Here is a 144,179-nt window from a genome sequence, read left to right as displayed (position 1 = left end):
TGACACTAGTAGTCCACTAATCAAATGTTGGTCTCAATGTCTCAAAGTGCAGTCATGTCACTGAGTTCTGGCCAATGGAATACGAGCAAAGTGATACGTGACATTTTCCATTAATCCTACCAGCTGAATGTAGAGGTTGCCTATTGTAGCCAGTTCAACCTGCTGTAACAAAATTCCATAAACTGAGTGACTTAAAGAACAGAAATTTATTTCTTATGGTTCTGGGGCTGGGAAGTCCAATGTCAAAGTGCCAATGAATTCACTTCCTGGTGAAGACTTTCTTCCTGGTATGCAAATGATGCCTTCTTACTGTATTCTCACATGGTGGAAAGAGAAATAATTTCTCTCGTGTGTCTTACTATAAAGGCACTGATCCCATTCATGAGGGCTCTACCCTCATGACCTAATTACCTCCCAGAAGCCCCACCTCCAAATACCATCCCACTGGGGATTATGGCTTCAACATATACATTTTGAGGAGACAGAAACCTTCAATTCATAGCAACTCCTGAGGCCTAAAGGAAAGCAGAGCCAAAGAATGAAGGGAGACTGGGTCCTCGAGTAATGGTGGAACATAGTCCTCCTCCTGACTCACTGCTTTTTTTTTTTCCTGACTCACTTTGAATTGGACATGAATGAGAAATAGACATTTTTAAGCCACTGAGATTTGGGAGTATGTTTATTACTTACCCAACTTATGGCACTGGCCAACCAAGGAGTTTACCTGGAAGGCAATGGGTTGGGTCATGAAAGGAAAAGTGAAACAACCAGGTCTCAGAAACAAGACATCTTCTGGGATCTAAATAGAAGGAAGTAACAGAGCGCTTTCAGGGCACCCCTGACATTATGAATCAGCTCCAGTTATTTTCCATCTTTGCCTTGCTCAGCTCAAGATTCAAATTCCTGGGAAAAATATAATTGACTTGACTTAGAATTTGTGCCCACCTCTTCATCAGAGGAATGCAGGGTATATTGATTGGCAGTCCCCAAATGCTGCACACAATGGGGGAGGGGAGTCTTCCAAAGGGAATAACAGCTGGCACTTGACATGTCCAGCAAAGGAGCTGTAAACTTTATGGTTTATGTGGCTCATCTATTGAATTCTTTTTTTTTACATCTATTGAATTTTTAATTTACTGTATTTTTCAATTGTAGAATTTTTATTTGATTCTTTTCTATAGATCCTAGCTTTCTGGTGAAAGTTATCATGTCCTTTATTTTCTTGAATATTTGTCATCTGTGTCATATAACTGCAATAATTGGATCACTACGAGTCAGTTTCTTTTTCTAAAATATTTTATTTGAGAAACAGAGAGAGAAAAAGAGAGAGAGAGAGAGAGAGAACGAACACAAGTAGGGAGAGGGGCAGAGGGAGAAATAGGGAGCTGATGTGGGACTGGATTCCAGGACCCTGAGATCATGACCTGAGCTGAAGGCAGATGCTTAACTGACTGAGCCACTTAGGTGTCCCTTCTACAAATCTGTTTCTATCGGTTGGGTTTTGTTTTTTTTTTGAGCTAGTTTATTGGTCCATCAGTTATTCTTTTTTATTGACTACCAGACTTTGTGACTGGAAAGGTGTGTATGTCCTAGATGACCTTATGTCCCTCCAGAGAGGGTTCACCGTATTTTCTCCAAGGCATCAGAAGGATAAGTTACTTTCATCCAATCAGCCACTGCAGTGACTTGAGACTGGTTTACAGCATTTGCTGGACATAGCCTATTTCCAGTTCATTCCCTTCCTAGGCTATAGGTCTCTAAGGGGTCCCAGATGAGAGCCAGTGATGGATGTTTCCTAAGGATCTTCCTCCTTGAGAAGTTCTGAACTCAATTTTTGTCTCTTCAGCTCTGAGAACTTTTTGAACATTCCACTCTACTTTTAGCACTCTCCTTGGCTTCTCATTTGTTACCCTGTGCAATCGAATGGGCAATTTCCTGGAGGGCACAACCTGTGCTGAGTGTCAGATTCACTTTTATGTATTTCTCCCCTCTCGAGATCTTGGCCACCCAAATTCTATCTGGCCTCACAGACCTTAAACTCACTTTTTGTCCCCCTAGTCTTGTGATATTATGTGACATTCTGGTGGCTTCTCTGCCTTTTGAGAGCCATTTTCTACTTAGTGTCTGGTCCAAAAACTGGCAGGTATTCTAAAGGAAAACAGCAACATGCAAGAAGTTGTGTTTACTCAGTGAATTTCATGTCTTCCCCTCTGAAGTCCTAGCTCTCTGATGCCTTCAAAAAAGAAAATTCTTTTTCATATTTTACCTGATTTTTCTAGTTGTTCTCAGAACAGCATTGGTCTGCTACAAGTTACTGCATTTTTAAAAAAAGATTTTATTTATTCATGAGAGAGAGAGAGAGAGGCAGAGGGAGAAGCAGGCTCCATGCAGGGAGCCCGACGTGGGACTTGATCCAGGGTCTCCAGGATCACGCCCTGGGCCGAAGGTGGCGCTGAACTGCTAAGCTACCTGGGATGCCCATCTTTTTTTTAAAACAATAATCCCTACACCCAATGTGGGGCTTGAACTTACAGCCCCAAGATCAAGAGTCACATGCTCTACAGACTGAGCCAGCCAGTGGCACCCAAGTTAGCTCATCTTGAAGCAAAATTTTCTTGTGCACTATGGTATATTTTACTGAAGTATAGGTGACATACAGTATTATATTACTTTCAGCTGTACAACATAGACAATTCTATACATTATGAATACTCACCACAATAAGTGTAGTTACCATCACCATACAATTATTACATTATTGACTATATTACCTATGCTGTACTTTTCATACCTGTTACTTATTTAATTTAGAACTGGAAGTTAATCCCCTTGACCTATTTTGCTCACCCTCCCACCTCTCTCCACTCTGGCAGCCACCAGTTTGTTCTCTGCATTCATGAGTCTATTCCTGATTTGGTTTGTTTTTTGTTTGTTCATTTGTTTGCTTTTTTAGATTCCACTTACAAGTGAAAGCATGGTATTTGGTTTTTTTTTCTGTCTGATTTGTTTCAGTTAGCATAGTAGCCTCTAGATCCATCCATGTTGTGAATGGCAAGATGTCATTCTTTTTATGGTTAATATTCCATTGAATACATACAATATTTTAGTGAGTATTGGGCCTCCAAGAGTTTTCTTGTATATTTATCTAATTTAAGTGGTCCATAAGTAGATAGGAAACCAGATGTTTGAGATATATGTTTAATGATGATGACGACAGTGTAGCACTGTGTGTGTACCAGTCAGAGTTCAGTGCAGGAAACAGAAGCCACTTTAAGAAGTTTAAGAAGTAAGCAATGCCTTTCAACCTCTTGATTTACAAAATGGAATTATACAACCTGTTTCATTAAATACATCATACATTATGGCATGCTGTCAGCGTGGTACATATGCAGCCTTATTCTTCAATGCAACCTATCATATTCCATAGTATGGATGTCCTATAATGAATTTAGCCATTGTTCTATTGATGAACATTCATGTTGTCCCCGGGTTTTTTGCCAATAAAAATGACACTACAGTAAATGTCTTTGTGACAGTGAGTCGTGGTACTTTTATTTCTATGCAGTAGAAGTTTCTAAGTGAGAATGTTGGGTCAAAGGGTATACATATTTTGAAACTGTAATAAACACAACCAGATTACATTCCAAAAAATTTTAAAACAATTTATGGGAATAGATTTGAAACAGAACTGAACCCTTACAAAGTTGCTAGAAGGTCTAAAAGAGTGGGGTATAGGCTGGATTTAAAATAATAGATCCAGAAAAATACAGAACTGAAACTTCAAGGAAGCTACTAACTCTGATGTCATCCCTCGAGCTCTGCCAAGAGTCAAGAAGCTGCCATTGAATTCACCTCTCCAAGCAGTCTGTGAATATTCAGGGAGCTAGACAAAAAGCATCCATCGCTATGATCCCATGATTAGAAACTGGATCAAGAAACTGCTGTTGCTGCCTTTGCTAGGGGTAACCCCTTGTTTTTTTTTTTTAAGATTTTATTTATCTGAGAGAGAAAGTGAGTGAGAGAGAGAGCTTGAGCTTGGGGAGGGAGAGGAAGAAGCAGACTCCCCTGCTGAGCGGGGAGCCAGAGCGGCTGGCTGGCGGCTGGCGTTTGATACGGGATCATGACCTGACCCAAAGACAGACATTTAATGGACTAAGCCTGCCAGGTGCCTTTTTGTTGTTGTTTGTTTGTTTGTTTGTTTGTTTGTTTGTTTTTGATACCCAAGAAGCTGGAGAAGAAACACTGCAGGAAAACCTCATATATACAAACAGGACTGCTCTTTCCAGCTTGTGAGCTCACTTCCACCTGCCAGAAATCACATAAGTGCATCTACTTCTTGATCTCTAATTTGCATGCAAAACCCGAGCTGCATGAGATTAAGAGATGGAAATGGAAGTGGAGTAAACCAATCCATAGTATTAGCACAGTCTATGATTATTATATAGTATTGCTAACTACTTCACATAAGCCTGGATAAGACACTAATTTCAGCTATCCACTGCCTACCTCTGGACCTTAGAAGTGAGGGAAGAGACAAAGGCAACTCAAAAAACAGGAAATGCATATGACTTACAAAATTATGGGAAAAGATTTTTTTTAAAAGACTTTACCCATTTATTCATGAGAGACACAGAGAGAGACTCCCCGCAGGGAGTCTGATGTGGGACTCCATCCCAGGACCACTGGATCACAGCCTGAGCCAAAGGCCCAACCACTGAGCCACCCAGGCAATCTGGGAGAATGATTTTTAAACAATGCACAAGTAATTCTAAATCAGTAATAAAATTAGTTATCTTTTGGGGGGCTTTTAAAATTAGTTAATATGTAATTAGAGACAACCTGAAGCTGTACAGAGCAATAAAATAGACACTTTTACTTACTGTTGAAGAGAGCAGAAAGCAGTTCAAATACTTTCGAAAAGAAATAGACCATATATGTCAAGAATCATTACTGATAGTCATACATTGTGACCCAGTAATTCCAATTTGGGGAAACTATCTTAAGGTAATATTCCTAATATACTGAAAAGAGGCTTATACTCAAAGATACTTATTGTAGCATCATTTATGATAGGGAAAAATTGGAAACAACCCAAATATAATAATAAGGGAATGCTTAAGTAAATTTTCGAATATACACAAAATTAAATATTTTGCAGCCATAGAATAATGCATTAGCGAAAAGATCATAATGTTACCAGAGGCTTTTATTTTAATCAGTTGATCAATATAAGTACAATGCCTAAGTTCTATGAACTTTTCAAGGACCTACAAAGGTACTTGAAACTTGAAAAAATTACTGGCTTGGAAACAGAAAGATAACTGAAAAATAAAGTCAGTAAATGTTTAAGTAAAGGCTGAAAAATGTAACACAACAGTTTTATATATTATTACATTTTGTGTTCAGAAAAAAACTTCAATATTTTGGAAAAATTGTTGGTTGGATTGTATCTGTTTGTAGGAATTCCTGAGCATATATAATCCGTGCCAAGAATTCATAACTAATAGTAAATTTAAAAAACAAAATTTATTTATTTATTTATTTATTTAAGTTTCAAGTTTTAATTTTAATTTTAATTAGCATACAGTATAATATTAGTTTCAGGGGTAGAATTTAGCAAATCATCACTTATGTATAACAACCAGTGCTCATCACAAGTACCCTTTTTTTAAAAAAAGATTTTATTTATTTATTTGAGAGAGAGATAGAGCATGAGTAGGGGGCAGAGGCAGAGGGAGAAGGAGAAGCAGATTCCCCGCTGAGCAGTGATTCCCGATTTAGGGCTCAATCCCAGGACCCCGAGCTGAAAGCAACTGCTTAACCAACTGACCCACCAGGTGCCCCAAAAAGTGTCCTCCTTAATACCCATCACCCATTTAGCCCAACCCCCTGACCACCTCCTCTCTTATAACCATCAGTTTGTTCTCTATAGTTAAGAGTTTGTTTTATGGTTTGTCTCCTTTTTACCTCCATGTTCACTTGTTTTGTTTCTTAAATTCCACATATGAGTGAAATCATATGGTATTTGTCTTTCTCTGAATGACTTATTTCACTTAGCATAATATACTTAAGCTCCATCCATGTTGTTGCAAATGGCAAGAATTTATTCTTTTTATGGCCGAGTAAAAATCTCCACCTCTTCTTTATCCATTCATCTGTCGATGGACATTTGGACTCTTTCCATAATTTGGCTATTGTTGATGTTGCTGCTATAAACATTGGGGTGCATGTATCCCTTCAAATCGGTATTTTTGTATCCATTGGGCAAATACTTGGTAGTGTAATTGCTGGATCATAGGGGAGATCTATTTTTAACTTTTGGAGGAATCTCTATACTATGAAAAATGAAATTTAAGTTTTACTTCAAATTTTTAGCAAAAGATATATTTAATGTAGGATATGAGTATATGTTAAAGTATATGGTAAGATGTGAGGTGGTGCCTTCAAAAGCAGGAACGCTTAGGGTTCAGCATGGTCTTAAAATATTCTGCATATATTTTGAGCACCTACTATGTGCCAGGCACTTAATACGCACCATCTTCCTTGTTTTTCTTTTTTTAAAAAAGATTTTATTTATTCATGAGAGATACACAGAAAGAGAGGCAGAGACACAGGCAGAGGGAGAAGCAGGCTCCATGCAGGGAGCCTGATGTGGGAGTGGATCCCAGGACTCCAGGACCACACCGTTGGCCAAAGGTAGGCACCAAACTGCTGAGCCACCGAGGGATCCCCTTTGTTTTTCTTTAAGTAATCTCTACATCCAAGTTGGGGTCAAACTCACAACCCTAAGATCAAGTCTCATACTCTACCCATTGAGACAGTCAGGCGCCCCTGCACCATCTTCTTTAATCCCCACAACAGCTGGGAAAGGTAGAGCTGGAGTTTGAAGGCAGGTGGCTTTGACCCCAAGTTCTGAGCCCATAATAAGAACTGACATGTTATAAAATTGTTTACATGGTTCGATTATAATCTTAGAAACAATACGGTATTCATTGAAAGTAAAACATTTTTCTGACTTCTACTGTTCTGCACTCTCTAAAATATTTTTTGCAACAACCATGTAACATTTTTAAAAATTGGAGTTTGAGAATTCTTGTATGATAGTGACATCGCGTGGCCACAAGAGATCATTACAAAAGTACCCGTAAAATTGCTTTAATTTCAGTTTGGGAGCTGGCTACTAGAGGGCAGCACTGAGCTCTTTTCTGGTCAAATTCTCTGGGGCTGAACTTGGCAGAAAGTTGGGTCAAGATTCCACCTCTCCCCTCAAAACTACCATAAATAAATCAATAGATCAATACACCGATAGATAGACTAAATACCCTTAAATAGCCTCTTTGCAATCGGTAGCAGTATAACAAAGTTATTTAGCTCTGAGCCCTGGAACCATGCTGCCCAAATTTGATCCCTGACTCCACCACTTACTAGCTGCGTGAACTTGGCGGAATCACATAACCTCTCTGGACTTTTTCTCCACCTCCAAACTGAGAATAAGAATTGTCCTCACCGGGAGATCCCTGGGTGGCTCAGCGGTTTAGCGCCTGCCTTCGGCCCAGGGCGTGGTCCTGGAGTCCCTGGATCAAGTCCCACATCAGGCTCCCTGCGTGGAGCCTGCTTCTCCCTCTGCCTGTGTCTCTGCCTCTCTCTGTGTCTGTCTCTCATGAATGAATAAATAAAATCTTAAAAAAAAAGAATTGTCCTCACCTTCAGGCGCTTGGCTGGCTCAGTCGGTAGAGCATTCCACTCTTGATCTCAGGCTCACAAGTTTAAGGACTGCATTGGAAAAAAAATAAAATAATATTTCTAAAAAACAAAACAAACAAACAAAAAGAACCCCACCTCTTAGAGTTGTTATGAGAAATAAATGAAAAAATATACTGAGAGGACTGATCGTGCCAGTTGAGAGGAGATAATTGATAATTATGATATTGCCTCCTACCCCAAACTATCCTTCTTTGAAGAATATATATAGATATAGATATATAGATATATAGATATATCTATCTTGTTGAGTACCATAAGCAGAATTAACCAAAGAACTTTCAGTGGGATAGGGTTTATATAAGACATTTAAAGAGAGGTTGAGAATTGCAATTCAGAGCCTGCACTGGAATCAGGCAGATCCGGCTTTGAGGCTGGCCTGGGCAGGTTACCTGTTCTGCCTCAGCCTCATTTACCTAATATGGAGAAAATAATATTACATGCATCATAGAGTCTCCGTGACGATTGAAATGAGAGAGTGCCTTTCATGCTGGGACACAGTGATCCACACGTAGAGCTCACACAGCTTTTGTTTCCCTCCTTACCCTCGGTGGGGTTCTACGTGACATGGCAGCCCTTGTGGCAAAACGTGGACATTTGTCTAACATCATTTCTTTTAGTTTTCCTCTCCTACTCTCATTCATCTTCCCCCAACTCCCTTGCTCCCCAGGTTCTCACGTGACTTCCTGACTGCAAGGAGTGACTTGTCTAAGCCTCGTTCTGGATGATTAACTAGGGACACATCATTCTGGACTTATTTTTATAGTCTGTGCCCAGACCCTGCAAAGCTATTCATTCTGTGTCTCTGTCTCAAAAGGAATACATAGAACCCAGGCTAATGCCAAGGAAAGCCTTTGCCCCTTTCCCATGATATATGTAATTGGGGAACCCTGCAGTGTCTAGCAGTACAAAAAAAATCATTAAATGTGAAGGGACTGTATTTTTGTCTTGGGAACTAATGTTAAAAGGGAAGCACAAGAGATGTGTCTGCCCTTGCAATCAGTCTTGTGGGGAGAGAGGGTCATTTTGGATGCTGTCATTCCATGGCTTCTTAGGAAGTAAAAATCATTCAAAGATAACTGAATTCTGTAAATTATTAGGTTCTGATATTGAGAATGTAGAACAGGGACTGATATGTTTCAATGAAATCCAGTAGGATCCCGCTAACTTTCCTGTGCAATAGGTCAAGGCAATATTTAACCAGACAGTTTAGCTAAGGCTTTTGTTTTTAAGATTGTATTTATTTATTCATGAGAGACAGGGAAAGAGAGAGAGAGAGAGAGAGAGAGAGAGGCAGAGACATAAGCAAAGGTAGAAGCAGGTTCCATGCAGGGAGTCTGATGAGGGACTCTATCCCCGATTCCAGGATCGTGCCTGAGCCAAATGCAGATGCTTAACCACTGAGCCACCCAGGCGTCCCTTAGCTGAAGATTCTGACTCAGTGGTTCTAAAAAGTCTGTAGGCATGATCCCTGATTATACTCATGGATATGGAGTTTTTGAGTATTTTTTTTACTCACAAGGAATCCAAATAGTTCTAAAATGATCATTAATTATATTGTCACAGAAGTCTGGAGATCTAATGGGCATTTTTAAATCTATGGATAAATTCAATGGGTCCACACTGTAATTTTGTTTAAGAGGCAGTGGTGAAGAACTTTGACTCTAAATCTCAACCACTGGGATTCCTGGGTGGCTCAGTGGCTTAGTGCCTGCCCTTGGCCCACGGTGTGATCCTGGGGTCTCAGGATCAAGTCCCTCATCGGGCTCCCCGCTTGGGGCCTGCTTGTCTCTCTGCCTATGTCTCTGCCTCTCTCTCACTCTCTGTGTCTCTCATGAAAAAATAAATAAAATCTCTTTAAAAAAATAAATCTCAACCACTTATTTTCTTCACAATCTGGTTCTACCACCTACTAGCTGTTTGTCCTTGGGTAAGTTACTTGAACTCTGTGCTTCAGTTTCCTCATCTATAAAATATGGATGATAATAATATCAACCCTATAGGACTGTTGTAATGGTTCAGTTATTTAGTATATGTAAAGACCATAGAGCATTGTCTAGCACATAGTGAACCCTCAATAACTGTTAGCTATTAATATCTACCGAGAGGGGCACCTGGGTAACTGACTGAGGGGCTCAGTCAATTAGATGTCCTACTCTTGGTTTCGGCTCAGGTCATGATCTCAGGGTCAGGGATCAAGCCCCATGTGGAGCTCCATGCTCAGCAGGGAATCTGCCTGAGCATCCTCTCCCTCTTCCTCTGCCTCTCCTCCTTCTCTAAAATAAATAAACAAAACTTTAAAAATATTTACAGAGGGACTCAAGGGCTTATGGAACTCTTAATTTTAAAAAAATCACTTTAGGGGACACCTGGGTGGCTCAGTGGTTGAGTGTCTGCCTTCTACTCAGGTTGTGATCCCGGGGTCCTGGGATCGAGTTCCACATCAGCTTCACCACAGGGAGCCTGCTTATCCCTCTGCCTATGTCTCTGCCTCTCTCTGTGTCTCTCATGAATAAATAAATAAAATCTATTTAAAAATTTTAAAAAATCATTTTAGAAATTTTATTTATGTGCTAATTCCCAGCTACTTCTACTTATAATTTTGGAATTTTATGTCTATTCAGGATTTGGGAGCATTCCTTGGATGATGGTTTCTTGAGCATCTGGGATGCCATCAGAACTCTGTGAAGTATCTTCTGGGGGTTGTTCATGACACCATGGCACCAGTAGAGAAGCCTAGAAGGCCCTCACCTGTGTAAACATTTTGATCAGGTCACCCCAAAATTCTGTAATTAGGGATTGTTTACTCTGTCACCTTGTTTGTCTGGAGCCCTTACCAAAGCGGGAGCAGTCTTGGAGAGTGAGCACAAGAGATGTATCTGCACATCTGGAATTCAAATAGCATCTACCTCATGGATCATTGTGCAGATTAAAGGAGACAGAGCTTCTAAGAATGATTGTCACATCATCAGCACTCAGTAAATAACATTGCCTTATATATCTAAGTCTTGGTAACCTCATTTACAAAATGGGGAGAACAGTATCTATCTTCATGGTTGTTGTGAATATAAAATGAGATGATGTATATGTGAAACTGCCTACCATACTAAAAAAAGACAGATAATGATGAGTGTTGACAGGGACATGGAGAAACAAAACCCCTCATAAATTATTGCTAGTGGGAGTGTAAAATGGTACAGCCTCTGTGGAAAACAGTTTAGTAGTTCCTCAAAAAGTTCAACATAGAGTTATCCCATAATCCAACAACTCCAATTTTAGGCATATACCTAAGAGAAATAAAAACATATGTCCACACAAAAATGCATACATAATGTCCATGGAAGCATTATTCATAATAGCCAAAAAGTGGAAACCACTCAAATGTTCGTCCATGGATAAACAGATGAGCAGAAGTGGTATAGCCAATACAATGGAACATTATTCAGCCATAAAGAAGGAACGAGGTACTGACACATGCTACAACGCACATAACCCTTGAAACCATTATGCTAAATGAAAGAAGCCAGTAACAAATTGCCACATGCCATGTTTACATTTATGGAAAATGCCCACGATGGGTACAGGATTTCTTTGCAGGGGCATAACGAAAATGTTCTGGATTTGGACAGAGGTGATGGGTGTACAACCTTGTGACTGTATTTAAAAACACTGAATGGTATCCTTTAGATGAATGAATTTTGTGGTATGTGAATTATGTCTCAATAAAGCTGTTATTTTTTTAAAATGTCTGCCACATAGTAGCCCTAATGTAAAACGAATAATTTTCAGCCACCAACACCTCAGCGCTAAATTCTTAGGAATCTAGAACAGGGCCGTGAATGAATGGTATCCATTACAGAAGCCACTCAGGGAAAAAGGATAGATCTGGAGTATGGGAGTTTTGCTGAGGTCTGGGGTAAGTTGGAAGGAAACACAGTGAAGGCATTTAAGGGGTCTAGAAGGAGAGACAACCTATACCTACTTTGAATTCTTGCAGGGAGCCAGCCTGGATCATCTTTCATACCCTGGACCAAAGTCACAGCTGATGAATGTCCTGGCATTTATTTATTTTTTTTTAAATTACAGGTTTTTGATCATCATTATTCTTTTTATTTTTTAAAGATTTTATTTATTTATTCATGGGAGACAGAGAGAGAGAGAGGCAGAGACACAGGCAGAGGGAGAAGCAGGCTCCATGCAGGGAGCCCAATGTGGGACTCGATCCTGGGTCTCCAGGATCATGCCCTGGACCGAAGGCAGGCACCAAACCACTGAGCCACCCAGGGATCCCCTGTCCTGGCATTTAAAGCTGTCCCAGAGAAGGAGCTATGTGTGGCTATTCAACAGAAAGATAAAAGGAATAAAACAGAGGCAAATCTGAGGGTATGTCAGTCTGATTTTGAAAGGCAGAAGGCAGTAGTTGGCAGAGGATGCGTTTATCCAGAGGACTCTAGTTGTTTGTTAATCTCTGGGTCAATGCATTTAGGTCAGCACTAACTATGCTACAGGTAGGATCAATATAAAGGATTAGAAGTGTCTGTCTAAATCCTAATCCTGGTCTTGGTCTGGGGATGCCAAAGAGTGATTTACAAAAAGGTTTACTATCCCTCTCAATTATTTACCCCATTAATGGAATTTATCAGCAGACTGGAGTCCTTGGCAGGATTATGAACGTACAGAGGATGCACTGAGATGAACACACTGGGTAGCCGTGCCAGAGATTTGCATGTGCAGAAGGCAAATTGAAGACATTTGAGCAGTGAATTACATGGTGAGTAGTTGACAGCTCTTGTTTATTAGAAAGATTGTAATGGGGAAGAGACACAGCCCACATGGGAGCTGAGACTTTTGACTGAGATCTATCAGTTTTACTGCAGTATGTAGTAAAAATAGGAAAGAAAGAAAAAGAAGGAAAGAAGGCAGGGGGCGGGGGATGCCTGGGTGGCTCAGCAGTTGAGCGTTTGCCTTTGGCTCAGGGATTTGGGATCCAGTCCCACATCGGACTCCCTGCATGGAGCCTGCTTTTCCCTCTGCCTATGTCTCTGCCTCTCTCTGTGTGTCTCTCATGAATAAATAAATAAATCTTTTAAAAAAAGAAAGGGAGGGGGGAAGAACTTTCAACACTTTAAATCAAGATTGGGCTCAAAGGTTCTCACCCCAGCTTTCATTCAGATTCACTCATGATTCTTTTTTATTTCTTCCTGATGTTGTCTTACACAAACTGTTAACTTGATTCAGGCTGCAACAGCAAAGATCAATCATCCATAGAAGTCCTCGGCTTGACAAGCTAGGATAAGGAACCATTTCCCTCAGAGCTATTTGTCATAGTCTTTCTTTGTATATATTTAAAGAACAGTCCCTTTCCTTGTGAAATCAGCCTTCCCAACAGATTGTGAAAGCCACCTGAAATGAAATAATGCATCCCTATGCTCTAGCTACTTTCTACGAAAGCCTGATTCCATGCAAGTGTTTGAATCTGAGTTACCTAGGCAACGGCCCCAGAAGAGCTGTGGGTCAGTAGTATCCTATTTCCAAAATTTCTTACCTTCGAGCTTTTACTTATGTCCACATTTCCCATTAACCCGAGGAGGCTTCAGCCAGCTTGTTTTAAGACAGTGTCTTTTACACAGGGCTTTATAATTTTGTCTTTAAGTCCAAATCAGCAGGTGAAGGCATAGAGCATTTCCCTCCCTCCCTTCCTTCTCTGTTTCCTACTTTTTAAAAAAAGATTTTATTTATTTACTCATGACAGACACACACACACACAGAGGAGAGAGAGAGAGAGAGAGAGAGAGAGAGAGAGAGAGAGAGAGAGACAGGCAGAGGGAGAAGCAGGCTCCATGCAGGTAGCCTGATGCGGGACCCGATCCTGGGACTCCAGGATCACGCCCTGGGTCGAAGGCAGGCACCAAACCGCTGAGCCACCCAGGGATCCCTTTCCTACTTTTTTTTTGAAGAAAGAGTTTCCTTCTGCAAAATCTTGGGATCAGGAACAAGACTAAATCTTTGAGTAATATAGAGCTTTCTGGTTCTACAGGGAGTACTAGCAGAGTTAGAAATACTACCCAATGCATGAAATAGAACCCAGAAAAAAATGAAGGGACAAACTGTCAGCATGGGGGTTGTTTAATGAAGAGAAAAAGCAATCAAGAAAAAATAGCAAGAGCTACTTTCTAACATGAGGTTTGAAGAAAAACCGATGTTATAAATGTGTAAATTTGGAAAATGCTATTTTTAAAAAGCTAAAATTTTATGTAATTTTTTGTTTTGTTAAAAACACTCAACATGACACTGTCAACAAATTTTTAAGCGCACAAGACAGTGTTGTTAACTATATAAACTATACTGTACTGCAGATCTCTAGAATCTATTCATCCTGCTTGACTGAAACTCCATGCCCATTGAACAGCTCCCCTTTCCTTCTCTTCATAGCCCTCAGCAGCCATTATTCTCCTCTCTGCTTCTATGAGTTTGGCTATTTTAGTTATCTCACTTAAGTGGAATGCTGTAGTATTGTCCTTCTGTGACTGGCTTAGCATAATGTCTTAGCATAATGTCTTCCAAGTTCATGCATGTTGTTGCATATGGCAGGATTTACTTCTTTTTAAGGCTTAATAATATTCTGTTTATTTATTTAAGAGAGAGAGAGAGAGTGGAGGGGAGGGGCAGAGGGAAAGAGAGGGAGAGAATCTTTAGCAGGCTGCACATCCAATGCAGAGTCCGATGCAGGGCTTGATCTCATGACCCTGAGATCACAACTTGAGCTGAAATCAAGAGTCAGATGCTTAACCAACTGAGCCACCCAAGTGCTTATTTTTAATTAATTAATTAATTATTGATAAGAGAGAGAGAAGGCTTAATATTCTATTTGACATATGTACTGAATTTTCTTTATCCATTCATCCATCAATGAACATTTAGTTGGTTCCCCATCTTGGCTCTTGTGAATAGTGCTTCAATAAACACAAACGTGCACACAAACAAGCAGAGGGGAAAAAATGAGAGCGAGATGGAGAGAGAGAGAGAAAGAGAGAGAGAGAGAAATCAAGAAACAGACTCTTTTTTTTTTTTTTTTTTAAGAAACAGACTCTTAATTATAGAGAACAGACTGATGGTTACCAGAGTGGAGGGGGATGAATAGGTGATGGGGATCAAAGAGTGCACCTGTAGTGATGAGAACAGGATGTTGTACAGAAGTGTTGAATCACTATACTGTTCACTTGAAACTAATATTACACTGTATGTTAACTAACTGGAATTAAAAACTTAAAAAACATAAACATGCACATATCTCTTTGAGATCCTGATTTCAATTCTTTTGGATATATACCCAGAAGTTGAATGACTAGATAAGATGATAATTCTACTTTTAATACTTTGAGAGATGTCCAAACTATTTTTCAGTCACTGTACCATTTCATATACCCATCAGCAACAGCGTGCAAAAATTTCTCATTTTTCCACATCCCTGCCAACACCTGATTTCTTTTTGTTTTTTTATAATAGCCATCCTGACAGGTGTGAGGTGGTATCTCATTGTGGTTTTGAGTTACATTTCTCTGATGATGAGTGATGTTGAGTACCTTTTCTTGTACCTACTGGCCAACTTTTTTAAAAGATTCATTTTAGGGGATCCCTGGGTGGCTCAGCGGTTTAGTGCCTGCCTTCCAGCCCAGGGCGTGATCCTGAGGTCCTGGGATTGGGTCCCGCATCAGGCTCCCTGCATGGAGCCTGCCTCTCCCTCTGCCTGTGTTTCTGCCTCTCTTCTCTGTGTGTGTCTCTTATGAATAAGTAAATAAAATCTTTTTTAAAAAGATTTATTTTTTAAAGATTTTTCATTTATTCGTTTGAGAGACAGCAAGCACGCATACACAAAAGCATGAACAGGGAAAGAGAACCAGGCTCCCCGCTGAGCAGGGAAGCCCTACACCGGGCTCAATCCCAGGGTCCTGAGCCGAAGGCAGCCGCTTCACCGACGGAGCCACCCAGGCACCTGGGTTTATTTATTTGAGAGAGAGAGAGAGAGCGAGCACATGAGTAGGCTGAGGGGCAGAGGGAGAGGGAGACAGAGAATCCTCAAGCAGACTCTCGCTGAGCACAGAGCCCAATTCAGGGCTTGATCCCTGGACCCTGAGATCATGACCTAACCAAAAAGTTAGATGCTTGACCGACTGAGCCACCCAGGCGCCCCTTCCTACTGGTCATTTGTATGTCTTCTTCAGAGAAACATCGATTCAAGTCCTTTGCCCATCTTTTAATTGGGTTGTCTTATTGCTATTGAGTTGTGGAAGTTCTATATATATTTTAAATATTAACCCCTTATCTCATATAGGGTTTGCAAATACTTTCTCCCATTCTATAGGTTGCCTTTTCACTCTGTTGATTGTTTCCTTTGCCTCACAGAGCTTTTTAGTTTGATGTGGTCCCATTTGTCTATTTTGCCTTGTGCATTGCATTTTTGGTGTCATATTCAGGAAATTATTGCCAAGACTAACGCCAAGAAGATTTTCCCTTTCTGCCTTCTAGGAGTTTTTAATCATAGCTCTTACACATTTAGATTTTTGATCCATTTTGAGTTAATTTTTGCATATAGTGTAAGATAAAGATCAGTTGACTATAGGCGTGTATGTTTACTTCTATGTTCTTTATTCTGTTCCATTGGTCTATATGTCTGTTCTTTTTTTTAATAAATTTATTTTTTATTGGTGTTCAATTTGCCAACATACAGAATAACACCCAGTGCTCATCCTGTCAAGTGCCCCCCTCAGTGCCTGTCACCCAGTCACCCCCACCCCTCACTCTCCTCCCCTTCCACCACCTCTAGGTCGTTTCCCAGAGTTAGGAGTCTTCCATGTTCTGTCTCCCTTTCTGATATTATTATATGTCTGTTCTAATGCCAGTACCATAGTGTTTTTGATTACCATAGCTTTGTAATACATTTTGGTACCAGGAAGTATGATACCTCCAGCTTATGCTTCTTTGTCAGGACTGCTTTGTCTGTTCGGGATACTCTGTGGTTCCATATGAATTTTAGGAATTTTTTCCTATTTCAGTAAAAAAAATACCATTGGGATTTTGATGGAGATAATATCAAATCTATAGAATGCTTTGGACAGTGTAGACATTTTGATAATATTAAGTCTTCAAATCCATGAGCTGAAATGTCTTTCCATTTATTTATGTCTTCTTATTTTCTTTCATTGACATTTTGTGACTTTCAGTGTACAAGTCTTTCACCTCCTTGGTTAAATTTGTTCCTAGGTATTTTATTTTTGATGCTGTTGTAAATGGGATTTTCTTAATTTCATTTTGGATATTCATTGTTAGTGTATAAAAATGAGACTGATTTTTGTATGCTGATTTTTCCCCTGCAACTTTATAAGGTTCACCAATCAGTTATTGTGTGTGTGTGTGTGTGTGTGTGTGTGTGTAGTCTTTAGGATTTTCCATATATGGTCATGCAATCTAGGAACCCACATAATTTACTTCTGTTTTTCCAATTCAGATGTGTTTTCCTTCTTTTTCTTGCCTATCACTCTGGCTAGGAGTTCCAGTACTATATTGGATAGGAGTGGTAAGAGTGGGTGTCACTGTCTTCTTCCTGATCTTGAGGAAAAGCTTTCAGTTTTTCACCATTGAGTCTGCTAGCTGTGGGCTTGTCATATATGGCCTTTCTTATATTGAGGTACATTCCTTCTATACCTAGTTTAGTTGGGAGTTTTTATTCATGAAAGGGTGTTGAATTTTGTCAAATGGTTTTTCTGTGTTTATTGAGATGATCATGTGATTTTTAGCCTTCATTCTGTTAATATTGTGTGTTACATTTATTGATTTATATATTTTGAACCATTCTTGCATCCTAGGGACAAATCTCCCTTGATCATGTGTATGATCCTTTTAATGTGGTGTTGAATAGCAAAGTTTTTAGAACTTGAGATGTGGGGCAGCTCCGGTGGCTCAGCGGTTTAGTGCCGCCTTCAGCCCAGGGTGTGATCCTGGAGTCAAGTCCCAGGATCAAGTCCCGCATCAGGCTCCCTGCATGGAGCCTGCTTCTCTCTCTGCCTCTCTCTCTCTCTGTGTCTCTCATGAATAAACAAGTAAAATAAAATCTTAAAAAAATAGATTGCTAGAACTTGAGATGTGTAGGCATTGTGGTTAGGAGGAATGACCTGGATTATAACATAAAAATGCTAGCCTTACATCTAGAATAGACTTTGATCTGAGGAACACCAAAAGTCCCTTCATTTTTCTACTCAAAAAATGGTCTCTTCCCTTTGCCTACCTGCAACTGATGCTTGAAGTTGAAATTATAATATTAGAGTTTAATTCCTTTGGGTAAATTTTTCTTGACTCCTTTTTTTTTCTTGACTCCTTTTAAAAAAAGAAACACCATTTGTTGGGGAGGAATATGAAAAGTTTTCAAATATTATTATTATTTTACATATCAGTGGAATTATGTAAATAAATTATTTTTCTAGAGTTGTTTTTTTTCCATTAAATAGAGATGGTGGAGAGAACGAGACTAGAAGTTTGAAGACAAATTTTACCTACTAGATGATTTTGCCAAAGGTGGTTCCTGACCAAGGCCTAATATAGAGCCTATTCAAGAACATAATAATATAAAACATTTCATTTGTGCTCCATTTCTCTTCTTCAGTATTTATTTGGCAAGAATTTGTTCAGTACCTATTATGTGTCAGGTGCTGTGCGGGCACTGGACGTAAAATGACAAGAAAAGGAAGCAAGGAACTTACAAATTTTACCCTCCATGTGAGCCATGTTGGTGGATATTATTGCCCTCTTACTTCTGATGTACCTAATTGCATTTCTTGATGAATTTCAGGCCATGTATTTCCCCACTTTTGTGGTTTCAGGCCTAGCACAAACTAGGATCTTAATGTATACGTGTTAACAATGAAGATAAGATAATGGTTTTAGGGGATCCCTGGGTGGCTCAGCAGTTTAGCACCTGCCTTCGGCTCAAGGTGTGATCCTGGAGTCCCGGGATGGAGTCCAACATCAAGCTCCCTGCATGGAGCCTGTTTCTCCCTCTGCCTATGTCTCCAACTCTCTCTCTCTCTCTCTCTCTCTCATGAATAAATAAATAAAAATCTTTTTTTAAAAAAGATAATGGTTTTAGAAACCCAGAATTTTCCATGTAGCATAACTCCAATATTTGGTCTGTGTGGTGGGGGGGGGGGGGAGGAGAACGCGGGGTCATACTTCACATTGTAGGTATTTGATAGAGGATTCTAGACCAAAATTATAAAATAATCAGAAACTGGATCTGCCAGATAAGAGTAAGTACAAGCCACTTGTGGGAACACTAGTAAAAAACTAATTAAAACAGCAAAGGTAGAGAATATTGAATGAATTCAGAAAGTAGTTTAACAAGTGCAGAGGATTAATAAAGTTATTAATAAAGAATCCCAGGATCCATGTATATCAGAGAACAAAGGGACTTGCAGGTTCTCTAGTCTAGCTGAGGAAAAAAAAAAAGAAAGAGATTTAGAGAGGAGGAATAGTAATTTAATGTCACATGGCAAGTCAGTGTCAGAACTGGGTTCAGGACTCAGGCCTTCTGATTCCCAACACAGTCCTTTTTGTTGTTGTTGTTGTTTTAGATTTATTTATTTATTTATTTATTTGAGCTCGAGAGAAATTCATGAATGGGGGAGGGGCAGAGGGAAAGGCAGAAGAAGACTCCCCACTGAGCAGGGAGCCTAACGTGGGGCTTGATCCCATGACCCTAAGATCATGAACTGGGTCAAAGGCAGACCCTTAACTGACTGAGGCACTCAGGCTTCCTTGCAGTCCTTTTTTTAAACAGCAAAGAACTACTATTTATTGAAAGAAAATTGTGTGTTCAGCATTCTATCTTATTTAATCCTTTACATTAAATTAAAGTTGCCTTCAGTTTTCTGGTGAGGAAATTGAGAATCAGAACGAACATTCCAAAGCTGTAATTCCAAAACTTCCATTTTAGAGAACTAGGATTAAGCTTTCTATAGAATCCATTGTGACTGGTGCCCCTAACCCCTGGTTGTGCAACACTGAACCCTGATTCAGAGAGCTGTCCCAAGACTGGCCTTGAATAGTAGAGGCAAATTCCTTCCGGTTGGATTATGAATGTGTTTGCTCCTCCCATTTTACTCTGCTCCTCCCCCTCATTATATAATTTATTCTTTCATGGGGGACTAAGGGAATTTTTTAAAAGATTTTGTTTATTTATTTGTCAGAGCACAAGCAGAGGGAATGGCAGACAGAGGGAGAAGCAGGCTCTCTGCCAAGCAGGGAGTCTGACATGGGACCCTGGGATCATGACCTGAGCCAAAGGCAGATGCTTAACTGACTAGGTCACCCAGGTACCACACTAAGGGAATTTTTAAAGCCACAAATGAATTATTCAAAAGTGACATGGGTAGCAAAGAAGGTATAATAATGGTGATCTCTGGGCAGCCCTGGTGGCTCAGCGGTTTAGCGCCGACTTCAGCCCAGGGTAGGATACTGGAGGCCCAGGATCGAGTCCCATGTCGGGCTCCCTGCATGGAGTGGAGCCTGCTTCTCCCTCTGCCTGTGTCTCTGCCTCTCTCTCTCTATGTCTCTCATGCGTAAATAAATAAAATCCTAAAAAAAATAATGGTGATCTCAGTGACTTCATAGATTAGGGGATGGCAACAGTCTGTCTATTTTAGTACTTAATCAACTGGGGTGCAAATCCCCATTCTATCACAGTGGGCCCTCAGGCAAGTTATTTACCCTTTCTGAGCCTATTTCATCATCTGTAAATGTAGGTGATAATAGTCCCTGCTTCAAAGGACATGGTGAATTTTTTTTAATTGAGTTTTCACAATAAGATAATAAATGAGTTTAGCCCAGTATTTGATACATAGCAAGAGCTCACTATCTTAGCCCTTGTTACCCAAATGCTAATTTCTGGCTTAAATGTACTACTTCTGGGAGGGAACTCACAAAACTGGGTGTGTTTGGGGGGAGAAGAGGCAGTCGGTTGGCTTCTTCACTCTGTCATACATAAAGAGGACTTTTTTCCCCATTTAGAGTTACCCTCTCTGCTGTCCATTCCTGGTGGTTGAAAGAGCGAGGCTCTCTAAGGACAGATATCATCTAGTCCAATAACCTTGTCACAATACAGACCAGAAATAGGAACCTCTCCCATGCCACCCAGAAAATGCCCTGGCTTCCAAGTTTTGCTGTGGCAGATAAAAGACTGGCTGAGGGAGAGTGGGAAGAGAAGCATGTTAGCTCTTGAATAGAGCTCAGGTTGTAGTGCTGGGCTGGGAGCTCTTTGAAGGCTAAGTCTACATCTCATACCTCATCCACTGTGAAGCTCACCCTCATGCCTTCAACATAGCACACAGAATAAACTTATTTGGGCGAATGAAAATTGGGCTAGATTATTTTGCAGGTCTAGGAATAGATTTGATGCCCTTATGGATATAATCAGCCCAGAACCACCTTTCCACTACCCGCGGAAGCAAAGTTGAGAATTTCCCCTTCTTTATCAGATACACCCTTCAGCCTCTGGCTCATGCTGTTTTGTGAGACATTTCCTTCCTAAGTCTTTCTTGACCCTCATTTTAACCCACTTTCACTTGTTTACAAATGTTGGGGTATACTATTGTGGTAGGTCTTTAGGATCCTGCAGGTGTGCCCCCAGCTGGTCTCTTGAGGAGTCCCTTTCTCATGATATTAGGAATGGGACTCAAGATAACAACCAACAGGCCTGGCAGAGGCAGGTTTGTTGCCAGTAATAAACAACCAGTTGAGTTTGACTGGTACCCACCTGCACTGATTATCAGCCCTGAAGAGAGACATCCATTATTTTGATCTTTGATTAGAAATTGAAAATTCACTAAGGATTTTCTTTATTAACATCTCCCTCAAGCTATTAATTCTTCTTCTTAGGTCTGGAGAGATTATTTCTGACTTTGGATCAACCTTACTCTGTTATTCATTCATTTCACCATTTATCTGATAGCTACTATCTTGATAACTTGGCTAGGCATTGGGACTATGAAGAAGACCTCTAGGAGCTCCCAATCCAGTGGGCTCTGTTCCCCATAGGGAGTTGCCCTCATTATTGCTCATCCTTTGTGGTTGAAAGTATGAGGTCCTGTACATATAGAGATATCGAACAGTATCCATGTCATAATATACACCAGAAATAGGGGCAGTTTATAAATCATATTGACACCTTCCCTAATGGGTATAAGTATGAGGCAAAGATGGAAAAAACAATGAACTCAATCTGAGGGTGTTAACTCAGGCTGCATAGAGGAGGGAACACTTCAGTTGGGTTTTGTTTTGTTTTGTTTTTTGACATTTTCTTTTTTTTTTAAGATTTTATTTATTTATTCATGATAGTCACAGAGAGAGAGAGAGAGAGAGAGAGGCAGAGACACAGGCAGAGGGAGAAGCAGGCTCCATGCAGGAAGCCCGACGTGGGATTCGATCCCAGGTCTCCAGGATCGCGCCCTGGGCCAAAGGCAGGCGCTAAACCGCTGTGCCACCCAGGGATCCCTTCAGTTGGGTTTTGAAGGTAAAGTTCATAAGAACCCAGAAGTAGAGTGTGAGAGGAGGGAGGAGGGAATTCCAGGCAGAAGGAATGGCATTTTCCAAATCCTATGCTTCACAGGCTATGTGATATATGTCTATAGAACTCCAAGAAATGTACTGTAGCATCAGGTGAAAACAGTAGGAGATGGGGGTATAAAGGCAAGGGCAAAATAGAGAAAGGCTTATGCATGCATCACCTTGAAAGAGTTCTCTACATTTACTGACTCCACTTCATTAATCCTTGTTTTTGACTCACTGTGGTCCCTTAACTGGCAGCCTTACTCTGAGTCCAAATCCAATGTTTAGTTGACTTCTCAGTAGAGTGGGAGATGTGATAAACACTATTCATCCTCCAAGCTTCATCTTCCTTGGATTGTAAGATGCCACCCCATCTCTTGTATTTTGCTATTTCCCTGGACTTGTCATATAAGTTTTCATTATTACCTCCTTTCTCTCTGCCTGACCTTTAAGTGATGTGGATTCTCAGAATTTTGTCCTCTCTTCTTTCTCTACTTTACAACTCTTTGTCAATCTTCTACATGTCTTCAATTATCCTCTATCAATTGATTATACTCAATTTTTTTTTTATTTTTTTCTTTATTTATTTATGATAGTCACACACACACAGAGAGAGAGAGAGAGAGAGAGAGAGAGGCAGAGGGAGAAGCAGGCTCCATGCACCGGGAGCCCGACGTGGGACTCGATCCCGGGTCTCCAGGATCGCGCCCTGGGCCAAAGGCAGGCGCCAAACCGCTGCGCCACCCAGGGATCCCTATACTCAAATTTTTATCTCTAGCTCAGCTTTCTATGATGAGATCCAGTGTGTCAAATTGCTCACTGGACATAGCACTTGAATATTCTACAGGCATGACCAGTTCATCATGTCTAATGGAATGCATTATATCTCCCCACTCCTCCTGCAGTGTTCCCTATCTTGGAGACCTGTATCATTTTCTAACCCAGTTGTCTAGGTCTGAGAAGCTCAAAATCATCCTGGAGTCCTTTTTCTCCTTCCCTTCTCCATCTTGTCAGTTGCCAAGTTGTTGTTGGTTCCACTTTCTTAATCTCATTGATATTTTCTAATCTGGGTGGACTTCATCTCCTTTCTTCATCGTCACAACTGCTCCCTTGTTCAGACATCATTTCTCATATGGAATTACTACAACAGCTTCTTTTTTTTTTTTTTTTTTTTTACTACAACAGCTTCTAACCTGGTTTCTCTGCATCCAGTCTTACCCCTTCCAATCTGTTGGCCACACTGCTACTTGAGCAATCTTTTAAAAATGGAAATCTGGGCAACCTGGGTGGCTCAGCGGTTTAGCGCTGCCTTCAGCCCGGGGCATGATTCTGGAGACCTGGGATCGAGTCCCATGTCGGGCTCCCTGCATGGAGCCTGCTTCTCCCTCTGCCTGTGTCTCTGCCTCTCTCTGTGGTCTCTCACGAATAAATAAATAAAATCTTAATAAAAAAATAAAAATGGAAATCTGGGGTGCCTGGGTGGCTCAGTCGGTAAAGTATCTGCCTTCAGCTCAGGTCGTAATCTCAGGGTCCTGGGATCGCGTCCCACGTTGGGCTCCCTGCTCTGTGGAGAGCCTGCTTCTCCATCTCCTGCAGCTCCCTCTGCTTGTGCTTTCTCACTCTTTCAAATAAATAAGTAAAATATTAAAAATAAATCAAAATAAAGCATTTCTTTAAAAAAATGGAAATCTGATTATGCCATTTCTCTGCTTAAAACTATTTTCTACTGGATTAAACTGAAAAACCTATGAATGGCATATAGGACTCTTGGTGACCTGGCCCTTGCCTTAGCTGACATCATAGATCTGAGCAGAACAAATGCCTTGGAATTCTGAGACTCTAACATATCCTCCTCTTTAATGAAGTTCTTTTTAAAAAGATTTTATTTATTTATTCATCAGAGACAGAGAGAGAGAGAGAGAGAGAGACAGAGATACAGGCAGAGGGAGAAACAGGCTCCATGCAGGGAGCCCGACGTGGGACTCGATCCCAGGTCTCCAGGATCACGCCCTGGGCCAAAGGCAGTGCTAAACCGCTCAGCCATCCAGGCTGCCCTATCTTCTTCTTTAAAAACAATTTTCAGGGGTGCCTGGGTGGCTCAGCCAGTTAAGTGTCTGACTTTGGCTCAGGTCATGATCTCAGTGTCCTGGGATCGAGCCCCCAGTCGGGCTCTGCACTCAGTGAGGTGTCTGCTTGTCCCTCTCCCTTTGCCCTTCCCCCTGTTCATGCTCTCTCTATTTCTCTCTCAAATCAATCAATCAATAAATAATTTTTAAAAAAATAAAAACATTTATAAAAAAAAAACCCTGGGTGTTACTGTACACTGTTCCTTCCGCCTAGAAGGCACTTAGCACCAAGTCCCTCATAACCCCATTTACCTAGCTATCTTTCTTTCAATATTCAAGTTAGGGAGACCCTTCTTGTCCCTCCTCACCTCCCATGAAATCAGTGTTTGGGTGATGCTCTCTATCTTCCTCTGCTGAGCTACTTTAATCATACTATTTTTTTACTCTGCATTGCCATTATTTGTTTATATCTGTGTCTCTCTCCAAGAAGCATTATGGTAGAGAAAAATGAACAAATTTTAAAATATCATAATGATAATAATATCACTAATACAATGCAAGACCCTGTTGTAAGCACTTGCTGTATGTTTATCCATGTAATCCTTACAATGCTGTGAGGAGGGTAGCTATTGCTGAAGTTGAATCAACATGACTCAGTGATAGATCGAACGTAGGGCTAGAGATGAAGGAAGAATCTCAGCTGACTACCAGGTTTCTGACTGGAGCAAGTGGGCGAACAGTGATGGAGGTGCCATCTATTGAGATGAGGAGTACACACAGGCAGTATGTGAAGAAGAGGAGTCTGGGTCAGGGTAGGGGAAAGAGATTTTCAGTTTGGGTATTGCCATTCTTTTGCCATTCCTTGATAAGCAATCTTTCCAGAAGCTTCAGGAATAATGCAAGTAATGAATTTTTCCCTCTGGCAGGCATTTGGAAACACCACTGTCCATCTCAGTAAAGCAGACTAACCTTCCAACATTTCTTCGCTAGCTTACTAGAAGCAGGAGGGCTATGTTTTTGGGATCCTGGCCTTTTTCTCACCTTATGCTCTGGCTTGCGGCTCCCAGAAGACAGCGAAGACACCGTGGCCTTGCAGCCTGCAAGTTCCTGCAGTTCCTGTACCTCCTGGCCCTCATGTCCATCCCTCAGCAGGTGTGGGCGCCCCCTTACAAGATAGGGGTTGTGGGCCCTTGGGCTTGTGATCCTTTGTTCTCAAAGGCTCTGCCTGAGGTCGCTGCTCGATTAGCCATTGAGCGGGTCAACAGGGACCCATCATTTGACCCGGGTTACTCTTTCGAATATGTGATTCTCAATGAAGACTGCCAGACTGCCAGAGCCCTTGCCAGTTTCATTTCTCACCACCAGATGGCCTCAGGATTTATTGGCCCTGCCAATCCTGGCTACTGTGAGGCAGCCTCGCTCCTGGGAAACAGCTGGAACAAAGGGATTTTCTCCTGGGCTTGTGTGAATTACGAATTAGACAATAAAAACAGCTACCCGACCTTTTCTCGGACGCTCCCTTCTCCCATCCGTGTGCTGGTAACTGTCATGAAATATTTCCAGTGGGCACATGCCGGAGTCATTTCCTCAGATGAAGACATTTGGGTACACACTGCCAACCGAGTTGCAAGTGCCCTTCAGAGCCGTGGCCTGCCTGTAGGGGTCGTCCTGACCACGGGACAAGACAGCCAGAGCATGCGGAAAGCTCTGCAACAGATTCGCCAGGCTGACAGAATTCGCAGTGAGTGCTTTCTCCCCGCTGAGGTTTAAATGTGGTTTCGGGAGGAAAAAAAAAAAAAAAAAAAAAACGATCTCCAAAAGGTTTCCTACCCTTCCACCCTAGGAGAGCACCCCCCCCCCCAGGTTTTCATGCGTCTGCCCTCTTTCACTCCCACTCAGGCTCGAAGACCATCTGGCTTCAAGAGAGCCTATTTTATGAACGAAATACAAGTACAAAGAACTTGGCAGTTAAGATGCCCTTGGATTCCAGTGCCTACACGCAGCATCAAGAGCAACTGTAGCCACGTACCCTTCTTGCCTATAGGACCCCTGTAGTTTCAGATCAGCCAAAGCGGGGTGCTCTTCTGGCTCCCTTTTGGTCCGTTCTTGTCACCTGCTTCATCACATTTCACTTGGAACCTGTCTTCTCTGGACTCCAAAATATACATCCCTTCTGTCCTCTTACCCCCACCCCCAAAATAGGGCTTATCTCTTTGCAACACACAGCTAACTGATTCAGAGGGCCCTAGCTGATCGATAAAAGCATAGTAAAATGTGGAGAATGCCCAGATTTTTACCTCTCCCTTCCCATGAGAAGGTTGACGCTCAAAGGTGATTCTTGCAGAGGCAATGGACAGAGCGTGAAGCAAAGGACTGACCCTGCAAACCTTCCGCCACCAGAGCTAGCTGGGTAGGTTTGGGGGAAGAGGAGCCCTTCCTGGTCCTCTGGAATCAGATGTCTCTTACTCACTCTTACAGCAAGCCCTCGTGGCACAGTTTTGATATTTTCTAGTCCAGTGTTTTAAATCTCCACTTTACATTTTTTTCTGGAAAGTGGCAGAGATTTGTGGAACACTGTTCATTTCCCCTTTGCACCACTTGAGACCGGCCAGCTCAGAAACTCCTTCTCAAATTGATTAGTGCTAGGATTAGTCCTGGTCCCAGTCATTTCCTTAACATAACAATGAGTTTGTTAGAGAATGGTCCCGTTTAGCCTGGCCTGTAAACAGAAGCCCATTTTAAATTTCAAAGGTCACCAGTATTGGACCTTCATTATGATCCTTATGGGAAGATGAGGACAAGAAGGTTTCATTCCCAGAACTACAGTAGTCTGCTTCCAGCTCCAGTCTACAAGATCCTATAATGTTAAGCAATCAGTGGGGCTCTGATTACTTCATAATAGAGCTTGATACTTTCAAAGCAGAGCACAGAATTATTTTTAAAGATATAAAACCATTTCCAGGGAGGAGTCATGCCAGAAACAGGCTAACAGATTTAATATCGTAATTTTATAATATGTCACAAATCTTCATGAAGCCCCATGTCTCCTGCGAGCTTACAGTTCAGTGAGTGTTTCCCATCCCACCCATTCTAAATAGTATACTCTTTGAAATGACAGCTTGGCCTCTACCATGAAATGTTAAATAAATCCAGGCTCTGAAGCACTTTGGACATCAGACTGAGTGAAGTTAGGACTGAGTGCTTGCCACACACAAGTCGTCCGAGTCAGAGACGTAGCAGATGTACATATCATTGACCCACTATTCAAGATTCATTCCTTTGGGTCGATGTTTCTCACTCTGATGGCATACTAGAAGTACTTGGACACTTTTTCAAAATGACCAGTGCCAGGATGCCACCTGTGGAGACTCTGGTTGTCTGCAGTGGGGCCCCAGCAGAGATCTTTCAAATAGCTTTCCAGGTGCCTGTAAAAATGTAGCCAGGGTTAGGAACCACTGCTTTAAGTTAATGAAAATGCAAATCAATGGTCCTGACTTTAGGTTGCCAGTCATTTCTGTCTTAATATAACTTGGTTTAATCAGATTGTCTTCTTTAGAACACTATGCACCAGCACATTAAAGGAATGGAAGTTTTAAGATTGGAGAAGGAAAAGCCTAGAGAGGAAAGTCTGTGGTTATTGAGCAGAGGCAGACTCTGGGTAGGAAATGAAGTAGGGACTCAAGGCGATAAAAGGGAATGAGGACAAGGCTCTGCACTGCAGGATTTTGCCTCTGGTTTCTGACAAAACATAGGCAGACTCAGATGAGGCATGCTGGGACCTTATTGACAGGAGACAGAATGGGGCTGGGGCTGGGGAGCAGGGAAACTGAGCCATCAGTTGGGATGTGGCCTCAGTATGACCTCTACCAGTGTGGCGTAGCCAAAGATGTGTGGGACTTGGATCTGGTACAGCCAGCTGTTGGCACCTGAGGGCTCACTGAAGCAGTGGGTAGGGTGCGACAGTGGGAGTTGTGGAATGGGGGTGAATCAAAGTAAGCTAGTGAGAGCAGTGTCTCAGCCAGTGCAAGCATGAGAGGCAGGATTCAGAGCATGTACATAAACAGACTATCAGGACTCGAACTGAGTGGCCTGGGGGTAAGGGGCACATTTTTTATCCCATCAAGCAAGTGGGAGATCTGGTGAGAAACAGAGCCAGAGGCCAGTGAGTAGGAACTGAGGCAATAGGGCGGTAAGGAAGGTTAACAACACACCAAGCACAGCACATACTAGATCAAATCTCTGATTTTCTAGCCCCTCTTCTCGGGGTGGACGGAGACTGCTCAAGTATTCCTGGCTGTTATCTCTCTTGATTAAAAGGCACTAAGCTTTTTGTGTGAGCTCAGCCCAGCCCAGCCTCTTCCCTATTCCGTTGGCTGTGAGGCTACTTCTTACACTGTGGGTCCCTGGCCGAACCTTCAGAGAAGGACTCTTGGTGATGTACAAAATATGGTGGAAATGGATTCTTTCCTTCAGAAAGGCCCAGCAATATCTGGCAGTAATAAAAAAAATTGTTGAAAGATTGGTTTTGTCCAGCCTGCTCACAATAACAGTGGTCCCAGCCCCAGGTGGTGGTGTAGTGAGGAGTAGATGTGAGGATGAAGGGGAGAGGAGGTTTATCTACTTCTGGTTGGTGGGTCGCTTGTCCTTTCTGTAAATTTAGATTTCCAATGAAGAAGCATCGCTGGCACTTCACTGGAGTCAGAAGAAACGTCTCTCTCAGAATCAGGTCTAAATTGTTCTCACAGGATACTGAGGTGGTGATAACACGTAGTAGTAAAGATGATAATAATAATAACAATAATAATAGCTGTGGGCTCTTCGGAGGGGAAATAGCAGGGGTGTTACTAGACGCTGCCATAGAGACAATGAGAGCAACCATAATACCACTTTACATGTGAACAGCTCTCTACAGTTTACAAAGTATTTGCATATAGATAATCTCATTTAATCCAGGATTACCCAAAAGATAGGTATTTCCTTTCAAGTTGTACAACACCTGTGAGTCTCACATAACAAGGAGGTAGGTGTAGGCCTTTATTAACGACAAACAATGGAGTAAATGAAGTCCCAGAGAAGGGGGGTTTCAGCCTTTCTTGCTCATTTTCCTTGAAGCTTCAGAAGCAATTACCAATAATCTTTGTTTCTGACAAAGTCAAATAATATAGATAGTAATCGAAGACAAAGGTCCTCAATTTACAGTTGTGCTTATAGAGGTTGTGGCTGGCCCAAGGGGATCAAGCTGAGTGGGCATGAGGGCCAAAATCCAGTTCATTCTCTACTTAGACCATTAGCCCTGATGGAGATTTGGATCCCCTGGCATAAAAGAGCACTCACTCACCAGGCGGAGCACCTGTGGGGTTGCAATGACCCAAAGGAGTTTTGTTTTTGTTTTTTGCTTAATCTCACAAAGGCTAGAAGGAGGCCTCACTAAAAAGCTCTTTGGGGAACTTTTCAAATGGCTATTTCAAGCCCTCCACTCCTCTCCTCACCTTTTTGCCTATCAATGCTTGGCTGATTTGTGAAATCCTTTCCATTTGGGTTTACCAGGCTGTTGAGCCATGGGGACGCCTTTAAATCCTTTCAAATTGGGAATGCTTCATTACAATATGATATTTAGTAAATAGGACACAGAATGGTCTTCGTTTGTTCGAAATTAAAAAGCTTATTACGATGTTATTGCTGGGGATCTGGCTAGCCTCTTCCCATCTATTGGAGATTATTATACATAAAAAAGACCAAAAAAAAAAAAAAACCCAGCAACATTGGTAATAGCTAATATTTGCTGAGAGTGTATTGTGTCCTAGTCATTTTGCAAGGGCTTTGTATAGACCATCTCATTCCATTCTTGCAATATCCCTGTATTATTATCTAACACACTTTATCGGGCAGCCCCGGTGGCGCAGCGGTTTAGCGCCGCCTGCAGCCCAGGGCGTGATCCTGGAGACCCTGGATCCAGTCCCATATCAGGCTCCCTGCATGGAGCCTGCTTCTCCCTCTGCCTGTGTCTCTGCCTCTCTCTCTCTCTCTCTCTGCATCTCTATGAATAAATAAATAAAATCTTTAAAAAAATAACACACTTTATGGATGAGACTATAGAAACCAAAAGAGGTTAAAGATCTTGCCTAATGTCACACAGCTAGTGAATGGGAAAGTCAGGCTATATGCTCCGGTTGGTCTAAACAATGCCTCTCAAACTTTGGGGCTTGTTAAAACACATGTTGTGGGGTTCCTTCTGCAGAGTTTCTCCTTCAGGGAGGAAGGTTGGGGAAGAGCCCCAGAATTTGCATTTTTAACCAGTTCACAGTGGTGCTGATGCTGCTGGTCTAGGCATCATTCTTTGAGAACCACTGGGTCAAGTGAAAGACTTATACTCTACTGCCTCCTGCCTACCTGAGATATGTCTCTAAAGCATACTCACTTAAGATCGTGTGTGCCATGTAGGTGTATAATTCAGCTCTTCCATTTTTTTCTTAATTGTTGGGCCCACTGATGAAATTCTTTTAAGCACCTGGAGGTAGCTGGTGTTGGCCTTCTTTTCCTACAGTAGTAACAACAATGACATAATACTATGGCTAAGAGCCTTTGTGTCGATAGAGAATTTGGTATAGAATTTGGTAGAGATAAGTATAAGTCAATGTAAATGGTCAAAGACAACCCACTTTCATGAATGGGTTCAATGGGTAATGATAAAATTATTGAAGACCCTGCACAAGAAGAAATCTCTAAAGAGGCTTCCAGCATCTAGACTTCCAGCATTTAAGAGGCCTTCTCTGTCTAGCAGTTTTAAAAAGTCAAAGAAAACATATGTTGCAAGGTGTGGCGAAATATTAAAAACTTCTCTCAAGATGGGCAGCAATGTGAAGGCAATAAATGCACTCGTAGTACCAGTTTTATTGGATATGAGAAAACACAATCTGATGTAGGTAGAATGGCCATTAAATGAAACGTGTGTCTGACATCGTACTGAGCTACTTGCACTGGTTCAACACAGGTGGCAGGTAAGGAAGTGGTGGTCTCTGGACTTAAAGCCAAAAAATGTGTGTGTTGGGGGACAGAGGATATCCTCAGCTGATAAAAACAGTCACACATCGCCTCGGTGCAGTGTTCTTACATTGTGCTTTGAAGGCCTCCTGTACCGAATCACACACTGTAGGGCAGAGCTGGGAAACATGCAGATTCCAGAGTCTCCCACCCTCTTCTTATGCATTCATTTTATAGACTGCCTAGAAGAAAGCTGACAGGAAGAGGGTCTGGATGTACTTCTTTCACAGTATGGCCAGATGGCTGAATCCTGGGGGAATGTGAGACTTGGGATAAATCACACAGCATGCCACCCCCTCCCTCTGGCCCATGTACCTTCCCCCCTCTCTCAACATTTGTTAAAACATAATATGTTAAAATAAATTTCAGTGATAGGAGATGGCACAAAAGGGTTAAAATGAAGATAAAGAACAGTAGAATGTGGGGTGAGGGGGGTTTTGTTTTTGTGGACTGGGAGCAAGACTATGGGCTCTTAGTATGAATGTGACTCCTAAGGACTTAGATGTGAGACTGGGCTCAGTTTCCTCCACTAAGGACTCTATAGACAGTAATATGCAAGAAAGAAAAAAAATAAACTTTGCCTTCTAAGAGACACAATTCCTCTATCTCAAGGAACTATCAGACAGACTATTTCAATACAAGAAGGGAAAGAGTTGAGCAACTTAGTAATAGACTTCTTGTGGAGGTTCATGATGTTTCTAGCTGCTGGTGTTGAAGGTGAAAGAGAAGGTCCTGGACAGCCTGCCCTAGTGGGTACTACAGTATGAAGACACAGCTGCTGGATATCTTGAGTGGGGTTCAGGAAGCTCAGAGAAAATGCTAGTATCATACTGTGGTGAGATGGGATCTCAGGAGGATGTATCTCCTGATCCTTGTTTTGGCTAGAGAGTGGCTGACTATTAACAATCAGGATGGAAACTTACAAATTAGTATTCTTCAATGATCACCCAATGACCCAGGCCTTGTCCACTAATCCTTTCCTGACAACAACTTACAGGTAAAAATCCCATTTTAATGAATGTAATTTTGAGATAATAAAGCTATTTAGTAAAATCATCATGTAGAACAGATGCATCCACAAATCTCTGTTCACAAAGCATTCAATCTATTAAATTAAGATACTTATTTGAATTCAGCATATCTGCTTCCTACTTTAGTCATGTTCAATGGTGAGGTCTTGCCATGCAAAAAATGAGGGAGCCTGTGACCAGACCCTCTCAAGGCTTACATTTGCTCATCTATCAAATAATAGAGGAATGAAAGGAACTAGTAGGTCTCACAGAGTCTTTCCAGTTTGAACATTCTGATTCTTTGTCTAAAATATCCTTAGTATGGGCCAAGGAGAGAAAAATTACAAGGCGAGATTAAGGTTGAGGGCAAGGTCTTGAGCATAGTTAATGACACTAAGCATTAAGGAAAATATGGTAGAATTTACCTGCTCAGTAAATATTGCTTCAACTTTTTCCTTCATACTAATAATCCAAATATGCCCATGCTTCACATCTCAAGGAATCCACAAAAGATACCCAAGTGTACAACCAGACATTCATTTAAACGATGTTCATTGGGTTCATAATATGTACCAGGATCCAGAGATAAATAAGACACAGTACTTGACTGGTCATTGGGTACAAGCTGATGCCAAGAAAGGGGTACGATGTGATAATAATTATTTAATAGCTGGCTTGTCAGGGGAACATACCCCTGATTTGTAACCTTTGCTGATTTTCATGGAGTGATTTCCATAATCACTCCCACCATACCCAATTTCAAGCTATAAGTCTGACACTGACTAGCACACATAAATCCCTGAAAATTTAACTCCAGGCTCTTGTGAACTAGCACCAGCCAGCTCCAGCACACTTCTGAGGAAGTGTGACCTTATGAGTGGTGGCTCTCTTCAGCTGAGGGCAATTCTTAGAGAGGTGTTAGCTATCCTCTCCTAACACCAGCCGCAGCTCCCCCCTCCCACACACACACACCAGCAACTAGGAGAATGACTGCTTCCGTCGTCAAGTGTACATCTGAGTGGTACACCATGGCTCCCACTACACATAATGTATGTTAAAGTATTTGCGGTATTTCAACCAACATAAAGCACTTAATTCCATTTAACATACTCCATCTAATGAAATAATTTTAATATTCCTTGAAAGATAGTAAATACAATTTTATCTCTGTTGGGTAATCTTGGTCAAGTCAACTAATCTCTGTTTTTGTCAAAGAAAGATACCAATATGGACTTATTTGCTAAGGATCCTGGTGGACAAACTGACCAACTAACGGAAACACCAGACATAACTCATTTCTCTCCCTCAATGGATCTGTTACTGTACTAATTTGCCCAAACCAATTCACGTTTAATAGTGTAACCAAATTTAGGGAGTTCGATGTCTTTGGTTCTTATTTTTCCTTCTGAATCCAGCTCTTGCCTTGTCAAACCTCTCTGGCACTCCATTTCCCCATTATATAATGTGTAATTATGCACAAAGGAGACTGAATTCCTCCTGTGGCTCATAAACTAGCTCCAAAGATATCCTACAGTATCTGAAGGAAGATTTAAGAATCAGAATACAGGCAAAACCTTTTGGGTCGATTATATTGAAGGCACTAATGGTTATTTGAAAACTCAGATTATGCTGTGTTTGTGTGTGTTTAATTTAAATCATCTTGATAACTTGCTAGTTACTCCTTAAAAAACTGAAAGGTGTCAGCTCTAGGTGAAAGGGGATAGTTTCTGGGAGTATTTATCCAGTGTCAAAAGGTTTTTGAAAATGGATGAAGAAATATGTAAATGCCAAAGACCAGTCACTGAAAGTAGTTAAGCGTACTCAGTTCCTGAGATTAAAGGTTCCGTGTAAGCACGTATAATTAATATTTACCAATAGCAATAGGACCTTTGCCTTTCTTCAAGGAGCTCAGAATACTTGCCAGGCATTATCTAATTAAACTACTCAATGTACCTGTGAAATACTTTGGAATCTACATTTGAAAGATGTGGGCACTGAAGCACAAGTGGGTTTAAACTAAACTCATTTAGCATGCCAAGGGGGAAATTGGATAGAAGACTTTCAGTCTCATGATCTTGCTGTCATTCTTCAACCGTGGCCTCCTCTAATCCACTCTATTCTAGCATATCCTTGCCAAATAACATAGTTTCATAAGTCTAGGGAGAATTAAATAGAATGCAAAGTAATTCCAATTATAGAGAAGTTAGATTTTTAGAAGTTGATCATATCACCCACAGTATCATTAGTATTTAGAGGTGAATGTGAGCTAGTATCATTCATTGTCTATAATGGCCATGGTAAGGGTGGGCACAGTTGTGCAAAATTTATTGGGATGTATGTTTGCTGAGCTGGACAATAAATAGCAATGGTGAGAATGTCTCCCATCTTCTCCCTCTAGCCTTTTTATTCTTAGGTATAAGAATAGCTACTATTTTTTGAGTGCTGTGTGCTAAGCCCATTATATGAATTGCTCCTTCAATCATCACTACCACCCCACAAAGTATATATTTATGATCTCCATTTTATAAACGAGGCAGAGAGAGGTAAAGTGATTTACCTAAGGGTATACAGCTAACCATAACTAGTGATGCTAATATATAAACCTGAATCTTCCAATCCTAAAGCCTCTTCATTATGCTACCTCCCATTTGCTAAATTTTTTCTTGCTGCTGTCTAGTATTAGGCTCTGCAGGTTGTAGACATGTCTGTTTTGTCCTTATGCTTAATCCAGAGTCCCTGAACATCCTTCAACCTTAGCTCGGGGCTTCAACATCTTGATCATCTCAGAGGAATAAGATAAAAATAATTTACCAATTGGTTATAACACATTTATTTATTTCTCCCAATCTGTGGTTTTTGGAATTCTATTTTACTAACATATTACTACCATAACCTCCCTGCTTTGTTGGTTTCAGTAATCATCATGTGTATGCATTCTGCTTTGATTGGGGGAGAGACTCAGACGCATCTCTTGGAATGGGCTCATGATCTGAAAATGACTGATGGAACCTATGTCTTTGTTCCTTATGATGCCCTGCTCTACAGTTTACCTTATAAGCATACCCCCTACCAGGTCCTGAGGAACAACCCAAAGCTCCGTGAAGCCTATGATGCTGTGTTGACCATTACAGTGGAGTCACAAGAAAAGACCTTCTATCAAGCTTATACTGAGGCAGCAGATAAACATGAAATTCCTGAGAAGCTGGAGTTAGATCAAGTAAGTGAAGATTTACAAGTTACCATAAATGGAGACCCTCAAAAATCAGGAAGGTCAATATTGTTCCTATGAAGAGCCTCTATTCCATAGGCAACCCAATCAAGAGCAGACAGCCACACACAAATTAAAAACACCTTTTGTTTGCAGGAAACATTTATAAAACAAAGACACATTGTTGAAGAATTTCTTTTTACTGTCAAGCCGCCTACAATGACAGCATGTAGCCATGAAGGATAAATAAAATATATTTAAGAACAGAGAAACAAAGGTTTTATATATAGTAGTGCTGTTCAAAGGGGCTAGAGAAAAGAAGTCTTATTGCGACCCAAGTTCACCTAGTTTGAATAGTTCTAAATCTCTTCAAAATAAAAGAGAGCTGGTGTTATGAGACTATATTAACTTTATTATTGATGATAGCAGTATTAGAGAATGCGGCTTCTGTTTGTTGGCATTTGAGCTTCCCAATGCTGAAACTGAGGATCACCCAGACTTCTCCACCTAGTCAACAGCGTTGCAGGATGACCATATCCTGGCACCATGAGGGCATGCCTTCTGTAAAATATACAGCCTGGAGGAGCATAGGGGAGTATGTGTTTCCTGTAGGTAGCTGGCTCCCAAGAAAGAGAGGTTAGGAGGGGCTGGGCTACACAGGCTTAGTTTTCCTTCCAAATTAACCTGTCAGGTTAAGTCACTCCTTCTTTGTGGGAAGGGATCAGTAAGGGGGTGAAGAGAGGTCAGGGTGTTTTTTTGTTTTTTTGTTTTTGTTTTTGTTTTTGTTTTGCTAGTAGAGCTATCTCTGTATGAAAGGAATCATTTGGAATGGGGAAGAATTCCTCCATCCCAATATGCAAGATATGCTATTTACATGTGTATAAGTGGAATATATGTATAAACATATTTCAGATTCAAGTCACAGACACTTAGGACTGGAGGAAGATAAAGGAGTGGGGAGGGGAAGAAAGCAGAGAAAGGAATGGAGAGCAAAGACAAAAAGAGGAAACATACAAAGAAGACAAGGGATATGGGAGGAAGGCGGGGAGGCCAAAGATAACAGTTAAATTTGAAAAAAATACAGAGGGGTTTTTTATAAGTTGGAGGCCAGATATAGAAGAAGGCAGTGATTTTTAGAAGTATTTATTTTAACATGCAAGTAGGAGTAAAAGTTCTAGCATTTGCTAGCTACTGTATCAGTTATGATGCTTCTGGCTGCGAGTTCCACACACAATGGCCCAAATAATTTTTTTTTTCAAAATTTGAAGGTATGGGAACTCGAGGGTCAGTTAATTTATCAGCTCAATGATGTTATCAATGAACCAGGTTCAACTCATCTTTCCACTTTACAAGCCATTGCATGCTATCTTATCATCATGATTTGGTTGGTCTTATGGTCCCATGATGGCTGCCACAGTCCCACGATAGCTGCCACAGTTCCATCATATATTATAGGTGGAACTGTCTCCAGATAAAAATAGGGAATGTCCTTTTCTTGTGCTTCTAAAGAGTGAGGAAATCTTTTCCAAAAGCTCCTCAAGCAGACTTCTCTCCACACTTTCCTGATCACATTCATGTCTCCTATGTATACCTAAATCAGTAATTTAGAAAGAGGAACAAGACCATCATGATTGACCCTATGGCTGCTGAAAAAATATGAACAGAATTGAGATTTTGTTAGCAGGGAAGAAGGCTGTCAGGCAGGCATCTGATTGTATCTAACACTCACATTTTCTATGATATTCTCCTTTATATCCACCCTTTAATGTCTTTATCCTATAGACTTCTCCCTCTGAACAAATTATTCATATAAAACTTTAGTTTAAATATTGATAACAAAGATTTTGCTGATTCTTGTTCTGATAAAATAGTGATTAGTAGAGATATTCACAGTGCTGACTTTGAATTTTATTGCTACTGAGATATTTATAATAAATCTTTCCTTTAGGAGACACACACATGTTTAAAAACAAATGGTCAGTTTGGTCAAGAATTGGAAAAATCCCTTAAATTTCTAAGAATGGTTGCTCAAAGCAGTTGCTTGGTGTATTTATAGGCAAGCATAGAGATGGTGAAGTTTTGTACTTTTTAGCCAATGTTATGGCACCACATACATACACACTGAGTCTTTTTACTTTAATCACGAAATTGAGGGAAGGAAAAAGGGGTGTGTGTGTGTGTGTGTGTTGTACATACATATATATGAACAGATATATGGATACAAAAAACTCAGACCTTCTACTCTTAATATTTGATCCAATCTCTTTGTACTTGTGGAAAACATAAGGTAATTAAGGCAAGAAAAAAAAAAGACACCATTATCTTGGTTGCTAGGCAGCCTGTACTCTGCTTTAGACAAGAAAATAGACCTAAAACAAAGAATCTAGATTTTATAAAACAGCTTGTTTGGATGCATTTCCACCCCCACTTTGCAGTTGCCTAAGGTATACCTTCATAACCAAAGATTGAGAGAGCAATGAGACAATTATCTTCACATTTCTGATAAACAAAACCTCCTTTTTCCTAAATTATTTTGCTACAATTTTGAAGGCAGCTGTTATAGCAGAATGGTAAGGAGTTAGACACACTTGGGTTTAAATCCCAGGTTCCCACTTACTAGCTGTGTGTCCTTTTTTGAGTCTCAGTTTTCTCATCTGTAAAATGGGTTAGTGATCGACATCTTCTAGGATTATTGCAAAGATTGAACAAAGTCACATATGTAAAGTAACTAGCAGAATGTCTGGCTCACAGCTCCCTCCCTTCCCACTTTTTCTTCCATTGGGCCAGAATGACCATATACTTATCATCTTAGTTAAAATCTCCTTTCAGCTCCTTATTCTTGAAATTTTGATTACTGGCAGAAAATCTCTCAATAGTTTCAGCTATCAAGATTATTTTGCTTTCAGAATTCCAAATGGTATTCTCTTAGATCCAATTATGTAGTGCATTGTTTGTTTGTCCCTGGGCTCCTGTTGTTTTTCCCCTATTCAGTCAACAGATCAACAATTATTTACTGAGCACCTGCCATGTGCCATACATTATATTGAACTCCAGATAAAACAGTAAACAAGACACGTTTCTTGTCAGTGGTGTGTTGGAGCCAGTTTACAAAAGCTGATTGTGTGCATCTTTTCCCAATTCTGTGTTTAGTGGCATCATATTGGTAGCTAGAAATCAGGCATTGGGAGTGTTTACACCACAGAAATTGGTAAATGATACAAGTAAGAGCTATTTTCCTTCTCATAGAGTTAAATATTTACTCATGCATCGCTTGTTCCTGATCTTATTGGGTGTAAATTCTTGAGAGTGAGACAGTTAGTAAATAAGTAAACAAATGAATGAAAAACATGGCTGTATTTCTCTCTTGCTCAATAACTTCCAGTGGAGTTGAAATTTCTACAGATAGGCTATATTGCCTATAGCAGTGGCTTGCAATCTCTTTTAATTTATGCCTTTACTTCTTTAAAAAGTAAAACCAGACTGTCAAAGTGATACGAGCACGTAGTTTTAAAAGTTAAGAAGTGCTAAAAAGTTTGCATCAACAACAAAACAGTCCCTAGTCTTCCCTCCTACCTTTCATCAGAAGCAATCACTTTCTTGACCTTTTAGCTCTTTATTCTGGCATTTACCTCTGGGTTTCTAAATACTATACTGCTACTTGTCTGTCTGTCTGTCTCTCTCTCTCTGGTATCTCTTGATTAATTAATTTTATTTATTTTTTTATTGAGAGAGAGAGCAAATGGGGAGGGGCAGAGTGAGAAGGAGAGAAAACCTTTTTTTTTTTTTTGTTTTTTTAAGGATTATTTGAGAGAGAGAGAAAGAGAAGGCAAGAGGGGGGCCAGAAGGAGAGGGAGAGAGGTCTTAAGGAGACTCTGTGCTGAGCATGGTGCCTGATGCGTAGTTTGATCTCAGGACCCTGAGATCAGGGCTTGAGCCGAGAGTCGGATGCTTAACCAACTGCACCACACAGGCACCCCATGGAGAGAGAATCTTTAGCAGACTCCATGTCCAGTGTGGAACCCAACTTGAGGATCAGTTTCACGACCCTGAGATCATGACCTGAGCCAGAACCAAGAGTCAGACACTTAATGGACTGAGCCACCCAGGTGCCCTTTGATTAATCAATTTAGATATTATTTTTTGACTTTCTAATTACAGTTGAGGATTTTTTAGCTCTTATATCCTTCCTTATATTCCTTCAAAGCTTCCTTATAGGTATGCCACAATTTTTAGTTAAATTCATATTTTATTTTTAATATTATACCTATCTAAATATCATTGATTGCTGATCCACATAGTATACTGTGGTAACAAATCATTCTACATGTAACATTTGATTTTTACTGGGATTAATAATTGCTTTGTTTTTAAATTTGTTTACCTTAATTTGAATTTCGAAGTCTTTCCACATTGATAGAGCTATAGAATTTTCACAGAACAATTTTATACATAGTAAAAACCCCTTATCAATTTCATTTGTTTTTTCTGAGGCTTTCCACCCACCTGTTCCAATATAAATTTATTGTTCTCTAAAGCTTCTGCAAAACTGTTATGATAAGATCTCCCTAATATCCTGGAAAATCTCTTTCTCTTTTTTTTCTGTGCTGAATCCATTATTCCATGAATCTTGTGACTTGTTTTTTTGTTGTCTACTCTTGTTTTGGTGGAGCACATTCTTTAGTGAGAAAGATACATGGAAGGTAAAGTTTTGAAATTTTGTATGTCTGAAAGTCATTATTCTATCTTCATGATTGATTGTTTGAGTATATAAATCTAGGTTAAAAAATCATTTTCGCTTGGGCGCCTGGCTGGCTCAGTCGGAGGAGCATGCAACTCTGGATCTCAGGGTTGTGAGTTCGAGCCCACATTGGGTATAGAGATTACTTAAAATCAATCAATCAAATAAAATAAAATCATTTTCCCTTAGCACTTTGAAGACATGGCATTCTGTCCTCTTATTTCCATTGTTGTCATTGACAACTCCAATGCCATTGCTATTCCTGAATCTTTGATGCAACCTCTTTACACTCTGCCCCACCCCAGCTCCCCCAGAAGCTTTTTTAAATTTATTTTTTAATAATTTTTAAAAAGATTTTATTTATTTACTCGTGAGACACACACATACACACACACACACACAGAAAGAGGCAGAGACACAGGCAGAGGGAGAAGCAGGCTGCCTGCAGGGACCCTGATGTGGGACTCGATCCTGAGACTCCAGGATCATGCCCTGGAATGGTGCTAAACCACTGAGCCACCTAGGGATCCCCTCCTCCAGAAGCTTTTAAGACTATCTTGTTATTCCTGATGTTAGGAAATTTCATGATGATGTTTGGTCCTTGCCATATATTATGCAGGATCTATTATGGGGCCTTTCAATCTCATTCCATCTGGGAAATGTTTGTATATTACTTATTTGATAATTTCCTCATCAGTACTGTCTTTGATCTCTCTAGAAATACTATTACTTGTTTATAGGATTATCTGGGTTGATTTTTTTTAACTTATTCATGAGAAACAGAGAGAGAGACAGAGACATAGGCAGAGGGAGAAGCAGGCTTCCTGCAGGGAGCCCAGTGTGGGACTTGATCTGGAGACCCCAGGATCACACCCTGAGCCAAAGGCAGATGCTCAACCGCTGAGCCACCCAGGTGCCCCTAGGTTGATTTTGTCTAATTATTTATCTTGTATCATTCATGTCTTTGTTATAAGTTACTCTTCCTAAAAGAGTTTCTCAATTTTGCATTCTCATTTACCGATTTTTAAAATTTTTTCTATCACATTGTTAATTTCCAAGAGTTGGTTTTTGTGGTTTGACGATTCTTTTTTTTTAAGGGATTTATTTATTTATTCATGAGAGACACAGAGAGAGAGGCAGAGACGTAGGCAGAAGGAGAAGCAGGCTCCTCACAGAAAGCCTGATGCAGGTCTCGATCCCAAGACCCCAGGATCACCACCTGAGCCAAAGGCAGATGCTCAATTTCTTTTTTTTTTAATTTTTTTAATTTTTTTTTATTTATGATAGGCACACAGTGAGAGAGAGAGAGGCAGAGACATAGGCAGAGGGAGAAGCAGGCTCCATGCACCGGGAGCCCGACGTGGGATTCGATCCCGGGTCTCCAGGATCGCGCCCTGGGCCAAAGGCAGGCGCTAAACCTCTGCGCCACCCAGGGATCCCCCAGATGCTCAATTTCTGAGCCCCCCAGGTGCCCTCCTGGTTTGACAATTTTGTTTTAATGGCATCCTGCTTTTGTTTTGTAAATATAGTTTTTTCTCTTATTTCTCAGAAAATATTTATTGTACTTTCTTTTTTTTTTATAATTGTACTTTCTTTGAAGTATTTTTCTGCTGTCTGTGTTTTTCTCTGTTTCTAATTTTCATGCTTCTTTGTTTTGGTCTTTCTACTTCATTTTAGAAGCTTTCTCTCGTGATCCTGGTTGCCTGTATTTAAGAGTGAAGGTCTAAGAGACAGATTTGAAGGTGTATGTACATTGTGTGTTTGTTGAACGAGTTTCAGCTTAGGGAAATTGGCTGGCCAGCTGGAGTTTTTTGGTCAAGATCTGTAGATCTTGCCTCTTGGGCTACACTTTCTTCAGGGAAGAATGCTCCCATCTCTTTGGGAGTCATAATCCTGGCTGTCACTATTCCAGGAATCTTGTTGGGGGAAGGAGACTGGGACTCTCATTGTTAAGTGTAAAGACTTTAACTTCATTATTCTTTTTTGTGGCATGCCTAACTTTTACCTTCTTTGAATTAGGTGTCCCAGCTCTGAATTGATTTAACCTGTTCCCAGCAGGGATCTGACTCTTCTCAATAGAGGTGGGGATGGCGGATGTCTAACTACTCCTTACAGGGATGTTCAAAGAGCTGTTCCTTCTTTAAAGTTCTGCCTTACTCCTGCTTCTTCTATAGTACTTGGTGCCTTTAATTCCTGAGCCTTTCTGGAATTCTCAAGGGGGAAATCTACTTGTTGCTCACCAACATTCCCCTCTTCAGGTACTTGGGTTTAGTCGCCCCCCCCCCCATTCTGCTAAATCAGTTACCACTTTGCATCTTCTTATTCTGTGGGTCAGAGTTACAGACATCCTCTATTACTAACAAATATGGAGGGTTGGTGTTTCTGTTCCTTGTTCTCCTTGTTTGGGAGTGATATTTGAGAGGAGGAGGAGAGTGAGGAAAAAAATTTGGATCTCACTATCCTCAATCAGGAAGCCATGAAGGAAAAAAGAGGTTACAGAAAAAGTTATTGGTGAGTCTAGCACAGTCAGTTAATTAATTTAGCAGTATTTATTAGGCTCAAATATAACACGGTAGTTAAGAGCATGGGCTTTGAAGGCAGAGTGCTGTACATTTACTTAAGCTCTCTGCATCTTGTTTTCATTATTTTAAGTTGGGAATAATAATAGGACCTATCTCATAGAATTATTGTGGGATTAGATAAGTTAGTATTCATAAAGAGTTTGCCTGGCACTTAATAACCCCTTAATACATGTTTATGATTAGTCGTATTAATGTTCTTTTTATTATTACTATGGGCTATGCACTCTGCAGGTTATATCATGGAGAATAAAATAGAAATAAAGTCTTTCCCTCAATGAAGGCAAAAGTTTTACCATTTCAGGGTGCTAAGAACACTGAGTCTAAAATTGGGAATTTTAAGGGCTGGCTCAGTCAGTGGAGCGTGCAACTCTTGATCTTGGAGTTGTGAGTTCAGGCCCAACCTTGAGTGTAGAGATTACTTACAAATAAAAAATCTTAAAATAAAATAAAATACAACTGAGTGAAATAAGTCAATCGGAGGACAATCATCATATGGTTTCACTCATACAGGGAATATAAGAAATAGTGAAAGGAGTTACAAGGGAAAGGAGAGAAAATGAGTGGGAAAAATTAGAGAGGGTGGCAAAACATGAGAGACTCCTAAGTCTGGGAAACTAACAAAGAGGAGGCGGGCTGGGGGATGGGGTAACTGGGTGACAGGCACTGAGGAGGGCACTTGATGGGATAAGCACTGGGTGTTATACTATATGTTGGAAAATCGAACTTCAATAAAAATATATTTTAAAAATTGGGATTTTTACCTATTGCTCACAAATTCAAGACTGGGACAAGGTACTTGACCACTCTGCTTCCAAGGATGGTATTACTAGACTTCTGTGTTTCTCTTCTGAAGTACGAACAATAGCAGCTCTCAGGTATCCAGTGGTTACTCTGTACCAGGTAATTAACATAAATGGTCTCATCAGATCCTCAGATCAAGCCTACAAATCAGGCATTATTATCTCTACTCTATGGATGATGAAACTAAGGCTCGAGATAACTTTTCCAAGGTAATACAGCTGGCAAGTGGCAGAGCTCGGCTCGGATTCCAACACTAATTTGCTACCAGAACTTGACCATTTAACCACGCATTAGGCTTTATTTTTTTTTAAAGACTTTATTTATTTACTCATAAGAGGCACAGAGAGAGAGGCAGAGACACAGGCGGAGAGAGAGAAGCAAGCTCCATGCAGGGAGCCCGATGCAGGACTCGATCCCAGAACTCTGGGATTAAGCCCTGGGCAGAAGGCAGGCGCTCAACTGCTGAGGCACCCAGGTGTCCCCACGCATTAGCCTTTTAAAAAATTACACCGTGTCCCATGTCCAATGCTTTATTCAAAGTAATATTCCTAAGTGACTAACACTTTTATTTGAATGGGGTTTTTAGATTGTTTTCCTTTAACATAGGAGGTGCTAGGGCATTATGAGGGCCCATGAAAAGAGAACAATAAATCAGAATGGGGAGATTGGGGAGTGGGAAGCCAGGGAAAATTTCCTGATTTAGTCTCAGGATGATTGGGCAAGGATTATCACTTTGTGACTTTAAATTTTGACATCTGAAATAGATTCTGAAATAAAGCTTTAGTGCCTGCATCCCTTACTTTTGTTGTCTTCCCCATGCTTATTTTCACTGAAATTCTATTGGCTACAAATGCATATTGCTGGAACACACATTTGGAATAATTTTTCCAAATGTAGCCTTACTTGCCTAAGCAAAGGAAATCCTCTGGATTTCTCAGCAAGCTCAGGGAAGACCTGAAGCTCCTATAGTCATTGCTTTCTGTTACCTTAAATATGGGTGCCTGGGATCCCTGGGTGGCGCAGCGGTTTAGCGCCTGCCTTTGGCCCAGGGCGCGATCCTGGAGACCCAGGATCGAGTCCCACGTCGGGCTCCCGGTGCATGGAGCCTGCTTCTCCCTCTGCCTGTGTCTCTGCCTCTCTCTCTCACTGTGTGCCTATCATAAATAAATAATAAAAAAAAATTTTTAAAAAAAAATATGGGTGCCTGGCATGGGGATAGTAGGCTGCAGGGGATGTGGTTAGTACTGAAGCATTCCAGGATAGGGTCCAGCAGACACTTGTCAGGAAAGATTGACTGCAGCTTACAGTGGCTACAAATGTCTTTGTACATCATTCTATTAAGAAATAAAGGAATCCGGGATCCCTGGGTGGCGCAGCGGTTTGGCGCCTGCCTTTGGCCCGGGGTGTGATCCTGGAGACCCAGGATCGAGTCCCACGTCGGGCTTCCCGGTGCATGGAGCCTGCTTCTCCCTCTGCCTGTGTCTCTGCCTCTCTCTCTCTCTCTCTCTCTCTGTGTGTGACTATCATAAATAAATAATAAAATAAAATAAAATAAATTAAAAAAAAGAAATAAAGAAATCCTTCCATAAAAATAAAGGTATTGTGTTTATGAGTATCATATCAAACAGGTTGGATAATGGCCGCCTCTTGGCTAAGTCCAAGGTTTGGGATCATGTATTATTGGAAGTACTACCTTTAACAACAGGAATTTGATTACCATTTGGTTTCTCTATCCCTGCCTGCACGTGCCTGCCTTTTTGTTTAAAAGAGATGTTACCATCTTGTCCTTCAAATGCTGCTTTCCAGCCCAAGTATGTTTCCATGTATGTTTCTAAGGGCAAAATGCTGTGGAAGTCAGTTTTTGTGTCTTTCAAGCACAGTAAATCTGAACTGATGATAGTCAACTTAACAACAGCATGAACCATTAAATTGAACAAATTTGAAAATCGCTGCTCCTGGCCCAGACCTTGTTTTCTTGGATACCAAGCTCCACGAAGCCTAGGGTAGAGCTAGCTAAAGTCTCTGAATAACAAACAATCAATTGTCATTCATTTATTCATAATTCATTCAATCAGGTTCAGGTCTATACAGCAGGCAAAACTAATAGATTTATGAGTCGGATCACCAATCTGGGCTGTGATGTCAACAAGGTCAGCGCCTGAGGGAAATTCCTGCCAGTCCCTTTTTGCTTCTTTGGAGCTATAGCCAGAAGCTGGGACAGAGGTGGTGGAGAGGGCTTTCTTCCCTTGCTCCACCTTCTACCTCTTCGTTCTCTCATTATTTGCAGTATCTGCAGCTGGAGACCTCTTGTGACCAATGCTAACAGAGTGTGTCTTTGACTTATGGGCAGCAGCAATTTATACTGCCAAAGAGCACAGTGGGTGAAACAGCAACACAGACAAGCTGGAGCACAAATCCAAGCCCTCACAGCGAGAGTGGGCCATTCATTGTGACAGTTCTTTTGCAACCCAATGCTATCGCTATAGCTATGCTCCTTCCTTTAGCTTTAGGTCATTCTACTATATTTTTGTGGCTATGTGCGTGTGAACATGCACGCCCATTTGTGCACATGCGCACATGTGGTGTGTGCATGTGTGTGTGCGTGATGTGTGGTGGAGGATAGAGAATCCTGAAAAACAGGCTTCAGGTTTCAGTAGTCTTGGAAAGTTGCTGTCAGTCAGCACTAACAGGAGTCAATCCAAGAACATAAAGGGCAGCATAGCTTGGCCAGCTGAAAATCCTGTGAGACGGGTCAACTCTGAGGTGAGGGTGTCATTTTTAATAGCTTCAATTTTAACTTTTGGCTGTAGGTAGATGCAGTCTCTTTCCCAGAAGGCTCTGTGCCTTTCAAAACAGCATACTAGCATTTTCTCTGCTTTCAGGGGCTTGCTGCCCTGTGTTTTGTTTTTTTTTAACTCATTTGTTTTACTAGTATTGATTTTATACTCCACCTTCCAGCCTTAACTTATTGTCATAACCTACGAAAGCCCCAGAAATCAGGCAAGCTCTTGCAGAAATCCTGAAGACAATTAAATGGAGCATCTGAGAATGTCAAAAGGGAGAGTTAATGAAAGTCCCTTAAGAGAACCTCAATGTGTGCTGGGCAACTAAGTGTGGATGCCTGGGTAGCAGCACATTCCATCTGTTCTCCATGCCTGTTTCTACGGTGCATGTTAAGGCAGGGTGGTGGAGAGAGATCACTGAACAAATGCTCAGGGGACTGACGTGTTGCTTTCTGCCCTGCTCTTAGCTAACTCTGTTATCCGGGGCAAGGTTTTTGGCCTGAACAATTGGAAGCATGGAGCAACTCTAAACAAAAATGGGGGAAGACTCATTACAGATGAAGCAGGAAGATTTAAGGAGAAAACCAGGAGCTCGATTTGGGGTACATTGAAATTTAACATCCATGTAGAGATATCAGAGTAGGTAGTTGACTTAAGAGTCTGGAATTTAGGAAACAGGTCTGTGCTGGAGGTATACATCTGAGATTGATGGCATACATGTGGTACTTAAAACCATGAGACCAGAAGAGGTCCCCAATGGAGTGAGTGTTAATAGAAAAGAGGGCTAAGGATTGAGCTGTTTAATGCTCTCATGTTAAAAGATCAGAGATATGAAAAAAAAACTCATATACAGTCAGAACTGAAATGTCTGCAAGCTAAATTTGGTTCCTGAACTAGACCAAGTGTTGGGAGATTTCACAGGGGTTCACACCTAAAGAAGACCACAGGTAACACCTACTTCAATAAAAAAAAAAACTTAAAAAATAAAAAAAAAAATTAAAAAAGCTAAACTAAGAAACAAAAAACCTGGGTTCTAGTCCTGATTGTATGCCCAAGGGAGTGACCATGACAAATTACTTAACTACTCTGCATCTCCCTTTCCTGTTAAAAAGAAAGAGAAGTAGACCAGATGATCTCCAAGGTTTAGACCTTCGTGTTTCTAAACATTTTAGAGAGGAAGAAACTGAAGCCCAGAGAGAGGGACTAAGTGACTTGCCTAATATTCTGGCATTAGGAAGAGACCACAGGCCAGTGTGTCATCTTCTGTACTGTTGGTTTAAACCCTGTATGTATATTAGAATTACCTGGGGAGCTTTTAATAATACTGATTACTGGGTCCCAAACCTAAAGTATCTCATTTTGTTGGTCTGGGTTGGGTTTGGCATTTGTATTTTTTTTTAAAGATATTATTTAATTATTTGAGAGAGAGAGTGAGCAAAGAAAGAATAGGAATGGGAGGAGGGGAAGCAGACAGAGAGAGAGAGAAACAGGCTCCTCATGGAGCAGGGAGCCAGATGATGCACAGGCTGGATCCCAGGACTCTAGAATCATGACCCGAGCTGAAGGCAGACGCTTAACTGACTGAGCCATCCAGGTGCCCTGGGCATTTGTATTTTTGACACTCCTTGGGTAGTTGAAAACCCTCTGCTCTACGTTAACCAGGCCTGGCAGTGTCTTGCTAGCTGCTACTATACCTCTCTGCATCTTGACTTGTATTTCCAACATGAAAATGATTCACTCTATTTTATTTTTATTTATTTTTCTTTTTTAATTTTTTTTGATTCACTCTATTTTAGACTCTTTTATTCAGATGAAGGTTATTACAGGAAGATAGCTTTTTAGACCTCATGAAACCAAAGTAGCAAGTATCAACTTTCTTTGAAGCTCAGTAAAATGGTATGACTATAGTTTTCTTGAACTCCATCCCAGAAGTGAAATGTTATGGAAAACCATGAAGCCATGGTCCGTGGGGGTGGGGGTGGCGGGGTGAAGGGAGGGATCATTCTCTCTTCCTCCCTACCTTTTTGGAAGAGATACAAGTTTGTTCCCAAACCAAATTTATTCGGTTAAGAAGCAGTGCATTAGGCTCAGTACTCCCATGCTGTTGCTTTTCTGTATTTATATAGCAGGCAGAGTCATGCTGTCCACCATAGAAGCCTTACTACTTTACAGTGGCTTCTCACCAAAGCTTTGTTGCTTTGGACACCAACAGGGTATAGGGTTTCTTGATTAAAACCCACATTCTCCATACATTACAATACTTGGCTCTGTATTTGGGTGTGTGTGGGGGGGGAGAAATATGTGTTTCAAACTGTATTCTAGTGTTCACTTTCTCTGGGGAGCATGTGTCTAGGAGAAGAGCCATTTTAGACTAAGACAGGACACAGACATGGGCTGTGGAGACACATTATTTACAGTCTTAACACACACACCTACCATTCTAGTAGTGCCAGCAAAATGATTTTACCATGCATAATGCACCAGTAATTAACCTGGTAAATTTCCTATGAGTGACTCTTGTCTATTCTATACTTGTTTTTTTAGCGCCCTTTATAACTCTAAATCATTTTCTTAGTTTAGGAGCATAAAAATATATTGTGTATTACTTGGTTAGCTCATAAAATTGTCATATTCGATACATTTAAAGATGTGAAGGCCTGGGGGAGAAAAACAGAAAAATTCAGAGGAGAAACCAAGCAAGTCCTCAGAAACCATTGTTTTTTTCCTCTGGGTCTTCATAGCTCTCCTCCACTCAGATGTGCAGCCCATAATAACGAACACAGGCTTAGAATACACTCTGAGATTGCTCTAGGGCAACTGGGGCTCAAGATAATTGTAATTTTTAAAAATAGGTTTCACCATTGTTTGGAACCATCTACAATTCAATTTACTTTATCGCACAAGCCATGAATAATGCTCTGAAAGAAAATGGACCGGCTAGTGCTGCCAGCCTGGTTCAGCATTCCAGAAACATGCAGTTCTATGGATTCAACCAGTTGATAAGGACAGATTCAAATGGAAATGGAATTGCAGAATATGTAATCCTGGACACCAACTGGAAAGAATGGGAACTCTATAGTACTTATACCGTGGACATGGAAACGGAGCTGCTACAGTTCAGAGGGACCCCCATTCACTTCCCTGGTGACAGTCCCCCTCGAGCAGATGCAAAATGCTGGTTTGCTGAAGGGAAGATCTGTCGAGGAGGTAAGAAATGGAAAAAATCACTGGTGGTCAATTGGGCACAGCGTGGGTTACCAGGGAACCTCTTCAAGAGACGGCAGATTTTAACATTTGAACACTCATAGAATGAGTCATTTGTGTTCAGGGGAGATAAACATCTTGGCATTCCAGGTAGTTAATTTAAAATAACGAGGACAATGAGAGGTACTTTGCAGCTTTGGATAATCACAATTTATTTTTTTATTTTTATTTTTTTTTGATAATCACAATTTAAAAGTTACCCCCACTCATTTTCAAAAGGATCTCCCTATGAAGAGGAAGAGAAAGAGGAAGACATGAGTCTTCTCCTTGGTCTGTTGTCAACTATGACCTGTGATCATTTCCCCTGCTAGAAAGATCACCTTCCCTTGATATATCCAAATCCTGCCAGTCAGGTCCACCCACAGAAATACCATTTCTCTATCCTCTCTTCTCTGAATTCCCGTTGAACTAAAAATCTGTACCTTACAGCTTAGCACAAAATTGCTTTTCAATTGTTTCTTGTGTATTGATTGTGTCTCCCCCTCCCAAACATACTGCTCCTTGAGGGCAGGGACCATAGCTAATAATTCTTATGCCCCCCACTCCCCACAACCAACACAGTCTGCATCCAATAAGTACTTGCAGTTTGATTGATTGACGGAACTCCTCTAGCTTGAGGAAGAGTGAAAACTCCATCAAATCTCTGAGAGCCAGAGGGCAGGGGAACTTTGGAAGGATCCATATTATTCCAATGCGGGGAACCCCGTTAGCGCCTGCCTTTGGCCTAGGGCGCGATCCTGGAGACCTGGGATGGAGTCCCATGTCAGGCTCCCGGTGCATGGAGCCTGCTTCTCCCACTGCCTATGTCTCTGCCTCTCTCTCTCTCTCTCTCTCTCTCTTTATCATAAATTAAAAAAAATTAAAAAAAATAAAAATAAATAAAAAAAATATTCCAATGCGAGCATATACCACGCCCTTCTAATCAAATGCATCTATTTGAAATGGACTTCAATTTCTAGTTTGCTTGACCGTGACATACCTAGGCTGCCTTTATAATAGCGTCCTCATATATTTCCTTCTGAAATCTTAGTAATCCATCCAAATGTTTAGGTTTTCTAGAGGCCAATTTACATCTCAATGAAACCCTAATTATCAAAATCAGACTCACCCTTGAAGGACAAGTGCTGTGTTTTCCATCTATTACTTACGAGGTCTATGGGCTCCAGTGAATTTAAAAGGTCTTTTATTTTATGAAGGTGGCAGAATACTTACCCTTCATGGTGAGATAACATTTATTCTCAAGAACTCTATTGCTATCCAACTTAAATTAAGGTTCTCAAAGTTTTTCATTCGTGGACTTTTTCCTCCAAAGAAACACCCGGGTCAGCCTTAATTCCTGTGATTTGTTATTGTCAGAGTGGTGAGTGGTTTTGCTTCAGAACGGCAAAATTGCTTTCTGCGTCCATAAAGTCAACAAGACATACTGTGCTGTAGAAAAATGGAATTAAGTTAGGTAGATGTGGCTTGATTTTACACTCACCAGAAAGCATGAGGAGCCGCTCCGTGGTGCCCTTTATTTACAGCCTGATAATGCCATTCTTCCTCTTGCTCTCTACAGGCATCGACCCTGCCTTTGCTGTGATGGTCTGCCTTGCTTTGCTGATAGCCCTGCTGTCTGTTAATGGATTTGCTTACTTTATAAGGTACATTTTTGTTCTTTTTGTATACAAAAGTACAAGCACATAATAGCCTTGTTAATATTTATTTCCAGGAAGTCATGTTTCAATACAATCTCCTCATTACATGACCCACTGATTTTCTGTTTTCCATAGCGATTTACCCTCCCTACTGGCCCCATTTAGAGTAAAGTGTTTTCCTGATGCCAAGAATAACTTCCTCAGCTGTGTTGTCAGTGTTGTTGTCTGTGAGTAGATCTGGCTCTACCCACTATCATGAAATAAGAGAACTAGTCCTTTAGGGCCTGTGTACTCCCCATCTGTGCTTCCTTTTCCACTGGCAGAGCCTCCTCTACCCACTTTTTTCCACAAATGGTTTGGACCCGTAGAACTAGAATCGGGATATGTTCACCAATTCCAAGAATTGGTCAGACTTTGGCTAGAATCCAAGAGTTGGGAATATGGCACCAGCTCACAAGATTGTAGAAGGGATTAAATAAAGTAGGTAAAACACCTAGTGTAATACCTGACTCATAGTAGGTGCTCAACAAGTGGTAAAGTCTCACCTACTTTCTAGGCACATGGGATTCTCCTGATGATTGTTGGGAGCCTCAAATCCTCACTTTGACATTCAGACCTTTTGCCTAGGGTATCATATTCCAGACTCGCACTGTTCTTCCTTGGACAAAAGCTATCCTGGCTAATCATCAATATCATCATTAACATCAAGTCTTTGTCTTTCTCCCTCAGATCCCATGACAGGTGACCAACTACTCTGATGAACGAATTCAGGGTCAAGGACAAGTGGCTGAAGATGGCTTAATATGATGTTCCTTTTTCATAATCTTTGCATTTTAACGGTGGAACCCTTCCCATATTAAGACAATTTGGGGGAAAGTAAAAATGAAAAGTGAAATCAGCTCTTCCCTCCCACTTTACTCTTTCCATCCTGCTAACCACACCTTTGTTATCTCTTTGTAAGAGTGATCCTTACAACAATATGACATGAACTTGGTGGGAAATGGAGTGGAGCTATTTTGGCAAGTTCTGAGGAAAAAAATGTCTAGAGTGTATTAGGCATCTGTGTAAATTTGGACAAGACACAAAACCTCTCTTGGTCAGAAGTTTCTCATTTTTAAAATGAAGGGATTGGATTAAGTGATCTTTAAGAGCCCTTCCAGCTCTGGTGTTCTAACAAGTCTGTGAAATTCTGGCTTGAAACTCTAACAGGTGGTACTCTTAGTATTTGGTATATTGGCATCACTGCAAAAACCCACTATTATTATTCAATCTCCTCATTCCAAACTTGATAAAGCCATTCAGAGTGGTGTGTAGCTTGTGAATTGCTAGAACACACTTGACAAAGATGTTCATTCAAAGGAAGTTTTTCTTTTAATTTATGTGACTGTGACATATTCCTGCTCAGAACAGAAATTTAATGTATTGAGTTTAGCTGCTGCCAAAGACCGAAGTATTGAATTAATATCATGAGATGCTTAGTGCAAATAAATGTCATCCAGTCGGAAAGCTCCCCTCTCTAGGGAGATTTGAAGAGTAATCGGCTCTGGCTACCTACTGCCAAAACATCCCATGGCAAGGTCAAAAATGGAGTCACTCAGATGCTTTAGGTGACTTGTCAAATTCCCACCTCACCCCCATGCCTAGTGTCACTGGTCTTTCCCAGGGAACAGACTGGTTCCTTCAGCTTAGAGTGAACTCAATCTGCAATTCTTGGGAAGGCAAGGGGAAAAAGTTTGAAAAATCATGAGGGGGCCGGTGTTTGGAGTTTGTGGGCTGAAGGGCCAAAAGACTGGCGAGGGAAATGAATGGAGAGGAAAATGAGTCTGAGACAATTCGTACTTCAAGTGGTCACCGAAAACTCAAAGATGGGAGAGAGGCACATCATTTCCCAGAGTCACTTGGTCCTTGGTTCTTCAGCTAACAAAGCACAAAAAATGTCCTCTCTTTGCTGCCTGCCTCCCTCTCTGCCCACCAAGACTGCAATCAGAAGAAATGAGTGTCTGATGAGTTTCTGTAATAGATGGTGATTACTTGTAGGAGAGTGACTCTCTGTTCCTTCCTTTTCTCTGTGTTTTGATTGTTTAAGTTTTTTTTTTTTTCAGAAAGAAAGATGTGCAAAGAGCCCAACCACCCCAAAACAAAGGATTCTTTGAACTCCTCCTTTCTCCCTACTCTGAACCAGATTGCCTTGCCTTTCTATAAAGCTCTCCAGTGTTTTGTAAAACTAATGATGATAATGATAATAATGAGCTCTTATACTTTCATGGTGCTTCATGCTTTTCAGACCACTTTCACATATATTATCTCATTTGATTTTCAAAACAACTCTATAAAGCGGGTAACACAGGAACCATTATCCTGCTTGACAGATGAGGACACAAGGGCACAAAGAAGTTAAATTATTTATCTAAGGTCATCTGGCTAATTAATGACAGAATCTGCGCTACACCCCAGGTCTCTGGATTGGGAATCCAGTTCTCATTCTACTAGAGTGTGTTCTGTAGCATGGTTATTTTCACAGGTGTGCCTGCTTTAAGACAATTCACTACACATATGAGACAGAGAAGTTGGGGAGTGATACTTTACTTTGCCAAAAGATTCATGTACTCTACCCAAGAATTCACTACAGGGCTCTTTTAATTTTCTCTGCAGGGCAGCAGCTCCCACAGTGATAAGGGACATATTTGTTGGCAGACAATTAGAAACACATTAATTGTTTGTTTACAAATCGGTGGAATCACTGAGACAAACGCACTGTGTTGCTGGTGCTTAAAGCTACAGTGACATCGCAGGCTTCCTTAGAGCAACTTGACAAAGCATTTTGATTCAGTGGTTGTTTTCCCTACTCTGGCACTGGCTTTAATACATTCCACAGGATGGCCATTAAGGGGTTATGGAAAAAGCTAAGCCAAACTGTAGCTGTCAGAGCCCCCAAGACAAAACAGAACAAAACAACCACACAGACTAAATCCAAGGTATCCTTCAGGTCCTCAAGTTGCCTGGTCAGCTCAACTGAGATGACCTACCTGGCTGTGTGGGGAGACACTATAAACTTCTATGTGTCTAGTAATTGATTTGTAGGAAATTATTACATTTGCTGCAAATTAATGGGTATGTTTGAAGAGAATCAGGTTTACACTGTATCTGTGTAATGCTGAGACAAGAGACCTATTCAGTAAAAGAGAAAAAAGAAAAACACAGTCAGCCCACTTGTTTGGAATCATGTAGACAAAGCAACCAACTGATTGAATTTTTCCACTTTTCAACCTGTTGCTTTGGCAACGCAGAGATGCAACTTTGCAAGACAAGTGGTCTTATGGGCAGAAATCTGGGCCCACAGCCAGGGACCAAGGATTTGAGTCCCAGCTCTGCCTCAGGCTAGGGCATCTCACAATATGTTTAATTTTGTTTTGTTTCTTTAATGTGTTTTTGTGTCTCTAAAATGGAGATTAATGATTCTTGGCCTGGGTATTATTAGAAGATGTACTGTGGCATAAGAGAAAGAATGTTGAGTTTTTTGCAAGTATTATGAGGTGCTGTTCTGAATGTGCTCTTGATGTGGGATCACTACTTTATGGGTCTGGGTCTGACTTACTGTCCCTATGCAGCATCTTCACCCTTCCCTTTGCATGCCTGTTCAATGGCATCTTCATTTTTTTCTTTTGGTCTTTGTAACTCTGCAAGTCATGAGACCCAGGGTTGCTATTTCTCTTTGCTGTGGGTACTAAGGTAAAGATCTATCTGTGGTCACTCTCTCCATTATCTTGTATATTTAAAAACTTCTATTGTGATGGCAAATTTATCCTGGGTTGGTAAAATACCCAGCCCCAAGTGACCCCTCTAATTTTACATTTGTTTCAGGCGTCGTATAAATAAGATCCAGTTGATTAAGGGACTCAACAGACTTCTACTGACTTTGGAGGATGTGACCTTTGTCAACCCCCACCTTGGCAGTAAGGTAAGAAGCATCCTCTTTTCTTGCTGCACTCTCTGATATGGTATCCACTGGCTAAAATTGACTACTGAGCACTTAACATGTGGCGAGTCTGGAGGCACCTGGGTGGCTCAGTCAGTTAAGCATCCGACTCTTGATGTCAGCTCAGGTCATAATCTCAGCATGGTGAGATGGAGCCCTGTGTTGGGCTCTGCATTCAGTGGGGAGTCTGCTTGAGGATTCTCTCTTTCTCTCTTTCTGCCCCTCCCCCCACTTATGCTCGCTCGCTCGCTCTCTCACACACACACATAAATAAATCTTTATTTTAAAAAATTATAAAAAAAAATAAAATAAATAAAAAATTATTTCACACACACACACAGATTGTATAAGTAGGGGGGAGGAATGGAAGGAGAAGCAGACTCCCTGCTGAGCAGGGAGCCCCATACAGAGCTTGATCCCAGGATACCAGGATTATGACATGAGCTGAAGGCAGATGCTTAAGGGACTGAGCTATCCAGGCACCCCTAAATAAATCTTAAAAAAACAACATGTGACGAGTCAGAATTGAGATGTGCTGTAAGAGTAAAATACACACTGGATATAGGGGATTTAGTACAAAAACATAAGATATCTCATGAAATTAAAAAAATATATTAATTACATGTCAAAATGATAATACTTTGGATATAGTGGGTTGAATAAAATGTATCATTAAAATTACTCTCACCTGGTTTTTACTTTATTTAACATGAATACTAGAAAGCTCAAAGTGTGTATGTAGTTGAGGTTACATTTCTAGTATATAGTGCTGTCTTAGAACAGTTTTGTGGAAGTGATGCAGTGCACTTTGAGCAATAGTGTAGCTTTGACTTCATGTAGCTGTTCTTTAGTATATATGAGTACAGCATTTGATTGCTAGTTCCTCAAGGGCAGAGGTACATTATGTCAGCCCATAGCACCTGACCTAGTGCTGATAGTATAATAGGTGCTCATAAAAGTTTGGTGAGTGAATCAACGAGTGAAAGACAGTTGAATGTCCCTGGAGGTTCTGTTCAGATTGCGATAGTGTTGCAACTGGTGCTCTTCACTGTATGCCCATTACTATGTTCTGGCCCTGGGCTAGGCTTTGTGAGAGATGACATGTCTTTCCTGCCTTCAAAGAGATTACAATTAAATCAGAGAGCCAAATCACACCACACAAGAGAGCTGAGAGCTGCCATATTGCACCAAAGACACTAGATGTACGGTAAACTTCAGAGGAGATGTATCAGTGGAAGAAGGGTTTTGTTTTGTTTTGTTTTGTTTTTTGTATATTTTTTTATTGGAGTTCTATTTGCCAACATATAGCATAACATCCAGTGCTCATCCCATCAAGTGCCCCCCCTCAGTGCCCATCACCCAGTTACCCCATTCTCCCGCCCACCTCCTTTTCCACTACCCCTTGTTCAGGAAGAAGGTTTTTTAAGACACCTGGCACCAAAGCTGGGTCTCAAACAAGGATGGATAGGACTTGTCTGGATCACAGGCCATAAACTAGTAACCACTTTTGTTTGATCCTTAGAGTTATAAAAAATAGTAGCCAGAATTTTGAAATTGGGAGATTATGCATAAAAATCTGGATTTATGGGTATTTTTTAAAGGTTGGAACATCCATAAGCTTTGGGTATTGTCATGGCAATGGGTCTGTATTCAGTAGTAGTTGCCCTTTTGGGAAGGCAAGCTCTCTGCAGTTTGACACAGTTCCCATCATTCTCTACTGTCTTATACTCAGCCTATGTTACCAATTTATATTTATCTTCTGGACCCCTGTAAGCAGAGAAAACAGCATAAACAAAAGCTGGGAAAAAAGACAGTATGGGGAAGAGTTTTGTCAACTGTAACTAGTGATGAGAGAGTACGCCTCTCTGTGCCTAGTCTATGTGGCCAAAATAAAGACATTAGTTTTTGCAAATTCGGGTATAGTGATTGTGAGATATAAGGAGAGAATTCAGACACATCGTATTATCCCCTGTGTGCTGGTTACTTTTGCTAAACCAGTGTACCAGATCTGAGAATTAATGATCTCTGTGACCAAACTAACCACTAAATGAAAAGTATACTTGAACTAGTTGGCTGGGTGACAATGGGTTTACATGGCAATACTCTGGGCAGTTGGAATCAGATGAAATATTCACCTATTTAATTCTCAATTCCAACCCTAACTCTTATTTGTTTAAATCATCAAAAAAATTCTTTTGTAAGGTTCATATCATGTTCCTGGAAATGTACTGCTGAATGCCAAAATTATCACTGTGGCTGAAAGCTACATTCTACTCTCATACCATAAAAATGTATTGATGTTAGTCTCTATTTTTAAAGCCACCAGAGGACCCTGGACTCAGTGATAGAATTTGTCTGGATTTGCCATACCCTATATGCCTTGTATGAACTTTCCCACCTTAATCAGAAGGGGTAGATACTGAAGTGCAAGCTCTGAAGCAATCCCAATATATAACCCAATACTGGGAAAGCAAGTGTTTAATCCCATGACATTTTATTCAGAAATGGGTAATAAGTAGTAAAAGCAGATAATTAGAAGTTGCTGTTCAAATGTGGCAATGTTTACTAAAGTTTTGGTTAAGAGCAATAAATCTGTTTTTAAAATTCCTACTCCTGTGGTGGTGTCCATGTCAAAATGACAGTTCATCTCAATTGCCTACATGTTTTGGTTCTCAAGTGTCAAAACAACAAGGACAGATCGATATTGGGCTGAATTAGCCACCTCTTTGTATAGGCCTTGCACTAGTCCAGTTAAGTCTGTAAAAGCTCCACCTGTGCCTTTTCTCTTTCCTACTGAAACACAAAACGTGTTGGGGTTTTGTACTGCATCTCACAAAATCACTATAAATAACAGATAGTGCTACTTTCAGATGAACAAAGTGCCTAAATTAAAAAAAAAAACTTGTTCGTGATGATATATCCTTTCTTTCACTTGTGCACAAATTTTGATATAATGAGAGTAAAAAAAATACCCCAATAATCAGCACCTTTTACTGTATGAGTAAGAAAAATGAAAAGCAACAGGGGTTGATAGCTTTATAGAGAATGTCTCTTTTATTTTTTTACTATTTTGGCCCAGGTGGGAAAGGATGACATTATTCTAGAACATAGCTCTTGGCCTCCATGTCCCTTTTGGCATTTGGCTGGTATCAGAGTTTCTGGTGGGAAAAGGTAGGGGAAGCGTACGTTTTCCTTAATTGCTGTGTAGTCACAAACTTGCAGCTGGCTGTATCTAATCAGTCAAGAAGCCAAGCCAAGAATTCCATCCAAATGGAATGTCTGAAAGTGTAAACTCTTGGTGAATATAAAATTAATTCAGTCTAGAAAAATTGGCAGGTCAGTAGAAGTCAGGTCAAGAGAGGAAGTTTTTAGAAGAAAGTAAAGCTGAAGCCCAAATGTTTGTGGATTTTGGCAGATTCTCTTGCTTTTTCCTGTGCCCCTTCATGGAGAGGCCTATGTCTCAATATACAGATTTAGGTGCGCCTGCTGAGATATGAAAATAAAGAATGAAAGAGAAGTAGATTCCTCCCTGGCCTAGCTTTGTTGAGGAGAGTTCAGGTTTATGCAGGGGTTATGTGAAGAGTCAAGTTTTACATCTTGTCTGAATCATGAGCTGTTGAGATTTCAACACATTAGGTGTAGTTTACTATTGCCTTGGAACTTCATGATAGGCTGGTCTTGGTGGACTGAACTTAACTCAGGGCTAAAGCAACTAGTGATCTTCAGCTTATCAAAGATCATTAAGAGCAGAGTATGTGAAGGTACTTAAGATTCATTTTTACTGGGAGGCAAGAGTGAAGCTGAGCCTGATGTGTTAGAAAAAATCACAAGACCAGGAATTATGACATCTACCTTCTTCGTCCAGTTCCTATATCCATCATGAGGTCTCTGTTTCCTTGTTGTAAAATGGGGGTGTTAGAGTTGAAGGGGGTGAGGGCTAGCCTAGATTATACAAAATGTAATTGCTAGCTCTGAATGGCTATAATTCCAAGAAAGGCACATTTGGGGACATGGAAGAGAATATGAGGAACCTGTTGATTTATGATTTCTTCACATGAAATAAGCTTGCTGGTTTAGTTGAAGATAAAGATGTTTGATTTTAGGGGCACCTGGGTGGCTCAGTCGGTTTAAGTGACTGCCTTCAGCTTGGGTCATGATCCCAGGGTCCTGGGATTGAGTACTGTGTTGGGCTTCCTGATCAGTGGAGAGCCTGCTTCTCCCTTTTCCCACTGCTTGTGCACTCTCTCTTGCTCACTCTCACTCTCTCTCTCAAATAAATAAAAAATAAAATCTTAAAAAAAAGATATTCAATTTTAAAGGTTACTACAGATTGCAGATAACTCTTCCTCTTGTCATTCAGTGATGTACTTCCTGGTCCTCTTTTACCAGATTTGTGTGTACAAGTTAACAAATCAAGGAATAAAGAACTTGGCCTATTTAAGCATCAAACTCATAAATCATGAGCAGACGATCTACTCACTCTCTACTATCTTATTGCCTTCTGGGATACCTTCTGCCATTAATCTTGCCTGTACAAAGAAGGCTGCCTTTCAAGATGGTGTAACAAAAGGAGCCAGGTCTGAGAGCCAGAAGGGCAGGATTATGTGCTAGTTCTGCTATTGATTTTTTTCAAAATGTTAGATGCTTATGTTCTTATTTTTGTCTATAGAACGAAGGTCCCAGATTAAATTATGACTGGTGCTCTTTCTTGCCTACCCCCAAATCTTTGATTTTTTTAAAAAGATATCTTAGTTTTTCATTTGAAAGAGAGAGCAAGAGTGAGTGAGCATGAGCAGGGGTGAAGGAGGGGGGCTTCACAGGGAGAGGGAGGAGCAGACTCCCTGCTGGGCAGGGAGCCCAATGTGGGGATCAATCCGAGGAACCCAGAATCATGACCTGAGGTGAAAGCAGACCCTTCACCTACTAAGCCACTCAGGTGCCCTCCAAATCACTGATTCTAATCCTGGATGGAGGTACCTGCGAATATTTACTTTTCTTTTGTGGTATATGGAGGTGAAGCATGATAGAAACCCTAGCCTAAAAAAAATTGTTCTGGGGGATAGGCAAAATTAATTTCATGTTTACAAAGTTCAATTCCTATAGTTACTCTCTGAGGAAAATAAAAGCCAGATAAGAACAGTATCTTTACCATAGTTCAATGCCTTGTCCTAAATCATGAGAATTTTGTTTATAACCTTTTTTTCCCTAATCCTTTCACAGAGAGGAAGTCGTGCCAGTGTAAGCTTCCAAATCACCTCAGAAGTCCAAAGTGGGAGGTCCCCAAGGCTCTCTTTTTCCTCAGGGAGTCTAACTCCAGCTACCTATGAAAACTCCAACATAGCAATTTATGAGGTAGGATATCCAACAGCTATCTAATCTGCTGCCTTCTCAGGTTTTAAAATGAGACAGTGATTTAGGAGTTAGTCTTTGGGTAAAAATATTGAGGCTTTTGGTAAGTCCTTCCAGTTCTTTTTGTTCATTATCCACCCATGGACTTGTTTAGCTGACCTTTTCAACAAAGATTTTCCTCAGCAATTGATCTACTTATAATTTCATTGGTCTTTCAACTCCATCTGTGTACTGTGTACGTGAAAAAAAAGTCGATGGAGCCAAACACTTAACCATGTCACACATTCTAAAAGATAATGGGTATGATAATAGAAGAAATGATTCCTGAGTCATGTGTTTGTGATGGAATGTCTAGAAACATGTTTTTGTAGAGTGGTATTTTGGGCAAACCCTTCCCTTCAAATTCTAGTTGTTCTTCCTAAACCTGTTATCCTCTGATCTTACTGAAATCTTTTAAAATTATTCATTTCTTTTCTTTTTTTTTTCCTTAGCCTGTAACAGGTGATCTTATACTGTGTAAAATAGAATGAAAAATTTTTTTCACTTAAGTTTCTGTCTTTCAAGCTTTAAGAGGCCAACCCTGACCCCTTGTTCTAAGATACTGGAATTTGGCAACCAGAACAAATCTTGCAACAGTTGGAGGGATGAATTGTTTCTTCTCAGCAGGAAAGAGTTAAGCAGGGGGTAAAAGGGAAACTAGTCCCTCCTAAATGATGACTTCCCAGTGTGGTTTTCTTGTTTTGTTTGAAGATACTCCCAAAAGCAGCAAACACTCTCAACTTCAATAGTAACTACAAAGAAAGTCCAAAACAGAACAGAATGAGTTTTTAGATTGTCCAACGTATTGAATTTTCCAAATGAGTGCTCTCCTCCATTGGCCAAATAATTGACAGAGAGGCCTAAAACACCAAGATTGGCATGATATATATTTTCTCAGTGTACCTGAGTGTTCTGACTTAAATTTGTAGCAGGAAACCCTCTGGATCTTGCCTTGAAGCTAATTTAATCAAAGAGGAGATTTGCTTCACATGTAAACTTGCGGCTTTGGGGAATTGACAGCTCTACTTTCTCAAAGACCAAAACCAAGACAATCACATGGCTTTTGAATGTCAAATGCAGTGGGCTGATAGCTTTATGAATGTACTGACACCTCTAAGATTCTGAAATGAATCTCAGTAACTTAAGGCGATCTCTTGGTTTTTCATCTGTAAAATTAGGGGTTGAACTAAATTCTTAATCTTGGCTACTCATTAGAATCTCCATGGAAAACCGAAAAACATACCTGTGCCTAGCCTCCATCCCTAGTAAATCTGATTCAGTTGGTATGGGGTGGGCTCAGGCATTGGAATTCTTTTCAAGTTTCCCTGTGTGTGCAGCCAGGGCTGGAGATTGCTGGACTAAGAGATCTTGAAGGTCTCTTCTGGCTCAGATATGCTATGATTCCCTGATTCTATGTAAGAATTTATGTGTTGAATTGTGCTATGTTTTATTTGGTGGAGATGGGAGGTTATAGTGTAGAATTAAGAAGGGCAAAAATAAACATCTATATGTAACTGGCCTTTAAGAATCCATCAGATATTTCCTCATCTTGGAAGGAGGCAAAGGGTTGAGTTAGTTCCCATAATGACTGTTAGTCAGTCAGATCATGAGTATTTCTGAACTGTATAGGCCAAAGGGAGCCTTTATGTGCACAAAAGGAGGGTGTTAGTGAGAATAATACCACACCATGAAGTCAAGATTAGGCTGATGGCAGGGTGCAAAGAAAGATAGCCGAAGCTGGAAAACTGCCTGGCTAGGGCTGAAGAGGACTCTGGGAAAGAGCATAAGTTAATTGAATCAACAGATCACACAAAGAAGTTCAGTGTGCCTTCTGAAATGGTTCTCTATTGGGAGGGTTTTAAAGAAGATCCATTAACTAGCATCTGTTTAAAATAAATCAGATTTTCCTAAGTATTGTTATTGGAAGATCTACAAGTTCTACCTAGTGTGCCCGGGGTAGCAGATGGCTGATAGCAAAAGACAGGCTTCCCTAGGATGTGCCATTACATTGTGCGACAGTGATACAAATTCCCACTTTGATTCTGCACAGAGATGAGGCACCTTAGGAGCCGCACCAGAAAATTGGCCCTTATTTCATACATCCCCAGAGCAGAACACTGGGGAGAGAGAACTGGGAATAGCAGATCCAGTGGGAACATGTCACAATATACTCTAATAGCCACAGTCTAGGGGAGAGGGGTGAGGTGGGCAGTAACACAATCCTGATACGCTCAGCGAGAACCCACTGAACTTATCCCTCCCTCTTCATCTCTGACTCTTTCTGCCTCTCAACCTCTCCCTGTGTTTTCCTCCTTGTCTCCTTTCTCTCTTCCCACTATACTTCCTCCCTATTCATCTTCCTTTCCCAAGGCGCTTTTTCTTATTTTTTTCTCACCTTCTTCTATATCCCACATAGCTGTTTCCATCCCCCTCTCCTTTCCACCAACCATGTCTCTCATCACAGAATCGTCCAGCTCTGTCCATAAGAAAACTGGGGCTCAGGCCACCGAAGTGGCTGCCCTAAGGCCACCCCTGAATTTGAGGCACAACCAGGTCCAGGACCTAGATCTCTTGACTCTTAGTTAATCCTCTATGGCCTTAGTGCAAAACTGATAGACTTTAAATTACCTCTAAAAATTTAGTGGATAGGTTTGATGTTTCTTCCTCTTAATTAAAAAGTGAATGATGAATGAAGTATTTTATTCTCACTTTTAAAGGAAAAAACAAAACAAATAATGCATATGTGGTAAAGATAAAACCTGCCTGTTTCCTTCCTTTTCCTCATTATTCAGGAAATAGGACACACACAGACTCAATAAAAATTTGCTTATAGAGTTTGTGAGAATTATTTAAATCTTAAAACAAATACACACAAATCCCCCAAACCAAAGAAAGCCCATGAGAGAAAAGAGCAATAAAGTGGAAAGTGGAGGACCTTGGTTCTGTTACTACCTAGCCTTCTGACCTTGGACAAGTTGCTTAATCTCTTCAGACTTCAGTTTCTTTATCAAAATATGAAGGGATTAGAACAGGGATACCCAAGATCCTTTCCAGCTCTCAAATTTGGTGATTTGGCTGGAAAAAAGCTCTGCTTAACTACTTCTAAAAGTTAATAAGTCAGAGAGAAGGCTAACGCCTGTCTGTAATAAGGCTGACTCCAGGAAAAAATGTATCAGGTACTGGCTAGAGGCAGAGTCAGGGCTGCCAGTACTGACGTTCATGTTGTACACTGCGCAAGGGCACCATATTTAAGAGGGTACTATTCACATTATAGACATATACTAATTTATATGAGAGTGGTGCAGGAGTAGGCAAAGAGGTTCTGACCTCCCAGTCTAGTTTGGGAATGAGGTGGAGGAGGGCGGGCTATTTCTCATATGTACATTTATACAAGTGTACTCAACTATACTCACACATAGTCACCAGTAAACATATGTGTACCTGATTATATGCTACCTTGACTAGTCCCCAGGAGTTTTTTGAGGTTACTCCTTCCTCCTGCCTAATATTCTTGGAGATCCAATTTCAACTTCTCTCTTCCACGTTTATAGCCTGACTCCAAACCTGACAAAGAGGCTCCACCTGGCAGTCAGGGCTTGGTGGTATGTAGAATATCCATGCTGCTAGAGGAATGTGTTCCTTGGTATCTGGAGAATGTATGAGTAAATGAGAGTGTGGCACATGCACGAATGTATCGGGCCAGGGCTGCTGCCCAACATTGCAGGGCTGCCACAGGCTGTAAAGTAAAGTTCTCACATGTTTGTTTCTTTATTTTTCCTTGAGCATCCTTTCTAATTAGCACAAAGTTGCCATAACAACTAGTAATGACCAGGGGCTGGGTAATATGGTTGCAAAAGTGCTGGAAAGGCTTCATTGCCCACCGGTATATCCTATACATTTGTTGATTTTGTGAATTCCCAGTTAGAATTTTTTTTCTTGCAGCTTAAACCTTGGCTTTGATCCCTCTAAAGGGCAAAGTCCTCTGAAGGCTAAAACTCCAAGCTCATGTCTGACCCTCTTGACTTCTGTGATTAAGTAAGTGTAGGGTGGAGCCTGAGATTTGGCCTTAGTTCTAACCAGTTTCCAGGTGCCCATGATACAGCTGGTCTGGGGTGCAGAGAATTTAATTTCTGAGCAAGAGACCAGGCAGGCTGCCTTTCGTGCTTGACCATTCTGCTGCAGGCAGGCACTGATCCTGAACTACCTGTAGGCGCTGAGCCTGGCTGGCACAGTACTGTTCAGCTGCTGAAGGCCGCTGAGAGCCATTCCCTAGTTAAAGGGTTTTGAGCTCCTTGGCTTGAAGATGCCCTCTAACCCAAAGTGCGGACATGTAACTCAGATGCCCGCAGCTCCCGTTATTAGCCTTTGCCTCTGGCAGGTCTCCAGATGCAGTGCCACAGCTGGATATAATCGTTAATAAGAGAGTCTTATTTTTGGAATTTGACTGCACAGAGCTCTCTGCTTTATTTTCTCTACTTGATGACAAATTGGTACAGCCTGAAATGGAACATCCAGGCTATAGGTAATAGATGTGAAAGCACTTTGAAGAGTTAAGAGCACTGTGCAAATGCGAGGCATTATTATTATCATGGAGAAAAAGGGAGCTATATTTGTATTGCTTTTTTAAAAAAATTTGGGTCAGACAGAAACTAAATAGGGCTTGATGACTGATGAATCCTTGAGGCTATGCATGGAGAAGAAAATTATCTATCAGGTGCTGGTGCTAAAGTGAAGACAATAAAATAATTGTTGTGTTTGACTTGACAGCAGCCTTAGAAATAGCTGCTTTGTACTTAAAAAGTCAGAAATAGACTCCTGAAAGAGTCTACATTACTCATATTACTATGGTAGTACATTTGTGCATCCAAGTAAGAAATGTTTAATCTACATTGAAGCCAGTTGGCTTATGACTGAAGCATAAGAGGCCCCCCAAATGGCCTGTCCCACAAGAGAAAAATTGAGAAAGGTAAATGCAGAGAACATTTGCTCTATGATGTCTCCGGCCTTACATCTCCCAAGTTGGATGCCTCAAGGCAGTAAGAATTGTAACCACCAACCCTCATCATTAACCACAGGGAACCGAAGGCTACACCACTTAGCTATGAGTAAGTGAAATGACCTAGCACTTTTTGCAGTTAGTGAAGGGAGTCATTTAGGAGAGTTGTATCATTCCTTTTCTGGGGTCTGGATACTTGCAATGGTTTTCCTGGGCTTAGTCAATTAGAATTTTAATTTTTCAACTCTCTGCATGACCACATTTTTCAGATTTTATTTATTTGTTTGTTTGTTTGTTTGTTTGGAAAGAGAGAGCGAGAGAGTGAAACTGAGTGGGGGTGGGGGCAGAGGGAGAAGGAGAGAGAGAATCTCAAGCAGACTCCCCACTGATCATGGAACCAGAGGCTGGGCTGGATCTCACTACCCTGAGATCATGACCTGAGGCAAAATCAAGAGTCTGACACTTAGCTGACTGACCAACCCAGGCACCCCGGCATGACCTCATTTTTAGCTCAAATACAAAATGTCCATATGGTGGAGGCTAATGGAGGAGGAACAAAGCCTGTTTGAGTTGATGGTGTGATTATACCCTTCATATGGAAGGGACATTTCTCTAAAGCTGTTGGCAACTAAGTCTCATCACTCCTCTCTGCCTTTTCTTTCTAGGGTGATTGGGTGTGGCTGAAAAAGTTCCCCTCTGGAGGTTTTGGAGACATTAAGTACATCAAATCGAGTGCAAGTGATATGTTTGAAATGGTATGAGAAATGCTTGTTTATGTACATTCCCACTAAAACCACTCCTTTCTCCAAAGTAACTAACATCAGCTGTTAGGAAGACCCCTTAACGAATCAGTGCAGGGAAACTGCAGGGTTGCCACTGGCCTGATGTGAATCATGTGTTGCTATGGCAAAAGTATGGGTTCTGAAGTCAAAGAGACATGAAGAATTCAATTTCCAGCTCTCCCCACTTAAGAGGTATTTTAACTTGGACAAGTCACCTAAACTCCCTGAGCCTTATTTTCCTTATTTGTAAAGGAAGTACGTTAATGTCTATTCCCCAGGGTTAGTATGAGGATTAAAAGAGATAATACAGGGGGATCCCTGGATGGCTCAGCGGTTTAGTGCCTGCCTTTGGCCCAGGGCGTGGTCCTGGAGTCTCGGGATCGAGTCCCACATCAGGCTCCCTGCACGGAGCCTGCTTCTCCCTCTGCCTGTGTCTCTGCCTCTCTCTCTCTCTCTCTGTGTCTTTCATGAATAAATGAATAAATAAAATCTTAAAAAAAGAGATAATACACATCAAGCATCCTGCACATTTCCTGACATATAGCTTCTTTGCAAAATGGTAGCTATTATGCTTATTATTAAGTATATATCCCATAATCTTTCAAATTCTCCAGTTGTCAGGCCTGGAAAAGTCATCTTGTAATTACCACTTGCATAAGAAAAACGGTGATTTCCCCAGTCTTACCAGTTATGTTTAGAGTCCTTGGATGGTTCATTTAAGGAAGCAGTGTGTAGATAAGGCAGGGATGACAATGATTCCTCCCAAACCACTTAAAATTTTGGCTCCTCCTTGAGTTTTGAGTCCATAAAAGATTCACAGAGCCTGTCTCCAGTTCCTTTAGACTCATGAGTGGGAGTTTTAGAAAGTAATAATAGATTTCTTCACATCTCTGAAGCAGGCAAGTTCAAGTCAATCCAATAAGTATGAATCAGACACCTGCTACATCCCGAGCACTGTACAAGTGAGAAAACAAAGGAAATGGTGAAATGGAAGAGATGTGGCTCATGGTGGACAAGATGTGTCCCTGATGGTAAAATAATGAGAGATGAATCCAGAAGGGGGGGCAATGTCAGAGCTAGAATAGGCAATTCCACACTGGTTTGATGATCCAGGATGCTAAACAGAAGCTAACTTCAAAGTCTGGAGCCAAGCAGGGCCAAACTTGGGAGAGCTGATTGACTGCAAGTATGGAAGTAAGATGATAGGTATTGACCCAAGGTAAAATGTGTTTGTGATTTTGGGGGAATTTTTGATTTTGATGTGATCTCAAACTAACAGAAAAGCTGCAAGAAAAATTCAAGGAATTCTTGTATACCCTACCTAGCTTAAGCAATTGTTCACATTTTGCTTAATTTCTTTTCATTCTCTATTTATAAGCTTATGTATATTATTTTTTCTGAACCATTTGAGAGTAAGATGTAGACATCCTCTACTTTTACCTCTAAAATACATCAGTGTGTATTTCCTTAAAAAGGCATTCTTTTATATAATTATGGTATAATGATCAAAATTAGAAAATTGAACATTAATAAATAATATAACTATTGTCCATATTTTAAAAAAGATTATTTGTTTGAGACAGAGAGAGTGTGCATGAGCACGGGGAGGGGCAGAGGAAGAGGGAGAAGCAGGCTCCCTGCTGAGCAAGGAGCTCAATATAGGGCTCAATCCTGGGATGCTGGGATCATGACCCAAACCAAAGGCAGATGCTAACCAACTGGGCCACCCAGGTACCTCTCTATTGTCCATATTTTATCAATGGTCAAAACACATGATAGCTAATATTCCCCAGGTCAGTTTTCAATCTAGGCTCACACATTATGGTTAGTTGTCATGGCTCCTTATTGCCTTTAATCTGGAACAGTTTCTTAGCCTTTCTTTGTTTTTTCTTCACCTGGATTTTTTTTTAAGAATTCAGGTCAGTTACTTGGTAGATGGTCCCTCAATTTGGGTTTATCCCATGTTCCTCATGGTTAGATTTAAGGTTTGCATCTTTAGCTAGAATACTACAGAAGTGATATGGTGTTCTTCTCAGTGCTTTTTATCAGGAGGCACACAATATCAATTGTCCCATTATTGCTGATGTTAATTTTGATTGCTTAGTTTAGATGGTTTCAAAATCTACTAAATTTCTCCAGTATTGAGTTACTGTCTTTCCCCCACTGTAATTATTATTTTTTTATTTTTTTAATAATAAATTTATTTTCCCCCACTGTAATTAATACATAATCTGTAAACAGATACTTTAAGTCTGTGTAAATACATTGTTTCTCATCAAACTTTTGCTCATTAATTTTAGCATCCATTGATTTTCTAACTCCAGCGTTCTATGTTTATTGATTGGTATTGTGTTGTAAGAAAGAGCCTTACCTTCTCCACCATTTATTTATTTGTTTATATATTTATACCTGTGTGCATGTATGGACTTTTATTTTATTCAAATCTATCATTTATCTATATGTCATCTATCTAAAAGCATGAATTCATATTAATACTTCCAACTATAATTGAATGCCACAGAGTTCATTTTGTCCTTTCTCCTTTCCGTATTGTAACTCTGTTCTTTAATAGTGAGAAAACTGGCTCCCATTATTCTCATGACATCTTTTTATGTGTCCCTTTACTGACTCATATGGCCATGTCAGGTGCAGATAGCAACTCAACTCTAGGGGGAAGGCCAGAGTTTTCCAGCATTTACCACGCAAAAGGCCCAAATTCATTTCTAGTACTTTTATGAAGCAGGAGGTGGAACTGACTATGCCATCACTGTGCCTCTAACACTGCCTTGACCACTTACATGCCTTCATGATCTTAATATGTTGAGACTGGATACCAGGAGCCAGAATGGAAAGCAGATCTTGGTAAGCCACCTGTAGAAAAGAGCCCTGCACAGTGAGATGGATATTCTTGAAAGGCAAATGGCTGGACTTAGAAGGCCAAAGGACTGATGACTTTCAACATCCTTTTAGGGCCTTAATTTCTGCAAAAGTGTGTGTAGGAAAATCAGGCTGTATCTCCAAGGTCATGTTCTTCCCTACCATCTGTAACCAATTGGCATATTCCCAGTGCCATCTAATACCTTAGCTGTTTAGTTCCTTGCCATATGATCTCTAATCATTTCTTCTTCCATTCCACTTGGCCATCCACTGCTATCATTGTACCTTGGGTTTTGTCATCATCTATAATTGCTACTGAAAATGCTTTACCTCCAAAATCAGAGATTCAGGCATCATAGTCTTTGAAGTGTATCCTCCTTTTCTTTTACCTTGTGTGTACTTTACATCAGGTCTTCCTGTCTACTGACCTCTACTTTCTTCCAAACCATAAATCCTTCTTTTGTCTTCTCTTGTGCCCATCTTAGATTCCATAATCTATCGTTTGAACACATTCTCATTTCTGCCTTTATGGTCAAACATATCTACAAAATCCAAATTCTGGATGATTCTAACTCTTCACTTTGTGCCTGCTCTCAAATAGCCAAGTATTGTAGCAGAAAGTCATGCAACAAGGTATATTGTTTTCACTATAAATTCATGTTTCTCATCTTAAAATGTCCCTTATCACTGTTCATTAAGTCCATTATACTTTATTGGTTAGTTTACTCTCTTCAACTCATACTTCAAAGATTCTCCCTTCTCCTTCAACCTCCAATGTTCTTCTTTTCTTCTATTTTGACTATTACCATCCTTCTCCAAGCCACTATCAACTTCCACCAGAGCTATTGCAATTGTCTTTTTTTTTTTTTTTCAAGAGAAGTAATTTTTAAAAAACTATTTTAGGTTCACAACAAAATTGAACTGGAGGTACAGAGTTCCCATATGCCTACTGCCCAAGCTACATGCATGGACTCCCCCACTATCACCACCCCAAACCAGAGTGGTACATTTGTCATAACTGCTGGACATACATTGATATATCATTATCACCCAAAGTTCACAGTTTACATTAGGGCTCACCATTGGTGTTGTCTGTTCTATGGGTTTTGACAAATGTATAATGACATGTATCTGCCATAATAGCAACATGCAGAATAGTTTCAATGCCCTAAAAATCCCCTGCTCCGCTTATTCATACCTCCCTCTCCCTAATCCCTGGCAACCACTGGTAATTATCTTTTAACTACTCTATCCACATATACTTTTATCATTCTCACATCTCTTCTCCACTTTGCAAAGTGGTCTTTTCAAAATAGAATCCTGATCTTGTCAGTTTTCTACTTAACTCTCTTTAAAGAGATTCATATTGCTCTTTTCTTTGTGTGGAGATTTTAAATTACAGGTTCAATTTCTGGAATAGATAGTAGACTATTCAAACATTCTATTTCCTTTTGTACCACTTTTGGTAAGTTATAGCTTAAAAGAAAATTGGCCATTTCATATATTCTGTGAAAGTTACTGGCACAAAGAAGTATCTAATATGCTCATGCAATATTCTAAGTAGCTTTAGGATTTATAGTGATGCCCCCTTTGCATTCTTGATATTGATAATTTGTGTTTTCTCTTTCTTGATCAATTTTGCTAGAGGACTACCGATTTTTAAAATCTTTTCCAAAGATCAACTTCTGGCTTTGTTGATTTTCCTCAAGTGTACGTCTGCTTTCTATTTCATTGATTTATATTCTTATTATTTCCTTCATTCTCCTTTCTGTGTTTTCTTTTAAAGATTTTTTTATTCATTTGAGAGAGACAGAGAGAGTGAGTGAGAGCACCAGCTCAGAGGGAGAGGAACATGCAGATGCTCTGATAAGCTGGGTGCCAGAAAAGGGGCTCAATCCCAGGACCCTGGGATCTTGACCTGAGCTGAAGGCAGATGCTTAACTGATTGAGTCACGCAGGCACCCTACTTTCTGTGTTTTTAATTCATTGTTCTTTTTCTAATTTTTTGAACTGGAAGCCTTCCTTATTTTCTTTTTCCTTCTTTTTTTAGATTTTGTTTATTTATTCATGAGAGACACAGAGAGAGAGAGAGGCACAGACACAGGCAGAGGGAGACGCAGGCTCCATTCCATGCAGGGAGCCTGACGCGGGACTCGATCTCGGGTCTCCAGGACCACACCCTGGGCTGAAGGCGGCGCTAAACTGCTGAGCCATCCGGGCTACCCTTTATTTTCTTTTATAGTCACTTAAAGCTAAAAAATTCCCTTAAGTACTGCTTTAGCTACATCCTGGAAGTCTTTCTTTCCTTTTCAAAAACTTTTTATTATGGAAAGTAGCAAACACATAGAAAAGAAACAGAATAATATAACCAAACTCCATTTGCCCGTCACCCAGCTTCAAAAAAGTTATCAACATTCTACCATTATTATTTCATCTCTAACTTGGTTATTATTGCTGTTGTTATTGTTTTGCAGTTCTCTATTTTTGATGTACAATTATATACACTGAAATGCCCATATTATAGATATGTAATTTTGATAAAGGGATACACCCAGATAGTCTAGACCATTATCATGATATGAAATAGGGATCAGCAATCCATGGCCCCTGGACCAAATCTGGCCATGGTCTGTTTTTCATAGTCTGGGAGCTAAAAATGTTTTTTTGCATTTTTAAGTTGTTGTAAAAAACAACAAAAAAAGGAAAATAAAGATTATGCAATAGAAACAATATATGATCTGCAAAGAATAAAATATTTATTATATGTACCTTTACAGAAGATTGCTGATCCTGGATAAGAAACATTTCTTTCTCTCCAGAAAAACCTAGAGACTAGTCAAATGTTCATCAGCAGGAAAAGGTCCTTTGTGTTCTTCAGTAAATTTGTGCCCACTCCCCAAAAGAGGGAACCACTATTCCAGGGTTTTTCTTGCCTTACATTAATTTTGCTTCTTCTATAACCTCATAGAAGTGGTATCACTTCTATGGCTTGTTCTTTTCATTGACGAGTATTATTCAATCATATGAATATAGCACAATTTAATTATGTCTTTTCCTGTTGATGGGCATTTGAACTGATTCCAGTTTTGTCTATTGTGAATAAAGCTGCTAGGAATATGCTTTTTACAAGTCTCTCTCTCTCTTTTTTTTACAAGTCTTTTTTACTGATACATATTTTAATTTCTCTTGGTTAAACACCTAGGAGTTGAATTTCTATGTTGATGTATAGTGTACATTTAAGTTTACAAGACACTATCAAATCTTTTCCCATTTTAATTTCCTACATGCAAGTTATGAGAGCTGCCTTTGCTTTACATCATCAACAATATTCTTTATAGTTTTAGCCATTCTAATGAGTTTACAGGGGTATCTCATTGGTTTAAAAATTTTTTTAATTAAGTAAAATAAGTAAACTCTATCCTTAAGGTAGGGCTTGAACTCATGACCCTGAGATCAAGAGTTGCATGCTCTACCAATGGAACCAGCCAGGCACCCCCTCATTGTTTTTTTTTAATTTTTCATTTTTTGTTTAAATTTTTTTGGGAGAGAATGAGAGAGAGCAGAGTGCACCAGGGGGGGTGGGAGTTGAGAGGCAGAGGGAGAGAGAGAATCCCAAGCAGGCTCCACATCCAGTGCAGAAGGCCAATGCAGGACTGGATCTCCTGACCCTGAGATCATGACCTGAACTGAAATCAAAAGTCAGACACTTCACCAAGTGAACCACCCAGGCGTCCCTTAAATTTTTATTTTTAATGATGATAAAGACATAACAAAATTTAGCGTTCCTGAGTATATAATTCAGTGGTGTCAAGAATATTTACATTATTCTGCAAAAGATTGTCACAACTCTTTCAGATTGCAAAACTTAAATTCTATATCATTAAACAACTACCCTACCCAGCCCCTTCCAGCTCCTTGTGACCACCATTCTGTTTTGTTTCTGTGAATTTGACTACTTTAGCTATTGCATATGAGAGTGGAATCACACAGCCTTTGTCTTTCTGTGACTGGTTTATTTCATGTAGTATCATTGTGTTTTTAAAATAAATTTTTTAAATTCAGATTTAATTAGATGTTCTAGTCAGTGAATTTTGACAATTGTATACATCTGTGTAACCACTCCCCAAAACAAAATATAGAATATGTTCATCATCCTAGAAAGCTCCCTGTTTCCCTTCTCTGTCATTGTCCCTAGCCCAGAGGAAACCACTGTTCTGATTTCTATCATCATAAAATGGTATTTTTTTTTGTTCTTAGATTTCATATAAATAGAATATTACAATATGTATTCTTATGTGCCTGGCTTTTCTTTCTCAACATCATACTTTTTAAGATTAATTCATGTTTTTGAATATAATAATATTTCATTTTTTTAATTGCTAAGTAGTATTTCATTTTATAAATATATCACAATTATTTTCTCCTGGTGCTGAACATTTGGCTAGTCTCTAGGTTTTTGGTGTAATGAATAAGGAAAGTATAATCTTTTTTAATGGTGAAAAAACACAAAATTAGCATGTTACCTCTTTTTTTTTTACAAAAAATCAACTTTTTTTGTTTTTTACAAAAAATCAACTTTAATTTTAGGTGTAGAATTTAGTGATTCATCAGTTACATATAATACTCAGTGCTCATCACAAGTGCACTCCTTACCTATTTTTAAATACACAGTTCAGTTATGTGAAGTATATTCACATTGTTGTAAACAGATCTCCAGACATTTTTTATCTTGCAAATCTGAAACTCTACCCATTAAGCTACAACTCTCTTTTCCACCTCCCCCCAATTCCTGCTAACACCATTCTACTTTCTAGAGACAGATGTAGGCAGAGGGAGAAACAGCCTCCCCGCAGGGAGCCGGATGTAGGACTTGATCCCTGGACCCTGGGATCACAACCTGAGACAAAGGCAGACGCTCAACCACTGAGCCACCCAGGTGCCCCTTGCTCATTTCCTGATGGAGATTTTGGTTGCTTCACCTTCTTGGCCATTGTGAATAGTGCTGCTATGAATATGGGTGTGCAAATACCTGAGACTGTTTTCAATTCTTTGGGTTTATACCTTGAAGTGGGATTAGTGAATCATATGGTAGCTCTATTTTTTATTTTTTGAGGAATCTCATAAAATTTTCCATAGTGGTCGTCCCATTTCATCACAATCCTATCAACAGTACCCAAGGCTTCTAATTTCTCCATATTTTTGCTAGCGCTTATTATTTTAGGGTTTGGGTTTTTTTTAACGATTTTATTTATTTATTCATGAGAGACACACAGAGAGAGGCAGAAACACAGGCAGAGGGAGAAGCAGGCTCCATGCAGGGAGGCCGACGTGGGACTCAATCCTGGGTCTCCAGGATCACGCCCTGGGCGGCACTAAACCGCTGAGCCACCCGGGCTGCCTGGGTTTGTTTTTTTAAAAAAAATTTTATAGTAGCCACTCTAATGGGTTTGACATGATATTTCACTGTGGTTTTGATTTGCACTTCTCTGATGATTAGTGATGTTGAGCATCTTTTAATAGGCAACTACAAATATTTTTGGGTATTTTTGTGAACATATATTTTCATTTTCTCTGGTAAATACATAAGAATGGACTAACTGAAAGGTGCCTGGCTGGATCAGTTGGTAGAACATACAACTTGATCTGTGGTTTATGAGCTCAAGCTCCATATTAGGTGTAGGGATCAGTTAAGAAAATAAAATCTGTAAAAAAAAAAAAGATAGATTAAATGAGTCAAAGAGCAGATACAGGTGACTTTATATGAAACATCCAAACAGTTCTTCCTTCTAATTGGTTACAACATTTTATACTAACAGAAATGTATGGATGTTCCATTTATTCTAAATTCTAAGCAGCATCTGTCTTTTTGATATTTGCTTTTCTGGTATCTGTGAAGTGGTATCTTATTGTGGATTTAATTTGCATTTTCTTGATGGCTAAAGTTGTTGGGTACTTTTTCATACGTTTATAATTTTTCTGTGTATCTTCTGTTGTGAATTGCCCATTCAAATTTTTGCCACGTAAGAAAAAAATTTTTTTTTGTCTTTTAATTTTTGAATTGTAGACATTCTTCATGTATCCTGGATATAAACCTTTGGTCAGATATGTGTTTTGTAATATTTTTCCTCAGTCTGTGTCTTGTTTGTTTTCTTAGTGGTGTCTCTCGATGAGCAAAATTTTTTATTTCGAGGAAGTTCAATCTATTGTTTTATTTTGTGGTCCAGAAATCCTTGTCTATTCCAAGATTCTAGATTTAGGACTATGACCCATTTTGAATTAGTTTTTGTGTATGGACCGAGATAGTGATCAAGGTTCATTGTTTTTCCATAGAGATAGCCAGTCCTGTAGCAATTGGTTAAAAAAAGCTTTCCTTTTGTTCCTGTAGCAACTGCTTAAAAAAGCTTTCCTTTCTCCATCGAGTTAACTTTCCAATTTGGTAAAAATTAACTGACTATATATATATATGTGTGTGTGTGTGTGTAGGTAATTTTTTGGACTCTCTACTCTGTTTAACTAACACACTAATGTACTCTACTGCCAACATCACACTGCTTAATTATCATAGCTCTAGAGTAAGTCCTAAAGTCAAGTGGTGTAAACTCCTCCAACTTGTTCTTTTTCAACATCATTTTGGGTAGCATCATTCATTTTAATTTTCAGTAAATTCTAGAATCAGCTTCTTTTACTTAAGCAATGGCTTTGACAACTTTTGATAGAAATTGTATGAATTTATAAACCAACTAGTGACAACGGACATCTTAATAATAAGTCTTCCAGTCCATTAATATGGTATAGATCTTCACTTAAGTTTTCTTTAATTTTTCCCATCAGTATTTTGATGCTTTCACAATTTTTTTGAGTAGAACTGGTGAAGAAAGACGTCCTTGCCTTTCTCTCGGCTTGAGAGGAAAACAATTTAATGCTTTACTATTGGGTTTGATGTTATCTGAAGGTTTTTTCACACATGTCCCTATTTCTGATTTTCTGTGATTTTTTTTAAATAATGAGTTTTTAAAAAATATATTCTTTGACTGCCTTCAAAAGTTTATATTTAGATTTCAGGAGTTTGACTGTAATGTGTCTAGGTATAGGTTTCTTTGTATTTAATCTGAAGGTCACTAAGACTCTTGGATCTTTAAGTTTATTTTTTTAAAGATTTTGTTTGTTTATTCATGAGACACACACACACACACACACACACACACACAGACAGGCAGAGGGAGAAGCAGGCTCCACGCAGGGAGCCTGACATGGGACTCCATCCCAGGTCTCTAGGATCATGCCCCCGGCCAAAGGTGGCGCTAAACCGCTGAGCCACCGGGGCTGCCCTAAGTTGATTTTCAAATGGCAGGAGTTTGAGTATAATGTTACTACGTTGCTTGTGTTTCTTCAATATTTAAATTGACATCTTTCAACAAATTCAAGAAGTTTGGGGCCACCATTTATTAATTTTTTATTTTCCATTCTCTCTTGTATCCTTTTGTAACTGAAGTTATGTATGTGCTACACTTGATATTGTCCTACAGATCCTGGAGACTTTACTTATTTTTTATCCCCAATTTTTTTTCTCTCTGTTGTTCAGATTAATGTATTTTTTATTGATCTCTCCTCAAGTTCATTGACTTTTCTGTCATCTCCTAAGCCAATCTAGTGAATTTTATATTTTCTAGCTATAGAATTTATGTCTCTGCTGATGTTCCCTATCTGTATATTCATTTTGCATATATTGTCTTTTAAGTCCTCAAATATATTTGGGATATCTGCTTCTTTTCTGGGGGCACCTGGGTGGCTCAGTGATTGAGCATCTGCCTTTGACTCAGGTCATGATCCCAGGGTCCTGGGAGTGAGTCCTGCATCAGGCTTCCCGTGGGGAGCCTGCTTCTCCCTCTGCCTATGTCTCTGCCTTTCTCTCTGTATCTCTCATGAGTAAATAAAAAAATATTTTTTAAAAATAAAATAAAGTTCTTTTCTGTTGGTTGCAACATCTGTATCATCTCAGGGTTGATTTCTACTGACTGCCTTTATTTTTTGTGTATAGGTCACATTTTCCTGATTCTTTGCATATCTAAGGCTTTTTGTTGATTGCTAACATTATGAATGGTACATTTTAGAAATTCTGGATTCCGTTAGATTGCTCTGAAGAATGATATTTTGTTTTTGCTGACAGTTATCTTGGCTAGACTCAATTTTCAACTTCTTCTCCCATGTGGTATGTAGTAACTAAAATCTCTGGTCTGAAATTACAGGTTTGCTTGTTGCCTTTTTATTTTTTTTTATTTTTTTTTATTTTTTATTTTTTTTTTTTTTTTTTTTTTTTTAACTTTCATTTATTTATGATAGTCACAGAGAGAGAGAGAGAGGCAGAGACACAGGCAGAGGGAGAAGCAGGCTCCATGCACCGGGAGCCCGACGTGGGATTCGATCCCGGGTCTCCAGGATCGCGCCCTGGGCCAAAGGCAGGCGCCAAACCGCTGCGCCACCCAGGGATCCCGCTTGTTGCCTTTTTATGAGGTACCTGGGATCTTTCTCATGCATGCAAAGATCAACATTCAGCCAAGGATTTGGGCAGATTGAAAAAAAAAAATTAATTGAAGTATAATTGACATACAATGTTATATTAATTTCAGGTATACAACACAGTAATTCATAATTATATATTTTATGAGATGCTCACCATGATAAATATAGTTTTGAGCAAATTTTATATGTATATTTGGTGATTGAACTTGCCCTATAGCACATTACCTTCCAGGAATTCTTCCCTAACTTTCTAACTATTCTGTTGGCTCCAGACTTTGCCTTCTGATGCCTCGAACCTGCCGGGATGCAGTTTCTGCCTTCAAGTCATATGCAGTTTGGAGAATACACTCTCACAAAACAAAACAAAAAAAAAACAAATATGAATTTTACCTATTGTACTGTGTTTTTTCAGGTTTACCTTCACCTGCATTTGTGCATTTGGTCACTCTCCACTGCCTTCATGTTTTCATGGTTTAAAAAATATTGATCCATATTTTATGGGGGTTTTGGTCTATGCATTATTTAAAGACATGTTCCTTTGTCCTCTGTCTCCTTTGTTTTTGCCTCTTCAACTATTTAGTGATTTTTTTATTATGTAGTAGACATTTTATATAAAGACATTGTAGAGGCTCCAGATAATATGTTCTACCATTGAGAGTTTTCTCTTTTCATCAGTCAGGTGGGTAGAGTGAAAGAGTAAACACATTAATCTAATCAGAGACTGAGCTGAATGGAAGCTATGTTGTAGTTTTAATTAGACTTAGTGCATCTTTAATTCTGTTATGTTTCCCGAGCATATCCCTCTAAAAGCCTGCGGAGTTCTCCACTTTGAAAGATTGGCTATGTCCAGATGATGCTTCAGAGCCTTTGAGCTTTACTCTTTGGCCTCTACCCTTACCCTATGATGCTTCCAAATTAGGCAAATATTTTGAGGATAAGTTCAGCCATCTATTTGTGGCAGGCCTTACTCTTACAGTGAGACTTTGTGTCCTAAGTATTGGGATACTAAAGGAGATGTCATCTCACCTTACGGAAGCTTCCTAGTCTTCCCTGTAGCGTCCAAACTCAGAATATATACTGGGGTAGGGGAGAACCATCTCACATTTAGGTCTCCTAAAGTTTATTAATTGTTATACCAGTACTTCACAATTGCTGGAACTTTGCTAATTTTCTCTTTTTCCCAGCAAAGCCCTTTTCCTAGACTAAACCTGATCTTCAGCTTGTGACAAGGATTAGCAAATGTCCCCGGGGAAGAAAATGGCTGGCAAAAATCTGCTTATCTCCGAAGGGTTCCTGCCCTTCTTAGTTTTAGTTCCTTTATTTTGTGTATGCATATCCTTGTTGTCTTTTAAAATATTATATTTTTGCAGTTTGGCTTTTTAATGTTGTGGTATCAGGAATGGTAGTCTGCCATGACTTATTGTATCTTACGTGGTATAGAAGTACCTCTAATTGCCGTTAATATCAAGAAAAACCTACCTAAAATAGTCCATTAGATCCTCCATGGTCTGGCTCTGCTCTGCCTCTTCAGCCTTATCTCATACTACAGTATTTCTCTTACCCTCTCTCCATCAGCCACACTGGCTCTTTTTTAGTCCTTGGATTGTGATATGCTCCTAGCACAGAACCTTTTCACATGCTATTTCAATCTCTGGAATACTTTTCTCTCCCTTCTTTGCCTGGTTAACTCCACATATCTTTTAGCTCCCAGCTCAACTGTAACTTCCCAGGAACTCTCCCTCAACCTCCCTGATTGGTCACAGCCCCAATTATACATACTTACATTGTGTATCTCTCCTTTAGAGGACTTGTCAGAGTTGCAAATTTACATTTCTTCATGTAATTATTCAATTAAGAAGTCAGGGACCATGTAATATTTTGTTCACCATTTGTTTCCAGCCCTCACCTCAGTGTCTAACATAGAGTAAGGTGCTCAATACACATTTATTAAATTAATGAAGTGTTATTTACAGGAAACATACCATCAGAAATCTGCTAGTACCTAGTTAATATGTTCTATATGACCATTGACCTCTGGGTGGTAAAGAGTGAATAGATTGATACAAGGAGGTCTTGAACAATAGCTCTCTACAACAAAACAAAATAAAATGAAACAGAGGAAGAAGACATAGCAGCCATTTAGTCCATGGAGATAGAAAATCTTATTGCCAAAATAGGTAGCAATGGTTGACATGGTAATGGCAGGCACTGATGTAGAGAATTAAATTTTCATAAGGGTCCATACCCACCAGTAGGATGGTATCGCAGCTGTGGTGCAAGTAGGCATTTTTCTGATGTTACAATGTCCCAGAAACATTGTCAAACAGTTAAAGACATCTTTAAGATCATTTAAGCTAATGCTTGACTTAGGAGCAGGTTTCTCTGGTGACTGTATGCTAAAAGGTTTCACATCAGATGCAGTACTAACAAACATCTTGGGAGATAGGACAATTTAACTCTTGAACATTTGATGATAACCACTTCAGGGTATATTATTGAAGGGGCAAAGTACATGCCTACCCAGGAAATGTTCAGATGACCATCTTGCTACAAAAGGTGTTCCAAACATTCTCTGCTTCCTGGGGTTGTCCAAAATGTCAGCAGGACATGACTGCATGTAGGTACCTACCTGGTTCCTATATGTGCTCTTCTCTATTGGTTGTAGCTGAGGGCATATGACTGTAAAGATCCAGGGAAAACCTAGGCCTGAACTTTTTCCATTCTGGGGCTACTAGTGTAAAGCTAGATGCTATAACAAATAGACCCCCAAATATTTAATGTCTCAAACACAGCAGAAGTTTAATTCTCATCCAAATAACAGTGCAAGGTAGGTGTTCTTTGTTGGCTGGTGACTTCCTTCCAATACAGGGATTCAGGGACCCAGGATATAACCATTTTATGGCTATGCCATCTCCTAGGACCCTGTCATCATCTGCGTTCATCTATACAAGTGAAAAATAACATGAAAGGCATATAGTTACTTCTTAAAATCCTTAACCTAGAATTGGCACATATTACTTCCTCTTATATTTCACTGCTTAAAATTCAGTCATATGGCTACATTTAGCTCCAAGGGAGGTTGTAAAATATGGACTAATTGTTTTCCCAGTAAGAAAAAGAAATAGGTTTGTGTTGAATAGCTAGCAGATACATCCACTTTGTATTCTGTCTTCCAAGAGGTTTAGAACTCAATAGTTTGGGCTCCTTGGTCCATAAGCGATGGCACAATAAAACCTTAATAGTGAAAAAAAAAAAAAACCTTAATAGTGAGTGCCCACTTTGCTATGTATGGGCTGAATTTCCTTGTCTGCCTTAGCTGGTTTAAGCTGCATTGGACTAAGTAACTTGTAAGGAGTGCTAGGCTTTTATGCTTAAAAGGCAACTTTAATGGTCAATAGCTACCATTCACCTTAGGGATAATTTAACTTTGGCTTGGATCACCCTGTTGGAGAAGTAGGCTCATATACCAAGCCAGTGTACTCCATCTCAATAAATGTCCCACCATACTCTCAATGCTCAAAATAGAATAATTTGTGATTTAATCCTTTCTCTTATTTCCTACATGAAGTGCACATATTTTATGTGGGAAATAAGGGAAAGGATTAAATCACAAATTATTCTATTATATATCCACCCCAGCTGCTGTGAATGTTGGCTGGTAACTCTCAGCTTAAATGTATATATCTACTCTATTCTATATATTTTATGTGTGTGTGTGTGTGTGTGTGTGTGTGTGTGTATGCATATCTGTGTAAACATATGATGTTTCAGAATAATTAATGATTTACTACTGGTCAAATTCATCAGATGCTTTTCCATCTTCATCTTCATCCGATTTCTCTGACATTTATAACATTTTCCTGAAATTCTTTCTGGCATTTACCTCAATTTCCTGAAACTCTTCCTATGGTGTTTATAAAATTGCTCTAAATAGTCTTTTCTCCACTTCCCTGGCCTCATTTCTAAGTCTATACAGGATGTTCTTCCTTTTCCATTTAAAAAATTTTGATATTTCTCTCTTCTCTTTTCATTCTGTATGTTTTCCTTGGGCTATCTTATCCACTCCAATTAATTTCATGTACCATGCTTTGCATGCTTATAGTTCCCAAGTTTATTTATCCAGATCAGACTTCTTTCCTGATCTCCAAACCCTGAATATCCAACTGTGGAATACTTCCTCCTTGATGTCCCACAGGCACCTCATTTTTAAGATGTCCCAAACTGAATTAATCAGACTTCCCCACCACCAAAATTTTGTTTTCCCATCTGCCTTAGGTCAGATTCTCTAAAAGCTGAGCCTGACATGGAGTTTCTTGTTCAAATTACTCATTGGGAGAATGCTCCAAGAGAAAGGGAGTGAGAGAAGCAGGATAGCTCAGCAAGTATGTGATCTCTGCTGGAGACTAGCTTCTAGCTTCAGTATAATCTCACGGGAGAAATGCTGGAGTGCAAGTTATACCATGTGTCCCACCTTGAGGCTAGGGAGTTGGACTTTTGTACCAACCCTAGGCAGTCAGTCATTGGCTAAGGTCTGTGGATGGGACTTAACCTTTAAGATAAGTTGGCTTCCATTTGGTTTGGGCTCTAGGACAATTTTCCTGAGAATGGAATAGCTGTGAGTTCTTAGCCAACATTCACAGTGTCTGGGGAATGCATAGTAAAGGTGATATGAGTGGGACACCTACATATCCATTACTAAACCATCCCTGAATTCCCTATATTGATGTGTGGCACTGCTATCTACCCAGGAATCCAGGTAGAAATCTGGAAGTGATTATGAAAACTTTTTCCCTCTCATCCCCTATTAAATAGTAAGAGTAATAGATAGCAATTATTGAGTGCCCATGATATAAATTTCAAATACCATAGCAAGGTTTTCAAAGACCCATGGGATGTGGTTCCTGTCTATCTTGTGTCTTATCTCCTTTCCCTTGCACTCTGTTCTGGCCACCCTAAACCTGTTACAATTTCCTCAACATAACATGCTCTTACTTTCAGCCATTCCCACCCTGTCACTTTGACCTGCTCAACTCTTACTTGTCCTTCATGACAGTCAAGACATTACCTTTTCCGGGAAGCCTTCTCTGATCCTTCAGGCTATAAATAACTGAGCTCCCCCAGCATGCCATTCTCCCTTCCATAAGAATACATTTTACAGTAAAATACATCTGTCAGCTTATTTGTCTATCACCCCCTTTTGAATGTGAGCTCTTCCAGGACAGTTATTTCATTTTGCTTAATTCTGCATTTCTAGCATGAAGCCCAGTGCCTTGGACATTCTGGGCACACACTATGAAATGCTTCTTGCATTAGTGAAAACATTAATGATGCAAAAGGAAAATATAGTCAGAATTCTAGATGTTTCTTCTAAACAAATTTTGTAGAGTTTGGCCTGATGTTTATGTAGGCTATTTATTTTATTACCTGAATATTAACAAATAGACAGTCTATTCCACTTTTCATTGTACTAAACTTCTTTAGTCCTCCTGGCTCACTGAGCTCCATTCCAGAGTCCCCAAAAAATCAGGAAGAAGGCCACAGCCCTAGCATTCACTTACAATATGCCAGGAGAAATCTCTCTTTAAAATCTCCCTCTTTGGGATCCCTGGGTGGCACAGCGGTTTGGCGCCTGCCTTTGGCCCAGGGCGCGATCCTGGAGACCCAGGATCGAGTCCCACATCAGGCTCCCGGTGCATGGAGCCTGCTTCTCCCTCTGCCTGTGTCTCTGCCTCTCTCTCTCTGTGTGACTACCATAAATAAATAAAAATTAAAAAAAAAAAAAAGGTTGGAGCTTTCAGTACCCCCTCCCCCCTACTATCTGGGAGGGGAGAGGGGCTGAAGGTTGAATCAATCATGGATGGACAGTCAATCACGTCTATGTAATGAAGCCTTCATAAAAACTTCAAAGGACAGAGTTTGGAGAGTTCTGGGTTGGTGAACATGTGGAGATTTGGGGAGAGTGGCATGCATTTAGAGAGGGCATGGAAGCTCCACATCTTTCTGCTATACCTTGTCCTATGCATCTCTTCCATCTGGCTGTTTCTAAGTTATATCCTTTTATAATAAACTAGTAATCTAGTAAGTAAAATGTTTCTATGGGTTCTGTGAGCCACTCTAGCAAATTAATTGAACTGAAGGTGAGGGTTGTTAGAATCTCTAATCTATAGCTCATTTGTAGAAGCCCAGGTAACCTGGACTTGTTACTGGTGTCTGAAGTGTGTATGGGGCGGGGGGAATCTTGTAGGATTGAACCCTTAACCTTTGGGATCTGATGCTATCTCCAGGTAGATAGTGTCAGAATTGAGCTGAATTGTAGGACACCTGGCTGGTGTTGGAGAATTGGTTGGTTGTGTGGGAACCCTCTTCCCCCAACACACATAGTGGAATTGGTGAGTAGAACCTTTATCGTCATACCAAAATAGCACAAACATAATGGAACCCATTTATCATTTCACTATTCTGTAGATCAGAAGTCTAAGTGGGATCAGTTGGGTACTCCACTTAGTATCACATGAGGATCAAGTCAAGGTGTCAGTCATTCTCAGCTTTAATTTGGAGTCTCTGGAGGAAAATCACTTCTAGGCTCAGTTAGGTTGTGTACAGAATTTGGTTCTGTACAGTTGTAGGACTGAAGTCCCCATTTCCTTGATGGCTGTCAGCTGAGAACTGTTCTCAGCTTCTAGAGGCTGCCCACAGTCCCTGGCTTATAGCCTCCTTCCTTCATCTTCAAAGCCAAAAATTGAGTCCTCCTACTTTGAATATCTCTGACTTCCTCTCTCCCTCCTCTTCTGATTTGAAGAGCTCATACAAGCAGATTAGGCCTACCTGAATAATCTCCCTTTTTCCATATAACATAACAATCACAGGAATAATGAGGGGTTGGAGATCATGGGGCCCAACATTCAGCTTTTCACAGCAAGCAGTCATAGGAAGTTTGAAGAGAAGGCATGTGCCGTAAACTCTGGTCCCCCATTGTAAAAAGACAGTGACTTTCCTCTCTCCCTCTGTTTCCAGATCAAGGACCTGCATCATGAGAATATTAACCCTTTATTGGGCTTCTTCTATGATTCAGGGATGTTTGCCATTGTGACAGAATTCTGTTCCAGAAGGAGCTTAGAAGACATATTGACAAATCAGGATGTGAAACTTGACTGGATGTTTAAATCATCACTCCTGCTGGATCTCATCAAGGTTAATGGAAAGACTGAGGAAATCTTGGATTTTCACTATAGATTCGAATTTAAACATTTTGGGATATTTTATTTTCCTTGGATCATTGTGATGATGTCACTCTTCCACCTTCCTTCCCAGGGTCTGCCCCCATCCCTTCTCATGGTCCCTTTGTCCATATCTGTTATAAGGTACTGATATAGAAGGGATTTACTTGTCGGACCCCTCTCCCCCCTTTTGAGGGCCAAATTTGTCCTTACTTCCTATTGTCACTGAGCACTCTTTGCCTTAAGCAGCCCTTCCTTCCATCCCATTTCTCTACTTTCTGGATGGGGAAAAGTATTCATTCACAGATCCTTTAGTGCCTTATCTCCTGGTTTTCACCTTCTAACAGATGGTTCAGTCTAGAACTAGGGGATAGGTCTTTGCACAACATAGGTGTAGATATGAAACTCAGCATGACCAGAAAGCCAAAAGACCATAGGGTCTGTCAGGCAGCACTTCCATTCTCTGAGGCAAGGACTAATGAGAGTTAAAGGGGTTCATGAATGGGTCTATGGATGGGCTTTAGTGGAGTCTATGAACTCCTTGGAATAGTATGCAAATTGTGTCTATGTGTATTTTTATGGGGCTGAACTGGTTAATCAATGACTTGTTGAGCCTCCTGCATATTGGCCAGTCTTGACCTTTATACTGTGGCCTAACCCTTTTCAAGGTAGCTTTATAGACATTATCTCATTCCAATTCTCCATAAAATAAGTATGATTATCCTCCTTTTACAGAGGCTCAGAGAAGCTAAACGAGGTACACTCTGTTATATAGTATCTGCCATACATAGGAAGTGCTCAATAAATATTTATCAGCCAACTATTAAGTGGCAAAGCTGACAACAGAATTCAAACATCCTGATTTCAATTCTAGTACTCTTTCCACTCATCCTATAAGCAAGGTCCCATGAGTTAAGGGAGAAACTTCTACATGACAGTCCTCTCAGGCCCATGATGAATGAAACCCAAGAATTAGATAACTCCCAGAGGAAATTTCACCCACTGCAGACTCAGCTCAGAAGTACTGGGGACTGCAGACTTTCTGAGGGACAAGATGTAAAGCATACAGATACAAAGGGGTGTCAAGCCACAAAACAGTGCCAGATACTTAAAAGGGCTCAACATAAACAGTTCTGAGATGATTGCACTAGAACATGAATTGTATTTATATGTGAATGAGTAAACCCATCTGATAAAGTCATCTTAGATCACATTTGAATGTCATATAGAATTGCCAGGCAAGCTGCAGAGATCAGCAGTATTCAGCTTTCTTCTTTTTTATTGTCTACTTTTAATTACAAAAATAATGTATTAAATCAAGTGATATAAATATATGTGGGAAAAATAATAATATTTACTCAACCCTCCTTCATATCCTCGCCCAGAGCTAACCACTGCTGACAGTTTGGTGATTAACCTTACAATTCATCTCATGTATATTTACATACATTATAGATTTTATTTGTTTTTAAAAATACACACTGTCACATAGTTTTGCCCCTTTCTATTTTTCACTTACTTTATGGCTTAGAAATGATTTCCTGTCAGTACATACATATTTATTTTATTATTTTTAATTATTGCAGAATATTCTGTAGTTTGGATGCACCACAATTTGGACAGTCCCTTCTTGACAGGTACTCATTGTATTTTTAATTATATAATATTATGAAGTGGAGCTGCCTTAAGTATTCTTGTGTATGTCTCCTTGTGCAGATATACAAGCATCTCTTTAGAGAAGAAGCAAACTCCCTAGGTCACAGGGTGCATGCTTTCAATTTTGATACCTATTGCCAAACTGCCCACAAGAAAGTATATACCAATTTCCATTCTGCCAACAGTGGATGAAAGTCAGGCGAGACTTTTTGGGGGGAGAAAAATCAGAATCTTCCAATTCTCAGAAATTTTATATGTATGGATCCATCCTAAGTTTGAAATGTTAATAAATCTCCCAATAACATACAATTTTCTATACACACAAGATAGGATTCTTCATCAAAAGCATACAATTTTAGAGCTGGAAGGGACCTGGAAATAATTCTTGTTGTCAAAGTTTTGCTTTGCCTGCATATAAGGGAAAAAGGGCTGAATTCTGGACCATAATAGCTCATGCCATTAACAAGCTCAGAAACTGGCTCTAAAAGCACAAAATAGTTAAATAAGTTACTAAGGAAATCCTGTTTGAATCCTCTGCAGGGCATGAAGTACTTACACCACAGAGAGTTTGCTCATGGGAGGCTGAAATCTCGGAACTGTGTGGTAGATGGGCGTTTTGTACTGAAAGTGACAGATTACGGTGTTAATGACATCTTGGAAATGCTAAGACTCTCCCAAGAGGAACCTTCTGCGGAAGGTAAGCAAGGTATTGTACCCTTCTGATGCACACAAGGTAACTCCAAAATTCAAATGAGAATATGCACTGAATTAAAGCCTCAGGCTGATTCAACTATCCACTTTTGTTGAAAATTCAGCCTTATTTCCAAGCCAAAGGAGTTGAATGAAGTCTGCAGGCTGTAATCTCAGCACAGCCTAACCTTCAGAACAAAGCCAGTGCAATAATGTTGAGTTCCTGCTGTGGCAGGATTAGGCTGTATTGTTTGGAGACCCCAGGAGTCTCTGGAGGAACTTGCTGAGCAATAGGCACACAGTAGGTGCTCAATAAATACTTGTCAGATTGAATGGAAGGTAATTTGGCAGCTGGACCCCCACATAGCACATTCTGGAATGGGATGTCACTAGAGCCTACCCTCACTGTCTCTGTCAGAGAGAAAGAAGCAAGGAGGGGGCTCCCCGCAAGTAAATACTCTGTGGGTTGCGTGGGATGGCTTCAGACAGAACTATGGTCTTCTAGTAAATAAGTAGGCATGCCTGTAATGCGCATTTGGTGTTTTTGTCTTCTATTTAGTGCCCTGGTAGCAGCACCAAACAATGCCTGTAGGGGTCATGACAGATCAAAGAAATGGGAGAAATCTGAGATGGGGAATTGGGAGTGGATGAGTGAGGGAAGAGCTGATGGAAGACAGGAAGGAAAAGAGACTAAGAAGGAGAGAAAGAATGGAGTTAAATACATAGAGGACATTTGGGCATTAAGAATTTTAGCCAGCATTGCAAGGCTGAGGAAGAGAGAGTGACACAGAAACACAGAGAAACAGCCCAAGAAAGACAGAGGGACAGATCAAAATTACAACATATATTCTTGAAAGAATCTTTGGCAGTGTAAGTTTTAAAACTGCTGACTTTACTATGTAAGGGAAACAAAGACCGAAAGACACAGAAAGAATATGCATAGATGCAGACAAGACAGCCCAGCCATTAGGGGCAGCATCTTTGTGCTTTACAAAACTTGCAGAATATTGAATGTTAGGAAGACATCTAGTCCAACTCTTGTTTTACAGATGAGATAAGTGAGGCTCAAGATTTGCCCAAGTCCTACAGCTACTTAGTAGTTCCAGGAATTCACTTCAGGTCTTTTGAATATTGACTCCTACACACAGCTAAATTACAATTTATAATAACAATTTCCTTTTTCTGCCCATCCATGCTTTGGAGGACTTGAAGCTCCTGGTAATCACAATAAAAACTGTGCTATATTCTCTCTCCCTCTCCCTCTCTCTCTTTCTGTGGTCCTATTCTTGTTGCCAACTTAATCTTATGGTTATTGTGTGGCTACTTCCAGTTTGAAAGCTTGGAGTAGTTGCCTGGTATTAATGCTAGAATGTTGGGGACAGCAGATGCAGATCGTCAAGTACTTAGTTAGCTTCCTGTCAAGAAGACTCATCTATAAAAGATAAACGCAATGCCCAGCTTCCCAGAGTTCCATTTAATTCACAGGTTGGCAACTTGCAAACTTAAGAAACTCTGGTCTTGGAGTGGGGAAAGGATAGGGTGTGTGTGTGTGTGTGTGTGTGTGTGTGTGGACCATATCTGTCTTTTGCTCTGTCTCTCCTTCTTATTGTTTCATTTCACTCTCCAAATTGCAATGGCAGTCTGGATGCTCAATGCATTCTTCACACACTGCAGCCAGAAGGAGTTTTCTCAACTGCAAATCTGATCATGTTAGAGCTGTGCCAAAATTCACTGAATGGCTTCCCATTGCTCCTAGGAAAAAGTTCAAATTCCTTTACATGGCTTATGAGCCCTGTGTGGGTTAGGTCTGGTGGACCTCTTGTACTTAATCACTCCCCCTCTATCTCTGGGCTCTAGCAGGGCTGAACTCCTTCCAGTTGTTTATCTACCCCAGGCTCTCTCTTACTCCTGGACCTTCACACATGCTTTGCCCATTCCTTGGGATACTCTTCTCTTCCCCCTCTGTTATACACTCCTCTGAGTCTGGCTAGATTCTACTCTGTCTTTGGGACTCACCTTAAATACCACTGATTCAAGAGACTTGTCATGGCCCCCCATGCTCAGCTAAGTTTCTCTCTTTATGATTCTTAGGGCTTTGAACTTTGTTGTAATACCATATTTTGCTGTATTACCTGTTTTTTTTTAATATCTCGTTTCTTAGAGAGAGAGAAAGAGAGAGAGAGAGAGAGAGAGAGAACATAGTAGGCAGAGGCAGAGGGAGAAGCAGGCTAAGCAGAGATCCAGATGCAGGGCTCCATCGCAGGACCCTGGATCATGACCTGAACCAAAGCAGACACTTAACTGACTGAGCCACCCAGGCGCCCCTGGTATTACATATTTAATTAGCCGTCTTCTCTCCCAACTTAACCTATGAGCTCTGTGAAGGCAAGAAACAGGTTTGCTTCCCTTTCACTCTATACCTGGCAGAATAAATGTTTGTTGAATTGGTGAACGGATGAAATAAAATTAAATAAAGAGGGATCCCTGGGTGGCGCAGTGGTTTGGCGCCTGCCTTTGGCCCAGGGCGCGATCCTGGAGACCTGGGATCGAATCCCGCGTCGGGCTCCCGGTGCATGGAGCCTGCTTCTCCCTCTGCCTGTGTCTCTGCCTCTCTCCCTCTCTCTTGGTGACTATCATAAATAAATAAAAATTTAAAAAAATTAAATAAAGATACTTGCTGCTTCCTCCTTAGATGACAGGGCTAATAGAATCTTATAACTGGAAGGCTCTTGCAAATCTGTGGGCTCAACTTCTGTCTCCTGAATTTCAGCTCTTTGTTCTTTTGCACTTCACCATACTGGCTCTCCACGGTTGAGTTTTATCACCACAGCAAGGCTCAGAGTTAGTACTGGCATCAGCAGATGCAAAACAAGCCAAAATAATTTTTCTAGTTTTCCTGAGAGTTCAAGTCTAATGGTAGGTAGTGGCTCTTACTTGGCTCTGGAGTGGGGATGGGGAAATGGGGGTGGGTTGTAAGTGTATTCATTACTGTCCACTTTCAATTATATAAGTATAGTGCAGATAAAGCCTCATTTTAGCCATTAACAACATACATGTAAGTGCTCTTTGAAAATACTATTTGGTAATGATTGTATTTAATCATCCATCTTTTTACTGGAGAATTTTGTCCTCTTTTCCCTTATTCTGCTTTTAAATGAGTAGGAGAGAGGATAGCAGAAGAAACAGCTGCATTTTTCTTGCTCTGAGATAACCTCTCTGCCCTCCCTTCCAGACTATATCAGAAATGTATTCCTGAAATCCCACAGTCAGAAATGCATTCCTTTTACCAAAGTAACATTCAATCTCTTTGGGTCTTATTTGCAAATATAAGTCCTCCTAGGCAAGAAGACATAAAGGCAAAAACCACTATAGTAAGTATGTCAGAGACGTTCATGGGGGCAGGAAAGTGGGGGTGTGTGGGTATGACAAAGGCTGGAGACATCTGGAGGACAAAGAGAGAAGATGAGTACATGATTGGAGGTGAGGCTAGAGTTCCCCATTCCACTATTTTGATCAGAATTGGCTCAAAATAGGAATTTCCAGGGTGAGTATTTCTTTCCTGGGTTTCACTAACACACCAAAATAATTACTGACCTCTCCATCCTCCTTCCTGCTTTGCAGGAGCTTGTCCCCTGGGCTCCCTTCCTAATACCCCAAAGTTAACAAGGTGAAGTTAGCCAGCACTTTCACACACACCCTCACCTGCAGCAGACACTCTTCTCCAGCCTTCCTTTCTGGAGTTCAACCCTGGTTTACTCCAAACCTTTCCCCTCCAAGGAGCACAAGGAGTCCATCCCCAGCGCTGTCACTACCTTCTCCATCATAGCCTTCCTGTGTCTCTGGTTCCCTGTCCAGCTGCTGCCCCCACCCCCACTTAGGCCCCTTTCACTTCCCCTCCAGCTCTTACTGTAATAACTTCCTAGCCAGTCTCCCTGACTCCAGCCTCTTTCCTTCAATCCAGCCTATGCAGGTTGCCAGATTAATCTTCGGAACACAGCTTTCATCAAATCCCTCTCCAGCTCCCGCACCCCTACTGCCTTTTGTATTCACTCCAAATGCCTTCATTTGGCTCTCAGGGCCTCTCACCTTCTGCCCTCATTCTTCTAGCAACCCTCCCTCTCCCACTTCATCAACCCCATTTCTCATTTCTCATTATTCCTTAACAGAGCCCTTCTCTTCAGCCAAGCTAATCTGCTTACCCCGACCCCCATCTGCAATTTGCTCCTTTCTACTTCTTGTTCTTTTGCACGTACTGTTCTTTCTCCCTGTAAAGCCCTTACCCTATCAGCTCTAGGAAACTACATCCTTGACCTTTTTAACAAGCTCCTTTAAGATCTAACTTTTCCAGGAAGCCTTCCTGGATTAATTTGATCAGCTCAGTTTTCTCTCTCTCTCTCTCTCTGTTTGAGCATCATGGAATTGTCAATATTCAATCATTTTTGACTCACATAAATGGCAATTTAATACGATTCTGTGTAAAGTGCTCCCTCCAACTTTTGACTATTCCATTTACATCACTAATGTTTATTTATTTATTTATTTAGTTAGTTAGTTAGTTAGTTAGTTAGTTATGAGACTGAAGCATATGATCGGAGGGAGGAGCAGAGGGAGAGAGAGAACCTCAAGCAGATTCCACGCAGAACACACAGTCTGACAGTGGGGCTCCATCTCACGACCCTGGGATCTTGACCTGTGCCAAAACCAAGAGTTGGAAGCTTAACTGACTGAGCCACCCAGTTGCCCCATTGTGTATTTCTTTATATATTTCTTAAGTGGCCCTGACGTGTATTGCAGTTAGGGATTCACATGTCTGTGTTGCCCACTGCTCTGTGAACTCTACAAGGGCAGAGGCAAGGTCTAATTCATCTCTGGCGCCATTCTCCTGAACCTAGTGCCTGGTACATAATAGACCCTCAATAAATATTTGTAGAACTAACTTGAAGGAATTGTTGCATCTTTTTGCTCTGTGAGGAATAGAGGAGGCCTGGAGATCCTCTAATCCTCTTAGAGAAGACCTGGAGAAAGCAACTTGTGAATCCTTGAGCCCTGGCACAATCAAATTACCAGACACATATAGATCTTAGCAAATAGCAAATCCATGGCAACCAGAGTGGCTGTGCACTTGCCTTTCCCTGGAAGCCTGTCAATTGCTACTTGCAGGCTCAAGAGAGCAAGAAAGCAAGTGCCAGATAGTTTTTCTACTTTGAGCTTCTCTGCCTTGCCCCACACCGCCGCTATATCTGCTTGCATGGTCCTGGAGTGGGGAGAGTTGGTATGCTTTTTCTGTGTGCAATTTCTTAGATTCATAGCTTTGGACCCCGGGGGGCATGCATTCATAGCTTTGGACCCCGGGGGGCATGCCATGCCACATGCTAATAAAAATGTAAAGCAGTCAATGAAACAGCACCCTTGGAACCTTTCAGGGCATTGCAAATGCTGTCAGTTAATCCTCTCTGCATTCACTACACAATGCTTTCTTTTCAGAGTTGCTATGGACGGCCCCTGAACTGTTGAGAGCCCCAAAGGGCAGCAGGTTAGGTTATTTTGCAGGAGATGTCTATAGCTTTGCCATCATCATGCAAGAAGTGATGGTCCGAGGCACCCCATTCTGCATGATGGATCTGCCTGCCAAAGGTAAGTGGGAAGTGAGAAAAGGCCACCAGGGGCCCACCATGACCCAGATCATCAGCCTAACCCAGGCTGTTGTAATTTGCCAGAAGAGTGAATACAGTTATGTGTTTGTGCTAACTGCCTACTAGTCTGCAAATAGTCTGTGTTATGCGCAGGTGGGACTTAAAGCCAAACAGATTTAGGAATTTGGAAGAAGTTCCCCAACCCAAGAAGCTGGCCCTTTCCAAATTGTGACATAAGCCAAGGACCTCCTACAGGACCTATGTTGGCTTTTTTTTTTTTTTTTTTTTTTTTTTTTTTTTTTTTTTTTAGCAGCCTCCTCTACTTTGGGACAGTTTCTGCCAGGTATCTCAGTACCCTTCATGATGCTCCTGGATGGCAAGGTCTTCCATACTTTCCCTGTGACATGCCTTAGGCTTTTATCTTCATCTTTCACCAAAATGGCTGCTGCCTGTCAGGCATAATACATAAAGGAATGGTAAAATCACTGGGCAAAAGTTTGAGGGGAAACAGGATATTTGCATATCCTGAGAGTATGAACCCACTGCATACTTAGTAATTACAAATGGAAAAATATTAAGTTTACTAGTGGAGAATGATCCTGCAGATACCACCTTTACCAAATGATCAAGGCACGTTGACATCATGTACCCCCTGACGCAGTGCACTGACAAGGGCACAATATCACCTTGTGGAATTTTTGCAAAAAAATGCATAACAAGCAACCCAGGAGAAAACATCAGACACCCCCCAAATGAGAGACATTCTACAAAATAATTGGCCAGTACTCATCAAAAGTATCAAAGTCATAAAAGACAGGCAGAATGAGGAACCATCACAGACTGAAGCTGACTGAGACACAATAACTAAATACAATATGGGATCTTGAGTTGGATTGTGGGACAGAAAAGGGATATTAGGGATGAAATTGATGAAATTCAAATAAAGACTAGAACAGTAGTAATAGTAATGTACCAATATTAATTTCCTTCATACTATGGTTATATTAACATTAGAGGAAGCTGAGTGAAGGGTATACAGGCAATTATTATAATAGTTTGATAACTTTTCTGGAGTCTAAATTTGTTTCAAAGGAAAAAAATATAAAATGTAGACAAAACAAAACAAAAAAACCCCAAATACTTAGCTATTCTTTGCCCCACTCAGAGTCCCATATCATTCCTCTACTCAAAACTCCCTAACTGTTCCCCATCACTTGTCAAATGAAGCCCAGATTCCTCACATGACATACAAGGCTTTTTGAAATCTGGCCCCTAGCCACCTCTCTAAGCTTATCTTCTGTCATTCCCTACACTCCAGCTACCTGTGTGCTTTCAGGAGAGCTTCTCACAGTCCCTGGAATGCCCCTACCTTCTCTCCACTTTGCCCCATCCAATTTTTGTCACCTCCTCTGGAAAGCCTTCTCTGACCTCTTCAATGTGGGCCAGGTGCCCCCTCTGTGCTTATCTGTGTATAATGTCTGCTAGAATGCTTATATTGTTGGTCATTGTTGTGCTTGCTTCGGCAGCACATATATTGTTGGTCATTGTTTAGCTCTTCAATTGGACTATAACCTCCTCAAGGGCACGAATTATACTGGGCTTAAGCAGAGAGGTAACCCATTCAACTCAATGGTGTTCTGGTAAAAGGCTAAGGACTCCCTTTACTGGAGAGTGAATGAAGGCAGTCACACTCCAAGGGACTGGTTTGCACGCAATCTATTACACTGAGAGTTGGGCGCTGCAATGGAGAAGCCATTACCGATATAGGCCAACCTGGGTTAAAGGAGCAGGAGCGTAATGTCACAAGGGACTGAGAAGTCAGAGGCAGAAACCTTCCCTTTCATGGAAGCAAGGGAACACTCACTATGGTATAAAGCAGCACAGTTGGAGTGTTACAGCCAATGCAGAGGTGGGCAGAACACACCAGTGGGGCAAGCAAGGTTTGGTGCCTGTTGGAGTTGAGGCTATGGGGAGGGGGTTAGGGATAAGAAATGAGCTGACGAGATAGGGCTTGGGTTTTACCCTATGTGTTATGAGAAGTCGTGAATGAGCTTTAAGCAAGAAAATGACATGGTTAAATTTGTGTTTTAAGAATGTTTTGCAGAAGGCTAGACTGGAAGCAGAGAGAACAGTTTGAGGTCTGCTGTGGGTTGCTGAGGACATTGAAGGCTAACTATTTTCTACTTCCAGGGAGTTTTCACTCTTGTTCAGTCTGCCTAATCTTGACCTCTCAGTCACTAGCGGCTTTTGGGTCTGAATAGGGAATTTTGGAACTCCCAGTTGAAGATTGAGGCATTTAGAAACAGGACAACATAGTAGATTGAGACTGCCTGGGGTCAAATTCAAATTCTGTCACTTGTTAGTCATATGACTTTGAGCAATTTACTTTCTCTCTGTCCCTCATTTTCACCTCCTGTAAAATAAAAATAAGAGTTCCTACCTCGTCTGTTTGTAGTGAGAATCTAATGAAAGAATGCATTCAAAGTCATTAGCCCATAGTCTGATACATAGTAAATGTTTCACTGAAAGTGGAGTTCAAGGACAAGCAGCCAGGGGGATCTAGATGAGGTCTTGAACTATTTATTGGAGTTCTTAATCCTCTTTCCTAGGGGCCAGGCAGGGCTCACAGCATGGATCTGGCTGGGCCTGGGCCTGGGCCTTCAGGGAAGGCTAAGTGGGTCTACTGTGGGGATTGGAAACTTTATTTATTTATTTTTTTAAGATTTTATTTATCCATTCATGAGAGACACACACACACACAGAGGCAGAGATACAGGCAGAGGAAATAGCAGGCCCCATGCAGGGAGCCCGACCTGGGACTTGATCCTGGGACTCCAGGATCATGCCCTGGGCTGAAGGCAGCACTAAATTGCTGAGCCACCCGGCGGACTGCCTGGCATTGGAAACTTTAAATGATCTGGGTGTAAACGAAGGGAGCCAGATCATTGGAGGTGTAGTGTTAGAACTGACATCAGATAGGCCACAACTAAAACCTAAAACCAGCAGGTTAAAGCTGAGCCTAAATGATACCAATAGCCCAGTTGATCAATTTTTTGCCCCCTCCTCACTTGACTAATATTTCCTTTGCTCAGATACAATTTATATGCAAGCCATCTAAGGAGAAAGCAAAGGAGATGGCTTTTCTGTGAATCTTTTCCTAATTAATCTCTTTCTTTGCTAAACCTCAATGATCTTTGCCAAATCTTGGTGTTCTTTCTGGGGTTTTATGAAACTTTCCCTTCTTACTTCTGTACAGAAATCATAGACAGACTTAAGAAGCCTCCGCCTGTGTACAGACCAGTGGTTCCTCCTGAATATGCCCCTCCAGAATGTCTCCAGCTGATGAAGCAGTGCTGGGCTGAACCTGCAGAACAGCGACCAACTTTTGATGAAATACTTAATCAGGTAAGGACTCTGTGAATCTTAGCACTGCCCAGAAGTCATCCTAAAGCCAGCTTACCCAAAACTAACTCCTTGGGTTCTCATCATATTGTGAAAGGAAACCCTTTCAAGAGAAAAAAATATCACTCCTCTTGGGGAAGAAGCATTGGGGTGGTTGTTTAGAGGCCTTTGATAGTGGAATATCCCTGATACATCCTCCAAGAGTGCAATGGTTGGTTTTAATGTTCTTCTGTATATGTTCCAGACCATCCACAGTCTGACCTAACTGACCTTTCAGAAATAGAATTGAACTATTGGGTATTTGCAAGGTAATGGCATTGAGACTGTTAAAAGATGGGTATCATAGAATAGATGTAGGTCCTCATAGAGCCACATTTGCTTTGAAGATCCCAGAAAGTTCTGATGAGTATACCATCAAAGTGATGCTAGGTGGTTTTGAGGGGTCAAGAAAGGTAGTGTTTGAAAGAATGCTCATGATGGAAGAAAGTGCAAATGGGAGTACAAAAGCAGATTTTTAAGATTCTCAGGGAACTACTTGAGGCAACAGAGTGCAAGAAAAATGGTAACCTCTCTACTTATGAGACTGAATTTCTATAGAGGCTGATTCTTTCCCTAGAGTTGGAGAATAAATAGGAGAAATGAGGAAAGGACAGAGAGAGCACTGCTGAGGGGAACTAGGGTACAGTTCCTATATTGGAACATGCAGCTTATGGTTGTGTTGAAACTACGAGATACCGAAACTGAGGGTGCTTTCTGTGAGTGCTGTGTGAGCTCTGGTGGAGAGAGTTTTGAGCCTGGCTGGAGTACAGCACTGAGATGCTTTGTGAGTGGCAGGTATCTGAGGCAGAAAAAAGAAAGAGTTGGATTGAAAGCCCGAGGGGCCCTGCATATGAAGTCATCCATGTCCCCAGCTAACAATGCCTCCATTAGTCTGGCTGGGTTTCTTGAGGACACTCAGGCAGGTGTTCAATAGTATGGAAAAGGCAAAGGACCATGAAGGTCACATTTCTGAAAACTTACCATGAGGCAAGAGAAAAAGCATTTGCCCTTGTGTTGATGCTAGAGATGTTATTTCAGAAGGCAGCAGGGAAGCTGGTGATAGATAGAAGGAGTACACATCATACAGCCTTCAAACAAGTTACTGGTGGGGCTGCCATCACTGAAATGCTTCAATGGAAGTTGAGACCATCTGAAAGACCAGGATAGCCTGCCAACTCCTGCAGCTAATAAAACTTAAATAGGAAGAGAAGGAGAAGGAGGCTCCCTGGGTTAGGCAATAGGGGAGCCTTCAACATCTGAGCAGGCTACTGAGATTACCTGTAGGACCTTTGTAGACCTGTAGATGTGGACCAGGCTCAGAAGGAAACTCCCTAGTATCAGCTTTGGGGCATTGAGTACTAAGAGGAGCATGTGTGGCCCAGCTGTGTAAGAGGGTTCATTGGGACAAATTCCTAGATGTCTGCTCAGAAAAACTACCACCAGTCTTTTCATTGTTGTAAACATGGCCTTGTGCATGCTGAACACATCAGCAAGGAGGAGCTACCCCCAAGTGATTCCAATGCTATGCCAAGCTCCCTGCCTCTGTAGATGGACAGGGTTTCTGGAGGGCACATTAAAAATCCATGGCATAAAGCCACATCTAAAGGATCAGGGCATATAATGGGGCAAGACAGTTAGTTGAATTTCTACATGACCCTAACTGACATGAAGGGTAGATGCTAGGGTACATCATTATTCCTGGCCCCCATGGTAAGATGGTAAGAAATAGGGGTAGATCTTATCATGTGGTTCTTGGGTCATATTTAAGAGGTCAGGGAACCATCCACTGTCCAAGAACTGGTAACACAGTGGTATTAGAAGTAAGGATGATTTAGTAGGTTGATTATCCAGAATGGTAAAATAGTACTTCATGACTTCTTTCCCCTTATCCCACTCACAAATGTCCTGGGCTCAAGATGAGATCCTATTGACTTTGAAGTGGTTACTACTCATGTGACAGCATCTGAGAGCTGGAGAATTCTTCCCAGAAGACCTTTGCTCAGACTTCAAAGAGCCAGAAGGGTGGCGGAAAGAAGTACTCAGGGAAAATGAGCCTGTGAATGGGTCAGGGTAACAATGAGTTTGAGTGGTGAATTTTCCTATTTATACCTAGGTTTACTTCTTGTGCAATGGCATTTTAGAGGAAGGGATTTGTGATAAGGGGTCCTACTCTATCATCTCTGAGTTTGAAGAGTGAAAACTCCTTCACTCCTTTTTCTGTTTTACTTCCAGTTTAAAACTTTCAATAAAGGGAAGAAGACCAATATCATTGATTCCATGCTTCGGATGTTGGAGCAATATTCTAGCAACTTGGAAGATTTGATCCAGGAACGGACAGAAGAGCTGGAAATTGAAAAACAGAAAACGGAAAAGCTTCTAACACAGATGCTACCACCGTATGTGTGAACACCTGAGGAGTGTGAATCCTTGTAACAGTGTGTTCTATTAAAAATAGAAAAAAAAAATTGCCCATCAACTAACTGCTCCCTCCCCCTGTCCTGCACCCTCTCTACTCCCAGTAGGCTTGAGTCACACCTTCAAATCAAAGATGAATTGGAAACCAAGGGAGTAGAGCACACCTTCCTAATTTCCCACTACCTGTGGAGCATACTGGTCATTTAAGTTTTTGGTGCTGCAGTTTTTCTATGTGTCACTTCATGACTTTGCTTGGAAGCTGACCAATTAAAAGGAAGCAGTTCTTTGAGCTCCTAGAGGAGAGTAGAAGAGTTGTTTTTCTATGTTTTTCCTTCCTTAATTCAAAGCCTTACCTGTTGATACTATTTCCAAAATTTCCAAGGCACCTGATTATGTTGTAACATGATCTTCTAGGAGATAATTGAGGAAACTGATCTCATGCAAAGCAATAACCTGGGAACATTCCTTGAGTGAAGGGACAACTGAGGAAAAAGGTTAGCTGAAAAATCTCAACAAAAACACAGACCATGGCTGTCTATTCAATGCTGTATCCCTGTATCTGGCACAATGCCTGGCACATCATAAGCACTCAAAATATATTTATAGACTAAATGAAAGAATTAATGTTTTCATCCAGATGACATTCTTCCTCACCATTTACTTGGCAGTGATTTTGGAGAAATTGTGTTCTAGCAGATGTGTGTGTGGCATGCAGGAAGCCTTGTGTCCTCTGAGGAATAGCTGTGTCTGTTTTTCAGATCAGTTGCTGAATCCCTCAAAAAGGGCTGCACAGTTGAACCTGAGGGCTTTGACTTGGTCACCTTGTACTTCAGTGACATTGTGGGCTTTACCACCATCTCAGCCATGAGTGAGCCCATTGAGGTGGTGGATCTTCTCAATGACCTGTACACACTCTTTGATGCCATCATTGGCAGTCATGATGTCTACAAGGTAAGTTACTCAGCAGAGAAATATATTCTAGAGAGGAATTTTTACATAAGGCTCTTCTGTATATATTCCAAAATTAAAATGGAATTTTACTGAATGTTGTTATGAAAGGAGATTTATTTATTTATTACTTATTTATTTATTTTAGTTTCAGATGTAGAGTTCAATATTCATCAGTTGTGTATAACATCCAGTTCTCATCACATCACGTGCCTCCCTTAATGGTCAACATCCAATTACCCTGTCCCCCCGGCCCACCTCCCCTCCAGCAACCCTCAGTTTGTTTCCTATAGTAAAGCATCTCTCATAGTTTGTCTCCCTTTCTGATTAATGAAGTAAAATTTAAATAATATACCACTTCCATTGGCATATTATTAGAAGTGAAGGCCAGACAGAATGCATAAAATTTCACACTTTACAAAATAACAGGATGAACTCAGGAAGAGATTGCTAGTCAGATTTCTCTTGAGCCGTTTTCTAGAACTGAGACTAAGAAGAGGTTGGAATCAAAAGGGTTATTGCACTTCAGTGGCTAAGTAACCACAGTAACCACATCATGCTAGGTATTGAAGGGGAGACAGAAGAAGCATTGGTGCATTACCTGCAGTTGGTGAGTGCTACAGAGTTCATCTTGGTAAAACTTGTGTAGGTCTAATAGATGCTATTAAAATTTGGTTTAGTCCCTTAAGTACCATTTTTATACAGGAGGGAACTCTGGCATTACATACATCAAAGAACTATTAGACCTGAGGCTCTTTGGGATTGCTACAGGGTAACCAAGAGCTCACGTAGTGGACTGAGGTCTAAAGAAGTCATTAACTATGAGGTTCAACCCCCTGCTCCCACCTTCCTCCCATCCCTCCAGCTGTCAATTTCCACTCTTCTTATCAAGGTTGCAGAAGATGAGCAGAGAACAGATGACCACATTCACTCATTTGAGTACCATGCTTCCTTACCCTTGATTTTTTATGTGTCTTATCTCTAGGCAGAAAATGATTAAAAATCTTATAGCTGTGCAAGGCCATTTCCACGTTATCTACAACATGGATACTTGTCTTATTAATGGAGAGATATGCCCCAGGCATCCCAAACTTTAGACAGCTCCTTTATCCCAGGAACCAAGGTAGAAGTGGGGAATGAGTACCTCCATTCACTGGATCCTTCACAGTAGTCTGAAATGTTCTAACTCTCAAATCACACACAGGGCAGTGTGTTTATCTCAGATTAGACAGGGCCCTTTCAGGTCAGGTAGAAAGCCTCAGGGATAGGCCAAGCCACCTAAATAGGGCTCGGAAATAGACATCATACCTGTCAATCACCAGGAGCTGCAAACTAATGAAGAAGCACACATGAAAACCACATGGAGGAAAAATCCATGGAATCAGACTACCTGTCTTAACTTGTTGAACTCAAGCAGCCTGAAGAGAAAAACAAATCACTGAAAGCTGATTCAGTTGAAACTAAAATCAAAGATGATTCAGTGTGGGCAATAACACAGCCACTGGTTTAATCAGTGCAGCTGATACTGTTCAGACAATTGTTGGAAGTCTTAGGGATGAGGCCATAAGATATTTTGGTACTTCATGGCTGCAGTAGGGAGTCAGTGGGCTGTTTCCAGGATAGAGCACAGCTATACAAATACAAAAATGAAATCTATTTTTTCAGTCCTGTTTATTAAAAACAACAGTGCAAAGGAAATAAAATTGAACCAGCAGTGGGTCACCAAACCCATTTGTATTTTCATTTTCTTTACCTGTAAAATTGGAATCACCTCCCCTGGCACTTGATAATCTGAAATGGAAGTGAGAAGGTTACTGCAGAATTATGAAGCTGGTGATTTGTTTTCAATTTCCATTCTCCTGCCACCACCCAATATCCACCAGACCCCTTTCTATACCTCCTCTGCCCTTTCTGGTCCTTCTGCTGGCTCATGCCACTCAGAGTCCCCTATAGCAGTTCCATACCAAGGCTAGGCACTGCCCATGCTCCCTACCTTCTAATCTCCTCATCCATATCTGTGGGGACTCCTGTGTGACTGACTCGTTTTGGGCAAATGTCAACGACTATTCTTTAATAATAGCCAGTCTGTGACTCTCTCCCTCCCATATATTTCCCTTGTACCTGTTGCCTTCCTCGGTGCAGGCAGGCATGCATATTTGAGGGTAGGGATCCCTTTCTCCAATTGCACCAGGTAAGGGAGGCCCTGTATGGAAGTATGGTGAGGTGCAAAGTCCCATGGATTGAAAGCAACGTTGTTACTGGCTATATAGAAAGTTATGATGAGAAGCCTATTGCTGATCACTAAACTTTCTCTGGAGTGGAGTCATAGCCATCATCCCAGAGCTTGTGTCAAGACATATCAGTTTGGTGATGATGATGATAGCTTGTACTTATCCACCATGCAGGCTTTAGGTGCTTTGGCATATATTAAGTTATTTAGTCCTTAGGAAACTGTAAGGTAGATACTGTGATTATCCCTATCTTAAAAAAAAAGGATACTAAAGCCCCGAGAAGTTAAGTGACTTGGCAAAGCCACACAGTTTGTAAACAGTGCAGCTGGGATTCTAACCAAGGCAGTATGATATCAGAATTTCGTGGTCTGAACTATTGCACTGTTAGTGCAGTTTTCTAGAAGAACATGGATTTTAAGTGGATCCAACCTTGGTACTAGCTGAGTCTGACTGGCACATTTCATGGAAGTCCTTCCAGCTTACTTGTCTTTTGGATTTACTCAAAAAGCTTCAACTTAGTAGTTACCTAAAAGAGTAAGCAGGGATCCCTGGGTGGCGCAGCGGTTTGGCGCCTGCCTTTGGCCCAAGGCACGATCCTGGAGACCCGGGATCGAATCCCACGTCGGGCTCCTGGTGCATGGAGCCTGCTTATGTCTCTGCCTCTCTCTCTCTCTCTGTGACTATCATAAATAAATAAAAATTAAAAAAAAATAAAAGAGTAAGCACACTTCTTTTGGGAAGATGAGGAATACAGATTTCCCTTTCTTTACAGGTGTCTCAAAGGAGTTGAGGGCAGGTATTGCTGCCCCTTAGAGATGTGGCACTAGGAGACGAGGCGGTAGCTGGTGGAAAAAGATTCAGTTCTCATACCAAAGGGACTACAAAACTAACTCCATTATATTAGCAAGGCAAAGCAGAAAGACCCCTCTTTCTTTCCCTTTCTCTATACTTGCCTTAAGGCTGACCTAGCTCATTTACCTAAAGTCTTCTAGAGAAATACTTGCTAGAGGAGCACCATATGCACTTTCTCCTGGGGTGCTCTTCCATGGACATATATGGGTAGTCCCAGAAATCTTCCCTTTCCCTTCCCTCAGGAATTACTTTGGGCCTGATAGTTCTCTAGGGCTCTCCAGGAACCTGTAAAGTAGCTTCATTTAGAATCTGTGGGTGTGGGACCTAAACATTAATATATATATTATATGTATTATATAATATATATTATGTGTATGTGATATACATATGTAATTACATACATATGTATATGTATGTAATGGACATATGTAATACATATGTATATATGTATTAAATACATGTATATATGTATTTTTGACATAAAGCTCCTTAAATGATTCTAAAGTGTAGTTAGACCTTGAACCTCTGACAGTCTCTCTCCATCTTCTTTATTTCACAAGAAATAAGCCTCCCTCATACCCCTTAAACTCTGTAAAACAAACACACACACACACACACACACACACACACACACACATGTTATTTGCCTACTTATTCTATTTCCCCTGATTCCCAGGTAGAGACCATTGGAGATGCTTACATGGTGGCCTCAGGGCTCCCAAACAGGAATGGAAGTCGGCATGCAGCTGAGATTGCAAACATGTCCCTAGATATCCTGAGCTCTGTGGGTACCTTCAAGATGCGACACATGCCAGAGGTGCCAGTCCGGATTAGAATAGGCCTGCATTCAGGTAACGAAAGCCAGCTAAAGTAAGAAAAGACATGCACATGTACTTCAAGGGAAAATTAGAAAAGGTGGGGGAGGATAGTTCTTCTCTGATTACTGGCAGCTGGATTATCTAGGCGTCTAGTGCTGCCTAATTTCTTTATGCCTACCCAAGGTTTATTCTCTTCCCAGCACCTGTACTAACCCAGTGGGCAGCAGTCCTTGTTCTAGGTACCAAACCCTTTCAATCGACCTTTCTTGTTTGAGACATTTCCTATGTGCCTCAAGGGAAGACTAGAAAAAGGGTAGTGCACCCCTCAATACTTTATACTTACAACTTCCCTCAACTGGCTTTTATGACATGCTCATCACTCTCTGAATGCTTTTTCTCCATTATACTCACTGGCTCTCTTAGCAACTTCTGCTCTCTAACTGTGGCTGCTCTCCTATTGTCTGCAAAGCTCTGAGTTGTGGTCTCCTTGCTCTCTGCATGTCTTGATTTCTGTTTCTCAACCCACTTCATCCTGGCTTTCATTTTCTACCATTGTCTGATCATCTCTTCTGTTTCTGTCTGCCCCTTAAATATTGATAATCCCCCAAAGTTCTATCATTCATTCACTTTTTTTCTCCCCTTACATACTCTTCTGTGCCATGTCTATGGTTTAACTACCACTTGTATGCTGATGACTTCCAGCCCCACTTCTGCACATGTCTTCTCCCTTAAGCTTCAATCTTGTGTATCAGACTTGCTGCTGAAATTTCCATCTGAATGTTCTATGTGGATCTCAGACTCAAATCTGAAACAGAATTATTTTCTTCCCACATAAGCTTCCTCCTCTTACTGTATTCTCCATTTCAGTTGGTGGCACTACCATTCACCTAGTTAATCCAGTTAGTCTTGGGAGTCATCCTCCTTGACTCTTCTCTCACCCTGAATTTCACCATTCAACCATTTACCAAGTCTTAAGCATCTTATCTTCTAAATATTTCTTGAATCTGTCTTGTCTGTATTTGCCTCTCATGATTCAAGTCTAGGCCACCAGCATCTTTTGCCTGGATCACTGCAATAACATCTCCTTGCTTCTACTCTTGCTTCTTTCTATTGATCCTTCTTATAGTCAACAGCATAATCTGTTTATATGTCTCTCCTTCATTAGACTTTAGGCTTCTTAATTCTTTGGGGAGGATGGTGCCCAAGTGGCTTAATCACTTGAGCATCCAACTCTTGGTTTTGGCTCAAGTCATGATTTCAGGGTTGTGGAATTCACACTCAGCAGGGAGTTTGCTTGAGATTCTCTCTCCTTCTCTCTCTCCCCCTACCCCCTCACTTGCTTGCACACACTCACTCTCTAAAATAAATAAAAAAAATATTTTTTAAAAGTTAAAAAAAAATTTAAGTAGGCCCATGTAAGCCTTGAACTCATGACCCTGAGATCAAGAGTCACATGCTCTACTGACTGAGACAGCTGAATGCCCCTTTTAAAAAATTTCTTAAGTGGGTTGCATGGGTGGCTCAGTGGCTGAGCATCTGCCTTAGGCTCAGGGCATGATTTCATGGTCCTGGGATCGAGTCCCACATTGGGTTTCCTGTGGGGAGCCTCCTTCTCCCTCTACCTGTGTCACTGTCTTGCTCTCTCTGTGTCTTTCACGAATGAATAAATAAAATCTTTAAAAAAAAACAAATAAAAAATTTTAAAGTAATCTCTACATCTAACATGGGACTTGAACTCACAACCCCAAGATCAGGAGTCACTTGCTTTACCAAACAAGCCAGCCAGACACCCTTAGACTATAAGCTTCTTGATGACAGGAACCTTATCTTTTTTTAAAAAAAAAATTTTCATTGGAGTTCAATTTGCCAACATATAGCATAACACCCAATGCTCATCCCGCCAAGTGCCCCCCTCAGTCCCATCACCCAGTCACCCCAAACCCTCGCCCACCTTTCCACTACCCCTTTTTTGTTTCCCAGAGTTAGGTGTCTCTCATGTTTTGTCACCCTCACTGATATTTTCAGTCATTTTCTCTCCTTTCCCTTTATTCCTTTCACTAATTTTTATATTCCCCAAATGAAAAGAGGCCATATAATGTTTGTCCTTTTTCAATTGACTTATTTCACTCAGCATAATACCCTCCAGTTCCATCCACGTTGAAGCAAATGGTGGGTATTTGTCATTTCTAATGGCTGAGTAATATTCCATTGTATACATAGACCACATCTTCTTTATCCATTCATCTTTCGATGGACACCAAGGCTCCTTCCACAGTTTGGCTATTGTGGATATTGCTGCTATAAACATCGGGGTGCAGGTGTCCCGGCGTTTCATTGCATCTGAATCTTTGGGGTAAATCCCCAGCAGTGCAATTGCTGGGTCGTAGGGCAGGTCTATTTTTAATTCTTTGAGGAACCTCCACGCAGTTTTCCAGAGTGGCTGTACCAGTTCACATTCCCACCAACAGTGCAAGAGGGTTCCCCTTTCTCCGCATCCTCTCCAACATTTGTTGTTTCCTGTCTTCTTAATCTTCACCATTCTCACTGGTGTGAGGTGGTATCTCATTGTGGTTTGGATTTCTATTTTCCTGATGGCCAGTGATGCGGAGCATTTTCTCATGTGCATATTGGCCATGCCTATGTCTTCTTTGGTGAAATTTCTGTTCATATCTTTTGCCCATTTCATGATTGGATTGTTTGTTTCTTGGGTGTTGAGTTTAATAAGTTCTTTATAGATCTTGGATACTAGCCCTTTATCTGATATGTCATTTGCAAATGTCTTCTCCCATTCTGTAGGTTGTCTTTTAGTTTTGTGGACTGTTTCTTTTGCTGTGCAGAAGCTTTTTTATCTTGATGAAGTCCCAATAGTTCATTTTTGCTTCTGTTTCTCTTGCCTTCATGGATGTATATTGCAAGAAGTTGCCATGGCCAAGTTAAAAAAGGGTGTTGCCTGTGTTCTCTTCTAGGATTTTGATGGATTCTGTCTCACATTTAGATATTTCATCCATTTTGAGTTTATCTTGTGTATGGTGTAAGAGAATGGCCGAGTTTCATTCTTCTGCATGTGGATGTCCAATTTTCCCAGCACCATTTATTGAAGAGACTGTCTTTTTGCCAGTGGGTAGTCTTTCCTCCTTTATCGAATATTAGTTGACCATAAAGTTGAGGGTACACTTCTGGATTCTCTATTCTGTTCCATTGATCTATGTGTCTGTTTTTGTGCCAGTACCACACTGTCTTGATGACCACAGCTTTGTAGTAAAACCTGAAATCCGGCATTGTGATGCCCCCAGCTATGGTTTTCTTTTTTAATATTCCCCTGGCTATTCGGGATCTTTTCTGATTCCACACAAACCTTTTTTTTTTTTTTGATTCCACACAAATCTTAAGATGATTTGTTCCAACTCTCTGAAGAAAGTCCATGGTATTTTGATAGGGATTGCATTAAATGTGTAAATTGCCCTGGGTAACATTGACATTTTACAATATTAATTCTTCCAATCTATGAGCATGGAATATTTTTCCATCTCTTTGTGTCTTCCTCAATTTCTTTCAGAAGTGTTCTGTAGTTTTTAGGGTATGGATCCTTTACCTCTTTGGTTAGGTTTATTCCTAGGTATCTTATGCTTTTGGGTGCAGTTGTAAATGGGATTGACTCCTTAATTTCTCTTTCTTCAGTCTCATTGTGAGTGTATAAAAATGCCACTGATTTCTGGGCATTGATTTTGTATTCTGCCACACCGCCGAATTGCTGTATGAGTTCTAGCAATCTTGGGGTGGAGTCTTTTGGGTTTTCTATGTACAGTATTATGTCATCTGTGAAGAGGGAGAGTTTGACTTCTTCTTTGCCTATTTGAATGCCTTTTATTTCTTTTTGTTGCCTGATTGCTGAGGCTAGGACTTCTAGTACTATGTTGAATAGCAGTGGTGAGAGTGGACATCCCTGTTGTGGACAGGAAACTTTTCTTACTCATGTTTGCATCCTGAATGCTTAGCACACAGCAAGTGTTCAGTATTTTTCTTTTAAAGAAAAGTCCTCACCTCTCATTTGTGCTTCAGTTCCACATCTCCAATGCTCTTCAGTATATGTCTTCTTAGATGGTTCACCATTATTTCGAATTCAACATGTCTAAAAGTTCAAGTCACCTTTTCCACAAACCATAAGCCCACGCCAATTTCTTCATGGTTGTTAGCCAATAAATCTGTTGATTCTCCTTTCACAATGTCTCTCTTTCACCTCCCCATCATCTCCTTCCCTGTATTCACAACCTTATGCTTGCATTATAGCAACAGCCACCTAACAGGTTTCCCTGATTTTACTTTCTCCCCTTTTAATGCATTCTATACACTGATCTGAGAAGAAAAAAGGAAAAAATCATTGTCACATAATTCCCTGCTCAAAATTCTCTAGTGGTTCAAGGTCCTCAATCTTGTGCAGCCCAATATTCAATCTTGACTCCAGTTTTTCCCTAGCCCCTGAACTAGGCTGACTGCTTTCTCTAAGAGCTTCCCAAGATTCCATGCTCAATCTAAACCACAAATCTATGATTCATGTCCCTTTTCTCCTACTCAAATCTTACCCACCCATCAAGATTCAAATAAAATCCCGCCTTCTTCATTCTTCTTGACTGAACCATGTCCTAATAAGAAAACCCTTCCCCCCCCCCAAAAAAAGAAAACCCTTCCCATTTTCTAAATTATTACAGCACTTTTGCTTTTACCATTTATGTTACTTCAATTATACATTGTCTCGGGTTGTTGCTTAGTTGCTTCTTGTTTAGTAGTCTCTTCTCTTTGACTATAAACTCGTAAAGAACTGAGACCATGTGTTACATTTCTTTTTTATTCATCATGGTGCCTTAGCTCAGTGCTCTATTAATGCATATGAATGGGTAAGAAATGAATTAGTATGAAAAACGTAAGTTTTGTAGTTCTTTTTTTAATATTTAATTCATTTATTCATGAGAGACACATAGAGAGAGAGGGAGAGAGAGACAGACTCAGGGACACAGGCAGAGGGAGAGGGAGAAGCGGGCTTCATGCAGGGAGCCTGCTGTGGGACTGTATCCCGGGTCTGCAGGATCAGGCCCTGGGCTGAAGGCGGCGCTAAACTGCTGAGCCACCTGGGCTGCCCGAGTTTTGTAGTTCTTATTTATTTTTATCCTTATAAATTAAAGAAATAACTTTTTTTTAAAGAAATAACTTTTTGAAGCAAAAAACACTTAATTTCTTTTTTAAACTCAGGAAATAGCAAAAAGATAATGTTGAACCATTTTAAATAGAAACAAAGCAGAGTCCAGAAATGTAATGGTGGAGAACTTTCTAGATACTCCTGAATTAGGTTTTCAAAATGGTCTCTGAAATTTTTTTCAAGTAATGTTCACTGTCTGAACACCTAACATGGCCATATTGAAATGTAAGAACAAAATACATTCTAATGGCAAATAGAAAATGTTCTTAAGGGCAGCCCGGGTGGCGGTTTAGCGCTGCCTTCGGCCCGGGGTGTGATCCTGGAGACGCGGGATCGAGTCCCACGTTGGGCTCCTTGCATGGATCCTGCTTCTCCCTCTGCCTGTGTCTCTGCCTCTCTCTCTGTGTGTTTCTGTCATGAATAAATAAATAAAATATTTTTAAAAATTCTTCAATTATCTATGCATATTGCTTGTCCATGTCCCTAACACAAATGATTGAAAATCAATTCTACTTCTTTTCAGATTTTCCAATTGTCTTAGCAATAATTCTCTTGGGAAATGAATAGCCCCATGAGATCCCTCTTTCCAACCCTAAGACATAACAAAGGCTCAGTTTTTTTTTTTTTTAATTGCAACAAACATGCTTGGATCCTGAGTCTCTGCTGAGGCCTTTCTGGTTTGGCTTTTATGCTTATTTGTCCCCGTTGACAGATCTAAGCATCTGTCTGTATACCTGTTGACTATAATGCCAACTGACTGCTACTCTACAGGGCCAGTTGTTGCTGGAGTGGTGGGCCTTACCATGCCCAGATACTGCCTATTTGGAGACACTGTGAACACAGCTTCTCGGATGGAATCAACAGGGTTACGTGAGTCTCTAAGTGATGGGATGGGATGGTAATCTCCTATCGTTGAAAAAGTGGTTATTCTTCAAGAGAGGGAAGGAGAGCAGAATACCTGATGTTTTAATGTTTTTTGAAAAAGTAAGATAATTTGAGAAGATTAAGATTTTACACACATTTTTTTCCTGGTTTCTAATGGCAAGCCAGTAGGGGGTGATGTTGTATTAAACATGTACCTTTCTTGTTACAGAAATGAAGCTGTAGCTAAGTGACACTGAAATAGTCAATTTGATTGAAGCAACTAAAGATGTCCTTTGGGTAAAGAAAAAAAATGGCTAGCCTAGTGGGTTCGGGGAAGACATGTTTAGAAAAGAGAAAGTAGGGGACTGGCATTTTTAGTTTTTCAAATAGTTTGTGGAGACACACACAGAATCAGCTGCCTCCCACCCAAATGCTGTTTGCTGCTCTAGTCCTCTTTCTGAACTAGTTAGGATCCCAGGAGTTCTGGTTTTATCAAATAGCCCCATTGAATTTAGCTAGCAATAATCCCTCAGTCTAAGGAGCTTGGAATTTTGAAATAATTAATTCCAATTTGCCTGTATATAAAACCTTTAGTTTCTATCAAAACAGGCATGGTGTCAAAATACCATTTCTTTCCCCCTTCTTTGAGAATAAAACTGTAAACATTTACGCCATCTGTCTGTTACTGGCACCTCTTTATTGGTTATTTTCTGCTGGTACTAAGGCAATGTCAGAATCACAACATACCTTTACCTTTATCATGGTTGAGCAAAAATTTGTTTATACTAATATAGGAAAAGCACAGAAAACAATAATAGGTACTATACACAGGTTTCATGGGTATTCTATTTAAAATCACTTAAGCTCGTAGAAGCCCTGGCTTTGGCAGCTGCTAGACAAGATAAACTCTTCCCAAACTCCAGCAGTATATGCAGACTAGTCCCTGATGATATGGTGGCCTATATCACAGTGGGTGGTGCTCTGTCTGACCCCACTCCTCATCACTCATGTGCAGAAATGGGCTTGCACAATGGGTCCAGTCTTAGTCAATCTAGCATGTGCGGCCATGATTAAGGAGGCAGCACAGAACTTAGAAGCTGTTGTCAGAATAAATTTTCTCACATCTGGGAAAGTCTTCGAACTCCACAGACATGGCAGAAGCCATGGAAGTAGTCATCCAGGAACCACTGCATGCATATGACTGCTCTTAAAGTGCAACCCAAGATGAAGTGAAATTGATCATGGAATCACAATGCAGATTTGGCACAGCACACTGGACTGATGTAAGCTTGTAGAAGACTGAAGTCATATTCTGGTCTGCACCAGGGAAACTCCACTCACTTCATATTGGAAAGAGAGCTGAGAGCAGAAACTGAATTTTCAGATTTAGGTAGCACCTTGTCCAGTGATCAGCTAGGAAGAAGAAAAGAGTGAATCATACACAGCAATTGTTTGTTAAGTACTGACTATGCGGGATCCCTGGGTGGCGCAGCGGTTTGGCGCCTGCCTTTGGCCCAGGGCGCGATCCTGGAGACCCAGGATCGAATCCCACATTGGGCTCCCAGTGCATGGAGCCTGCTTCTCCCTCTGCCTGTGTCTCTGCCTCTCTCTCTGTGACTGTCATAAATAAATAAATAAAAATTAAAAAAAAAAAAAAAAAAAAAAAAAGTACTGACTATGCAAGGAAGGCATTGTGAGGGAAACAAAGAAGCAGACATATGTGGTCTCAGCACTAAAAGAGCTGGTTAGTGTGCTTTTCTGGAAATTAATGACTGGGACCAAAATAGGGCATTAAGCTCCATACCTGACTGAAGATTTGTAGAGGTAGCCTCATGTTGAATATGAGACCAGGATATGTCATAGGTCTATTAAAAATTAATTTCATCAATATCCACTTTATGCCCAGTTGAATTCACTTACTCTGGAATAGAAGTAGCTGGTGACCCAGTTCTGGAGTGATTCTCCTTGCCACACCCCTGAGTGCTAGTTGGAATGAGCTGTCTCTCTCTTTTGACCTGTGTATTCCTCGCTAGTAGGATTATGACTGACCACCAGATGCTAGTGGAATGGGGCACAGGGGGCTGGCTAGCGGGGCACCTAGATGAGCATGTGGCTTTTAGGAACCCTTTCTGAGCAGAGGTTTTGGGTGACCATGGATTAGTGAGTAAGACACAAATAACAATATTGAGCTCGAAGGAAAGTTATGTTATTATGTTATGTTATTATCTGCAAGTTATTACGAGAACACATAGAAATTTCTTGAAATTCTTTCCAGCCATGCCTTCCTGCTTAGATTGTTCTCAGCTTCTAAAAGAATTATTTTCTCAAGTATGTGTGGGAATAACTCTTGGACTTGTATTTAAGACTCAACTTGAACAAGATCTTACTTCATAGGATAATACTTTTCAAGAAAGTCAAGGATACTATCTGAGTTAATAATAAATGATTGTTCTTCACCAAAGAATTCCACTTAGTTGCTACATAAAATTTTTAGTCATAGTCCACAATGTTAACACTCTTATCCCAAGTTGGGCTCATTAGTTGGAAAAGATACACTCGTGTGTGTACACAGCTAGATGCATCTACCCAAAGGAAATTTATAAATCTATAATTGCCATAGAATGTTGACAGAGATCTTGGGGCATTTTTTTTATTGATGTTATTTTAAGTGCAGCAGTATTGGAAGATAGTTGTACGAATGTGCATGTTAAAAGACACCCTTTTGTCTCTTAAGTAGGATATATAGACCTCGGGAGCTCTGCTTTAGCAGTAGCCTGTGGATGAAGCTGCTAGAGCCTAACTTCCCTCTGAGGAGGTCACATTTCAGCTGAGAGCACAGTAGTGGTAGCTGGTTTCTCAAACACAACCCTGGAGTTAAATTAACACCTTTCTATTGCATGGCCTTTCATCTGAGATAGTGTGTAGGAGGCTGATAGGTGCTATAGCTAACACCTTATTTGGGCCTGGAGAAGAAGGCCACCACTCTCTTTTCCTCCTCCTGTGAAAGCCTACCTGAAGCTCTCTCTCTCTCTCTCTGGGACTTTCCTTAGGGTCTCCTTCATTTAGGAGGGGGGACATAAAGACTGCTAACTCTGGGAAACGAACTAGGGGTGGTGGAAGGGGAGAAGGGCGGGGGGTGGGAGTGAATGGGTGACGGACACGGGGGGTTATTCTGTATGTTAGTAAATTGAACACCAATAAAAAATAAATTAAAAAAAAATAAAATGTGTAGAGTCACTAAAAAAAAAAAAAGGAGGGGGGTATTTATTACATTAATATTTTCTCACTGATTTTACCTGGAAGAATCCAAAATCACACCTGTCTTTCTTTTACAGCCTACCGCATTCATGTCAGTCATAGCACGGTGACAATTCTTCAAGCTCTGAGTGAGGGCTATGAAGTGGAGCTTCGAGGAAGGACAGAGCTCAGGGTATAATGTCCTTTTGTGTGTGTGTGTGTGTGTGTGTGTGTGTGTTTGTGTGTGTGTTTGTGTGTGTGTGTGTTTGTGTGTGTTTTAATCAAACCACTTGGACACATCTGCCGAAAGGGTTTACCTGGATGTCTGAGACTTAGAGCTATAATTTGGGCAGAATTTCCAAGCCAATTTATGGTCCCAAGAGAGTGTTCCTTTTTGCCTCAGTTTTCTTCTCTTTAAAATATGGCTACAGTGAGGAGGATTGTTAGAACTCCTTCTGAATTTTTCAGACTATGAGCTGCATCTTTCTTTCTTAAAGGATTGCCCAGAATTTGGCTTTTCAGTGAGTTGCACTATTATTTACATCTTCTAACTTCCATTTTGTTTCATCTTTGGCAATTCCAGACATGATTCAATAAGCCAAAGTCTATTTGCCTGCTCAGTGGTCACCTTTCTAATTTTTCATCCATACCATTGACACCCCCCTCCATTTACAGAGTGGCTTTATGTCTTTTCCCAAGGACCAGGAGGAATAAAGTCAGTTCCTGTGAAAGACAAACATTTTGTAGCACCTTTTCTCTGTTATGTCTATCTCTTGATCTGGGATTCAGGATTAGATAATTTTCCCTTTTCTTTCTTTCTTTTTTGCCATCTCCACTGGATTCTTTTCATCTTCCTCTGGTAACCCCAGAGCCCCTGGCTTCTCCATTTGTATGAGACTCTAGACATCTGATCATCTAACTTTTTCATTTTTAGACAAAGAACCAAGGCCCAGAGAGGTGAAGTAACTTGATCAGGGTCACACAGTCAATTGATGGCAGAATCAGGCCAAAACCCAGGAGGTCTGACTCCTCACTCAGTGCTCTTTCTATGGTACCATGGTGCATGAGAGTCATTTTCTCAGTGATTATACTTGGGCAAAGCAAAACCCAGGTACTGAGTGATGCACACTTTGCTCCTGTCATTGGCAAGCCTTCCTCAAATAGTGGCAATTTACATGTAAAAGAATTTCAGAAGTTAAAGTTTGGAAGGTTTGATTCTAGTTGATCACTTCCTTTCCTTGCTAGTTCTAGTTTTTCACTTCCAATGGATCCTAATATCTTCTAGCAGATGGGATGAGTCATTTATGAGTGGACAGAGGTTCTTTTCCCACCTCTCCAGAAAACTCAGTGAGATGATGGGAGTGGCAATATTATTTGAACAGTGAATCACATCACTCAAGGCTTTTGTGATCCCTCTCTATATTGACATTTCTTAGCAGAGGAGGATAAAGGTGGCTTTATTTCCTGAGGCACTTTCCTCTCAGTATTGCTGGGCACAGATTCCATCATTTAAAAGCTGAAGAGCTGAAAAGGTGACAATTTTGCAACTGAAAAGGAGACATATGCCCACACCCCCATGGTTTTTATTGCCCCCCAAATTCCAGTCGGGAACAATCATATCTTTGGAATAGACAACTTCTTCATTGTTTTTTACATTTGTTTTTATTTAAGTTCGATTTGCCAACATGTAGTATAACACCCAGCGCTTATCCCATCAAGTGCCTTCCTCAGTGCCCATCACCCAGTTACCCATTGCCCCCTCCCCCCCTCCCGCACCCACCTCCCCTTCCGAAACCCTCTGTTTGTTTCCCAGTGTTAGGAGTCTCTCATGGTTTGTCTCCCTAATTTTTCCCACTCAGTTCCTCTCCTTTCCCTTATAATCTCTTTCACTATTTCTTATATTCTGCCCATAAGTGAAACCATATGATGATTGTCCTCCGATTGGAAGGACTTTAGATTATATTCTAGTGTGATGAGAAACAATAGGAAAAATCACCCTTTGGTTTAGTGATAAGATTGTAGGAAGGCAAAAGGGAAAGAATCAAGACAGTTAATCTATTGTGGTATGGGGCATCTGGGTGGACAGTTGGTTAAGTGCCCAACTCTTGGTTTTGGCTCTGGTCCTGATCTCAGGGTCATGGGATTGAGAGCCCATCGAGCCCAAATAAAATCTCAAAAACAAAACAAAAACAAATCATACCTTTGGGTGTTTGGAGTACAAAAGCAGGGCTACTTCAAAAGGACCCTTTGCAGCTTCACAGTTTTCCTTACCCCAAGGAATTTGGGAACATGCTATAGCAAGCTGGAGGAAGAGGCAGGGAGAGCTTCCCCTAAGGCCATGTCAGACTTTGCTTAGTGAGGTGGTAGAGGCTTCCTGATTGAGAGGGAGATAATGAGAGAGAAGGGGGGGCAGGGGAAAGGAAGGAGCAATGTGAAGAAAGAAGAGAATAGGAAGTCTCAAAGAAAGGAGAAAATGGGAGGTCCTTTCTGCCTCTGTACCTCTGCCCCCAACCAGAGGCAGGTATTGGATATTACATACTAGGGACCAGGGGACAGAAGACTCCTTGCTCTTTGGGGACATGCAATATATCCCAATAAGACCATCTCACCAGCACACTTCAGAAATTCTAATTCAACATTTCCATCCCTTGTTCACTTTGTGTTGCTAGAGAGCAAGAATCACTTTAGTACATAGGTCAGAAGGGCCACATTTGATAGCCTTTGTGATGGCAAAGATGGTAGTTGAAATCATCTTCTCCTTCCAGCTGACTGATGCTTGAAATTCCTCTATCAGAGCTTCTTCTCTTGGACTCAAGGATTGGATCCAATAACAACACTCTTTTCCTACTCTATCTCCTTCACTGGAGTGGTAACACTTAGTTGTTTCCCCTAGTGGAATCAAAGGTGTAGATTGGATTGGGTGAGAGAAGAGAACATAGTGCAGTTGAGTAATTAGGTGGGTGGGGGTTACAAAGAAAGACATCAAACTGAGAAAGCTGAGGTAGATTGGGGAAGGACTCATTTAGAGTTGACAAGCTCAGCCTCTGAGAAGTTGTCCTACTGCCTGCTCCAATCCCCTCTGTACTGGCAACAAATCATCAGTGTGTAACTGGCCAATTCTATTTTTTAAAAATTTCTTTCCTAATTGCCTAGTGATAAGTCGTCTTATTACCTCTTCTCTTACATGAGTCCTATTTCAGTTATTGTTTTTCTGACGTCTGAAGCTTCTTGCTGAGCCTTTGTATATATCTAGGCTTATCAGCTGTATTTACTAGGGCCTCTTAGGTACATTTACATTCTGAGAAGACTTTCCTGAATGGCTGTTTTAAGCCAGTTTATGTCATTGCCAGAGGTGGACACTTGTGACCTTGTCTCTGAATTCTGGGGCCAAATAGGATTTGATTGTCAGGCCCCTAAGCTGTAGTCCTGTTTGATTTGTGATTTCTCTTTTTCCCCAACCACTTCCACCCCTATCATCAACACCTAACACTCATATATATGTTTGCACATGTATAAGGATGTGCACACACACATGTGCACATGCACACATATACCAGCAATTGAGCTAAGGAGGTTGGGGCCACCTGAGTGGCTCAGTCACTTAAGCATCCGACTCTTGATTTCAGCTCAGGTTATGATCTTGGGGTTGTGAGACTGAGCCCTGTGTCAGGGTCTGTGCTAGGCATGGAGCCCACTTAAGATTTTTTTTCTCTCTCATTCTCCTTCTGCCCTACCCCAACCCCCATCTCTTAAAAAAAAGGAAATAATGAGGTTGTGTTGGCAGAGTCATGAAGGTCAAAATGTCTGGTCTCTAATTCTTGTCCCATCAATGACTCAATGTGTGACACTGGACAAGTAATTTTATCCTCTCTGTGCTTCCATTTCTTTACATAGAAGCCTCTTCTGACCTGTGATTATCAGGAAGCTCATTAATCACAATCTTTAAAATTCTCAACAGTTGCTTTTTGGCCTCTAGACCTGTCCCTTGACTCCAGGGTGTTGGAAAAGTTACATGGTATAGAAAGAAGAGCATTTAAAATTTGGAGTCTAAGTTGTTAACTAGACTTACTGTGATGAACATTTTACAGTATACATGCAATATATATCAAATCATTATATTGTATACCTGAAACTAATATAATGTTGTATGTCAGTTATATCTCAATAAAAATAGCTAACTCATAGTAAAAAGAAAATAAGTAAAACTTGGACTCTAGTAAAATTGGGTTCAAGTTCCAGCTATGCGTGCTTATTGACAAATCATTTAATTTCCATGAAACTCAGTGTCCCTCTTTTCAGAATGAAGTTAATAATAAGCCCACCTTCTAGAGGTTTTGTGAGAATTAAAAAAGACAGGATATGCCAAAGTGTCTTAAAAGTGTCAGGCCAAAGTAAGATGCTATTATTTGGGGGGGGGGGGGTTTCCAGGACTGCCTAGGGATTGATACTAAGTCAAAGGGCTTGCTTTAGGTTTTAGTGGTTGCATACTTGTTTTCCCCCTTTTCTCTCTTTAGCAGAATTTTGGAAATAGGGTGGGTAAACAGAGAGCTAGGATTCTAAGAATTCTCCTGGATGGGCTCCATAACCTCAGAGAGCCCCTGGGGCTCCCCTGCATACTCTTTGATTTGGAAGCTTGCCTGAGTCCATAACACTCCCATTTTCTTTTGCAATCATTGGTTTTGGCATCCCAGTGTGTGTCCCAGGACTCACCCAAATATCTGGACAATCCTGGAATCTACAAAGCTCCTTTGGGGATTGGCATGCTGTGCCTATAGTCTCTAGATCTCAAGACAAATAGCCTAATATGCTTGGGAGTTGGGATCCTCAAATTTGAGCTTTAAGAGTATGTTTTAGCAAAGTGAGGTCCAATGACACCTTGAGTATTCCAAGTACTCAAGGATTGAGTTTTCCAGTTAATGGAATAGTCTATGTACTAAACAACTGTTCTGTATGAGACACTGTACTAGGTACTGTGAGGAAAAGAACTTAGGAGGGCAGAAGATTTGGGCTTGTATTTAGAGCCCAAAACATGGCCTGATAGTGTTTTTATTTAACGACACTGTGAGCTTCTAAAGCACAGAGCCATTTCTGTATTTCTACACCTGGTATAGTGAGGGTAGAATAAATATAATAGGTGTTATGAGTATATTTTAAAGTTGTTCACTTCTGAAAACAGAGTGGCTCCAAACAGTCCAATTATTTGAGGTTTAGGGTGAGTTGGTTGCCAGCTAGTGAAGATTGGGCTGTTGTGGTATTCTCTTCCTACTTGCCTATAGTGGGCTTATTCAGAGCCTTGAGCCAAATACCTGCAAAATGCTTTTAGATTCTTCCATTAAATGTGCTTATTATTATTATTATTGTTGTTGTTGTTGCATTATTGTTAAGGGATGAATATATGTGATATATAATAGAGAAAAATGAATTTGATATTTAAAGGGGGTCAAATCTAACTGAATTGCTAAGTTAAACAATTTAGAACTGTTCCAAATGAGATCAGCCAAGAGTGAGACCATATTTCAGGTTAATGAGTTGGAAACACATCCCATTACTTTTCTCAGTCTTAGTAAACACATTTTTTTCCCTTATGGGTTGGAAGAAATGAAAGAACAGTTGAAAGACAATTGAAAGGAGGAGAGTGAAACACATTGAGAAGAGTGCTTGTTGGAAAGAGGGGAGGGTGAAGCAGAGGCAGAAAACTTGGCTCCTCTGAGGTCATCACTTAGGCTCTGGGGTGACCAGATGGAGTTTACACTCCTTTTTTCTTCTCAGAATCCATGGTTCTCGACAACCAAGAAACTGGGCTGTAGATGGAGGCTTCCCTGGGGTCTCTCTCTACCTGTGAAAATCCCTTGGAAGGAAAAAAGAACACTGCAGAAATGTAGACTGCTTGGGACACCTGGGTAGCTCAGTGGTTTGGTGCCTGCTTTCGGTCAGGGCATGATTCTGGATTCCCCTGATTGAGTCCCACATTGGGCTCCCTGCATGGAGCCTGCTTCTCCCTCTGCCTGTGTTTCTCTCTCTCTCTGTCTGTCTCTCTCTCTTTCTCTCTGTGTGTGTGTGTGTGTGTCTCATGAATAAATAAATAAAATGGTTTTTTTTAAAGAAATGTGGACTGCTCTAAGCAGCCAGGATGCCCTGGCCTTTAAAGTTGCACAGCCTGCTTTCCATATCTATTCCAATTTTTGAATTTCGTGAGAGCCTTTGGCGAGTGTTTGGGGGAGATAGACTCTGAATATTTGTACTCTAGATACAAAAGACAATGGGATGCCTAAGGCTAAAAGATCAGGGCAAAAATGACAAACAAAATCTTGAATTCAGCATCCAGATATTTGGTTTCTATGAAGCCAAACAACCACACATTCCCAACGATGGAGCTATGTGACAGTGGGTAGACAAAGCATCTGGATGACAGCTTCAAATGGTGTTCATTTTTCTTTTTCTTTCTTTTTTTTAGAGAGGGGAAGGGGCAGAAGGAGAAGGGGAGAAGGAGAATCTTAAGCAGGCTCCATGCCCAGGATGGAGCCCGATGCAGGGCTCGATCTCACAACCCTGAGATCATGACCTGTGCGGAAATAAAGAGTTGGAAGCTGAGCCAACTAAGCCACCCTGGTGCCACCAAATGGTGTTAACTTTTCATCTGCTTGCTGTGTCAGCTTATGGAACTTGCCTGAGGCTCGGGTATCTATAGTAAGGAAGCTGTGTAGGAAGGAAGACTCCAGGGAATGGTGACGAGGGTGAAACAGAGCCAATTCTGAGCCCAACTGAATGCTTATACCCCATTGACCAGAAAATAAGGAAAATTGGGAAAATCGGTTATAGCATGTTTAAGATTTTCTGTATTTTCTATAATAAGGGCAAAGGCACAGAAGAGACTTTCTGGCTGGTTGGAAAAAAGGGATTCACAAAACCCCTTCCTGTGCCCCCACCAATGGGCAAAGATGGGTAAGTAGAGTTCACACTTAATTAGAGTCTTCCTATGTCCCACTCTGCTCCACTGTCTTCACTATTTTTGTGTCTCTTCTGCCCCATAGGCAAGTGGGCCATGGCTTACAACCAGTAGAGATTGCAGCCTTCCAGAAAAGAAAAGCAGAAAGACAGCTGGTGAGAAACAAGCCATAAGGTAATGGCCAGCAGGAAAACAGCGCATAGGAGTTTGCCATATTTTCAAAGCTGGGGCTCCCTTTGGCATGGGTGCCCGTCTAAGCCTACACTCTGTTGGCAGAGTGTGATGGAGTTGGTGAATTTCCAAGCTCCACTGAATTGAGCAAAAACCTTGTGGAGAGGCCTGTTGCAGAGCAAGCTGAATTTGAGGGAGGTCAGCTGCCCGGCCTGAGAGGCCCTTGCTTCCTGCACAGATAACACATTTGAATGTTAACAAGGCTGGCCTTGTCATTCAGTTATCAGACAGGTGCACCTGTCTGTTTCATTGTCAAGTACCTGGACGACATGATGAGCCACCTCACGTCTTTGGAGATTCACATATATCTAAGCAATACAGCAATATTATGATGATCCCCTTTTCCCAGGATCCATTGGCAAGACCATCTTTTAGGGGATGTTATGTCACTTCCACTGGAGGCACTGCTTGGTCCCTTCTGAGGTTGGCATTGCCAACCAAAATAAGATTGGTTACTCCTTGACTGCCTGGCTTGAATTCAGGACAATTTCCCCCATTGCTCCTTCTCCTACAAGAATGGTATGATTATGAAGCAGCAACAACAGCCTAATTATCAAGAATTATCCCCATATATTTATCTCTGAGGAATCCATTGCTTTCTGGGGCTCCTGTCAGTATCTCTTCTCTATCTTACTTTCTTATTTTCTCTTTTATGGAGACTTTGACCCTAAGACCCATTGCTCTGTCCACATATTATTGGAAATAACAAGATTCTGAATTAAACATAAGGGCATCTTCATACACTCTATAAACTCCTGCTCCCTTGTTTCTTAGCATATGTTCTTAGCATAGTTTCAGAATAATCACAATTCTAGCAGCAACTGCTAAATACATCCACATATATTTTGTTTTCCTATTAGCCTCTGTTGATTTTGTCAGCTCTCCATGACTGATTCTCTCCTAAAGAAACCCAGTGCGTCTTCATTTCTCCAATTATCACAGGTACCCTCTGTAAATCATAATATTTATGCTTCAGAAAGGCTTCAGTACTGAGCATGCGGCTGCCCTGCAGCCCCCTATAAAACCCTCTGCCGTCCTGCCACCTGGGATCTAGCTCTGTTTCTTCCTATTGGTCAGTACAAGCAGATTAAGCAGCTGGGACACACATTCATCTAATTTCCAGTATCATTCTTTCCCCTGGGGAAGGAAACACACAGACACACATAGGCACACAATCTCTTTCTCTATCTCTCTATCTTTCTCTCACAGCAAGAAAGGTCTTGGAAGCTCTTTAAGGGTTTTCCCTTTGATGGGGTGGCATAGGCATTTTAGGCACTGTGCAAGAATCTATCTGTTCCTAAAAATGTTTTGGAGTTTGTAGAAGACACTGCAGCTGACTCACCATCACTGGCTGTGTGCTTTGTAGTGTTTTCCCAGCACTGAAAATGGATGTGCCTTAGGCCATTTATACTCACTCATCTGGACCCCCTTGATAGAGGGCAGGCTTCTATGGGCTGTGAGTATATGGGATGGATTGAAGCCAACTGGCCCCAATGTGGATTTGACCTCTGATCTTGGCCTCATTAGCACTTATGCTTTAATTAACATGTTAATTGACCACAGTGGCCTTGGCAGACTGTGCAAATCACAAAAGTCCTCAAGAAAAGCACCCTTGACAAATATCAGAAGGCTTGATCCAGATCTAAGAGCTCTCAGACATCTTGCTTCTCTCATTAAATGTTCTATGTTGATGTCATCCAATAACACCACCTATTCTACAATGTTACCAACTTTCTATGAATTTTCGGCTGACTCCTAGTGAGATAGACACAATTCACCGAAGACCCACAATATCAATGAATGCCTTTCACCCGTTGTTGTCATGGGAGTTGTTAGGGGAAAATCTGAAACCTTTAGGGAGCCCTCTGTGGTCAGACGTGGAGGAAAGAAAGATGCTGTGAAAGGGGCACAGCTTTGGTGAACTGACTGCTATGGCTGCCTCTCAGGCAGGGCCATGCTGTCTACCTAGTAGCTCCTTTTTCACGTCCCCAAATATCTACCACGTTCCAAACCTTCCTAAAGGTTATCATGTCATCTAGTTATTTTCCCTAGAATTTCACCAATTGGGCTTCATTTGGTATGTTTTTTTCATTTGGTATTGATGAAACTTTTAATCATAGATGTACCTTTTGGAGGTTAAGAGATGATTAATCACTCATACCAGAGTGAAGGTGAACTGAGCTAGATGTTCAGGAGCACTTGGAAGTTTCATTCTGGTTAGGACCAGGAGCAATGAGGAAGTTTGGCAGCTATGAAGACTAGAAGGTCATAGTAGATGTCTTTGGACAACATAAGAGCAGTGGATCCCTGGGAGATGGAAGAAGGGTGAAAACAAGTACAGGAGTGGAAAAGTCAGTTTAGATTTCCCCATTTTTAAGTCTTTGCTCTGGGTTTTCTTTGGACACAAAGAATGGGAAGAAAGCATGCTTTTCCATCTGCTCTCAGGACCTAGGACCTCTGCCAGAGCTCTAATATAACTGCTTCATGTGGGTTAAATCAGCCTTTGCAGACTGGCCTAGAAACCTGACCACCACATATATAACACAGTTTCTATGGAGCAACGCATTCCAACTTCCAAATCATTGACTTATAAATGTTTAGGACACATCTCATTAGTAAGTTAAAGATTACTTATATATTAACATGCCCTCTTTTTTGTTAAATTTGTAAAAACCCTTATAAATAGCAACATCTAGCTATGCAGACCTGACACATATAATGTTTATTTGTTCAGCAATCCAGGAAAGTTTAGCAATTTGCAAGCTCTTTGCATAGAGTGGCGTTGTGTGGCTTGGAATCATTCATATTGAAATCCTGTGAAAGGCCTAGGATGGAGAAGGTATACTTACTGTGTTCTCTTTCTCCTACCCAGGAGTGAAAAGTTGTGAGATTGGAATCTTCTCTTGGTGAGGCAATGGAAAAACTCACTCCAGTTCAACAAATTGTTCTGCCTGGGCAAGAAATTAATGAATTACTATACAACCCTCTGAGGATGACCAGTCTATGGGGTTATTCAAGCCTAATTCCAGTGAAAGGGGGCTCCCGGAAAGTAACTTTAATAAGTTTTGTTCATTACACAGCTATCACCAAAAAGGCCATTTGAATGTAAACTGCAATGGATATGAAACCTAAGGAAGAGTAGAGAACCACCTCCAAGTTTAGTCATTGCAAAACAGCAGGCCCAATTTGGACTAAGATAAGAAGGTCTCTATTTTCACAGAAAAAAGTAGGAGGCACTTTGTTTTCTTTTTCATTTTGTTTGAATCTCTAGAAAGTATTTAATGAGCATAATTTATAACTCAGATACTATGAGATTAGTGCCAGGAAAAAAAAACTTCCAGCAAACATACATCTGAATCTCAGTCCTCTGTGACCTCAGTTGACTGGAATGCATAGGAAGTAGAGGGAAGGAGAAGAGTCTGCTTAATTGTGTTGTTTGGATAATTGAGGGCTAAGAAGAAGTTCCTTTGTTTTCTTATTGCTTATTATTCAAAATCTTTCCACAACTGTCATGGTCTCTTTTCCTGTGTAAGTAAAGAGAATCGAAGCAACATAATTGAAGTCTTTGCTAGATAGGTGAGGAGCTCACTGGGCCTCAGGGTTATATTCTGAACATGATGGAAGAGATGTAAGAGATCTTGTCAGGGTAAAAGATACAGAAGTAGTGGATTGAATTGAGCAATTTCCTTTAAGTTTTATTCTTTTTCTCCCTTCTCCTGCCGACCCAGCCTTTTAAGCCCCTACCCTGCTCCCTAAAATAAATCCCTTTGAACATTTGTTTTTACTTTGTGCTCTTAGTTTTCCAGATTCTACTTTCAAGGGGTTATTGGCAGTGGCTTGCCACAGTCACATGGACCAAAGCAATAAGACTTAAGTCATAGGCATGTTTAAAATAGTTAAGCAAGCTTTTCCTCCCTTTTATTATAAAAAATAATCTCTTTATTAAAACAGCTGAACCCAAACATATCAGCCAGTAAAGCAGTTAATTCTTTTAGAACAAGCCTTTTTTTAAAAAAGAAATGCCTAGAGTATAACTTGATACCTTTCTCACTCATATTTAATTTTTCCATTATCAACTGACCCTGAATCTAAGCTTAAAGTCAAAAGCTCTTCCCGGCAGTTTCCCCACTACTTTCACTCAAAGCATCCCTGGACTTTTCACAGAAACTTAACCTCTCTCAGCCTCAGATAGTCTCTTTACTACGCTAGAGCTGTTTGAGAGGATTCAGAAAAGGCTGAAGTTACCTTTCAGCTTCCTTGATCAGAGTTTCTAATTCCTTTTTCTAGGCATGGCAGAGGAGTAGACATGAAATATCATCCTCTACTTGTAGCTAGGTCTCAGTCAAAAGCTGAGCTTTTAAGAATTCTAGGAAGGAAAAAAAAAAAAGAATTCTACAGAGGCAAGGCCTAAAGGAAGTTTCTAAGAAAGATATCAACTCAAAACCAAAGACTACTTCTCCTAGAGGAGGTAGCACTGCCCTCTAGTATGAATTGCAAGGATCATTGAAGGCAAGGGTAGGGAATGAATGGGGCTGCAGCTATAGGCTCCATGGATCAGAATTCTCTCAAACCTAATCCAGTCCTTTAGCCTAGGAACTATAGCTCTGGGCTAGACCTGCAAAATATTGAGTAACAAGACCCACTGTGTCTGATCCTATCTCCCATTTCCCTCTTTGGTATTTCTCAAGTCCAGCATATCAACCAAACTCACCTTTTATAGCCTACTAATCCTGTCTTGTGCATGATCATGTCTTCCTTTGCTCGATTCTGTCATAAACTCCTATCTAAGACCACTCTATCCTTTCTTGGATTCTTTTTCATTAAGGCCTTCTGAATTGACCAAAAGTAAGCTCTCTTTAATTTGCCTTAGCAGTTTCATTATCTGCAGAGAAGAAAAACACTCTACTCCCATGAACCATTTGACTTACCTAGTGGAATAAAGCCTACTTCTCATATACAACTGATTATTTTTCTCTTCACCTGTTGCTACTAGCACAGTGGCTTCAGTTGGTAGTTATGAAGGACCAAAATGATATTTTATCACAGCTCTTTTCTAGCTTATATTACCTGTACAAAACAAAATATTTAGAAAACAATTTGAACAATGCTTTCAAACAGATTCAAATCTGTTTTCATCTCCTCTCTTGTATATGCTTGCTTTCCTGTAATTTGTCTCTTCTCAAAATAGATTATTAGAAAAAGAGCGCCAAATGCTGATGAATTACAAGTTAGGTTCTGCTTATTTGAGGTTTTACTATACAATGTAACTTAACAAAATGGTCAACCCATGGAGCATTATTTAAGTCCCTTTAGATTTGTTTTCTTACTGATCTCAATGGCAATGCAGGTTGATTGTCAAAAATTTAGAAAACACAGAAAGGCTTATAGGAAATTTAAATTGCTCACATTCCCTTTATGTTCTTTATTTTTTATGTTCTTTATTTTATCCTTATTTGGGCCCACTTCATACATTATTGCATGTTATGATAACAGCCACTCAGCCAAATAATACCTTAAGTCAGCTGATTCTTAAATTAACCCATTTTACTTTTATTTTATTGCTGGCTATGTTACTCAACTTTTGGTGGTAGAGGCTGAATCAGCTTAGAATGTGGGCAGCTTTCAGTGATCCACTCGTTTCTTATTTCTCTTGGCATAGCTAAGCAGGAGGAGATAGCAGATGGCTCTACCTCATCAGAGAGCTCTAACTCAGTTTACTACATAAAGCTACTCTACCAAAAAGTGTTGTTCCAAGGACTCCCATTCTGTCTACCTTGTTTTAGGCTTAGTATAAACAAATTTATTACCAAGCTACTCATCTCATCACATTCTTGTCCTTAATCCAAGTGGAATCAATTTGCAAGGACTGGGAGGTGGCAAACAGCCAAATCATAATACTCTGTGCACTGGGTGGTCACATCTATGTGATATCAAACAATTGGGTGTAACTTAAAAACTTAGTTGAATCAAGTAAGCATTAATTAGACAAAAGGTCACAATGGATTGACCATTTTATTTTAACCCATCCTCCAGTTAAAGCTGGTTGACCTAATCAAGCACATTTCCCATCTGGTTGGTTGCTTCTAGCCCATTAAAATAGTGGAAACTTTGTAATAGAATTGTCTCTTACCCCTTTTCTGATCCATGACATCTTTTTAGGTCAAGATAATTGATAGGTAGACCACAGACACAAACTGCAGACGAAAGTTATCTTTAAAAAAATACATGATATGGGGATCCCTGGGTGGCGCAGCGGTTTGGCGCCTGCCTTTGGCCCAGGGCGCGATCCTGGAGACCCGGGATCGAATCCCACGTCAGGCTCCCGGTGCATGGAGCCTGCTTCTCCCTCTGCCTGTGTCTCTGCCTCTCTCTCTCTCTCTCTCTCTCTCTCTGTGACTATCATAAATAAATAAAAAAAAAAAAATTAAAAAAAAAATACATGATATATCTGTTGTTTGTGTGTTGCTTGAGTTTCTCTGGAGGGATTTGTAAAAACCCAACTATCTCACCTCTTTTCCAGTTTGGATTTGCTGCAGGCAAGCAACAGTGGATTTTTTCAAAGAGACACTGAGAATAGAGGTGACCATTAATCTATATTCTCACTTTGGCTCACAGAAAATTAGAGTGGCTCCAGATGCCATTAAGAATTTTTGAAAAGTGGGACACCTGGGTGGCTCAGAGGTTGAGTGTCTGCCTTTGGCTCAGGGTGTGATCCCACGGTCCTGGGACTGAGTCCCACATCCGGCTCCCTGCATGGAGGCTGCCTCTTCCTCTGCGTCTGTCTCTGCCTGTCTCTCTGTGTGTCTCTCATGGATAAATAAAATCTTTTAGGGATCCCTGGGTGGCGCAGCGGTTTGGCACCTGCCTTTGGCCCAGGGCGCGATCCTGGAGACGCGGGATCAAATCCCATATCAGGCTCCCGGTGCATGGAGCCTGCTTCTCCCTCTGCCTGTGTCTCTGCCTCTCTCTCTCTCTCTCTGTGACTATCATAAGTAAATAAATAAAAATTAAAAAAAATTAAAAAAAATCTTTTAATAAAAAAAGGAATTTTTTAAAGGTGATCTAATTCCATGCAAATAAATATGCAAATAGAATAATAGAGTTGAAAGGATCTTGGAGATCATCAACCCTGTTGAAATGTGAAAAAAGGATATTGGGCTCCAGAGAAGAGAAGTCATCTTCTTATGGTCACCCTCTAGTTAGTAGAAGAGGAACTGCTCTTACCAAGGTCAAAAAGAGATCTGAGTTATCCAGTACAACCCTTGACCCTTAGGAATACTTATTCTTAGAGAACCTGGCATAAGATCACTTGCCATGTATATGGGCACAGGCTTGGCAGGAATACTTTAGAGTGTTTTGAGCTAGGTAACTGTATTGACATTAATAGGAGAGAGAGAGATTGATTGATTGACTGATTGCAGATTTCTCAATCACCTCTACCATGGAGACAGGATTTTATGCATAGATATGAATATTCCTAATTTGGCCCTAATGTATGGAAAACAAACCTTCAGTTCTTCCCAGTCCTATGGATTCATTTGTAGTTTATAGCACATGGCCTTAGTTCCATTTATAGAATTAATCTTGAAAATACCTGAGAAGAGGCCAGACTTCAGAGAACATCTTAGGAATATTCTCACTATGCCCATCAACCAAATAATAGCTCCAGTACAAAGTGAGGGACATAGAGAACTAAGCCCACAAACTTCAAAGCAAGTTAAGAACTAATTCAGATACTATTGTTGATAACTATCTTTATCCTCCAGAGCCATAAAATCTGAGTTGTGGGCCTACTTATGTACCCAGTGAGTATAGACTAGCCAGAGAGGGTCTTTGCTCCTGTGCTCACGGACTTCAACTGCTTCAGGTGTGATTAAGCCCATCATGTAGAAGAGTCCCAGGTGAAGTTCTCCTCATCATGCCTTCCTGGAATGAGATATTAAAGGAAAAGCAATTGCTCTAAGCAATTGCTGGGAGCCCTCTAGGGGGCTAGTTGATGGAGCTAGGTTCTTTACAAGTGGCAGTGTGGATAAGAAGCAAGACATGCTTGTTCTTTGGGGTATTCCTTGATCCAGGAGCAACCAAGAGTCAGAATAAATTCGTTGGGATGGTTGTGAGTCTGTATAACCTGCCCCGTTGGTCACATTTGGATTTACTTAGTTACTGACCTCACAGGACAAACATTAACATGGAATATCCTCATTTATGCCTATAATTTGAAAATACAACATTACTTTAATAGTTTATAGTGAGAGTATTCCAAAAAAGTGCTATAAGGTGATTATGTTACTCCAGAGAAGTAATTTTTTACCTCTGTGTGTATTTCTGTCTGTATTTCAGTGTACTTTTCTGGGATTAAATTTCAGGTCTTTGTTCCAAAAATTTTAATGTTTGTACATTTTTATAAACTCCTTAGTTAAGTTCCAACCTAATGTTCTCTGTCCTTCTTCTTATAGTTTATGCTCTAGCACAAACCAATTTCTTGCTCTTTCCCCTGACCTTTTCTGATTAGCATGCCTTTATTTGTGCTTTTCCTCTACTGAAAATCTCTCCTTGCCTCCTACACTACAGGCCCAAATTCAACCCATCCTTGAAAGTCTAGTCATATATTCCTTCCTCCATGCAGGCGTCCTTGTTCTCTCTAGTGATATGTCCCTATTTCTGAATTTCTATAATAATTTTATCTACTCTTCTTTAATGTTTATATAATATTTACCTGTTTTGTATAGCTGTTTGTGTACTTATCTCTCTTATATTTTGATATAGAGAAAATAATAAATGTTACAGCTACCTGAGGGCAGGAATCATTTTTGAGTCATGTTTGTACTCTACACAGTACCTGACACATATAAAAGGCACTCAATAAATATGTGTTGAATAAATGTTTCTGTGCTTTTCTGTGTACTTTTCTCTGTGCATTTTCATCTCCTTTCCTTTTTTACTTTAATATTTTTCTTTCCATACATCTGTCTATCCTCCATCACCCTTTTCTATCTCTATTTCTAGATATGTACAATGATATATTTATATAATTTAATTATTGTTTAAAAAGTATATTTTGTATTTGTCATGTTTATTAAATTGAGGTTAAATACTTTGCTTCTTATCTGAAAAGCAGTACTGTTTTTATATTCCTCTCATTAAATTCCAAAGGGATAAATTAAGTCATGTATTTATTATACCATTGTTGGTTAGCTATTTTTTCTTTTTCTTTTTAAAAAGATTTTATTTATTTATTTGAGAGAGAGAGAGACAGAGCATGAGCATGAGCAGAAGGGAGGAGCAAAGGGAGAGGGAGAAGCAGACTCCCTGCTCAGCAGGGAGTGGGACTCTGGGCTCTATCCCAGGACCCTGAGATCATGACCTGAGCTGAAGGCAGACACTTTAACTGACGGAGCCACCCAAGCACCCTAGTTAGCTATATTTTTTCTTAACAGTTACTAATCTTTGATAGCAAAACTGTTCCCCATTCATGCATTGAATTCTATTTTTTAATTATTTTGAGGAACGTCCTACTATTTTCCACAGTGACTGCATCAATTTGCATCCTCACCAGCAGTGCATGAGGGTTCCTTTTCTTTACATCTTCACCAACACTTGTTATTTCTTGTGTTTTTGATGATTCACACATTGAAAAGAATCCAATTATTGTTTACTATGGTTTCCCCTTGAAGTATTGAGGGAAATCAATTTTAGGAATTAATATTTAGCCAAGAGAAGTAGAGACTAAAGGACTAAGAGGGGCCATAAATAGTTCTCTTGATATATGTGAAAGGATACCACGGAGAGCTGGGGTTTATTTTGTTTCTTGGAGCCTCAAGAAATAGAATCGGAATCAAGTGATGGAAGCTGGAGGCATAAGGTCAACATAAGGAAGAAATTTCTAGTAATCAGAAATGTCCAAAAATGAATGTTTGGGTCTTAGAGATAGTGAGTTCTCTGTAATTGGGAGGTATTCAGACAGAGGCTGAATGGTCATGTTGTGAGGAAAAGTAGACAATACTTCTACCATTGTATAGACAATTGGGATAAATGATCTTTTGATATTCCTTCCCACTTGAGTCTTTGGTTTCATGATTTTCTAACATGCCTCCTTAAAAGGATTTAAGCAGTTTCAAATGTTCAGAACACATGAACACAGATCAGTTCAAATTAAAAGCAGACAAGAAGTTATAAGAAGCAGAATTAGAATCTTCAGATAGCACCATGATAAATCACTGTATTTGACCACTAAATTTTATTCTTGAGTTTCTTGGCAGTTGAGGTAAAAAGGGAGGAAAACAACCAAATTGAGTCACATAGTTCTCTGTCAAGTGAAAAAGAAAAATGACTATGAGTTCATCTGCCTAGACAGATTTTTTTTCCCTGACACTGAATTCTGGGAGGAATTTATCGTGTAATTCCTTATATAATGGGTAGTATTTATTATAATGGACAATGTGGTCTTGCAAAAGATAGAGATATAATCTTCAAATGGAAATGTCTTTGCATCCCCTTCAAAAAAAAAAAAAAAGGCTGTAAAATTTCACATCTTAAACCAGTAGGAGTCTTTTTCCTTTAGAAAGCGAAGATATTGTGGTTAAGGTAAATTGCCTTCTAGCTTAATATAGAGACCTGGCACAGAAAACCCAGAAGAATAGACAGTTAACATGATCCTTATCTGCTCTCAAGTATCTCCTATATCCAGTTATCCTTTGGATTGCAGACAATTTATAGTTGAATTCACTGAGGAACATATACCAAAAAATAGAGATTAGGAGCCTAAGGATTTGTGGTCTCTGCCAGTTACTTGCCAGCCAAGGACAGTAGAAGTATGCATTCCTGTCCTACCTACCTCTTTAGGGATGCTGTGAAGATGGAAGAAGAGGTAATTGATGTCAAAGCACTGGAGAAAGTTACAATTTCTAGCCAAATGTCAGGGATGAGGGATAGTGCTATTGATACCAGACTGCATCTCACCAGGGCCTAAGCCTTAGGGAGGGTTTTGATGGTTAGCTACTGGGAAAAACCAATTTGTCAGATCTTCTATGAAGTGTCATTGCATATCTACAGGGGCAAGGCATTCAACTTCAGAGAAAGATGATTTTATGAAATTAATGAAACTTTTATGGTGTGAGGACCCTTGTTGACCAGTGTTAGAGTACTGTCTTGGTCAAAGACATAGTTTAGCCACCAAAAGTAATTTCAAAATAAATCATATCCCATAGTAATAAAAAACCATGAAGGGGATTTAGAAAAGTTCATTGAAATCCTCCTTTCTCTCCTGCTTTTTTCCCCATCATATTCCACAGGTTTCTAGTGTCTCTCTCTTCAACTCATCACCCCCTCCAACTTTTCCTGGACCTCCAGGCAGAACAATTCTCTTTTCTCAATATTGCCTTTGCTCCAAGCACTTTATTATGTATATTGACTTATAATTCAGCCTAAATCCTTTCTCCATGACTCTCATGCATTCCTGCTGTCTCTCTTCTTGAAATCAATTTGCTAAACAGAGGAGGAAGAGGTTAGAGTGGTAAAAATCTGAGAAAACAAAAACCAACCTCTCTTGGATACACTGGGAAAAAGAAAAAGTTGGTTAACATATAAACATTAATAAGTTTCATCCCATCACATCATGATATGGAGCTTTAGTCAATTCTTCATTATGGACAGATGGATTACCAGAATCATTGAATTTCACTCCCTTTTGTTATTAACCCAATTTCTCTTCTTTTCTACTCCAATTTATAGAATAGGATTTCCCACAGAGTTGGAAACAAAAATATTTGGGAACAGTAGTTAGGTATAGCAAAATCTGCTGGTGGATATGGTCAGAAAAGGCAGCAAGCCTGGTAGAAGGGCTGAAGCCCCTCTTGAACTAGTTTTATACATCATTCTGGAAGATGTCATCTTCAACATGCAGAGAGAGCAAAGAAGGGCTGGCTAAACTTCCCAGTGCTTTCTATACCTGCACTTTGCAATGCAGCTTCAATATTTGGCTTGTGGTATGAAGTTTCTAAGCATTAGGCATACCTCTTGAAACAAAAATCCAACCCCAAATTCTAAAGCCAAACGTAAATATTTCAGACCAATCATAGCATCCTTTTCTATTGACAAAAATCTTGGCTAAGAGATAGAAAAGTAAATTGAAAGCACTTTAAAGGCATGGAGAAAACATCTTTATCTTCTCATTTATGGCCCTAACACTAGTTGTAGAAGTAAAGACATACCAGGGGGAGGGGCAATATGGCGGAAGAGTAGGGTCTCCAAAACACCTGTCCCCACCAAATTACCTAGAAAACCTTCAAATTTTCCTGAAAATCTATGAATTCGGCCTGAGAATTAAAGAGAGAACACCTGGAATGCTACAGTGAGAAGAGTTCGCGCTTCTATCAAGGTAGGAAGACGGGGAAAAAGAAATAAAGAAACAAAAGGCCTCCAAGGGGGAGGGGCCCTGTGAGGAGCCGGGCTGAGGCCGGGGCGAGTGTCCCCAGGACAGGAGAGCCCCGTCCCGGAGAAGCAGGAGCTGCACCAAACTTCCCGGGCAGGAAAGGCCTCACAGGGAGTTGAGCAGGACCCCAGGAGGGCGGGGATGCCCTCGGGCTCCCTGGGACACTAACAGAGCAACTGCGCCCTGGGGAGAGTGCGCCAAGCTCCCTAAGGGCTGCAGCGCGCACGGCGGACCCGGAGCAGCTCAGAGGGGCTCGGGCGGCGGCTCCGTGGAGAGGGGGCTGCGCGGCCGGGAGCGCGAATCCAACAGGGCAGGCAGGGGAGCACAGGGCGCGGGGGACACAGCCCAGGATCCGACCTCCCCCCGGGACAGGCAGAGGCCGGGAGGGCCCAGGACAGCAAGGACGCTCCGGCCCGGAGCTGAGCAGATCAGTGGCCCCGCCCCGGAGCCTCCAGGCCCTGCAGACGGAGTAGTTCCTGCAGGAGCTGAATCCAGGTTTCCAGAGCTGCGCAGCCACTGTGATTGTTCCTCCTGGGGCCTCACGGGATAAACAACCCCAACTGAGCCCTGCACCAGGCAGGGGGCAGAGCAGCTCCCCCAAGTGCTAACACCTGAAAATCAGCACAGCAGGCCCCTCCCCCAGAAGACCAACTAGACGGAAGTATACAGAATCAGAAGATACTCCCCCATGGTTTTTTGTTGTTGTTGTTGTTGTTTTGTTTTGTTTTGTTTTGCTTTTTGATTTGTTTCCTTCCCCCACCTTTTTTTTCCTTTCTTTTTCTTTCTCTTTTTCTTCTTTTTTTCTTTTTTTCTTCCTTTTTTCTTTTTTCTCTTTCTCTTTTCTTTCATTCTTCCTCTCCTCTCTTTTTCTCCTTTTCCCAATACAACTCGCTTTTGGCCACTCTGCACTGAGCAAAATGACTAGAAGGAAAACCTCACCTCAAAAGAAAGAATCAGAAATAGTCCTCTCTCCCACAGAGTTACAAAATCTGGATTACAATTCAATGTCAGAAAGCCAATTCAGAAGCACTATTATACAGCTACTGGTGGCTCTAGAAAAAAGCATAAAGGACTCAAGAGACTTCACGACTGCAGAATTTAGAGCTAATCAGGCAGAAATTAAAAATCAATTGAATGAGATGCAATCCAAACTAGAAGTCCTAACGACGAGGGTTAATGAGGTGGAAGAACGGGTGAGTGACATAGAAGACAAGTTGACAGCAAAGAGGGAAACTGAGGAAAAAAGAGACACACAAAAGACCATGAAGACAGATTAAGGGAAATAAACGACAGCCTGAGGAAGAAAAACCTACGTTTAATTGGGGTTCCCGAGGGCGCCAAAGGGACAGAGGGCCAGAATATGTATTTGTACAAATTCTAGTTGAAACTTTACCATTCTGGGAAGGGAAACTGGCATTCAGATCCAGGAAATAGAGAGATTCCCCCCTAAAATCAATAAAAACGGTTCAACACCTCGACATTTAATAGTGAAGCTTGCAAATTCCAAAGATAAAGAGAAGATCCTTAAGGCAGCAAGAGACAAGAAATCCCTGACTTTTATGGGGAGGAGTATTAGGATAACAGCAGACCTCTCCACAGAGACCTGGCAGGCCAGAAAGGGCTGGCAGGATATATTCAGGGTCCTAAATGAGAAGAACATGCAACCAAGAATACTTTATCCAGCAAGGCTCTCATTCAAAATGGAAGGAGAGATAAAGAGCTTCCAAGACAGGCAGCAACTGAAAGAATATGTGACCTCCAAACCAGCTCTGCAAGAAATTTAAAGGGGGACTCTTAAAATTCCCCTTTAAGAAGAAGTTCAGTGGAACACTCCACAAAAACAAGGACTGAATAGATATCATGATGACACTAAACTCATATCTTTCAATAGTGACTCTGAACGTGAACGGGCTTAATGACCCCATCAAAAGGCGCAGGGTTTCAGACTGGATAAAAAAGCAGGATCCATCTATTTGTTGTCTACAAGAGACTCATTTTAGACAGTAGGACGCATACAGCCTGAAAATAAAAGGTTGGAGAACCATTTACTATTCAAATGGTCCTCAAAAGAAAGCAGGGGTAGCCATCCTTATATCAGGTAAACTAAAATTTACCCCGAAGATTGTAGTGAGAAATGAAGAGGGACACTATCTCATACTTAAAGGATCTATCCAACAAGAGGACTTAACAATCCTCAATATATATGCCCCGAATGTGGGAGCTGCCAAATATATAAATCAATTAACAACCGAAGTGAAGAAATACTTAGATAATAATACACTTATACTTGGTGACTTCAATCTAGCTCTTTCTATAATTGATAGGTCTTCTAAGCACAACATCTCCAAAGAAACGAGAGCTTTAAATGATACACTGGACCAGATGGATTTCACAGGTATCTACAGAACTTTACATCCAAATTCAACTGAATATACTTATTCTCAAGTGCACAAGGAACTTTCTCCAGAATAGACCACATACTGGGTCACAAATCAGTTCTGAAACGATACCAAAAGATTGGGATCGTCCCCTGCATATTCTCAGACCATAATGCCTTGAAATTAGAACTAAATCACAACAAGAAGTTTGGAAAGACCTCAAACACGTGGAGCTTAAGGACATTCCTGCTAAGAGATGAAAGGGTCAACCAGGAAATTAAGGAAGAATTAAAAAGATTCATGGAAACTAATGAGAATGAAGATACAACCGTTCAAAATCTTTGGGATGCAGCAAAAGCAGTCCTAAGGGGGAAATACATCGCAATACAAGCATCCATTCAAAAACTGGAAAGAACTCAAATACAAAAGCTAACCTTACACATAAAGGAGCTAGAGAAAAAACAGCAAATAGATCCTACACCCAGGAGAAGAAGAGAATTAATAAAGATTCGAGCAGAACTCAACGAAATCGAGACCAGAAGAACTGTGGAACATATCAACAGAACCAGGAGTCGGTTCTTTGAAAGAATTAATAAGATAGATAAACCATTAGCCAGCCTTATTAAAAAGAAGAGAGAGAAGACTCAAATTAATAAAATCATGAATGAGAAAGGAGAGATCACTACCCACACCAAGGAAATACAAACGATTATAAAAACATATTATGAACAGCTATATGCCAATAAATTAGGCAATCTAGAAGAAATGGACACATTCCTGGAAAGCCACAAACTACCAAAACTGGAACAGGAAGAAATAGAAAACCTGAACAGGCCAAAAACCAGGGAGGAAATTGAAGCAGTCATCAAAAACCTCCCAAGACACAAGAGTCCAGGGCCAGATGGGGAATTCTATCAAATGTTTAAAGAAGAAATCATACCTATTCTCCTAAAGCTGTTTGGAAAGATAGAAAGAGATGCAGTACTTCCAAATTCGTTCTATGAGGCCAGCATCACCTTAATTCCAAAACCAGACAAAGACCCCACCAAAAAGGAGAATTACAGACCAATATCCCTGATGAACAGGGATGCAAAAATTCTCAACAAGATACTAGCCAATACGATCCAACAGTACATTAAGAAAATTATTCACCATGACCAAGTAGGATTTATCCCCAGGACACAAGGCTGGTTCAACACCCGTAAAACAATCAATGTGATTCATCATATCAGCAAGAGAAAAACCAAGAACCATATGATCCTCTCATTAGATGCAGAGAAAGCATTTGACAAAATACAGCATCCATTCCTGATCAAAACTCTTCAGAGTGTAGGGATAGAGGGAACATTCCTCATCATCTTAAAAGCCATCTACAAAAAGCCCACAGCAAATATCATTCTCAATGGGGAAGCACTGGGAGCCTTTCCCCTAAGATCAGGAACAAGACAGGGATGTCCACTCTCACCACTGCTATTCAACATAGTACTGGAAGTCCTAGCCTCAGCAATCAGACAACAAAAAGACATTAAAGGCCTTCAAATTGGCAAAGAAGAAATCAAACTCTCCCTCTTCACCGATGACATGATATTCCACATAGAAAACCCAAAAGTCTCCACCCCAAGATTGCTAGAACTCATACAGCAATTCGGTAGTGTGGCAGGATATAAAATCAATGCCCAGAAGTCAGTGGCATTTCTATACACTAACAATGAGACTGAAGAAAGAGAAATTAAGGAGCCAATCCCATTTACAATTGCACCCAAAAGCATAAGATACATAGGAATAAACCTAACCAAAGATGTAATGGATCTATACCCTCAAAACTATAGAACACTTCTGAAAGAATTTGAGGAAGACACAAAGAGATGGAAAAATATTCCATGCAAACGAACTGGGGGTGGTAGAAGGGGAGGAGGGCGGGGGGTGGGAGTGAATGGGTGACGGGCACTGGGTGTTATTCTGTATGTTAGTAAATTGAACACCAATAAAAAATAAATTAAAAAAAATATTCCATGCTCATGGATTGGCAGAATTAATGTTCTGAAAATGTCAATGTTACCCAGGGGAATTTACACGTTTAATGCAATCCCTATCAAAACACCAGGGACTTTCTTCAGAGAGTTAGAACACATTATTTTAAGATTTGTGTGGAATCAGAAAAGACCCCGAATAGCCAGGGGAATTTTTAAAAAGAAAACCATATCTGGGGGCATCACAATGCCAGATTTCAGGTTGTACTACAAAGCTGTGGTCATCAAGACAGTGTGGTACTGGCACAAAAACAGACACATAGATCAATGGAACAGAATAGAGAACCCAGAAGTGGACCCTGAACTTTATGGTCAACTAATATTCGATAAAGGAGGAAAGACTATCCACTGGAAGAAAGACAGTCTCTTCAATAAATGGTGCTGGGAAAATTGGACATCCACATGCAGAAGAATGAAACTAGACCACTCTCTTGCACCATACACAAAGATAAACTCACAATGGATGAAAGATCTAAATGTGAGACAAGATTCCATCAAAATCCTAGAGGAGAACACAGGCAACACCCTTTTTGAACTCGGCCACAGTAACTTCTTGCAAGATACATCCACAAAGGCAAAAGAAACAAAAGCAAAAATGAACTATTGGGACTTCAAGATAAGGAGCTTTTGCACAGTAGAGGATACAGTCAACAAAACTAAAAGCCTACAGAATGGGAGAAGATATTTGCAAATGACATATCAGATAAAGGGCTAGTTTCCAAGATCTATAAAGAACTTATTAAACTCAACACCAAAGAAACAAACAATCCAATCATGAAATGGGCAAAAGACATGAACAGAAATCTCACAGAGGAAGACATAGACATGGCCAACATGCATATGAGAAAATGCTCCGCATCACTGGCCATCAGGGAAATACAAATCAAAACCACAATGAGATACCACCTCACACCAGTGAGAATGGGGAAAATTAACAAGGCAGGAAACCACAAATGTTGGAGAGGATGCGGAGAAAAGGGAATCCTCTTACACTGTTGGTAGGAATGTGAACTGGTGCAGCCACTCTGGAAAACTGTGTGGAGGTTCCTCAAAGAGTTAAATTAGACCTGCCCTACGACCCAGCAATTGCACTGTTGGGGATTTACCCCAAGGATACAAATGCAATGAAACGCCGGGACACTTGCACCCCGATGTTTATAGCAGCAATGGCCACAATAGCCAAACTGTGGAAGGAGCCTCGGTGTCCATCGAAAGATGAGTGGATAAAGAAGATGTGGTTTATGTATATAATGGAATATTACTCAGCTATTAGAAATGACAAATACCCACCATTTGCTTCAACATGGATGGAACTGGAGGGTATTATGCTGAGTGAAGTAAGCCAGTCGGAGAAGGACAAACATTATATGTTTTCATTCATGTGGGGAATATAAATAATAGTGAAAGGGAATATAAGGGAAGGGAGAAGAAATGTGTGGGAAATATCAGAAAGGGAGACAGAACGTAAAGACTGCTAACTCTGGGAAACGAACTAGGGGTGGTAGAAGGGGAGGAGGGCGGGGGGTGGGAGTAATGGGTGACGGGCACTAGGGGTTATTCTGTATGTTGGTAAATTGAAGACCAATAAAAAATAAAAAAAAAAAAGACATACCAGCTTCTATGTTTATAGAAAAGGTGAAGTCTAAGTTTCGTATATCTAAGTTTCTAGATCTCTTCAAGATTACTCCCAAATTAACAAAGTAAATCACTTCAGTATTCATTCTAACCTTACTATCTCATGTAAGTCATGGGATTTTGATGCCAGATGGGATTTGCACTCTGATGATAGATATGGCGAGTAGTAGTTGGCATACACATAACAATCAGAATAACTCAATGATTCATAGCAATGTTGACATAATGTCTCAAGAATTTAGCAAAGGTCCTTGCATTAATTAATTAAAATGCAGGTCAACCTTAATAGTTGATTACTATGATATACATTCTTTTTTAAAAATATTTTATTTATTTATTCATGAAAGACAGAGAGAGAGAGAGAGAGGCAGAGACACAGGTAGAGGGAGAAGCAGGTTCCCCACAAGGACCCTGACATGGGACTCCATCCCCGGTCTCCAGGATCACACCCTGGGCTGAAGCAGGCACTAAACCGCTGAGCCACTCAGGCTGCCCTATGATCTACATTCTTTATCATCTACCTAAATATTCTACCTTACAGGACACCAAATATACAGTTTTTGCACCTTCTTATTCCTTTTTCTGTTCCCAATAAATAGATTTATAGAATTTTAAAGCTGGAAGGGACCTCAAATATTTAGTTTAACTTTCTTATTTCAGAGGTTGGGAAACTACTCCCAGAGAAGAAATGACTCTCTCCAAGTTTCCACAGCTGGTTAGTGGCAGAGATGGGCTAAGAACTTCTTTTCTGTTTCAGGTGCATAGTTAATATTAAATTCAAACATTGGCTATTGGCAGAGTATCTGCTACTAAAAAGGCACCGAGTGTCCATAATAACTTCTGTGTTTCAGTTCAGTATATTTTGACCCCTTTCCATTATAAAGCCAATGAATCATTAGCAATTAATTAGGTCTTCATGTGGCAATGTACTTTATAGCCTGCTCCATGATCTTGCATTTTCCCTCTTCCTCTTTGGCACTGACTGAAAAAGTTACACAAACTATTTTTTTGGACGAGCTCAGTTGGTTAGTTATATCACATCAGTAGAAAGGAAAGGCCTCAACTTTTGATTATTTAGTCTACACTCTTAAGAATTTCCTGACTTATGCTTTCTAAATGGACTTAGTCTTTAAACTTTATAAGCAAGTAAATCATGCTTATGTGAATAATATATTTATTCAGCTTTCTTCTCCCCCATGGGAGAAAGATTTGAAATTACCAATCAATGGATCAGTTTAGGATCACATATCAACTGGTTCATTTCTAAATCTTCTGAGCCAAATCCTCTATGAAAAGTTAAAAGTAGATTGAGAATCTGCTAAGAGCTGCCATATCATAGGTAACAGGTTTTCAGGCTAACTGCTTAAAATAATGCTTTGGTGATATTAAGTTAACTGATTTCAAAATTCTGTCTTGTACCTATGCCAATGAGTGCCAGTTTGCCTATTTATGACAGTCACTAGAGTGGTATTCTCCATTTTGGGAAAAGAGAATTGAATTTATTCAAAGTCAGTTAGAGGCAGTGGTGGCATTCAGTTCAGTGCACTGCAATTCTGACCTATCCTTCCTGTCCCTTTCTCTGGTCAGTGACATAGAGATAAGCTTAGCTTCCAAGAGACACTTTAATATACTGAATGTTAACCAGTGAAACAGACTATTATCCAGAGGTCTAATGCACCATCTACCTACCTGACTACAATAGAACAATTTGGAATAAGCTGTCTTGTAGAGTCTGTCCAAAGTCTGCCTCATTAAAGTAGCTCATTGTTTAATCTGTATCCTGTGTCATCAGCTGGGTATTCAAACAACCTGGCAATCCTGGCATGTGCTTGGAAGTTTCACCAGTCATTTTTTTATTACAGTGTCAAAGAGGTAGTGCCAGATGGGTAATAGTTGGAGTTTCTTTTCTGCTTCTCTTCTAATCCATTTCTGAGCCAAAGAATCAAGGTAAGGTTGACAAATATATCTGGCAAATACCCTTTTAATCGGATCCGCAGAAGCAGCCAAACCAGATAAATTATCTGCACAGTATCTTTTTGTTTGTGGTAGGGGTGCTGAAATGATCTTGGCTGTCTATTTATGAGAAATCAAATCACTGTGGAATTTTCAAGACTTACTTCTTTTTTAGCTGATCATTCTTGGAGTAAACATCAACTGTGGCTATTAATTCCAGGCATCATTAGTTTTCTAAAGTGCCAGTTAACAGCATAACATTTTCAAATCCAGAAATTGCTAATCTATTCCTTTTAGCAGAAAATCTCATTATTGTGATTAGCACTATGACTGTGTACCTACTATGTGCTAGAAACTATACATACATGATCTCTTCTGGTCCTTACAACAGTCCTGGAGGCAGGTACCATTATTAACCCCTGTTTACAAATAAACAATCTGAGGCTCAGAGAAGTTAAGGATATTACCCAAGGCCACAAACATGGTAAGTGGCAAGCAGAATCAAAACCAGTTCATCTTGATTCCAAAGCCTATTCACATTCTACTATACTCATATGATGTGAAATTATTCAATGAGACCAAAATAACATTTTCACTACAGACTTTGCAAGGCACTGGACTACTTGGAATTCTGAATTCTGGGAATTTTTTCTCCCACTTGAGGGAACGATTTCCTAGTTTTGAGGCTTTGTTCAATAGAAATTTGATGGATGAAGCAGGTACTGGAGAACACAGAAGGGTGGAAGGGGTCAAGCATATTCAGCAACTAGAGTCAGAGCGTGTGCTCCCTGGGTTTTGTCTGTCCACATAAGTGAAAATAAGTTTCCTCAAAATGTGAAATGAAATAAACAAACACAAACCATTAAGCCACATTGCTGTTAACTGAAGTTCCAGCTTTTTAAAGGTATTGTTTCAAAACATTTGACATAAGAAAAACTACTGAACCATTAAAAAATAAAAAACATTTTATACAGGGGCTCCTGGTTGGCTCAGTTAGTGGAGCATGCAACTCTTGATCTTGGGGTTGTGAGTTTGAGCCCCATGTTGGATGTAGAGATTACTTAAAAATAAAATCTTAAAAAAACATTAAAAAACCCACTTTCATATCACCAACACCATCAATGCTTCAAGATGGTCTACTTATGCTTACAGAAGGGGTCTCTGATGGATATTGAATACTGGAATTTGAATGGAACCAAAAAAACCAAATGCTAGGACTAGCCACATCCATTTGCTAAGTCACACTTTACGAACTGAAGCCAAATAGTCTCACTGAACTGTAATCTGAAACAAAGTGTGTTGTTCATGTGAAAGAATGAAACTGGACCACTTTCTTACACCAAAAGCAAAAATAACAAAATGGATTAAAGACCTAATATGAGACCTGAAACCGTCAAAATCTAGAGACATCAGCCATAGCAACTTCTTACTAGATATGTCTCTTGAGGCAAGGGAAAAAAAAGCAAAAATAAACTACTGGAACTTCATCAAAACAAAAAGCTTCTGCACAGCAAGGGAAACAACAAAACTAAACAGCAACCTACAGAATTAGAGAATTATTTGCAAATGCTGTATCTAATAAAGGACTAGTATCCAAAACATATAAAGAATTTATACAACTGAACACTCAAAAACAAATAGTCCAATTTAAAAATGGGCAGAAGATATCAATAGATATTTTTCCAAAGATGTACAGATGGCCAACAGACACATGAAAAGATGCTCAACATCACTGATCATCAGGGAAATACAAATAAAAAATACAATGATATTTCTGTTCATGTCTTTTGCCCATTTCATGATTGGATTGTTTCTTTCTTTGGTGTTGAGTTTAATAAGTTCTTTATAGATCTTGGAAACTAGTCCTTTATCTGATACGTCATTTACAAATATCTTCTCCCATTCTGTAGGTTGTCTTTTAGTTTTATTGACTGTATCCTTTGCTGTGCAAAAGCTTCTTATCTTGATGATGTCCCAATAGTTCATTTTTGCTTTTGTTTCTTTTGCCTTTGTGGATGTATCTTGCAAGAAGTTACTGTGGCCGAGTTCAAAAAGGGTGTTGCCTGTGTTCTCCTCTAGGATTTTGATGGAATCTTGTCTCACATTTAGATCTTTCATCCATTTTGAGTTTATCTTTGTGTATGGTGCAAGAGAGTGGTCTAGTTTCATTCTTCTGCATGTGGATGTCCAATTTTCCCAGCACCATTTATTGAAGAGACTGTCTTTCTTCCAGTGGATAGTCTTTCCTCCTTTATCGAATATTAGTTGACCATAAAGTTGAGGGTCCACTTCTGGATTCTCTATTCTGTTCCATTGATCTATGTGTCTGTTTTTGTGCCAGTACCACACTGTCTTGATGACCACAGCTTTGTAGTACAACTTAAAATCTGGCATTGTGATGCCCCCAGCTATGGTTTTCTTTTTTAAAATTCTCCTGACTATTCGGGGTCTTTTCTGATTCTATAAAGAACTTATTAAACTCAACACCAAAGAAACAAACAATCCAATCATGAAATGGGCAAAAGACATGAACAGAAATCTCACAGAGGAAGACATAGACATGGCCAATACACACATGAGAAAATGCTCTGCATCATTTGCCATCAGGGAAATACAAATCAAAACCACAATGAGATACCACCTCACACCACTGAGAATGGTGAAAATTAAAAAGGCAGGAAACCACAAATGTTGGAGAGGATGCATAGAAAAGGGAATCCTCTTACACTGTTGGTGGGAATGTGAACTGGTGCAGCCACTCTGGATAACTGTATGGAGGTTCCTCAAAGAGTTAAAAATAGATCTGCCCTATGAGCCAGCAACTGCACTGCTGGGGATTTACCCCAAAGATTCAGATGCAATGAAACGCCGGGACACCTGCACCCCGATGTTTATAGCAGCAATGTCCACAATAGCCAAACTGTGGAAGGAGCCTCGGTGTCCATCGAAAGATGAGTGGATAAAGAAGATGTGGTTTATGTATATAATGGAATATTACTCAGCCATTAGAAATAACAAATACCCACCATTTGCTTCAACGTGGATGGAACTGGAGGGTATTATGCTGAGTGAAATAAGTCAATAGGAGAAAGACAAACATTATATGGTCTCATTCATTTGGGGAATATAAATAATAGTGAAAGGGAATAGAAGGGAAGGGAGAAGAAATGGGTAGGAAATATCAGAAAGGGAGACAGAACATGAAGACTCCTAACTCTGGGAAACGAACTAGGGTTGGTGGAAGGGGAGGAGGGCGGGGGTGGGGGTGAATGGGTGATGGGCACTGAGGGGGGCACTTGACGGGATGCACACTGGGTGTTATTCTGTATGTTGGCAAATTGAACACCAAAAAAATGTA

At 40.5% G+C, this 144,179-nt stretch overlaps 1 protein-coding gene across 1 annotated transcript; it reads left to right on the top strand.

The window, feature by feature from the left end:
- Positions 1–25,433: 25,433 nt before the first annotated feature.
- GUCY2F (guanylate cyclase 2F, retinal) lies at positions 25,434–124,153 on the top strand. The gene is made up of 19 exons (XM_038586579.1): positions 25,434–26,163; positions 35,389–35,690; positions 49,438–49,792; positions 51,408–51,492; positions 55,348–55,444; positions 60,683–60,814; positions 66,512–66,601; positions 85,040–85,216; positions 87,439–87,595; positions 93,073–93,222; positions 96,478–96,626; positions 98,895–99,058; positions 99,836–100,028; positions 103,785–103,959; positions 109,889–109,987; positions 113,317–113,411; positions 120,072–120,160; positions 120,250–120,338; positions 123,268–124,153. Exons 1-18 carry the CDS (start codon positions 25,434–25,436, stop codon positions 120,335–120,337), a joined length of 3,327 nt encoding a protein of 1,108 aa, XP_038442507.1. The 3' UTR covers position 120,338; positions 123,268–124,153.
- Positions 124,154–144,179: the final 20,026 nt, after the last annotated feature.

Source organism: Canis lupus, chromosome X, assembly GCF_011100685.1.
Source record: "Canis lupus familiaris isolate Mischka breed German Shepherd chromosome X, alternate assembly UU_Cfam_GSD_1.0, whole genome shotgun sequence".
In the NCBI taxonomy this organism is placed as follows: Eukaryota; Metazoa; Chordata; class Mammalia; order Carnivora; family Canidae; genus Canis; species Canis lupus.
This window is presented reverse-complemented; position numbering and strand designations above follow the sequence as displayed.

Bases quoted from the DNA above. Each gene is read 5' to 3' on its own strand.
- GUCY2F (XM_038586579.1), top strand. From the start codon at position 25,434: ATGTTTTTGGGATCCTGGCCTTTTTCTCACCTTATGCTCTGGCTTGCG. The intron at 93,223-96,477 runs GTAAGTGGGAAG...ACTTCTGTACAG, and splicing joins GATGGATCTGCCTGCCAAAG to AAATCATAGACAGACTTAAG. The intron at 120,161-120,249 runs GTAAGTAGAGTT...TCTGCCCCATAG, and splicing joins CCACCAATGGGCAAAGATGG to GCAAGTGGGCCATGGCTTAC.